Source organism: Phragmites australis, chromosome 3 (assembly GCF_958298935.1).
Source record: "Phragmites australis chromosome 3, lpPhrAust1.1, whole genome shotgun sequence".
NCBI lineage: Eukaryota > Viridiplantae > Streptophyta > Magnoliopsida > Poales > Poaceae > Phragmites > Phragmites australis.
In genome coordinates this window covers 48,582,732-48,725,083 of record NC_084923.1, presented here as the reverse complement: position 1 = coordinate 48,725,083, position 142,352 = coordinate 48,582,732, and the positions used below count along the sequence as shown (strand labels likewise).

At 43.3% G+C, this 142,352-nt stretch overlaps 11 protein-coding genes and 2 pseudogenes across 17 annotated transcripts; 2 read left to right on the top strand and 11 right to left on the bottom strand.

The window, feature by feature from the left end:
• Nucleotides 1-52,423: 52,423 nt before the first annotated feature.
• On the bottom strand, nt 52,424-54,836 carry LOC133913662 (dof zinc finger protein DOF2.4-like). The gene is made up of 2 exons (XM_062356873.1): nt 54,089-54,836; nt 52,424-53,842 (listed from the first exon to the last, which is right to left on the bottom strand). Exons 1-2 carry the CDS (start codon nt 54,143-54,145, stop codon nt 52,718-52,720), a joined length of 1,182 nt encoding a protein of 393 aa, XP_062212857.1. The 5' UTR covers nt 54,146-54,836; the 3' UTR covers nt 52,424-52,717.
• A 4,883-nt stretch (nt 54,837-59,719) lies between these two features.
• Nucleotides 59,720-61,307, bottom strand: LOC133910821 (salt tolerance receptor-like cytoplasmic kinase 1; annotated as a pseudogene).
• Nucleotides 61,308-64,324: 3,017 nt separating this feature from the next.
• LOC133913661 (heat shock cognate 70 kDa protein 2-like) lies at nt 64,325-68,400 on the bottom strand (annotated as a pseudogene).
• Nucleotides 68,401-69,764: 1,364 nt separating this feature from the next.
• LOC133913660 (uncharacterized) lies at nt 69,765-75,434 on the top strand. The gene is made up of 7 exons (XM_062356872.1): nt 69,765-70,077; nt 70,594-71,046; nt 72,271-72,416; nt 72,596-72,691; nt 73,266-73,522; nt 73,634-73,854; nt 74,853-75,434. Exons 2-7 carry the CDS (start codon nt 70,711-70,713, stop codon nt 75,216-75,218), a joined length of 1,422 nt encoding a protein of 473 aa, XP_062212856.1. The 5' UTR covers nt 69,765-70,077; nt 70,594-70,710; the 3' UTR covers nt 75,219-75,434.
• Nucleotides 75,435-80,342: 4,908 nt separating this feature from the next.
• On the top strand, nt 80,343-84,030 carry LOC133913658 (zinc finger protein GIS2-like). 3 transcript variants are annotated; one of them, XM_062356868.1, is made up of 4 exons: nt 80,343-80,520; nt 81,007-81,242; nt 82,946-83,035; nt 83,211-84,030. In XM_062356868.1, exons 2-4 carry the CDS (start codon nt 81,055-81,057, stop codon nt 83,722-83,724), a joined length of 792 nt encoding a protein of 263 aa, XP_062212852.1. In that variant the 5' UTR covers nt 80,343-80,520; nt 81,007-81,054; the 3' UTR covers nt 83,725-84,030. The 3 variants fall into 3 exon arrangements, with proteins under 3 accessions (XP_062212852.1, XP_062212854.1, XP_062212853.1); XM_062356870.1 differs by having other exon boundaries at nt 80,343-80,536; XM_062356869.1 differs by lacking the exon at nt 80,343-80,520 and adding an exon at nt 80,551-80,737.
• Nucleotides 84,031-84,318: 288 nt separating this feature from the next.
• LOC133913659 (actin-depolymerizing factor 3-like) lies at nt 84,319-86,187 on the bottom strand. The gene is made up of 3 exons (XM_062356871.1): nt 86,027-86,187; nt 84,826-85,091; nt 84,319-84,734 (listed from the first exon to the last, which is right to left on the bottom strand). Exons 1-3 carry the CDS (start codon nt 86,027-86,029, stop codon nt 84,584-84,586), a joined length of 420 nt encoding a protein of 139 aa, XP_062212855.1. The 5' UTR covers nt 86,030-86,187; the 3' UTR covers nt 84,319-84,583.
• A 2,134-nt stretch (nt 86,188-88,321) lies between these two features.
• On the bottom strand, nt 88,322-89,393 carry LOC133913657 (actin-depolymerizing factor 3-like). Its single transcript, XM_062356866.1, has 3 exons — nt 89,196-89,393; nt 88,810-89,096; nt 88,322-88,690 (listed from the first exon to the last, which is right to left on the bottom strand). The coding sequence occupies exons 1-3, from the start codon at nt 89,376-89,378 to the stop codon at nt 88,537-88,539; spliced, it is 624 nt and encodes a 207-aa protein (XP_062212850.1). The 5' UTR covers nt 89,379-89,393; the 3' UTR covers nt 88,322-88,536.
• Nucleotides 89,394-93,846: 4,453 nt separating this feature from the next.
• On the bottom strand, nt 93,847-94,724 carry LOC133913656 (zinc finger protein ZAT1-like). Its single transcript, XM_062356865.1, has one exon. The coding sequence runs from the start codon at nt 94,551-94,553 to the stop codon at nt 94,020-94,022; it is 534 nt and encodes a 177-aa protein (XP_062212849.1). The 5' UTR covers nt 94,554-94,724; the 3' UTR covers nt 93,847-94,019.
• A 1,748-nt stretch (nt 94,725-96,472) lies between these two features.
• LOC133913655 (zinc finger protein ZAT1-like) lies at nt 96,473-97,293 on the bottom strand. The gene has a single exon (XM_062356864.1). The coding sequence runs from the start codon at nt 97,186-97,188 to the stop codon at nt 96,697-96,699; it is 492 nt and encodes a 163-aa protein (XP_062212848.1). The 5' UTR covers nt 97,189-97,293; the 3' UTR covers nt 96,473-96,696.
• Nucleotides 97,294-101,061: 3,768 nt separating this feature from the next.
• On the bottom strand, nt 101,062-105,069 carry LOC133913654 (uncharacterized). 2 transcript variants are annotated; one of them, XM_062356862.1, is made up of 11 exons: nt 104,935-105,026; nt 104,794-104,838; nt 103,432-104,418; nt 102,908-102,992; nt 102,722-102,817; nt 102,471-102,623; nt 102,276-102,383; nt 101,944-102,063; nt 101,701-101,826; nt 101,503-101,586; nt 101,062-101,414 (listed from the first exon to the last, which is right to left on the bottom strand). In XM_062356862.1, exons 3-11 carry the CDS (start codon nt 104,406-104,408, stop codon nt 101,289-101,291), a joined length of 1,875 nt encoding a protein of 624 aa, XP_062212846.1. In that variant the 5' UTR covers nt 104,409-104,418; nt 104,794-104,838; nt 104,935-105,026; the 3' UTR covers nt 101,062-101,288. The 2 variants fall into 2 exon arrangements, with proteins under 2 accessions (XP_062212846.1, XP_062212847.1); XM_062356863.1 differs by lacking the exon at nt 104,794-104,838 and having other exon boundaries at nt 104,935-105,069.
• A 3,087-nt stretch (nt 105,070-108,156) lies between these two features.
• LOC133911291 (zinc finger protein ZAT8-like) lies at nt 108,157-109,232 on the bottom strand. Its single transcript, XM_062353489.1, has one exon. The coding sequence runs from the start codon at nt 108,949-108,951 to the stop codon at nt 108,556-108,558; it is 396 nt and encodes a 131-aa protein (XP_062209473.1). The 5' UTR covers nt 108,952-109,232; the 3' UTR covers nt 108,157-108,555.
• Nucleotides 109,233-112,939: 3,707 nt separating this feature from the next.
• Nucleotides 112,940-113,985, bottom strand: LOC133913653 (zinc finger protein ZAT5-like). Its single transcript, XM_062356861.1, has one exon. It carries the CDS (start codon nt 113,737-113,739, stop codon nt 113,248-113,250), a length of 492 nt encoding a protein of 163 aa, XP_062212845.1. The 5' UTR covers nt 113,740-113,985; the 3' UTR covers nt 112,940-113,247.
• Nucleotides 113,986-118,705: 4,720 nt separating this feature from the next.
• Nucleotides 118,706-131,514, bottom strand: LOC133913652 (NEDD8-activating enzyme E1 regulatory subunit AXR1-like). 4 transcript variants are annotated; one of them, XM_062356859.1, is made up of 14 exons: nt 131,239-131,510; nt 125,427-125,599; nt 125,168-125,331; nt 123,496-123,606; nt 123,121-123,200; nt 122,860-123,010; nt 122,671-122,764; nt 121,600-121,688; nt 121,058-121,131; nt 120,775-120,937; nt 120,235-120,320; nt 119,656-119,739; nt 119,369-119,525; nt 118,706-119,109 (listed from the first exon to the last, which is right to left on the bottom strand). In XM_062356859.1, exons 1-14 carry the CDS (start codon nt 131,292-131,294, stop codon nt 119,026-119,028), a joined length of 1,566 nt encoding a protein of 521 aa, XP_062212843.1. In that variant the 5' UTR covers nt 131,295-131,510; the 3' UTR covers nt 118,706-119,025. The 4 variants fall into 4 exon arrangements, 2 of the variants coding, with proteins under 2 accessions (XP_062212843.1, XP_062212842.1); XM_062356858.1 differs by having other exon boundaries at nt 119,369-119,549; nt 131,239-131,509; XR_009909069.1 differs by lacking the exon at nt 118,706-119,109 and having other exon boundaries at nt 119,456-119,525; nt 119,656-119,780; nt 131,239-131,514.
• Nucleotides 131,515-142,352: the final 10,838 nt, after the last annotated feature.

Below are 142,352 nucleotides of genomic sequence, written 5' to 3'. Positions count from 1 at the left end.
TCAGCCTCAGCTTTCAATGCCAAACCATTGCACCGGTTGCATAGCTAGCAAGCTTAGAAATTTCTCACGCCTTGTCCGGTTTATTTTTCTGGTGAGTCACACTATTGCTGTGTAAAATTAGCACAAGTCGTCCATAACATTAACCAGACAACAAATTCAAGCATTGGACGTGATTATGGTAAAATCCACCGGCGTCCTTCATTAAATTAAGGGAAAACTGCAAAAACCCCCCCAAAAGTCACTTGGATTTTGACTTTCCCCCCCAAAAGTTGTTTTGTTGCAAAAAGCCCCCCAAAAGTTTGACTTTGTTGCAAAAACCCCCCTAAAAATTCAAAAAAATAAAAAAATCATTAAAAAAATTCTAAAAAAAACTAGAGACAATTCTAAGACCTTCTGTGAAATTTGTTTTCAAAAATAATATCCTTTGCATCATATTTCATGGAGAGGAAGTTTGGAAAAAAAAGAAAAATATGCAGCTCATTTATTAACTCATGTTATTTTAAATTTGTCATGTCTACCATTATTTTTTCTACACAAATAATTATTTAAGTAAACTAATAAAAGTGGTTTCACTAATTTTGGGGGTGTTATGGATTAGTTATGAATTAATCTATCTGCAACCCATCTACTGAATCCTGCACGTTACAATAACTATTTCAAGATTTCATGTATTTTTACAAGATAGAGGATCATGTAAGAAGACTAAAAAATTTTGTTTCATGATTTTTGGATTAGTAAATAATTAACTATGCATTTAACTCGAATTAATAAATGAGTTGCACGTTTTTCTTTTTTTTCAAACTTACTCTCTATGAAATATGATGCAAAGGATATTATTTTTGAAAACAAATTTCACAAAAGGTCTTATAATTGTCTCTAGTTTTTTTTTAGATTTTTTTGTGATTTGTTTTAAAATTTTTTGAATTTTTAGGGGTGTTTTTGCAACAAAATCAAACCTTTGGGGGGTTTTTTGCAACAAAACAACTTTGGGGGGGAAAGTCAAAATCCAAGTGACTTTTGGGGGGGTTTTTGCATTTATCCCTTAAATTAAACCCCCCCAAGGGATAAATGCAAAAACCCCCCCAAAAGTCACTTGGATTTTGACTTTCCCCCCCAAAAGTTGTTTTGTTGCAAAAAAACCCCCAAAGGTTTGATTTTGTTGCAAAAACACCCCTAAAAATTCAAAATTTTTTAAAACAAATCACAAAAAATTCTAAAAAAAACTAGAGACAATTATAAGACCTTTTGTGAAATTTGTTTTCAAAAATAATATCCTTTGCATCATATTTCATAGAGAGTAAGTTTGAAAAAAAAGAAAAACGTGCAACTCATTTATTAATTCGAGTTAAATGCATAGTTAATTATTTACTAATCCAAAAATCATGAAACAAAATTTTTTAGTCTTCTTACATGATCCTCTATCTTGTAAAAATACATGAAATCTTGAAATAGTTATTGTAACGTGCAGGATTCAGTAGATGGGTTGCAGATAGATTAATTCATAACTAATCCATAACACCCCCAAAATTAGTGAAACCACTTTTATTAGTTTACTTAAATAATTATTTGTGTAGGAAAAATAATGGTAGACATGACAAATTTAAAATAACATGAGTTAATAAATGAGCTGCATATTTTTCTTTTTTTTCCAAACTTCCTCTCCATGAAATATGATGCAAAGGATATTATTTTTGAAAACAAATTTCACAGAAGGTCTTAGAATTGTCTCTAGTTTTTTTTAGAATTTTTTTAATGATTTTTTTATTTTTTTGAATTTTTAGGGGGTTTTTTGCAACAAAGTCAAACTTTTGGGGGGCTTTTTGCAACAAAACAACTTTTGGGGGGGAAAGTCAAAATCCAAGTGACTTTTGGGGGGGTTTTTGCAGTTTTCCCTTAAATTAATGCATCATTTCTGTATATTGTTGGCATACACTTTTGCATGAGATTATCTAAATGTTGTGTTTTAGTAGCATTCTGAGCACATTGTTTTATTTTTATTTCAGAAATTTAGGACATTGTTGATAATTAGGGAAGTTGCTGGATTTGCACCATACGAGAAGCGCATCACTGAGCTTGTGAAGGTTGGAAAGGACAAGCGTGCTCTTAAGGTAGCAAAAAGAAAGCTCGAGACTCACAAAAGAGCTAAGAAGGAGCGTGAGGAGATGGCTGATGTTCTTAGGAAGATGAAGTACGCTTCTACTTTTCATTCTTTATATTTAGAGAATATTACCAAAGCTCTAAAGAGAACTTTCTTTTGCTGACGGAGATCAAGCTTTTGCATCAAATCATATTGTGACTCAAATCGATCATGTAAAAGTTGCTCCAAGTTGAATGCAAGCCACCTTTGACACGGTTCTTAGATACAGGATTAAGGGCCGTCTTTAAATTGAGCTATGCACCTACAGTTTATCTGTTGCACTTTTAGAACAATACTCGTTTATTTGGGAGAAACAAAGCTGTCTAACCTCTGTATGAACATAGTTCTTTTCTTGCCTAACATGTTAAAATAAATGTCTGATGAAGCATAGTGTGACATAGTATGTATTAGCTGGAAGCTCAAGGGTAAAGTTGATCACTTAGTTTGGTTTTAATTTGTGTCATAGAAACTTTGCAAGTCATCTTATGAGAAATATGAATGGTTGATAAAAAAAATGTATGAAGGACTATCAGTAGTGAAGCTTCTTTCCCACTCTATGATTTAGCATTACTGCTATTGCCTTGCATGACATCACGCAAACAAACAATTAATTCCTGTCGTTATCTACTGGATTTGGCAATCCATCACAGTAACCACTGTAATACCACACCTTGATGGGGGTTATCACAATTGTCTGGAGAGATGCTTGTATAGGGGGGGCGGATATGGATGAGTGGAAAAGGGGATTTATTTTGGAGCCACTGTACAGCTGAATTATTCCAGTCGAAATCTGACAGCAGTGGTTCTAGTCTTGATTGAATAATTTAAAGTAGTTAGCAACTCAAATCGACAACAGTGTAGTGCAGTGACTTGATTCAACATTTTTTTTAACGGCGCTTCCCCACGGTGCGGTTTTCATTGGAGATCTAGGGGTGCGGGACGGGAGCTCGAACCCCCGTCGGTTCGGCTCCATCTGGGAGTGTTCCACCGAGCTCCATGCTTGTCTGCACTTGATTCAACATTTTGCCCGGTGCAGTGTTTTTGTTGTGTTGATAATCAGGTAATCTTGCAATTTTGACTAATGTTATTGATAATCTTACAGTATAGCTAACAGATTTTGATCTGGTCTGCAGATCCGCTGGAGTTACTGACAAGAAGTGAAGCAGTGCGATTTGCCATCCATCTTTCATCAACAAAACGTGTTAAGTTTGTATTGAGAGTTAGACTACTGAATTCTGATAGACGGAATTTTGGAGGACATATTCCAGTGAAGGAATCTGAGCTTACCATATGGATCTAACAATTCAACTCATTGGACTGGAAGAATGTTATCGATGGTTTTATCATGTCGTGATTCCCTCTTATCACGTTTTGTGGTTTTCCTTAGATTCATCTGTCAATTGAACTCTGATGATCATTGTAATGGTCAATCAAAATTTGAATTTTATGAGAGGCTACAGTATCTACTTAATATTGCTCTGATGATCATTGTACGTTTTTAAGCAGAGGTACAAGTGACGTGGTTTGTGTGTCCTGTTACATCGGGTTCGCTTCTTATTCCAATTCTGCAAAGGTCTGTTTCCACTGCTGTGAGTCATCACCAGATTTCGAATTTTCAGATAAACTAACTCGGAGAGTCTAATGCTGACTTCAATTCAGTTTGGTAAACCAGTACTGATTCTGTTTGCTTTCAGCTGTAACCTGTATGCCAAGCCGGCTGATCAAAACCTGGATGGACGAGTATTGATTCTTTATTAGGAGTCATATCGCGGGTCAAGGTACATTTCATTCTAACGGCTAAAGTTGACAGTTCAGGCGGTTAAAGCTGTCCAAATCGGACATTTTTGCAACCTGAAGAAACGGCTAGCAATTGGTACACTTCAAAAGTTCAAATCAAGTCTCACAAATAACAGTATACACGGGAAATTCAGAGATCAATTTCAGTCAATCTCTTGTAGTCTTGTCCACGCAGTAAAACTGGACCTCATCTTGTTCTCTTGCTCGCCACTTTTTGTTGCACGAAACGATGGCAGTACGTGAGATTCCGGCCTTCCCTAAATAGTTCCAAACGAGCTGGTCGGGCTTACATGTATTTGATGCTTTCCCAGGTACATCACGCATCGGAGAGCTAGCAAACGACAGACGGTACACTGGCCACGTCCATTCTGTCCTCCGTCCTCCGTGCTGCTGCCTGCCTGCCTGCCTGCTGCAAACCGAATCTCTGTCACGGCCCCGTCGCGGCGTGCTTGGCCGCGCGCTCGCGTATACACTGGCCCGAACGAACGAACCCTGCCTGCCTCGCCGTTCAATCACGCGTGCGTCACAAACCAGACCCAAACCTCTAGCTATCAAGCCATCCAAAGACAATAATGCACCGGGAAAACCCCGAGGGCGACGTCGTTTCGCCTGCCGCCCGCGAGCGTATAGTACGACGTGCGCTGCGTTGCAGGTTGAGCTGATCGATCGAGACGACGGTTGCTTTCCACCAGCGTACGTATATACGCGCGCGCGACACCTGCCTGCGAACGGCTCGATCACTTTGTTCTGCACGTCCCGGCCGAGATGCCACGCACCACGCCGGGCGTGATCGTTTGCCTGTACAGTTACTTGTACACGCGCCCCGGGCCCTGCGCCGGCCGGCTTGACGCGCCCACCGTCCGCACACGCGCTGCACCGGGGAATCAATCAAAAATTGATCATCCGCCGGGCGATTCGTGTTAGAGAGGTTTGTAAAAAAAATGATAGAATAATCGAGAAAATCAACAATAGATAAGCATAAGATGAGAGAGATAAACATAGACTATACGTGCGCACCATATTGCAGAGTTGAATTTCTCATACTGGATGTTGCTGCTACTTTATCTGCATATGCTTCCGCGCGCGCGGCGCGATGGAGCGGCACGGCACGACACGGTGCCACCTGCCGGCCACACGACGGCGCGCGACGTCACGTACGCTGTTACGTGTGTGCGCTGCCTGCATGTTCGTTTCGTTCTCGTCTCGGGCACGGCCACCTGCTAATGGATGCCGCGACGGGGTAACGCGGCCACATCATGGATGTTCCGACGACCCCACGAGACGAGATCATGACGACGACGGTGCATGATGACACCAAAAAGAGAAGTAAAGGTGATGCGTACATGGCTAGCTGCGTCGATCGGCCCCCGTTATCTCCGGGTGGCCAGTGGACAGGGACCGAGGCAAGCTGGGACGATCCGAATCTGGTGTCAAAGGCAGGACAGTGGAGGCTTCTCCTTGACGCCCCCTGGACGGTCGACGACAAAGCGGCCCATGCATGCATGTGAGTGAGAGTGGTGTGTGCTGCGACCGAGAGATTCCAAGGTCAAATCGCAGGGCCGGCCCGGGGCAAGGACAGGACGGCAGCAAAGCTGGCCTTATCCCACACCGCACCACGCCACTACCACAACCGCATAAAGCTACGTAGTACTAGTGTACTACCATACATTCCCATCCGTCTCATGCATCTTTGTCTAATAAACCTCTTAACTATCATGCAAATAACGGTTTTATTCTATTTTTCCTTTCACTTGTATAAATGCACCTATATTGGCCCATATCAGCTGTGTCCACCTTATGTAATGCCACATATATAGGATTCTAGCGACGTGGAGGGGGGGGGGGGGGGGGGGACGTAGGAATCAGTCTATTGAAGTCTGAAAAAACTTAGTTGTCTTGAAAAATCAGTGTCTTGATCATCATAAGCTAAAGTTTAGCGCACAAAATAACACGCACCATTGTACCATATGTCTTTTGTGATGGACTTGTTTTCTTATCTCATTCCACTAATCGAAAAACTAAATGCTCACGGAGAGATACTAAAAGACAACTGATTTGACAATCCATTATAGGGAATGACCTAAGCCCGTGAGGTATTCGCTCGTTTTCCCTGGCCAAGAAGGCAAGAACCGTCACGACGAATCAAAGACCAACATGGACGCAGTGTACGTACGGGTGCATTTTGGCCGGTGAGATGAAATTAAGTTGGGCATGCATGAATAAGTACTTGCACGATCAGACCAGCAAGGACTAGCTTGCCAGACCGCAAGCAATGCCCACATGAAATAATCACACGCTCTCAGACGACAGAGCTGCATTGCAGCTCTTACTATACATACTCCGCGCGTTACTTGTTGGACCGGCCAGCCACCGATACTGTGTGCTGCATGCACACATACCTGCCGGCACGCGTACGTAGCAGCAACTCACCAACAGCATGCAAGAAAAAAAGTTAGGGCCATACTATTTTTCAGTCATCTATCTTTTTTAAAAAATTAGGCGATAAATCTGAGCTGTCCAATTGTGTTCGAACGGTCCAAATGTAGCATTTAACTTCCCGATCACTCCCCCACCTCCCGCCCGCCTCCACCACACTAACCTAGCTTCAATAGGTCATCTCTACTCATCCTGCCCCAGTAGTACCGCTCACCGATGGTCCTCTACCCTCACGCCTGCCAAATCAACCCTGAACAGCCACCGCCACGATTGCCTAATCGCAGGCATGGTTCACGTAACCGAAAAACCGCGGTAACCGCGATTACCGGTCAAAAATTCAAAAAAAATCGGAGAAAATTCATTCGGCAAATTTTGAATTTTTGCGAAAAAATTGTGTTTTTGCCCTCTCGGTAACCGCTCGGTTTTGGTCGGTTACCGAGCGGTTTGGGTCGGTTACCGAGCGGTTTTCTCGCATTTTTGATTTGGTCGGTTACCGAGCGGTTTGGGTCGGTAACCGCTCGGTTTTCTCGATTTATCGAGCGGTTTTATCGAATTTCAGCGCAGTTCAACAAAAAACCAAAAAAAGGGTTCAATCTTGTAAAATCAATAACTAATTCATCTGAGCTTCAAATCAAGTGAAACAAATTTTGTTGGCTTCCTTGTAACATGATCTACATGATAAAAGTATTTATACTCATAAAAAAGTTCAAAATTTTCTGTGAGAATTTTTTTTTGTTAAACCAAGGTAAATGCATAGTTTACTCTTTGCTAATCCAAAAATCATGAAACTAATTTTGTTAGTCTTATTACATGATCCTATATCTTTTAAAAATATATGAACTCATGAATTAGTTATTGTAACATGCATGATTGTGTAAATGTGTTGCGACTAGATTAATTCATAATTGACCCATCACACCTCAAAAATTAGTGAAACCACTTTCATTAGCTTATTTATATTATGATTTACATAGAAAAAATAATAGTAGACATGAAAAAGTTAATTACAATGCTGTTTCTTAACATATTCACTTTATGCTTGTGAACTTTGTAAAAATCATAGAGAATTTAATAAAACTCTAAATAAAGTGAAATCAATTTTAAAGATTCTCTTAAAATACGTTTTATACAAGAAAAATATGTGTTTGCATGTTACACTTTTCCTTAACGTGAGTTAATAATTGAGCCGCACGCTTCAATTTTTTTATTTTTTTCAAACTTTCTCCCTATAGAATATGATGCAAACGATATTATTTTTGAAATTGTTTTTCACAGAAGGTCTTAGAATTATGTCTAGTTTTTTTAAAGATTTTTTTGATTTTTTTAATTTTTTTTGAATTTTTTGAATTCAAATTTCGGTTACCGTTCGGTTTTTGAAACCGGACCGGACCGGGAAGGTCGGTAACCGCGATTTTTGGACGGTTACCGACGGTTTTTAAACCCTGATCGCAGGTGATGCCTGGAATTTAGGAAGTATAAAAAAAGTTATCAGAGAGAGCACGGGACAAAGCTTGCCCGGTCAGCCGTACGGGCGTACTCCCCCTGCTCACGTCACTCCCGTCCCGTCCGCGCCTGCAAACTCTGCATGAGCCACGCACGTACGTGCAGGGTCACCAGGTAGCTGCAGGTGAGGAGGCCGGCCAGCATGGACGCAACAGCTGCTTAATTAACGACGTCGATCGGCAACTTGGAATTCCTGCCCCCCGGCCATGCACGTACGTGCACATGCATGGACGCATGCATGCAGGCACCCTCGACAATGCATACTAGTATGCATGAAATGCTGTGTGACCTGTGTCGTGTCGTTTAGTGTTGCTTAACTGACCGTGACATGACCAGCTGCTGGGAATGAGAATCCTGGGTTTGTAGCTAGTCGCTGGGCAACAAGAGTCCCGGAGAGCCAGGACAAACGACCACTCCGTCCGGCCTGCACTGGACCACTGGAGTCGCAGAGTCTGCATAACTTGCATATACGCTTGGCCTTCCACACTGGCACTGCTGGCTTCTGACCCGATGTGGGGTGCGAGACGACTGTTGTGTCCATGAACGTCGTTCGGTTGGATGATGGAGACGTGTGGCCGGCGTACGATGGACAGGGTTCAGTCCGGCCGCCGTGTTGCCTGCTCGCTTTTCCTTGCACGGATATCTAGGTACAATAGTTGGGATACAACTACAAGTTCGTCCGTACGTGCATGCATGTAATATGTACTGATCTATGAAAATGCCCTAAGATCTGAGCGCTTATGTAAGGTAGGCTGCAGTGTTTTGACCTGACACGAAGTTATCAGTGCATTTAGCTCTTTGCTGGATTTGAATCAGGTCGAGTGTTCATGGATGCCAATGAACAGCCTACCATGCTTGCATTTTGTCAAAAATCAAATAGAGGAAAGGCGTTGCTCCAATAGTACCCTACGTAGGATAGATGAAGCAGATAAAGCTGTGTATGCATGTTTCCTGACCCCGGATTGATTGGCGCTAGCTGGTTTGTCCGCGTACAGGTTCAGCTGGGGCTGGCCACATATATGTTTGTGAAAGAAAGTACAGGAGAGTACATGCATGTGTGTTCCTGAGTCTAGAGAGAGAAATAATATAACTGCACCCACACAGGCTAACAGCAATGGTACGTCCAATCTGACTACTGTGCATGGTACATGCATGGCCCCGGCAGTAGATTAGCAATAGTATATGGATTACTGGTCAGTACACGATACAATTTTCAAATATCTAGCTATAGTTATATAGCTATAAAGAGTATACTATGTAATAGGGTATATCGTGCATATGTATAATAATTTCGAATATTAAAGAACCGAATATGTGATATCTGATATACCTGAAAATTTAGAATAGATATACTAGGAAGTTCTCGATTGGTTGTCCAACTCGAAAACGACTAGTATCCAAGTCGGATTTATCTGCTTTGTTGCGGTAGACAAGATTAATGACTCCTTATCGACTATGGCAGGATAAGAGACGTTATATCAGCATTATATAAAACGGGGACCTAGACCCTAGGGAGAGGGAGGCACTGCAACTTGACGCGAACACCAAGACTATAGTAGATACCTGGTGATATCATCCTTTGTTTAGTTTAGATCCAATCTATCCCTGTAATAGGTCTAGACATATTGCTTGTACTTGAGAGAATACCCATATATCACCATCCATACAGGATGTAGGGTACTACTCCAACTGGGGCCCGAACTTGTATAAATTGCGTGTCTCGATTCGTATTCAATCTTTGATTACAAAGGTAGCCTAGTCAATTACGGGCGTATCGTTAGGAACTAATCTTCGATAGTTGGCGCTCCAGGTAGGTGCCTTCTTCTGTTTTTCAGGATTGATCATGTCTCAAGTTCACATCCGCACTGGTTTCTTCGACGACGGTTTCTATGACTACTTCGGGTCGGCAGAAGCCATCTACTCATCGCTCCTGCCGGATCTAAGATCCTCTTCGGAGCTATGGTTTTTCATTGGGACAATCAAGTGGACTGATCCACATTGGTATTCTCGAGTCTAGCCCATTGGACGCATACCGTGAGATGAGACATCTAGACTAGGATCCCAATGAGCCTAACATTCTCCAGTGCATAGACACCGACAGCGAGGACGAGGATCAGGAGAGTAGCAACGACAACTCGGTCGACAGCCAGAGCAGCCGAACGGATCGATTCGTATTCATGGTTCGAGGGGTCGGAACCCCACCCGACGACCCGATGACAGTAGATCAAATGCTGCAGAGAACAATGGCGCAGGGATTCCTGCGGACCCAACAGCGGCAGCCGCAGCCCACGGTGAAGCATCTAGGCCCCTATTTCGTGTTTTGGTAATTAATGACAATAAAAAATTTGTGGACTAACATGTTTATTTGAGTTATGAAAAGGTTAGTCACCGTGAGATCATGTGATGAAAAATTGATTTGATTGATGAAATTGGTAGAGTAAAGTGATTTAGCATAATGACATTTGGTTGATGTTCATGAGCTGCTAAGATATGCTTGGATAGCATAGTTGGTTTGATGCGCTATCATTAATTGGGTATGCTTATGTTAGCATGATGATTTTGCTGGGAGTTTACATGGTGTTACGTGAACTGATCTTGAGTCAAGTCAGTAAGGACTTGTGTTCGTACTCGATTGTTGTTTGATTTATGTGTAGGTGTTGCTCAAAGGTGAACATGGTCGATGACGGATCGACGAACTAAGTTCAGGGAGGAACTGAGCTTCGGTGACTAGGTTCAGGAGGAACTGAGGTTGTGGTGATCGAGGATGTCATGCGGGACGTTCGAGCTGAGAAAACAATGCATATGGAGACAAGGCTTTGCGATGGACGCAGGAGGCGATCTGATTATGAGAGGACGTGAAGACTAATTCGTGTTCAAGTCAGAGCAGGCGCGAGGAGATGGACTCTAAGTTGGTTACGTATATGCATGTGTGCATGGGAGATGTGCATGCATGATTACGTAAGAGTTGTTGACTAATTAGCGGAAGTTGTTTGTCCTTTTTTGATTAGAGGAGGATAGAGACAAAATTGAATATGACAGAGAGTTGTAGTTCGATTCGGTCACGTTTGTGCATGTGGCTGCCCTATAAATAGAGAGGTCTGTTGTATTGGGTAGGTGAGCGTAGAATAGGGTAGCACAACGCAACAGAGAGATATAGAAACTCGAGAGAGATCTGTTTTGGGATTTCGTGGAAATCCTTGTTGGATACTTTGAAGAAGCATCTTGTAAACTCATTTGTGCAATGAAAATCGAGTTTTGTAAGTTGATGAGTTGTTGATTCAAAATTTTCTCTCTGTTTTATATTCTGCATGCTCGGTGTTGGTTTTCAATTAATTTAATGTTTATATGAAGTTTTATCTTGGTTTAATCTATCCACAATCTTTCTAGAATATTTAGTGTTTGATATGAGAAAATTTTGAGTGGATTTGGTTGATCTCGAGTAACTTTTTGTTAACTCGACTAGTTTTTGATCTACTCGATTTTGGTTGATACAGTCTGCTTTGACCAAGAATATTTCTTGATCCACATATCCGATTTACTCGATTCTTGTAGGGTTAGTTTCGTATTTGAATCTAGTTTTTGCTGACCAAAATTGAGAGCAATCTGACTAGCAGATATTTTTTTACATCATTTTTACTAGATCTTGTGTAATTTATTTTGAGTGGAATACCGAGTATAAATCGAGTTTCAATTTGGATGAGTTAATCTTTAAATTTGGTTTCTGCAATCATTCACCCCCCTCTGATTGGGTATTTTGCGCATATTCGATCCTATAGTCATAAAGATGTTGCGAAGCTAAAAGAAGCATGTGTGAAAAATATGAAAATGGCTAGCTCAAGGCAAATGTATAATTGTAGGGCATTTCGTTTGCCGGTCAAAGGAGATTAGAGAAGAAAATTAACTGAATTGATAGGATAAGTGCCGTACTATTAAGAGGGGTTGATGTGCATTTACTTGAGATATCTAAAGTGCCACAATTGCCCAAACTTGCATTTCATATAGAGTGGGAAATTTAGTTTGAGAGAAACCAAAGAAAGATGACCTTTTAGTGTTTCTGAGTTGTGGCGGTCTGACCATCAGAATGACTGGTCTGGCTGCTGTATAGAAAAGGCTATTATGTTCAAGTTTTAAGTGTTGTGGTCTGACCAAAGGGCCTTACCAATTTGACCGTTGTATAACCATGTTTGAGATGTGCTCGGACCTCAGTCCTAGTCTGACTGGGGCGCGACCGGTCTGACCGCTGAGGAATAAAGGGGTTAGGCCCTCTGCTCTGGCTGGTGGTTTGACTGCTGGGCATGGCTGGTTTGATTGCTCGGGAACAGAGAGTTTTGGCACTCTGTTCTCTGCTTGCGGTCTGATCGAGAGGGTTTGCGGTCTGACCTCTAGCCTGTGTCAGAAGTAATCAACACAACTTTATAGCCATTGAAAAGCTGGCGGTCTGACCCCTAGTGTCGCAAAAGTGTCAAATCAACAAAACAATCACATTTTGAAGTGTGGCCTACATATAGTCACTTGGTTGGTTCAAGGGAGGAGATAGCACTTCACTACAACTCATTTGAGCTCTTGCATTCCTTCTCTCCCTTTCTTGGATTAGTGGTTGCATTTTTGAGAGTGTGAGAGCATATAGTGCATAACTTTGAAAAATTTGAGCATTGAGGCATTAGTGATCCTTCAAGCAAGCGTCATCGACTTGTTACTCTTGGAGGTTGCCGCCTCCTAGACGTCTTGAATGTTGTTGCGCTGTTGAACCCTTCAAAGAAGATTGTGAAGGAGCCAAGGCGGTGATTGTGGGAGCCTTTGAGCACGCCTTGCCGAAGAGGCAAAGTGCTACTCTAGTGAAATTGAGGTATTAAGTAGTTTTTGTTCTATTCTAGCTTAAGATCAAGTTGCTCGGTGTGAGCCTTTTCTCGTGTGAGAATTGGATACTTGACAGAGAAGCAGTTAGAAGCTTGAACTTACCTCAACATGGATTAGGGTGATCGGCAAATCACTGATACCACATGATAAATTTCGTGTGTCATCCTTTGAGCTATTTACTTTCATGAAATTTACTTTATGCAATTTATCTTCCTAGAATATAAATTGTTGCATGTCACCCTAGGATTGCAAATCTTGACATAGCTCTTAGTTGTTTCATTTTGCTCTAGTGATCTTTAGTTTGTTTCTGTAAGTTTAGTTGATCGCTTAACAATTAGTTTTAAAATCACATATTCACCCCCTCTAGTCGGTATCCTAGATCCTACAAGTGGTATCGAAGCCTAGAGCTCCTTTTTATAGCAGATTTAATCCTCTCGAAGTAGGATTATGGCTAGTGACGCTCATGTCAATATGGGGAAGTCTTTGTTCTTTGAGTCAAACTATGCCTATTAAAATGCTAGAATGACTGTCTATTTTAAAGTTATGGGTGGTAAATTATGGTATATAGTGGATAATGATTATGTAATTCTTGATCCTATTAGTATTACCTTTGGAGATAGGGATAATACTCTTGTAAATGCTCAAGTTATGAATGTTTTTTATGATACTTTAGATCTTAATGAGTTTAATCACATTTGCAAACTTAAGACCGCTCCTGAGATTTGGGAAAGGCTCAAAGAAATTTATGAAGACACAATCATAGTTAATGATGCAAAGCTTTTTGTTTACAAAGTGCAACTTGAGAAATTTACTATGTTGCCAAATGAAAGTATTGAAGAAATATTCAATCGTTTAAATAACATAATAAATGAGTTTAAGGGGCTTGGTATGCTTATTTCTGATGGTGATTTCTCTCATAAATGTCTTAGAACTTTGCCTAACACATATGACACTACTGTGACTTTATTTGTGAGATCAAATTTGAAGGATACAACTCCAATGTAAATCTTGAGTGAAATTCTCACTTATGACATTTTTAAGAAGTTACAAGAAGATCTTCATGATGATACTATCGATGCCAAGAAGAAAAATGTTGCATTCAAAACTCAATTATCAAGAGACAAAGATGATCATGAAGAGAGTGATTATGAAGATGAAGATGATGAAGAAATGACTCTCTTTGTGAGAATATTCAATAAATTCATGAAGAAAAAGAGATATTAAGGTGGATATAGCAAGAAGGGACAATCTTCCAAAGGGAATCCCTTCGAAGAAAGATGATATTTGGAATGTAGTGAAGAGGGATACATTGCCACAAATTGCAAGTATACCAAGAAGAAGAAAGATGGTTAAGCATGCTATGTTGAGTGAGATTCGGATGCAAGCTTAAGCTCTGACTCCGATAATGAGAAGCTATCTCAAAAGAGTCTTACCGGTGTAGCCATCAAGGAGGCACCTTCACTCTTCTCCACACCTTATTGCCTCATGACAAAAGGAGACTCTAAGGTATTATGTGATGAAGATGAGTATTCATATGATGATCTAGTTGAGTTAATAAATAATTTTGATGACTTCATGAGCAAAGAAAGAGCAAAGTTTAAGGAATTGAAGAGAAGACACATATCTTTTCAAGAATTGTATGAGGAGCTAAAGACATGTCATGAGGGTCTAAAATAAACTCATGAGATGCTTAAGGAAGCTCATGACTCTCTTATTGCTCATGAAATCAACAAAACAAAAGTAGATATGAATATATCTTGCAATATTCTTGATGATTTATCTACTTCATCTCTTATGTGTTCATCTACCTCGCATAATGATTTGCTTACCTTGCCTAAAGATATATCTTGCAATGATGTCCTGATTATTAATGAAAATATCATGTTAAAAGAAAAGGTTAAAAAACTAACGATCCTGCAAGATGCTATGTTGGAAAATCCAAACTTAGACAAGTTTTAGATAATCAAAGATTCTCCATCAATAAGGAAGACCTTGGGTATGTTTCTAAGAAGAGTAAGAAAGCATTCATTCATCACAAAACTATCTTTGTAAAAGGTAGTGGCTATTGCATGAAATACAAGAAAACCGGGCATGTTGAAAAAGATTGCAAAAATGTCAAGGATAATTCATATGCATCTTTTGATTTATGCTATGTTCTTAAGAGATATTCTAATCGTAGTGTTAAAGATAGATTTGTTAGCACTCCTATAATTGGTGCTAAAAAGAACGCCATTTGGGTGGCTAAAGCCTTGGTGACTAACATCCAAGGACTCAAATAAGTTTGGGTATCTAAAAGAGCTTAACTTTGTTTTGTAGGTAAACTATAAATTTGGTGAAAGGTATTGGTGCTAGATAGTGGATGCATTCAACACATGACTGAAAATTAAAAGATGTTTATTTCTATGAGCAATGATGGATCGGAATATGATAAAATCACATTTGGAGATAATAGAAAAGGAAAGGTAAAATTGCTATCTCAAATGTCATAATAGTTGAATCTCTAAATTTTAATTTGTTAAATGTTGCTCAATTATGTGATCTTGATCTTTCATGCACTTTTTCTCCAAATGATGTGATAATATCTAGCATGAAGGATAATAGTATAGTTTTAAAGGCTTTAGATATGATAATATTTATCTAATTAATTTTTATTCTAATGATGCAAGTCTAAACACATGTTTGTTTATAAAGTCATCAAAGGTTGGCTTTAGCATAGAAGGCTTAGTCATTTTGGTATGAATCAACTAAATCGTTTGTTAAAGCATTATCTAGTTGTAGGGTTGAAGGATGTGAAATTTGAGAAGAACAAACTATGTAGCGCTTGTCAAGCTAGAAAGAAAGTGGGAAACTCACATCGGTACAAAAGCTCCATGTCAATCTCAAGACCTTTGGATTATTACACATGGATTTATTCAGTCCAACCACAGATATAAGTATTGGAGGTAATATCTATTATCTTGTCATCGTTGATAATTTTCTAGATATACTTGGATATTCTTTTTACATGATAAGATTATTGTATTTAATACCTTCAAAAGTTTTGCTAAAAGGACCGAAAATGAATTTGAGTTCAAGGTCAAGAAAGTGAAAAGTGACAATAGCTCCGAATTCAAGAACACAAAGGTTGAGGATTTTTGTGAAGAAAATGAAATCAAATATGAATTATCACCCAAATACACTCCGGAATAAAATGTAGTAGTTAAAAGGAAAAAATCAGACTCTTATTGATATGGCAAGATCAATGCTTTCAGAATATGATGTTTCAGATAATTTTTTGTACCGAAGCTATTAATATCGCTTGCCATTCATCAAATAGGTTATATTGTCACCGATTATTGAAGAAGACTCCATATGAGCTCCTTATTGGAAGAAAACCAAATATTTCATATTTTCGGGTATTTAGATGCAAATGCTACATTCTAAAGAAAGGTATTCATTTATCAAAAATTCTAAAGAAAATGTGATGAAGGTTTCTTACTTGGTTATTCTTCTCAAAGTAAAGCTTATCATGTATATAACCAAGATTCTTGTTTGGTTGAAGAGACACATAATGTTGAATTTAATGAAACTAATGGCTCTCAAGAAGAGCAAGAAAATTTAGATGATGCAGGTAATGATGGTTTGATAAGTGCTATCAAGAATATATCAATAGATGACATTAAGCCAATTGTGGAAGATGAACACGAGGATGATCTATCTACCTCAATTCGGGCTATTCCATCAAATTCCACTACAAATGATCAAGTTTAAGCTCATAATGTGGAAGACATGAAATATCAATCAGAACAAGCTACCACTTCATCAACTCTATCACAAGTACCTGTATCTCATTCAAAAGTTCACCATGCCATTACCAAGGATCATCCCATTGATCAAATTGTTGGTGACCTTAATAAGGGTGTTCAAACTCGTTCTCGTATTGCTTTATTTTGTGAACACTATTCTTTTGTATCCTCTATTGAGCCTAACCATATAAAAGAAGCTCTAAATAATCTGGATTGGGTGAATGCAATGTATGAAGAGTTAAACAACGTTACCTGCAATAATGTATGTAAATTGGTAGAAAGACTAAAAGATCATAATGTGATTAGCACAAAATGGTTTTTTCGGAATAAGTAAGATGAAGAAGGAATTGTTGTAAGAAACAAAGCAAGATGGGTTACACAAGGATCTACTCAAGTCGAAAGTTTGGATTTCGGTGAAACTTCGCACCCGTAGCTAGACTTGAGGCTATTTGAATCTTACTTATTTTTGCTTCATCTCATAATATCAAGTTGTATCAAATGGATGTGAAAAGTAATTTTTTTAAATAGTAAAATTAGTGAACTTATCTTTGTTGAGCAACATCCCAGTTTTGAATATCCTAAAAAGCCAAATCATATATATAAACTCTCTAAAGCTCTCTATGACCTTAAACAAGCCCCACGTGCGTAGTATGAGAGACTTAGATATTTTCTTGTTTCAAAAAGCTATAAAGTTGGGAAAGTTGATACTAGTTTGTTCACTAAATCTATTGCAAATAATTTCTTTTTATGTCAAATTTATGTTGATGATATGATTTTTGGATCTACTAACAAAGATTTTTGTGAGGAATTTGAAGAAACTATGTCTAGGGAATTTGAAATGTCTATGATTGGATAATTGAGTTTCTTTCTTGAACTTTAAATCAAGCAACTCAAAGATGATACTTTTATTAGCCAATCAAAATATTTGAATGATCTATTGAAAAAAATTGGTATGGAAGATGCGAAGCCTATCAAGACTCCTATGGCGACAAATGATCATCTTGATCTTGTTGAGGGAGGTAACCGGTAGATTTAAAGCTTTATAGATTCATGATAGGTAGTTTGCTTTATCTTTTCGCATCTAGGCCCAATATCATGTTTAGTGTGTGTATGTAAGTAAGGTTTTAAGCATCACCTAAAGAATATCAATTGATGGACGTTAAGCGTATTTTGAGATATTTGAAACACTCTCCTAGTATAGGGCTTTGGTATCCAAAAGGTGATAAGTTTGAGCTAATTGGATATTCAGATTCCAATTATGCAAGTTGTAAAGTAGATAGAAAGAGCACCTTCGGAAGTTGCTAATTTCTTTGCAGATCGCTAGTTTCATGGTCTTCTAAGAAACAAAACTCCGTAACACTATCTACCGCTGAAGTGGATATGTTTCTGCGGGTAGTTGTTATGCTCAATTGCTATGAATGAGGAAAACTTTGTTAGATTACGAAGTTGAGTTCAAAATAGTGCATCTTTTGTGTGATAATGAAAGTGCCGTGAAAATAGCTACAAATCCGGTCTAACACTCTAGAACCAAGCATATAGATATTAGCCATCATTTTCTTACGGATCATGTAAGCAAAGACGATATCCTAGAAGATAGTGTGAGGACCGAGGACCAATTGGCGGACATATTCCCCAAACCTTTAGATGAGAGTCATTTTTGTAAATTGAGAAATGAGCTCAATGTCATTGACTTCTCAAATGTTGCTTGAAAGAATAGGCATATAATATTTGTGCATCTACATGTTCTAGCAATCATACAATTCAATTCAAGTTTTTTCATCTAAGTTTATGGTTAAATTATATTGCATATGGCTCTATCTCATATCTCATCTCTAAAGATCATATGTTATTTCAATATCTCACTTCCTAGCTCAATTTCAATAAGTTCTGAGTTTTCTAGTTTCAGAGGTCCAACTGCCAGAAGCCCGGTCTGACCGCCAGATCTATACGGAGAGTTTTTCAGCCTCTGGACTTCAGCGGTCTGACCGCCCTAGTCATGGTCTGACTGCCAACGCCTGATATGGTCTGTGAGGACCCCGAACCCGGGTTCCCTTGTGCATCCTGTATCAGTCCCTAGATCAAGTAGCTGATACGCACAGAATTCAACAGAATGATATCAAATACATACTTCGAATAAAAATAAGTAAAATAAAATACCTGAAAAGCAAAAAGATGGTCTGGTGGACAAGAATCCACAGCAGACCAGCCAGGTAGAAGAGCCTACAGCACATCGGAGTGAACGACGATGCAACCCAATGCCACATACAACTCGGGTGCGGACGTGACCTTAGACTTCTTCTCTTTGACTTCAACTGGGTTGAGATTGATCTCCAACTCAACAATCTGAAAGCAATAAGACTGAGTATGGAAAGTACTCAACAAGTCCTATACTACTTCAAGGGGGTTGATAGATGCATAATGGATATTTCAAGGATAAGGCTTTACGGTATAGTTTTAAGCGTAAAGCAGATTTTATGCAAGTATCCAATTATATTCTCCACAGCTAACCTTTTGAAATAAATGTAACAAAGCTTTTGAAAACAACTGCATGCATCTTCTGTTGGTACTGAGTATCACCTCAAGTCCCCAACGTATTAGAAGGTGACCTGGTAACAAAGCTTTAGAAACGGTTTTAAAAGTAACAATTGCAAGCATCTTCTGTTGGTACTGAGTATCATCTCAAGTCCCCAACGTATTAGACCTGGTAGCAAAGCTGTCGAAACAGTTTTAAAACCAAGACTAGGGTAACAAGTTGTATCTAGGTGTTTTCGGTCCTGGGAGGGGCTACACCTCACTCCGCAGTCCCTATTATCACATCTGGTGTACCTCTAGTACCACACAGCTTCTGACGGATCGAGTCAGGAACCTCATCACATGGACATCTAGTCCACACACTCACTCATCAAGACTCATGCACCCGGAGTCTATTCAAGCATGATCATGCCTTCGCACGTCCATGACCGTGGACACGGCTATTCAAATAGATTTACACTCTGCAAAGGTTGTATAGCTTTACCCACGCGATATGCTTAGCCTCCAACCGTTGTAAGCGGAGGAGCGAATCATATCGAGACTCTCCAAACACCTTTCCTGCCGGGCTTTCTCACGAGACACGCCAAGTCCCAGAGCTGCATGTTCCGAAGGCCAGCATCCCTTTTTAAGCCTAAGCCGGTCCCTGAAACCTCCTGTTGGGGATCATCCCCTGCCGTCCCCGCACCAAAGGGCAACTGCGAAGTTAGTTGGAGTTGGAGTCGCTGCGAGGCAACCGCCGTGTCGGCAGAATCTTCCACGACCGGTCCGGCGAAGGCGAAGACTGGTCTGCCCCGACTGCCGGGCGAAGCTCCAGTCCGTGTTCCAGGCCTTCGTCTGGAGGCGGCGAAGGCAGGACCAGGCCTTTGTCTGGAGGTGGCGAAGACGGGACCAGTCCTTCGCCTGGTGGTGGCGAAGACAAGATCAGGGCTTCGCTCGGAGACGGTGAAGGCAGCTCTTCAAAAGGCTGGGCGGAGAGGGCTTCGACACCCTTCGGTTGAGAAATAGCTGGATAGTGGGCCCAACTATCATGGGTACTGTTGTGGTTATGGGACCATGCTTAATTGTACCATATTGCCCCCGAATATTTCGGGGATGTAGCAGGTTAGGGGGTAATAAGTGTAAACCGGGCCCGTGATCGCCGGGTACGGGCTATAAATAGAGCCACAGTGTAAACATGAACATGACTCCAAGACTGTTCATCTTCCAGTACACGTCACATAAAGAGCCTTCGCCAGTTCTACCCCATAAGGCCCATCTTGTCGGGGACTTCGATCCCAACAGTTGGCGCCGTCCGCGGGATCGAACCCACGAAGGCATGTCACCCAAAAAGAAAGCGAAGCCACCTGGAGAAGCAGAGGAGCTTCTAGAACTACCAGCGACAGTCGTACCTTCGGCCGATCGAACAGCCCCGGTGGTACCAGAATCAGGAAATGCCTCAACCGGGAGGGCTTCGGCCGCACACCACCAAAATTACGAAGTTGACACAGCGCAACAACAAACTGCCGATGGCCGACTTGACGACACACTGCGAGCGGACGAGGAGCAAATGCCGATCATGGAGCCCATAGACCGCATTCGCTTCGATGTTCCAGAAAAATAAGGCGACAGAGAGCGAAGCGAAGAATGGGAGGACCTGGGCGACTTCGCCGACTTGGAACATGATGAAGAGACAAACGAAGAACGAAATGCCAGGTTAGAAGCTGAGGAATTGGAAAGACAGATTGCGCACAAAAAGCACATGTTGGACGGCCTAGCAGCATCCCGGAAAGCTGCGGAGTACCGCCGTCGGGCGGAGGAAGCAAGAAAGACGTTGGAAAGGCTCCAGGAGGAAATCGATATACTACAAAAAGAAGGCATGTCTCGCCGACCAACACCACCAAGAGATTACATGCGGGCTTCGCAAGAAGTTCGGCGAAGATCTTCCACAGGAGACCCTGAATCACCCCTCGCAATGGACCTACAAAATCAACCATGGCCGGTGGGATTCAAGATGCCCAGGGTGGTTATGTTCGATGGAGAGTCGGATCCGAAGGAATTTGTCATGAGCTTCGAAGCAGCCGTGGAGTCAGCTGGAGGTGACGGTATAACTTTGGCGAAGGCCTTTGTTTTGGCAATCAAGGGAATAGCAAGGTCGTGGTACTCCGCCCTACCCCCGGCGTCTATACGTTCCTGGGAGCAGCTACGGGCTGCCCTATACAGCAACTTCCAAGGAAACCGAGTAGACAACGTTACCGCAACTGACCTCTTCGCCCTGAAGCAACAACCGACAGAAACTTTGCAAAGCTACATGCGTCGATTCGTTCACATACGATGTCAGGCTAAGGGATTGAGCGAAGATACCATCATCGATGCTGCAATTCAGGGAATCAGAGGGGGCCTTTTGGCAGCGAAGCTCACTAGAAAAAGACCCGCAAGCGTTCAAGAGCTATTGAACAAGATGGAAGAATACTTAAGATCTGAATTAGATCATCTACAAAGGAAAAACGAGTTTACTGCCTCAAGAGCAAAACATGCACCAAATAAGGAGACAGTTCCGGGCAATCCGAGAGACAGACCTCAGCGACAAAGAAAACCTGAAGGTCCAAATTATCCACAGCAAAAAGAAATCAACCAGATCAACCCTGGCCCGCCCGAAGCAGTCCAAAGTTCGTGCGAAGCCTACAGTTCATCCAATAGAGGGGGCCGAACGGGCAGGGGAAGAGGCCGCGAAGGTAGAGGAGGTCGACCTTCGCATGACCCGGCAAACTTTTACTGTGAGCTGCACGGTGAAGGAGCAGGCCACCGTACTAAACATTGTCCACAAGTCGTGGCGATGAAGCAAGGTTTAGCGAAGCAGACAGCAGGAAACGAACGAGCGGTTCACCACAATACAGGCTTCGCAAGAAGCGAAGGTTGGCAGAACCACAATCAAAGTATGATGTTTCCAAACCAATGGCATCAAGTTCCAGCACCACAATTTGCACCTGCACCACCAATCCAATTTGATCAAAACAGACAACTGAACATTCGGGGTGATCTGCCCCCGCCTCCGCCAAGGCCAGCAATCGAACCACCACCAGAAAGTAGTAAATCAGTCAACACATTGACCAATGGGTACAATGTGGTGCTGGCTATCTTAGGGGGGGGGTCCAACCAGCAAACGGAATCCAAAAGACAGCGAAAAGAATACGTACGAAGGGTCAACCATGTCGGAGTAGGACCAACATACATCAATTCAAGATGGTCTAACATTCCCATTACATTTTCGCAAGAGGACATGAGGGTATTAGATTATCCGCACATAGATGCCCTAGTAATTACTGCGAACATTTCGGGGAGCGAAGTACACAGGATATTGATCGATGGAGGAAGTTCTGCAGACATTATCTTCGCCGATGCCTTCGATAAGATGGGGCTGCGAAGGGATGACTTGAGACAAGCTGGGTCGCCGCTGCTGAGCTTCGGCGGAAGCACAATCAACGCCTTGGGAAAATTAACAATCCGAGTATCATTCGGCGAACAGACAAACTTCCGCACAGAGGAAATCACCTTCGACGTGGTGGATATTAATTACCCATAGAATGCGATATTTGGAAGAGGGTTCTCAATAAATTCGGAGCAATCCCACACCACGCTTATTTGTGCATGAAGATGCCTGGACCAGGAGTCATAAAGGTCCTCGGAGATCAGCGAGTTGCTAGGCGGATCGAAGTAGGCATAGCCCCAGGGAGAAGAAATGTCCACAACATCGAAGACCCTTCGATGGGGGCCGAAGAAGGGAAAAACACGAACATCATAGAGAAATGCACGAAGGCTGCACCAGAAGGACCTACCAGAGTAGTACTGCTAAATCATGAAGAAGATAAGAAGATTACGATAGGGGGAGAGGCCCCGGAAGAAGATCAGCAACAACTTGTCATGTTCCTTCGCACAAACAGCGACGTATTCGCATAGTCCCCTAGGGACCTGCAAGGAGTAAGTCGAAACATCATTCAACACAAGTTAAATGTGGACCCCGGAGCGAAGCCAAGGAAACAGAAGCTTAGAAAGGCTTCGGGAGAAAGAGAGGAAGCAGCAAAAGTCGAAGTAGAAAAATTGCTTGATGCCGGAGTAATACGCGAAGTTATACACTCGGAATGGCTAGCCAACCCAGTTTTAGTAAGAAAAAGCAATGGAAAATGGAGAATGTGCATCGATTTCACAGATCTAAACAAAGCTTGCCCAAAAGATGACTTTCCGTTACCTAGAATTGACCAGCTTATAGACTCTGCAGCCGGGTGCGAGATGTTGAGCTTCCTCGATGCCTATGCTGGCTACCATCAAATATGGATGGCAACGGAAGACAAAGAAAAAACAAGTTTCAGAACCTCCTTCGGAACATACTGCTTCGTGAGGATGCCTTTTGGACTCCGCAATGCTGGAGCAACCTTTACAAAATTGGTGCAAGCTACGTTAAAGCCGTAGCTGGGCAAAATGTATTGGCCTATGTTGATGACATAGTAGTAAAAAGTACCAGGAAAAGCAAACACATCGAAGACCTCCGAGAAACATTCGATAATCTACGAAGAGCAGGTTTAAAATTAAACCCAGAGAAATGCATCTTCGGTGTGCAATCAGGAAGACTTCTAGGATTTCTAGTGTCGAAGAGAGGAATCGAAGCGGATCCTCAGAAGATACAGGCGCTCTTGGACATGAAATCGCCACATAACAGAAAGCAAGCCCAACACTTGACAGGAAGACTAGCAGCATTGAACAGGTTCATCGCAAGGTCCGCCGAGCGAAGTCTACCACTTTTCAAGGTGTTAAGAAGTTCTGAACCTTTCCAATGGGGTGCCAAACAGCAGGCTTCTTTCGATGAACTAAAAGTATACTTGACGAAGCTTACAGCATTAACCAGCCCCGATCCGGGCGCAGATTTGCTGTTATACATAGCAGCTTCGCCATCAGCAGTCAGCGCTGTTTTCGTGCAGGAAAAAATTGAAGATACCAGACTGCTGCAAGCACCAGTGTATTACGTGTCCGAAGTACTAACAGGACCGAAAAAGTCATACACCGAGCTGGAAAAAGTGGCGTACGCACTTGTAATGGCATCCCGCAAGCTTCGCCACTATTTTACTTCTCACAAGATCACAGTGCCAACTTCCCTACCCCTTCGAGACATGTTTGAAAACAAAGAGGCCATCGGAAGAATAGCGAAGTGGGCGACAGAGATAGCTCCTTTCATGATTGTCTTCGCAGTACGAACATCATTAAAATCATAAGCATTGGCGGATTTTGTGGCAGAATGGGCACCTTCAACTGAAGCTTCGGATGACGAAACAGCAGAACCAATCTGGACCGCATACTGTGATGGAGCTTGGGGAGCGGCAGGAGCAGGAGTCTTGGCGGTAATATTTTCACCGTCGGGGGCGAAGCTGCGATACGCTGCAAGGTTGGAGTTCCGATCCACAAATAATACGGTGGAATACGAAGCTGTACTCCTGGCACTTCGCAAGGCGAAGGCTTTGGGAGTTTGAAGAATACTTGTCAAAACAGACTCGAAGGTTGTAGCAAGCCAGATTGAAAAAACATTCCAGGCAAAGGAACTAGAACTTGTCAAGTACAGGTCAGCAGTGCGAAAGATGGAAAAGTACTTCGTCGAATTCACGGTGAAGAGTGTATCAAGAAATGATAACAACGAAGCAGATGAGCTAGTGAAAGCAGCTTCGCAAAACATGCCCATGCCTCCAGATGTCTTCTATCAGAAACTAAGTAAACCGGCCTGCGATGACAATTCCAACCAGATACAACTAGTCGCATCGGTTGAAAGCGAAGACTGACGTTTCCCGATAATGGCATATCTGCGGGGTCAAAGGAGTATCGAAGATCACGACGAAGAAAAGCGCATGGCTCAAAGAGTAAGAAATTACAAAATTATAGACGAAGATCTGTACAAAGCAGGAGTTTGTGCACCATTTTTACGATGCATATCTCAGAAAGAAGGCCAACAACTGTTAAGAGAAATTCACAGCGGGCTGTGCGGTTCACATATCGGAACAAGGGCTTTGGTAGGAAAAGCATACAGGCAGGGCTTCTATTGGCCAATGGCTATAAGTGATGCAGATCAACTAGTACGAAGTTGCCAACAGTGCTAATTTTGGGCGAAGGGATCAAACAGACCGACAACGAAGATACAACTCATTCCGCCGATCTGGCCATTACGGCGATGGGGAATCGATATTGTCGGACAACTGCCGCCATCCCCAGGAAATTTGCGCTACGCCGTGGTGGCGGTAGAGTACTTCTCAAAGTGGGTAGAAGCAATGCCACTCGTAAGCATAACGTCAAAAAATATACAAAAATTCCTATGGCAGAACATCGTGTGCCGCTTCGGGTTTCCGAGCGAAGTAACTGTGGACAACGGTACTCAGTTCGATAGCGCTGGATTTAGAGAATTCTGTAATAGCCTAGGCATAAAGTTAATGTTTGCATCAGTTTACCACCCGTAATCCAATGGCGCAGTTGAGAGAGCAAATGGTATCATCTTCGCAGGAGTCGCGAAGTGTCTTCAAGGATTGCCGAAAGGAAAGTGGGTCAAAGAACTATCCAAGGTGTTATGGTCATTAAGAACAACGGTTGCAAGACCAACAGGCTACACGCCGTTCCGCCTACTATTTGGCGAAGAGGCCATGACCCCCGAAGAGTGCAAAGCTAAATCATTCAGGGTCGGGACTGATACAGAACAATGCGATGAACTTTCGTCAAAAGATGCCCTCGAAGAAGTAAGATTGCAATCCGCCAAAAACCTGGCTACTTACCAAGAAGAGACAAGAAAATGGAGAGACAAGAACGTATCTGAAAATGCCTTCGCACCAGGAGATTTGGTATTGCGAAGATTTGGTACAGCAACATCGTTTGGCAAGCTTCATAGCAAATGGGATGACCCCTTCATAGTTAAAAGATCCTTGAGACCCGGTTCGTACCATCTGGCGAATATGGAAGGTGAAGAGCTTCCACACACCTGGAATGCAGACAACCTTCGCAAGTTCTATGCTTGAGAATCGGCAGCATAAGTCCGAGACTCCAATGTAATTTTTATTTTTTATTTATTTTTTTGTTTTTTCTAATTTCCGTAATAGTCCTTGTAATTATCATGTAAGGGTACTGCACTCTTTTCCTCACAGGGGGACCCCTTCGCTAGGGGGTGAGGTTTTTAACGAGGCAGAAACCCATATGAACAAAGATAGTAGCCCCCAAAAATATTGCTTGTCTCGAGTAGCACTACCTTTCGTCGAAGTGCGTCACCTTAGAAGATTGGCGCACCAATCGACGACCATAACAAGGTGCAAAGTGTAGGCAGGAAAGCATACACTTACGACCTTTGCGGGATTATAAAAATCGCTACCAAACTTCGATAGAAGTCGGGGGCTAAGAGTGCCTGCCCCTGCAACGAAGGAAAACACAAACCTTCGCTTAAACGAAGTATCGCCAAGCCAAATGAAAGGCAGCGAGCTTCGCCAAAAGTCGGGGGCTAAGAGTGCCTGCCCCCGCAACGAAAGAAAAAACAAACCTTCGCTTAAACGAAATATCGCCAAGCCAAATGAAAGGCAGTGAGCTTCGTCAAAAGTCGGGGGCTAAGAGTGCCTGCCCCCGCAACGAAGGAAAAAACAAACCTTCGCTTAAACGAAGTATCGCCAAGCCAAATGAAAGGCAGCGAGCTTCACCAAAAGTCGGGGGCTAAGAGAGCCTGCCCCCGCAACGAAGGAAAAAACAAACCTTCGCTCAAACAAAGTATCGTCAAGGCGATCGATAGAAACCGAACTTCGACGGAACTCGGGGGCTAAGAGTGCTTGCCCCCGCACCGAAGGAATAAACAAACCTTCAATGAAATTTTCCCTAATCCAACCAAAAGACATAACACTTTGTCAAGTACAGGGGGCTAGCACTGCATACATAAATATCAACGGTGAAAACAAGTAGAAGCCGGAAAACTTCGAAAGCTAAGAATCAGACACCGATCCACCCAAAATAGGCCGAAGTTACCTGCGAGTAAAAGTCGGGGGGGGGGGGGGGGGGGACGGCGCTTCGCACGAGTAACACTAATTACGATAAGATTACCGACCCAATAGAATCGCAGGAAACTACGGCGAAAATCGGGGGATGGTTATCGTCTAGAAAGTCACCCCGGAGAATTCAACTTACGACCCGAGAGAGAGAAAAAAAATCCGCGCGATATGCGATGAGAGTGTACAAAAACAACAAGCCACAGCACAAACCAGGTTTATTCCGCATCTAAATCAACCTCTGGATCAACAAAATCCTTATACAAATGACAAAAATAAAATTGATACTCGATGCCTTCGTTGGCATGGAAACGCGATGATGGGGCCGAAGTGGCCCCAACTTGATTACAACACGTCGGCATGGAAGATCTATCATTACTACCACTTCACCTAGCTACTTGCGAAGAGGGACCATGCCGATAACACAATTGAGGTCTCTGGGAAAATGGCTCCTCGTCTTGCGGTTCAATTTTCGGTTCAATGAGTACCGATGCACCATCAATGTCCCCTCTCGCCGCGCGGCGAAGATTTCGTTCAACTCACCGATTAGCTATCGTTGAAGGACAAACAGATTTCCAAAACGCCTTCGTCCTAGCATTCATATCATCGTACGATCTACACTTCACGTGCCAATAACGTTCCAAGTCGATATTAGCATGGCGACGGTGAAATGATTCCCAACGGGACCAGGAAACATAAAAATTATCCCTCATCATGGTCAAAGGAACAACTTCTTCGGCTACCTGCGCAGTGTCCGAAGCAAGGACCTGCGCAGGGAGTGCAAAAAGGTCAATATCACTTCGACATTAATACATAATGTATTACACAGCCACTGTATCGCATCATTAATGACAAAACCAAAATATAAAAATGACCCTTCGCGCCAATTCATCCCACCTTCCCAGTATCTTCGGCTGCCACATTAGTCGGTTTCGAAGAAGTGTCCTCCCTCGCCTTGGCCTATAAATTTCAACAATAAACACATTATTGCCACATAATAACCACTTTCATCACCTTCGACAAGAAAAAACACAAGTTTGGTATATGTACCCTTTGACGATTCACTTCGGCCTCTCGAAGAGCTAGCTCGCATCCATGCTTACACCAATAATTAGTGGTGAATGAACGGGCGGTGCTCTTCGCCGACTTGGTAACAGCCGAAGTTGACAGATCCGAAGGATACTGGAAGGAGGGTCGTTGAAGGGTAGTATGATGGTCGCAACCCGTCATCTCCACAGACTGCACGAGACTCCGGGCGGCGACCATGGCGCATAAATCGCCGTATAGCTGAGCAGCTGGAAGCAGGCTGCTGTTGGTTTCGTTGATCCAACCAATAAGTCCACCCTGTCTGACGAGTTCAACTGATGGAGGAGTTGCCGAGGCGCCTATACCTTCAAATGTATGGTTGATTGCTTCGCAGGCGGCTACCGCCTTCGACTCAAGCTCCCCAATGACATTAAGGGCATCTTCGTTATAAGCCTTCGCTTCGCTCAGTTCAATCTGCAGCCGCTCCGCTCTTTCTCTCTCCGATGCGCACTCTGATTGCAACCTGCAAACTTGCGCTTCGGAGGATTGCAAATTCTGGCGAAGACAATTCACTTCGCTGTCAGCAATGTCCTTCGCTGCTCGCAGGGCTTCAAGCTCCGCTTCAAGCCTCTCCGATCGCAATTCTGCATCCTTCGCCCATCGTGACAACTCGCGCTTCTGGCTCTCGGCCTTCTCCGCCCATTTTTGTAGCAGTTCAATCTGGCCCTCAGCGCTTCGGGCGCGGGCTTCGGACTTTTCTGCTTGTTTGCGCTGAGCTCGGGAGAGAAGTAAAACCTGAAATTTCAACTGACAACTTAGTAAATACAAAATTTCCTTTCTTCTCATTCTAAGAAAATATACAATATACCTTCGCGATTGCCACATCGGAAGCATCAATCAATTCGCTCGAAGACTTCTGACCAAGCGGGATCTCGACCTCAGGGAGAACGAAGGAACCAAAAATCCTCTTCGCATCGCTTACCTCCCCGACACTCGGCTCAAAAGAGGCGGGCCGCAAAGCCTCGGGAGCAAGGGCCTTCGCGTCAAGCAGCCCGCCAAGACCCATAAGGCCCTTCCCTCTAAGACGCAGCGCACTTGGCGTCGAATCTTCGCTTTCGGAAGATGAGGTCGACGACGAGGAAGGCGACAAATGCCCTGCCACCTCTACGTCATCGCCACCCTCATCAGCAGGCTCCTCTGGGGCACCGGGCTCCGATGCCCCCCCCCCATCAATTCCTCGTCGTCGCTCAGGATTAATGTCGGAAGATCGACGTGTGTGCAAAACATAGATTTCGGTGCTTGGGCCTCTTGGACTCCTTCCGAACTCTCCCGACGGGTCAGGCTGTGCGAGGCAGCGGAACCCTCCGGTGACGTTTCCGCGTGATGCTCCGACGCAGCTTCGCGTGGGTTTTTGCACAGTGCGACAGCTTTCTTGGTACGCCTAGTTTTTGGCGATCGTTCCGAAGCCTTTCTTTTCGCCGGAGGGCAAGCGATAGGCTCTTCGCTTACTTCCACTGGTGGGGAGCCTCCCACGTTGCTCTGCAGAACAGCCGAAATCTTCGGCCGCTCATCGTAAGACAATCCAAGGTACTCAAAGATCCTGTTTAACCTATGGTTGAGACCCTGGTCCGTGCAGAGCTGCGCTTCGCCAGGGGTAACCTTCCCAACCAACATCACAGCCTTCGCCTCAACTTCGGCCACTGACAAATCTACAAACAAAGTTATCATTAAAACAACTGTTAAGCAACAAGATTTAAATCAAGTCATAGTGCACGTCCAAGAGGGTACCTGCGAAGCCCTCTACAGCAGGATGAGGACAGCAGAGCCCCTCAGGCCCTTTCTCTCCGAAGGCCGGTATACTTCAGCCACGGCTGAGGGGCCAAATCCCGGCCGCTAGAAACTCTTCGACCAGGTCACGAGTTGACAGATGTTTCGCGCACCGTGCGAAGGCTTCAAGCGCTGTTTCTTGCGATGCTTTCAACCGGACATCCGGGGCGTGATTTCCCTTTACTCCTTCGCACTTCGATACAAGGTACTCTTCGCTTTCAACCTTGTGGTAAAACCACCATTGGGTCCAGTCGCTCGGCCACTTGTTCTTGTATACGACTACGGGAGTGGACAGGCCGACGTGATATGCGAAATTAAGGCAACCATAGTGCGCTTCGCTCTGCACTCCGCGAACAAAAACGGGTTTTGGTTGATGGTGCAAGCGGTGCGCAGCGGAGAACGCCCTCGCGGAAGCCTTAACTCCCTCAGATCGGGCAGCCCAAGCGAACAGACTCATTCTGACTATGGCATTGGGCGTTAACTGATGCAAGTACACTTCAAAGAGCTTCAACACCTTAATTACCATTTCATCACAGGAAAGTCGAAGGCCAGCCCTAAAGTAATGCACAAAAACAATGGCTTCATCATCAGTGGGTTCTGGGATCTCCTGCTTCCCGGGAAGCCAGACTTTAGATACATCATTAATCAGCCCCTCCCTGACAAGGCCGGCTTATACTTCTCTATCCACCTTGGACTGTCCAATCCAACATGTCTTCGGACGCGACGATCTGTATTTCGACGCCATCGAGTTCAAAGGACCTTCAAGCGGTGCGAAGGCAACAACGAGCTAAGTCTAAGCAGTCCGAAGGACTCAAACTTACTTCGTACGAGAGCAACAACTCTAAACATAGGCACGGTGAAATTTTTTTTGACTGCTTCTGTATTTATAGGAGAAGTCGAGCGCGGTTAACACCACCAGCATCGAAAGCTGAATCGACACCGGAAAACGCGCTCAGATAACTACCATGAACATTAAATGCAAAGATTTACCCCTAACGTTAAAAAAAACCAAAAAAAATTGTTTATGATAATAACAATAATATCAATAATAAAAGCAAGCGTTGGCTCCAACTAACTTCGATAGGCCGAAGGGGGACGGCGCTTAGATGTCTCAAATTCTACAGGCTTGGCCTATCGAAGATAAACCTTGCCAGTAGGGGGCTACTGTTGGGGATCATCCCCTGCCGTCCCCGCACTAAAGGGCAACTGCGAAGTTAGTTGGAATTGGAGTCGCTGCGAGGCAACCGCCGTGTCGGCAGAATCTTCCACGACCGGTCCGACGAAGGCGAAGACTGGTCTGCCCCGACTGTCGGGCGAAGCTCCAGTCTGTGTTCCAGGCCTTCGTCTGGAGGCGACGAAGGCAGGACCAGGCCTTTGTCTGGAGGTGGCGAAGACGGGACCAGTCCTTCGCCTGGTGGTGGCGAAGACAGGATCAGGGCTTCGCTCGGAGACGGTGAAGGTAGCTCTTCAAAAGGCTGGGCGGAGAGGGCTTCGACACCCTTCGGTTGAGAAATAGCTGGATAGTGGGCTCAACTGTCATGGGTACTGTTGTGGTTATGGGACCATGCTTAATTGTACCATATTGCCCCCGAATATTTCGGGAATGTAGCAGGTTAGGGGGTAATAAGTGTAAATCGGGCCCGTGATCGTCGGGTACGGGCTATAAATAGAGTCATAGTGTAAACATGAATAGGACTCCAAGACTGTTCATCTTCCAGTACACGTCACATAAAGAGCCTTCGCCAGTTCTACCCCCGAAAACCCATCTTGTCGGGGACTTCGATCCCAACACCTCCAAACAGTGGGACAGATGGACTCTTGGTTGCTCGTTGCTCTCAGCCTCCTGGTATGATGCCCAACTCAATCCAGTGAAAGAAAGTCAAGTCCTGCCCATACAGGATGCATGGTTGCACGGGGGTGGCTAAGCATGACGGCGCAAGACTCGGTCCTTAAGCGGCCGGGCTAGGCATCTTCATGGGCAATGAATACCATCATGTAACTCAAGCCCCCAAGAGTATCCTCCCCGAAGGACCACTCTACCTACCCGCGCCAAAACAGTTTTCACCCATTTTTACACATCACCAACCATATCCCACATGACATCAAGGATTTCACAACCCTCACAGAATTCACAACCATCAAAGATTCATGGTATATGAGTTATCATTGATAACATTAAATCTTATCTCCGAGGAGAAGTGTTATAAAAGCGACATCTCCGAGGAGACGTATTTTAAAAGCGACATTTTCGAGGAGATGTATTCAATCCTAAGCATGCTAGATATCATGGAGTCATCCGATGTTAATATAGATAACGACAGGTAATCCTAGGGTGATATGTATTCTGGATGATAATATTCATGACATGGCATGTGTTTGATAGGATTAACTATTACAAGTAGTTTTGTAAAAGCGTAATACATAACACATGCGATAATAAGTCCGATTTTAGTTGATCATGTACATTATTTGAAAACATAGGTTCAATATGACCGAGGAGATAGGACTTGCCTTCTTGAATGGTCAATTCACGATTGGTCTTGTCGCTTGAGTCATCCAGGGTTCTTCTTCATCGTTGGACCTTGCCTTCAGTTCCTTCCTCGCACTCTTACTTAGAACCATGACTTCGAGCCTACGCAGATTAATGACAAAAAATGCACAACAACTAAGCAAATGAACACCAGAACAAAACCAAATGAAATACCAAAGCATAAGAAGAATGACGGAGAAAACGACGAAAGCTAAACCTAGCGGAAGACAACCGGCAACTCTAAGCAATGCGAAGCTAATACACAGAGAATAGTGGGATCATCTAGCGAAGCTAGGTTAAGATGTTAACTTAGTTGTTTTATCAACTTAAGAGAAAGAATAAACAAATCACGATTAACTAGGTGAACGTTTATTAGTTCAATTGCGGAAAGACGACAATTAGGGTTTCTACGTGTAAGTGAGTGCATGTGTATAGGCATAAACGTATGTGCGATACTTACGTCTATATGTATGTGAGCATGTACACATATATACGTAAGTATAACTCTAGACGATTATATGTGCTTAAGTGTTGGATTAAACATTCTAATCTATAGCACTAAATATAGTCATTTAGTAATTAATCTTAATTACCTAGTGTTGTTTAATTTCCAAACTAATTAGGTTATATTTAGTGCTATCATAAAAGCATGCATGTAATTAATTAATTAAGTTAATCTATTCTTTGAATCTAATTAATTAATTACTAAAAGAGCATTCAATTAATTAGTTACCAATGTTAAATTATTCTATCATATTCTATTAACATTTATTTATTCGTTTAACTGCTACACTAGTTAATTTATCATTAAGTATACTAAGATTAATCCTATAGCTTAACGCATGAAATAATGATCCACTCCAATTAAAATAAAAGCAATCTTTACTTTATTCTAATTAACAAAATGATTAATCTAAGATTAAGTTAGGTTATCACATGTGACAATACTACGATCATAACTAAACATAATTATCGGATCAGCTAACTCGACTTTATATACTAAAGGCGAAGCTAATTATTGGCTTAAACGTTGCGGCATGAATGAAGATTTTGATTTTAGAGGAATATCAGCGAAAGAATCGCCGAAATCGGAGTTAAAACGGAGGAGACATGGCTATCGGAAGATTTATCGGAAGGATAATCCTGGAAAAAGAAAAGGGAGACTATTTCGCGAACTTGGTCTACGGAATTTCTGGGGAAATTTGTGAGGGCGGTCCACCGTAGACCAGAGGGAGTGGGCTGTCGGTGGGCTCGGTTCACGGGCCGACGAATCGGGGTGGCTCGGGTGGAAGGTCCATCGTGGACCGGGATGGTGGACATGTGGGGCCCACCCGTCGGTGTGAGAGAGGGGGGCTAAAAGGATAAGGCTTGGCTGGTGATTTTCCAGTGCGTGCGTGAAACTCACAGCGGGAAGGAGAGAGAGGGGCGGCGTGCCGGGAGAAGAGAGGCGGCCGACCAGAGGGGGGAAGAGAGGTGGCACCGAAGGGAGTTGGAGGCGGAGCGAAGGAGAGCTCTCCGGCAGAATGGAGTTCGCCCGGGGCAGCGGGATGGACAGATGGGGAGAAGAACTCGACGGCAGGCTCGGGCTCATGCGACGTGAGCCAACAGCGCAGAACCAACAACGCAGAACAGCGATAGCGCATGAGAGCAGCTTGGCGCATGCGGGAGGTGCAAGATGGCAGCACAGGCGCACGTGGACGGCGCGCGGGCGGCACGGGCGGCGCGCGCTTGGGGGGGTGGGGGCGCAGCCGAGTGACGCAAGGGGACGACACGAGCCAGCTGGCTAGGGGAGTGAAGGTGGCTCCGGGCGGTGGGGCCGGAGAGAGGAAGCCAGGCACGACGCGCATGACGACTCGACACGGTGCGGGCCAAGCGGTAGTGCGACGGTGTGGCGCGGAGGCAAGTGTGGTTGAGCACGTGAGCGGGCGGCACGGCGTGGCGAAGCGCGCCAACAGCGGGCACTGCGGGGCAGCAACTGGCGAACTGGGCAGCCAGGCTGCACGGCGGTTGAAGGACGGCAACGAACGCACAACGGCGGCGCAGAGGGTGGTGCTGCGCGGTGCAGGCCAACGACGTGAGGGCGGCGCGTGCGGTGCAGGAGGTGACCCGGCGGCGGCGCAACATCGGCCGGCCAGGCCAGGCTAGAGTGGTGCAGTGATGTAGGGGGAAAGGAGGAAGGTGCTCACCGTGAGAACTTGGGCAGTGCTGAGGTGGCGCGACGGCACCACGCACGTTGACGCAGCGGGGACGACAGCACAATGACAATATGCACGGAGTAAAACAGAGGCGCGGCAGTGCGGTGGAGCTGCGGCCTTGAGCTCGGGGTGCTCAACAGTGGATGCATGTGTGCATGTGAATGCTTGCATGGTGTGTGCTCGGGCTTGTGCGTGCTCTGTGTGTGTGTTGTGGTTGCGTTGTGATGAAGAGAGGAGCAGAGAGGGGAGCAGCCGTTGTGGTGCTGTGCTTTGTGTGCTCGTGTCTATGCTCGTGTGTATGTATGCATGTGTGTGTTTTTAGAAGCTTGCTGGTGAAACTTGAGAGGAGAAATGAAAAGATCAAATAGAGGAGGCTTGGGGAGGAGAGAGGCGCAGGCATGGGTGAAAGGTGGTGAGCTGAGAGAGAGTAGAGAGGGCTTTTGCTATTTGAGCAAAAGATCAGGGGAGGAGTGGAAGAGTCTGGGTTGCTGCTCTGGTGAAAGGATCAGCTGGAGAGGTGGTGGCCGGTGAGATCTTTTGCTGTCCAGAGAGAGAGAGAGCCGGGTAGAGAGAATAAAAGAGATGAGAGAGGACAGAGAGATGGGAGAGAACGTGAAGGATAATTCAATTGTGTGTAAATGGATGTATTTGTATTTGTAATGATTCAATTTGAATAGGTTAAATTGAATCGAATTGGCAGAATTAGAAATGAAATGACTTGAATTGAATTGGATTGGCAATTCAATTGAATGATTTGAATTACGAATTGATACTGGAATGAATAAATCAAATGAATGGCTTGGATTCAAATTGAATTAGAATGAGGTTTCGAGGTACAAGATTCGAACTTGAACCAAGATTCGAACCGACTGCATTGAGTTGCGAAGCGATTGAACCAGAAGAATAAGATTATAGCTCGGATGATCGAATTTGAATTCGAATATGAAAACGAGAAAGATTTGATTGAAACTGGATTTGGATATTTGGGATTGAATTCGAATAGGAGTATTTGAATTCGGATTTCAATTTGGATTAGGGAATTGCCGAGAAAACTAAAATGGATTCGAATTTGAGAGAACTTCAAATTCGAATCGCCACACAAAGAACCATAAGAATCACTAAACCAAAAATGCATATGCTCAATTCAATACAACGATTTATTTAGAAATTAATCCAGTGCTGTTTGGACTACTTAGCCAAAATAAAATATTTGAATACACACACACAAGTATATACATATTCAATTATATATTTCCTTGATTTTATACTAGTTTAATAATTAGAAAATGTTTTAATTTGGAGCAAATTTTGCTATATTTTTATATGCTAAAATTCAGGGTGTTACATGGTCAAATCATTTTCTCTCTTTATCTTCTGCTCCGGTCCCCATCTCACCAAATCGAGTTTTTGTTTTCTCTCTCTCACGAACATGTGCTTTTGGTGCCAACTCAAGAAAAACTCAAATCCTTCGTCCCCGTCAATTTGAGACCATCCCCGGTCCAACCGCGGACTCCTCCGACATACCTTCTTGGTATTTCCTCGATTTCTTCAATCATATCATGAATAGGAGGAAAATTGATGTGATCAAGTTTATATTGGGGGATAGTGATGATATCATAGTGAGCATAACTCCAAATCTCTACATTGCTCCATATATCATGTCTCTCATTCTTTTGAAGTCAAATTTCTGCCAAACATCTTGTGATATAGAACATATGTGATACAAGCCTTTCGAAGTGAATCCCCGTATTCTTTATAGAGGTCAAGGGAGTCAGAGTTTTCCTACAGCTCAGGGAGGTCAGGATGAGGAACCTTAGCATTATGTTCCTCCTCAGGCTCAGCTAGCTCCAGAGCCAGTTCCTCCTCAGTGAACACCTCCAGCTGGTTTCTTTGATCCACATATGACATCTATTCAGTAGGGTTTTCAGCAGAGCTTGGATGCTTTTCAGTGAACTTTGAGTAGACCTACTATCATCCTACTCTGCAAGTCATAGCTCTCGCTCGTGAAGACATTGCAGCTTTGTATGCTCAGAACCAAGATTTGAATGAAATGTTTAATATTTTGTCTCTTGGACAACAAAGTCTTCAGTAACAGTTTAACATCTTCTCTGATCACTTCTATAATATCTATTCGAGGTCTCCTCCACCTCCTCCTCAGGATGATTAGATCTTTTTGGTACTTGATGTCAACGGGGGAGAAGTTGGAAGAAGTGAGAAACAGAGAGAGCGAGAGATAATCTATCATAATATATCTTTCCATCTTTTCTATGCATAAGACTCTATGTTGCAACTTTATTTGTTTTTTGGTTCCATAAGAACTATGTGATGGAATATGTTTAAGTATTGTAATATGATGAATTATGTTTATTTGCTTTCCCTATCTATATATTCTAACTTTGTTAGATGTCTTGTGAGAAATGATTTGAATGATATATTTGTATTGGAAATCTTATTGATTACATCCTTTTCCTCGGATCCAAGAAATCAAGGTAAACTCCACCAATTTTTTATTAAAATCTATAACTTGTGCCATGTATCTCTTTAATCTTGGGCACATATGTAGGGGAGCTTACCTTAACATGAGTTTTTGATAGCATTTATATCCTTTAATTTTGTATTCTTGAAATTCTTGCTATGTAAACTCACCATCGAGTTTTCTTTATGCCATGTGCTAAAAGTGGGCTCAAAACTTAATTCACATCACTTCTTAGTATCATTGTCATCAATTACCAAAAGGGGGAGATTGAAGCATCTAGGCCTGTATTTCGTGTTTTGGTAATTAATGACAATAAGAAATTTATGGCTAACATGTTTATTTGAGTTATGAAAAGGTTAGTCACAAAGATGTTGCTAAGCTAGAAGAAGCATGTGTGAAAAATATGAAAATGCCTAGCTCGAGGTAACGGTATTATTATAGTGCATTTTCTTTTGCTGGTCAAAGGAGTAGAAAAGAACATTGACTGGATTGATAGGATAAGTGTCGTACTATTAAGATGGGTTAATATGCATTTACTTGAGACATCTAAAGTGTCACAATTGCTCAAACTTGCATTTCATGTAGAGTGGGAACTTTAGTTTGAGAGAAACCAAAGAGAGACGACCTTTTAGTGTTTTTGAGTTGTAGCGGTCTGACCGTCAGAACAGCCGGTTTGACCGTTGTATAGAAAAGGTTGTTCTGTTCAAGTTTTAAGTCCCGCATTCTCACTGAAGGGCCTTGCGGGTCTGACCATTGTATAACCATATTTGAGATGTGTTTGGACCTCAGTCTCGGTCTGACCGTGGCGCGGCCCGGTCTGACCGCCAAGGAACAGAGGGGTTCAGACCCTCTGCTTTGGCTGGCGGTTTGACCTCTAGGCATGACCAGTTTGACCGTCCGAGAACAGAGAGCTTTGGCACACTGTTTCCTACTTATGGTCTAACTGAGAGGATTGGCGGTCTGATCGCCAGCCTATGTCAGAAGTAATCATCATGACTTTATAGCCGTTGAACGGCTGGCAGTCTGACCAACAGTGTTGCAGAAGTGTCAAATTAACAAAAACGATCATATTTTGGAGTGTGGCCTATATATAGTCACTTGGCCGGTTCATGTGAGGAGCTAGCACTTCACTACAACTCAATTGAGCTCTTGTCTTCTCTTCTCCCTCTCTTGGCTTAGTGGTTGTATTTTTGAGAGTGTGAGAGTATCTAGTGCATAACTTTAAAGAGTTTGAACCTTGGAGCACTTGTGATCCTTCAAGCAAGCGTCATCGACTTGTTACTCTTGGAGGTTGCCACCTCCTAGACGACTTGGAGGTTGTTTCACTATTGATCCTTTCAAAGAAGATTGTGAGGGAGCCAGGACGGTGATTGTGAGAGGCTTTGAGCACGCCTTGCCGAAGAGGCAAAGTGCTACTCTAGTGAAATCGAGGTATTGAGTAGTTCTTGTTCTATTCCGACTTAAGATGAAGTTTCTCGGTGTGAGCCCTTTCTCGTGTGAGAATTGGATACTTGATAGAGAACTCATCTCGATGTGGATTATGGGTGATCGGAAAATCACCGATACCACGGGATAAATTTTGTGTGTCATCCTTTGAGCTATTTACTTTCATGCAATTTACTTTATACAATTTATCTTTCTACAATATAAATTATTGCATGTCACCCTAGGATTGCAAACCTTGACACAACTCTTTGTTATTTTTATATTGCTCTAGTGATCTTTAGTTTGTTTTTGCAACTTTGGTTGATCGCTTAGCAATTAGTTTTAAAACTGTCTATTCACCTCCCTCTAGTCGGTATCCTAGATCCTACACATATTACCGACATCGCTGGAAATATACCGCCAGGAACATCTGTGGCTGGTGCCCAGTTAGCTCCTAATACTACGGATCATTGACGGACCACACTCCAAATACTATAGATCATCGATTGACCACAGTAGGTTAGGTGCCCTTTAGTCTTCAACGATGACTTTAGGTGGGTACCCCTCCACCAGCACTAGTCCTGAGATCAAGGAACGGATACTCTCAGGACAATTATCACGAGCCTTCATCGATTTAGCCATAGCCAAGCCTTAGCGGTGGTGTCTTCAGTACTCTAGAGGCTAATGTCCAGGACACTCATCTTATTCTAAGATCCTTCCCCGAGTTGGATTCGGCGAATCCTTTAACCCCAATGCTCAATCAAGTGAATACTTTACTCGATGCGGCTTAGATCTAGGCTGCACGAGTAAACAACCCTGGCAGTTCTATGCACCCAAGTCGAAAAGGCGCCAGTTCGAGGAGCCACGGATGTGGACATCCTCGAGTTGAGGAATCGTAGATGGGAAGCTCAGGTGGTCAAGGTCAAGCACAATTCTACGGGCCAGGCTGTAACTACCCTATTTATAGGCATAGGAACCAGGAAGACCTAAGAAACTGCATCCCTCACTATCAGCACGGTCTATGGAGAGAGATAGACAACCATCGCGAGGAACGCTGTGAGGACAACCGACGCTATAATGACCGCAGAACTCTAGGATGAGACGATCAACGAGACTCCCCTGTTCGAAGGAACAGGCGTGACAGTCCTCCTCCTCCGCCTCCTGAAGAGTTTGATGGGTGTTGCGAAGCCATCACGCCTGAGCTCTGGTCGATGCGGTGGCCCAAGAAGTTCAAAGCGAGTCCGATCAAAAAATATGACGGAAAGCTCAAACCCAATGAGAGGTTGCAGATCTATACCACTGTTATTCGAGCGGCGGGCGGTGACAACAAGGTCGTGGCCAACTATCTACTGACCGCGTGGATGGGCCAGCATGGTCCTAGTTGTTGAACTTGCCTCCTAACTCGATCTGATCGTGGGCTGAGCTGAAGGCTCAGTTCATTGCCAACTTCCAGAGCACGTTCGAGCACTTAGGAACGAAGAACAATCTTCATCAGCTGAACCAAGGCAAAGACGGATCTCTTCGAGACTTGATCCGGAGGTTCAGCGATAGGTGCAACATGATTCCGGATATCTCCAACAAGTCAGTCATCATCGCCTTGAAGCGAGGCATCAAGGACACATATGTGGTCAGCAAGTTAGCCACCAGAAAGATCCAAACGGTCAAAGAGTTCTTCAAGTTGGTCGACAAGTCTACAAAGCGTGCTGAAGCTCAGGTACATGCCAAAAACCCTCAGCCTGGTAAGGACAATCCCAAGTCCTCGAAGAACGGAAGGGAGGGGGGAGGGAAGAAGAACCAACCTAGTGACAAGCGCAAATGTCCAGACACGACTATAGCTACGGTGTCGATAGGAGCAAGTTGTGTAACACTAGGGATAACAAAGGCCTGAGTCGAGGTGGTGGAAAGTGGAGTACCGTCCATCGGACCAACCAACATGACTTAGATGAATGCGACATCATTAAAAAGAAGGTCGATGATAAGCTCAAGGCCGTTGTTACCCAGTATCATAGCAAATAGGACAAGCCGGATGCTAAAGGCAACAACCCTGATTTTCACAGGGCCGTTCAGAGCCTGGCACACATCTTCGGAGGATCTGTCACTTACGAGTCCAAGAGATAGGACAAAGCGGTTGAGAGAGAGGTCAACCTAGCTCTAACAGGGCCTACTAGATACCTCAAGTGGTCAGAGGTCATGATCACCTTTAGCCAAGTTGACCACCTAGTTTCGGTTCCACACCATGGTCGATACCCGGTCGTGGTCCAGCCTACTATCCTTAGCATCAAGTGGTTGATGGGAGTAGTTCGCTTAATCTCATCTTTTCCAAGACGTTAGACAAGATGAGAATTTCAAGGTTGGAGCTCAAAGCAGGAGCTGAGCCTTTTTATGATATAACCCCAAATTTATCCAATATACCCCTTGGCCAGATCGAGCTAGTAATCACGTTCGGAGAGCCTGACAACTTTCGTACAGAGAAGTTAACCTTTCATGTCACGAAATTTGAGACGGCTTACAATGTGATTCTAGGCCACCTAATGCTGGGTAAATTCATGGTCGTGGTGCACTACGCGTATCAAACACTCAAGATCCTAGACCCGAAAGGTGTCATAACTGTCAAAGGAGATCAGTGTGCACCGGTCAAATGAGATAAGTAGAGCTTGGATTTGGTCGAGCACTTATGCCGGACGGCAACTACTTCAAAAGGTGCGGAGTCTAAGCGCTAGAAGCATCAAGCCGTTGTTGAGGTTGAGGATTCCAAATTCGTAAGTCTTGCTGACACTTCCAAGTCCAACGAGGCCACCTAAAGAGATTACAATGACGATGCCAGGGACAAGAAGATTAATGGTGGTGTCAAGGCAATACCCCTCGACCCGTCTGAATCAGCCAAGACGATCGAGATAGGGGTTGAACTTAATCAAAAATAGGAACTCGGGCTCATCACTTTCCTCTAGGCGAACCGAGATGTGTTTGCATGGCAACCGTCTGATATGCCCGGGGTCCCTACGGAGGTGGTTGAGCATCGACTAGCTGTCAAACCAGACGCCAAACATTCTCCACTTGAAACAGCAAAAGTTTTTAAAGGATAGGAAGCAAGCTATCCAGGAGGAGGTCGGCAAACTCCTAAAAGCATACTTCATTCGATAGGATCATCATCCTACGTGGCTCACAAATCCCGTCCTTGTGGAGAATGTGTGTCGAATTTACCGACCTCAACAAAGCATGTCTCAAGGACCATTTTCCTTTTCCTCGCATCGACCAAATCATCAACTCTATGGTGGGTTGTGCCTTGCTGTGTTTTCTAGATGCCTATTCAGGGTATCACCAAATTAGCATGTAGGTGGAGGATAAGGAGAAAACTGCTTTTGTTACTCTCTTCGGTGTATTTTTTATGTAAAGATACATTTCAGTTTAAAGAATGCTAGTGCTACTTATCAACGGTGTATTCAAAACTACTTACAGCCCCAGATTGGGCGCAATATTGAAGCTTATGTCGACGGTATTATAGTCAAGTCTAGAATCAAAGAAGCATTGATTAACGACTTCAAGAAGACATTCGAAAACCTCGGGAAGTATCGTATGATGCTTGATCCTGATAAATGCTCATTTGGTGTTCCGTCTAGCAAGCCTTTTCAGCTTCCCGGTGTCAAGTGGAGGCATCAAGGTCAATCCACATAAAATTGAGGTGCTTGACCAAATGCGGTCACCTCGAACACAAAAAAAGTTTAAAAAAATTGACAGGATGCATAGCAGCATTTAGCCAATTCATCTCCAGGATGGACGAGTGAGGGATGCCTTTCTTTAAGCTTCTGAAGAAACACGACCAGTTCGAGTGAACAGAACAAGCGAAGAACTCCTTCCAGGATTAAAATTAGTATTTATCGTCTCCTTTAATTCTAACATCGCCTAATGAAAAAGATGAGCTATTTTTGTACATTGCAGCAATCCCACAAGTTGTAAGCACGATATTGGTGGTCGAGCGGGAATGTTTCGAGAAAAAGGCCAAGGTCCAAAAATCTATTTACTATGTGAGCAAAGTTCTACAGGACGCTAAGTTACGGTACCCGCAAGTGCAGAAGTTGCTATATACAGTCTTGATATTGTAGCGAAAATGACCCTATTAGGCCATGATTACGATTTTGATAATTAATGACAACATAGTCATTAAGACTAACATGTTTGTCAAGAATATATGTTAGTAGGTCTCATAGATGCAATACATCAAGAAGTCACCACAGCCGGGATAAATTTTGATTGACTTGGAAAAATATCATGATGATTTGCCTCACCGGATGGTCCGGTGCAGAGGAGTTTGCACTCACCGGAGCATTATGTCCATAGACCGATAGCCTCACCAGATAGTCCAGTAAATAGGACATGAGACCACCAAAGTGTTTCTGACAAAAGGGGAGTAGGCTAAGTACCTCATCGGATAGTTTGGTGATCTGCACTAGGTAACACCAGAGTATTTTCTACAGAGAAAAATGCAAGTGCAAAAGATTGAAGATCAACCCACCGGATGATCCGATGCTTGGTTTGTGCACACCGGATTATAACTGGAGCATTTCTTGCAGAGGTGACAACAAGTGTTGAATAATGAAATTAACTCACCGGATAGTCCGGTGATCACATAGATGAATGCACCAAAGTATTTTACACAGAGAGGCTACAAAGGCTCAGATGACTCAAGATAACTCACTGGAAGGTCCGGTGATAAATTTGAAGGTACACCGGAGTGTCCGGTGTTCACAGATGCATTGATTGGAGTTCCAACGGCTAGTTTCTGATGTTGTACACATCGGATGATATTGTATTAGTACTACTATTCTCACCGGATCATCCGGTATTAACAAATTTTCTGAGTGGTTGACAAAACAACTAGTTGGAAGGTTTGAGCCTCTAAATACCCCTTCACTGTCATTTTAAGGGGCGACATGCTGTTGGACGCATAAGGAGTACACTATATATAGATAGGGTATACCGTACGTGTGTATAACAACTCTGGATACTATGTAACTAAACCTGTGGTACCCGATACACCCGAAAATCTAGAAGACATATACTAGGAAAGTCTCGATTGGTTGCCCAACTCGAGAACACCTAGTATCCAAATCAAATTTATCTGTTTTGTCGTGGTAGATAAGATGAAGGACTCCCTATCGACTATGGTTGGATAGGAGGCGACATATCAGCCCTATATAAAGCGGGGACCTAGACCCCTAGGGAGAGAGAGGCATTTGCAACTCGACGCAAGCACCAAGATCATAGAAGATACTTGGCGACATCATCCTTAGTTTAGCTTGCATCTAATCTATTCCAGGTAATAGGTCTAGACACATTGTTTGTACTCGAGAGAATACATACACATCACCATCCATATATGACATAGGGTATTACTCCATCTGAGTGCCAGAACCTATCTAAATCGTGTGTCTCGATTCGAGTTCAATCTCTAATCTCAAAAGTACCCAATCAACTATGGATGTATTATCAGAAGCTAATCTTGAACCCCAATCAATTATGGGATCAGCAATTCATGTCGTTTCAGACCTGTTGGTTGGCCTACATGCACGTACGTTCACACACGAAATAAAACAATGCAGCTGCATGCAAAGTAAATATGGTAGCCCACATAGGCAGTTAGGCACATACATACATCGATATGGCCTGATAAATGTTGCAATGACGCAAAAAATGATTAAAGCACGCATAGTTTTTTCCTTGCACACATTACTACAGAAAAGATCATCACTGCTGGTTCAAAATTAGGATCAATGCTAGCCAACTTATGAACCGGCAATGGTAGTAAGTATCACTATCGATTTAAGCCTTGAACCGGCAATGATAATCCATCCATATGTGCAAAAATACTCTACCGCAAATTCTTCAGCACGGGGATCCGTCTTAGATGGAGACCCATATCGAAATGTTCAAGGTAGAGTATTTTATATGGAAAAATGTATGTTTTACATTTTGCGCTATCCAAGTGACAACAGTACATCTAAATGAATGGCAAAAATACAATCATCTGAAAGAAAATATATATTCTGTCACTCATTTAGATGTGGCTATTGCCACAATCTAGCTTGAACGAATTATAATATCTAAATCTGCATTCGCAGTGATAATAGTAAGCCTAAATGAATGGAAAAAACATAATCCATCTTCATCACATTTGTGTTTTTTGCCATTCATTTACATCTACCTATTGCCACAATTGTCTTCGCACAAGGGGTAGAAGCATCTGCAGTGGAGACGTTGACCAACACTCCACTTCGATAGCCACTACCCCTTGGGAGAGGCTTATTGAGATTGGGAGCACACGATGAGCTTGACGACGGCGGGTTCAGCAGACTGGGGGCTCGGCGGATGCAAGGTGTTCACGACTCGAAGGACACGTTGAAGCTAGGCACAAGGGGTAGAGGCAGTCGCAGTGGAGACGATGACCACCGCTCCACTTTGATTGTCACTACCCCTCGATCGGGAGCGGCATCAGAGATTGAAAGGAAATGAGATGGGGGCGGCTAAGGGAGATATGCTCTATTTATAGAAGAATTCTCACTATCGGAATACAAACCAATAATGATAATAATTAATATCGTCGGTCCATCTTCGTTAATTATTGCTCAATCTGTTTGGATTATGAACTGGTAATGATAAATATTATCATTTGCTGGTTCGTAATACGAACTGGTTGGAATAAATATTATCACTGCCGATTATTAAAGACATGCCTTTTTATACATGTCTTTTTAAGAACCAACATTAAAATACATTGCCGGTTATTGCTTGCTCGGTTTTTTATGTGCGCCCGAAACTTACAAAATCATTGCTAGTTTTTACCGGCAGTGAAAGGGGATAGAGATGTCCCTTTCTATGGGGGTGACATTTGATCTCTCTGTCGTACCTCAGGTACAAATAAAGTTGTGACAAAAATTAAGCGTAGGTGCGTACGTGTGCCAACTAGCCATATTTTTTGCGAGGTCATGCTTTTGATCGTCCCTCCTCATGTGGTAGCTAAGTACCTAATATAGAGCTAGAGTAGACTAGTCAGCCTAAAACCAATTTGAGCTCAATGGTGTGATTCAACTGTTTTTTAAGGTTCAAGGACGATGAAAGTCAGACAGCTTAGGATTAGGGTCAAATTTAGACAACCTGAAGAATTTCAGGGTCTAACGTTTCCAACTTGAATAGTATACCAGTGAACATCGATAGCTGGATTGAGCAATACTGTTGGCGATTTTTGTTTAATTTTGAATTCTTTTACCTTCAATTCATAAGCTGATTTTAAGGATATGATTAGGTTTTTAGCACCAGCGTACTTAGTAACCGTCTCCCAGCGTACTTTGTAATCTCGCTTTCTCATAGATCCGTATTGAGAATTGATGAATGTATGGAAGACCTTCTAGCTTTCCACTGCTGTCGCGGGAGCGCAACATCTCATGTGCAATAATACTGACATTTTCTTGAGAGAGAAATTCCCACTGGTGTTGGCGTGGGCCTTTCATTACTCAAGTCGATATATATCAGCAACTTCACAGCTAACAGCACGCAGCAATTATGTTTGTATCCCTCGTGCATATGAGATAGAGAGATCAAAAGAAATGGCAGCCCTGTAGAACAGCAGCTGGTCGGGGGTATCAGATTCCTGTCAGATCGACTGTACTACAAATCACACGAATAGAGGGGATCACAAAAAATGGCAGCTTTACCTTTATACACGTACACCAGGCAGGCCCTCTCTCCTCACTAGCTTTTTCGCTTTGGGGTCCTACTATAGGCTAGCTGTTGGCTCAGCTGCGTGTGCCTGTCAGCCTGTGTATCTCATATTCTCATGCTCAGCTACCTAGCCGGCCAGGGAGTGAGTGAAAGGTAATTTACTTGTTCATTTGGATCCTGTTCTCTTTTATGCTCTCTCGGCTCCTGTAAAAGTTTGCGATGGTAAAGCAGCAGCAGTAGGTTTTATAGTTACAATTATTTGTGTGTGTGTGTGTGTGTGTGTGTGTGTGTGTGTGTGAGAGAGAGAGAGAGAGAGAGAGAGAGAGAGATTATGTAGCTGGCCTCACGTTGCATCACATGAGAACAATCATGGATCAGCCGGCCTCTCACCCATGCATGCATGCACGATACATGCAATATTACCTTGAGATGGAGAAAATCTGTCTATCTAGCCCTACCTTACTGTAATACTTAGTACTATATGTGGCTATGACCATATGCTTACGTGGTTTAATCCGGATCGGAGAAGATGCCAAGGAATGCATGCTCCAAATTGTATGTTAATGGAGATTTGTGTCATCCTTGCAGAGATTTCATGCATGCCCTAGAATCTGATACTCTTTTGGACTCATTATGTAATGCTTGCGACGATCGAGTAAGATCGAGCTATCGTTGAGAGCACGAGCTTGGTAGTTGCTGGCTTGCTGCTGCCTCTACTACCACAATCCAGACCTTTCGCGGTGGTGTAAAACCGTGACGAACAGGCATAAAACCGACAGGCAATAATCCTCAGGAGGGAGAGCGATAAGGAATACTAACTATATGTTCAACGTTTATTACTACAACGATCTTGAAGCAGTACTTACCAGTAAGTAAAGGGGCTACTGTCAATAGTACGTGGCTAGATAGATTAGCAATTTAATACCCTTTAATTCAAATTATGTGAGTAGAATCGATGAACTATATATACCTTCATGTACTTTATTAGAATGCTCGAATTATAATTATGAAAAGATTACAACTTTGACGTTAAAAAAACAAGAGACATATACATTATTCTTTTCTGCATATATATACTATCTGCAGATGGATTCTGTATAAATATAATATATTAATTACTTCAAATCTGGGGCATGATATTACTAATCAAAGAGTGCATCACGTGATATTAACGTCCTGCCCACTCACGCTGTTCGAGACAAAAGCGTGGATCTGGTATCGCCCAAGATAATCTTCATTAACATGTAGTATTGTACAGCAGTTTAGTGGGTACCTACGGTAGCCCCCATCTCAAATACTGATATCATTTCGGATGTTAACTTTCGACTGTAAATAGATGTAATTTTGGGGTTTTGAGGCATGCAGCACACTTTCCACTAACTTTATTGATTGTTTATAGCCAAAAGTGTTAGACAAATGGCTATTATCAACATCTGTCCAAATTAAAGCAAAAAAAATCATTTATTAGTTCTGTCCATACACGTATAAGAAAATTTCATACAATTCAGCCACATCTGTGAAATTAAAGTGGACGTATGAAATGTAAACCTTTAAACTTTTACTTTTGCATAGCTCTAATGTTAGCTGATTGCTTGATCTTGCCTGCCTTTGTCATCCTCCATCCTACATTTCTCTATCTCTCCTTCCCAGTAGGAGCCGCACTTTTGTGCTAACCACAGGGGCATGTGTAATTTACCCTTTGTAAATATTTGCTTACCTAGCACACATGCGATGCTAATCGTGACGCCGCATTAGCAAAACCAGCTTACATGCATGTCAGGCTACCATAATACTGCCTAGTTAATTTAGGGGTATACGATGTTGAGAGTTTGGGAGTATATTGGTTGAAATTAAACAACTTAAAGAGTATACATCTTGCTTACGAATTCCTGCAAATCTTGCTCCAGCCTAAATTGTTATTTGAACTAAATCAAATTGATTTCTGTTAGCTCGAGACATGTCAGTGATATATGAACAGGACTACGCAAATTTCCTCTCTAGCAAGCTTAAGCATGCATGAGTTTCTAATTGATTTGATGAAATCCATAGAAATAAAACACATGGGGTCAGGGTGAGGTCCGATGCCTTTATTCCCTCTCCAAGAGGGGAAGACTGCATTGGACTGCGCGAAAGCAGACGAAAACTTAGATTCCCTCAGACAGCGACAGGTAAACAAACGAGAGGGGGGGGGGGATGTACTGCTTGAGCAGTAGTAGCAGGTGCTGTAGCAGCAGTGGCAATGTCCATTAGGGCTGTTTTTTTTCATCATCTCACTAACCATGCATGACGCATGCACTAGCCTTCGCTTTTATTTACTGTGCAGTTCTGTATTCTTATAGCTACTTGCTATCGTGTTTCGCCTACTTAATTAGCTCGCTCCTGTGTAAATATGCAAACAGACAAACACTTTATTAGCATTCCACATTCCATGTCACAAGTTTCGAGTATTGTTTGGTGCAGTGGGTATCTTAGTGACTCAATTATCAACCAAATCTCCTGAACAATATGTATACGTGCTCCCTCCGCATCAGGAAAAACAAATTCTCTTGGAGGCGATCAATTCACAACGTTGAAGGCACTTAGGGTCTATTTGGCATAGCTATAAGGATTCTTTAAGCTGGTTATCTCTAGCTCCAGCTCTAAGGATTCTTAAAGTTGTTTATCTTTAGCTTCAGAAATTTTTAGAGTTGGAGTTATGGATAGATTGGGAATATTTGGTTGAAACGTCTTGTTCTTATTTTAGCCTAAAAACAGATATTTAACTATTTTATTGTATCTTACAAGCTCTAATTCCTGCATGGATCTTGAAGTTGTAGCTCTGTAAAATAGGATCTTAATTGCTAGTTCCAAATTAAGCAACTGGAAATCAGAATAACGAGGTTTAAGCCAAGTTTAATAAAATACATGCACAGCACGATCTCAGAAAAATCGCCATGTTTAATGTATGTCATTGTATTGTCACAACTGATAAAATATAATTTGGAAATGTCAAGGTTGCTAGATAGGTGGAGTTGTAGCCAGGCCATCATGGATCGATCCTTGATGACCGCAAATAGCCTTCAATTAATAAAAGCTGGGGGTAGTTTGATGCCCTATTTTTAAAAATAATTTTGTCTCGTTGGGATAATAGAGGTAGAGCTTACTAGCTTAGTATGCGCTCCATAAAATAACTTACACAATTCAGTAATCTCCTCACCTTTTTGAAAAATGCAGCTCTAGCTAGTATATAATGTCACTATTCTGTGTGTAAAAATTGGAGTACTAGTTAACTATCTCCAGATACGTACCAGCCAATAGTCAAGCGTGACCTGTAGTCATGAATTATTTAAAACGAGGGGGAGAAAATTATACACCTGCAAGCTAGCCGTCTGCCCCGTCTCTCTCTCTCTCTCTCTCTCTCTCTCTCTCTCTCTCTCTCTCTCTCTCTCTCTCTCTCTCTCTCTCTCTCTCTCTCTCACACACACACACACACACACACATCAATCGTGTAGTAATTGCAATGCGAGTATTGTGCTCTGTTTTACTTGTGTATCCGTGCATATGTTATTCTTGATTCCTGCTGGTCGCCAAAGGCATGTTTACACATACACAGTATACATGCACGGTTAGTTTAACAATGGTAGGGTAGTTAGGGATGTCCTCTCGTTTAATGCAGATCAGGTACGGTTCAAGCTAGTCAAGTCTGTCCAAGAATACAAGACATTTTATTTTAAAAAGTCAAACTTTATAGATTTTTATCAACAATTAGTTAAATTCTAAATATATACATTGCATAAAGATTATACCACTAGATTTATATTTTAAAATGCTTTCACACTATACTAGTTTTGTAGCTATAAATGATATATTTTGTGAGTAAACAATGATCAAAGTATAATTTTGAAGACTGGACCAACAAAAAAAATATATGCCTTGTTTTTTTGGACATAGGGAGTAGTATTTTGCATCCACTATATAGTAACATCGATCTTATGTTGTCAATGTATATGATCTTTTTAGTCATTGATGGTTAAAGTTAAAAAGTTTGACTTATGATATATCTAAATGAATTTATATTTAGAGTCGAAGGGAGTAGTAGTACTATTAGTATATCGCGGCCCGCTATCAATTCTAGGGTTCAAGCTAGTCGAGTGTATCATTTGGCATGCATCCACTACGAGGATCACTAGAATTTTATTTTAGACCCACACCCTCGGCAACAGAGGGCTGAGAGCGTCTTGGGGGCAATCACTAGGGATCGAACCCGGATCAACTGCCTGGGGGCTGGCTCAAGGAACCACTCGGTTCACCAGCCCCATAGGATCGGTAGAAATTTATACCGCTAATTTTGGCTTTGGAAGGAAAACGAAATGGATCACCATGAACTGAAAGCGAGTAACATTGAAGTTAGCATTATTGCATGTTTCTCGTACAAATCAAGATGCACACATGCTATATATATGGGACTCATTTCTCTTACAATTATGTTAGTAAGAAATACCTAACTCGGAGACAAATAATAGGTTCAGCAAATGGTACCCCATAATATTGAAATACTACCTCTGTTCTCTTTTAGATGTCGTTTTAGCCTTCGACACAAAATAAAGTAGCAATAAATTCTTTCATACACATGATATGTTTACTCATCTTGATTTCTCCAGCATTCAATCAATGGCATATAGTAAATAAATCCACCACACTCGTTGAATTGAAACTCCACTTTCTAATTGACTTTAATATGGACACTCTAGTAAAATACCACATTGACAACCTAAAATGACATCTATTTAAGAATAAAATTAAATCCCTAAAATAGCATCTATTTAAGAACCGGGCAACCTGCAGTTTCGTCAGGGATGCACATTTTCATGGTGTCAGTCTATGTTGGCTTCAAACCTCTAGAAATGCAAAGTCACTGCTGGTGCAATGACTCCTCGAAACTGGTGAAGCTAGTCAGGTAAAGGTAAAGGTGGCACAAAAGGACTAAAAGAAACATAGGAACAAATTCATTGAGCACAACTAAGGAGATTGCTAGTTAGCCATTCCCCTGCATACATGGCTACATGCACCGGCCTAGCTAGCTTCATTCCTTGGATTGCATGCACATGAATAAGTGCATGCATGCCTCTCCTGCACTGTGGGGACATCTCATGATTACAAATGGCAGGGAAAAGGCTTTGAGTGGAGATTGGTGCTTGGAAACCTAGAAACCAGCACCGTTTCAGCTGAGAGGAGGACCATGCATAGAGAAGTGGGTCACTTTACTGATCATGTCGCAGGTACAGCCTGAGTGTGTGTATGTGTCATCAGAGAAATGTGATCTCTCTCAAAAGAGGAGAAATGCGAACTAATTTAGAGCTTCCATGGATCCCCTGTCATGTTTATTATTAATTTGCCTTGATTAGTTAAGTAAAATAGAGGAAAGCACTTGCAATAATCGTGTGGCTATAACTAGGGAGTGCAGCTACAACTTGTGTGGCTATAATTCAAGAAGTACTTACATGGTGTGTCCATCTAAATCTCTATGTGGCTAGTTGCTTGTGTTCAGTGCTTGGGATGGGTATATATATGTATGTGGGTGCAAGAAAGTGTATATATGCATGTGTCTGCCGAAGATAACTAACAAAGGTTATAGTACTTAATTAGAAAGCCTAACAGTGGCCATATTTGTACTTATCGATGCATCAGACTCCTGGTTAAGTTGGCCGTCACCCATCTCAGTATATCCTCTGTCTCAAACATGCATGCACGCTTCGAACAAGCTTAGATTTCCAAATGATAGGTGCAATTGAATGCACCATGATATATATATATATATATATGTGTGTGTGTGTGTGTGTGTGTGTGTGTGTGTTCCCTCGTATGGATGCATGCATGCCACACCTTCATGATGTAGACATCACACATATAGATCTAGTTGCAAGCACGAATGCATGCACTAGCTAGTGACTCCAGACCATGCAATGCATTGGTGCTATAATTATACACACAACAAGCACGTAACAAGCAGCCATGCATTGCAAACTAACTCGAATAGATGAACAATAATTCATCACCAAGTAGAAACTAGTTGATCAACTCTCGTATAATATCACCTTTCACCATGCATGATCAACACATTGCATCAAGCTAGTAAACCTAGTAATATGCATGCATTACAAGTTTACAACATGGACCTGAAATGGACGACAACAATATAGAAATGCATCCGCTAAAACAAGACAGGAACAGCAGCAGTGACAGCAAGATAGAAGTAGAACCCCACATGAAAACTCAATGGCAAAAACTAATTTCGCCTACCAATTCTAGAGACCAATTAACCAGCTCGATCGATCGACGATAACCATCACAGCCCTATAATCTTTCACCGCAACTCCTTTGTTTTGATCTTTCTCAGAAGCCATGACTAAAATTAAGCTTCAGGGCTTACATAAATAGGGCTACCTTTTTGCAGCAACCATCATGCTTGGCGCATCGATCACAGTATGTTCCCTGACGACGATGAATTGAATCCTGACAGGTCCACCCAGCCGCTGCCCGGAGCGACAGCGCCGCTGCCCCCATTGTTGCTACTTGCACCGTTGCCGCCACCCCAAAATTGAAGGTTCCCGGAGAGACCAAGGAACTCCCTCGGCGAGCTTGTCATCGCCGTGGACGGTGGATTGTCCTCCATCTTCACTGATGCCAGCTGCGTGATCAGCCCGGCCGAGCCGGGCACCTTGGAGCCTCCCAGCATCTGTCCGGCGAAGCCGGCAGCATCGCCACCGCCTTCCACGTCGAACGGGTAAATGCCAGACATCGGAGGTGGCACGGCGTCGGGGCGGCTTAAGAAGGGGAATTGCTGTATCTGCGGCATGCGCCACTGCTCTAGCCCGATGGCAGTGCCAGCGCCTCCGCCCCCGCCGAGCTGGTAGTCCACGGGATCAAGTGAGCTCAGCCCAGGGAACCCTAACCTTGATGCACCAGTGCTGTAGTTGTAGTGATCTCCACCAAGTGGGTGCAACGAGGCCAGGAAAGGCAGCTGCGCCTGCGGCGGCATGATGGCGGCCGCGGCAGCGGCGCTGCTGCCACCGGTGGCAGTGGAGGAGGTGGACGACGACGTCCCGCCCGTGGCGGAAGCAGATGCGGCCGACGACGAGTTGGACTTGGATGACTTGGTGCGCTTGTTGCGGCGACAGCCGCCGCCGACGGGGACGTTCCGGAGCGCGCCGCCGCGCGTCCAGTACCGGCGGCACGTCTTGCAGAAGTGGCGCGGCTGCGAGAGAGAGTAGTTATTGAAGTAGCAAAACTTGGTGTTGGTGGACTCGCAGCGCGGGCACTTGAGCCCCGGCTCCGGCTGCGGGATCTTGGCGACCCTGGCCCGCTCCGTCATGGAGCCCGGCCGCACCGACGAGCCGCCAGTCGGGCCTCCACCGCCTGCGCTGTCGCGGCCGCCGCTCGCAGCAACTATAATTGACATGTCAGGCCTAGGAGCCATGAAAGGCCCGGGAGGAGGCATCGGCGGCAGTTGATGGTGTTGCTGGTGGTGATGCGGCTCCACGACGCCGACGCCGCCTCCTCCTCCTCCGACACTTGGAAGCTGGCCATGGTGAGCTTGCTGTTGCTGAAAGCAGCAGGAATAGTTCCAAATCAAACACACAGCAATTAAAGAGAAAGGTGCATGAGAAATTGATATCACAAAACCAAAAGAGATGGCCTGGTATATTCAACAAGAGATTTCGCAAAAGAGCGTAGGAATATTTCCTCTCCATTTCCCTCGATTTTGCTTTTTTCATGAAGAAGCTATGGCCAATTAAAGAGAAAAAGCAAAAGAAGCGATTTCGGGGGAGGGAGTAAGCGAAATTTTTACCTGCTGCTGGTTCCAATTGGGTGGATCAAGATAGACAGGAACCGAAGAAAAGACCATGGTATAGAATTGATTTCTTTTGATCTTTTCCTACTTGGGAGCTTCTTTTGCGGTTTGTTTGTTCCTCCTTGCTTCTTTGTGAGATAAGGGTATATAGGTGCTTTAGGGGATCATGCGAGGATGGGGAGGTGGATTGATAAAGGCGGGCGGAGAGAATAACATCCACTAGCCTGCAACCTCTCTCTCTATGCTGGACTGGAATAAGTAATAACGAAGCTGAGAAGAAGAAGAAGAGAGAGGGCAGTGTGGAGAAGAGAGGAGGAAAGCGAAGAAAGAGATGGGAGGGAGAGACCAAATGGAATAAAAGAAGAATGAGGTTTGTTCTCTCTCTCTCTCTATCCTTTTTTTTTTGTCTTAGTGGAGAGCTTGCATTATAAATATTGGATGTGAAACATATGGGAAGAGGAGAGAGAGTTCCTTTGCTTAGCTCGTAAGGATCGATATGTGAGATGGAAGGATGTAGCTACCTAGAGAGTGGGAGATCATGAGAGAAGAGAGAAGATGGCCGGGCCTGGTTTTATGCATGAGGAAAGCTGGAAACCCTAGGGGGCAGCAGGGAGAGGTGGTGATGGCTGTTGTTGTACTATTTGGAAGACTTACTTGCACTCGCTTAGGCTGGCTTGCTGTTGCTGGTTGATTGGCTAGAGGCCGGGGATAAAGATAAACAGTACATGTGGATTGAGCTAGCTAGAAGTTACCAACATGCATGAGCAATAGTTGTCTAGCTAGGCGGTCATTCTAGTGTATGTGCAGGTGCCACTTTATGTCCATATTGATGAAAGAGATCAATCAGTAAAGCTGGTCTTGCTAGTCTTGGACTAGTCTTGAACTGATCTTGGCTAGTGGTGGTGGTGGTGTAGAATTCTTTCCTGTTGTCTCTCTCTCCAACCAAAGTTAATAAGTATAGCTAGACAGTACTCTCTCATGTATATGAGAAGGTAACTTTAAGTATAAAGGGATAAAGAAAGCAATTAAGTCTTACACGAGTCTTGGTGTGCTACGCACAGATCAGCTGGTAGAGGTGGAAAGAAGGGATAGAGATTGATTTTTTTGTTTGTTGGTTTGCACATGGAATAGTGTTTGAGAGTACATGGTTATTGATGCCAAGTTTCCAACCAGTCCTTTCTATCTCCTGTAGATGGACACCCCTATCCTAAATATGTATGTATACTCACTCAGTTTGAAAGTACTGGAAAACTTCAGTGCATGGATCGATGATAGGCTAGACAGCTTTTCTCTTCGATATTGAACTAATTAATGAAGCAAACATGCCATTTGAATACCATTAAAAACTATCATAAAGCTTTACACAATCGAATTGCGCAAGATCTGGACAGATCACGATGTTCTTAGTTATTCTATTCGGGTCCTTTGATAATTAAGTACTAGAAATAAAGTGGCTTCCATGCATGACATAATTGAATAATTTGTCATAATCTTTCCTTTCAAATATTCTCCCAGCTGCCATCCTAGTGTCATTTTTTTCTCTCCAAACAATGATAATTTGATCATTATTATATTATCCCTAACTATCTATCTTGTCAGCTAGTAGCTACCAGCAGTTAAATATCCAGAAGATACTCTTGCTAGCTAGCGGTCATAAATACTCGTCACTTTGATCAAGATCCGGTAAAACTTTTAAAATTTTGACTGTCAATAGCTTCCAGAATATTTAGTTTAGAAACATAAAAATCATATGTGTATATTTGTTTTGAAAAATACTTTCATAATATTATATTTTTATTAGATATTATAACTATATTTTTAATAAAAAATAATAGTCAAAATTGTACATCGAAGACTGTGAAAAATCAAAAATGATAAGTATTTGTGATAAGAGGGAGTAAAATTAGTTTTGGTCAGTGTAGTAGCACGATCTAAGAAGTGTACCCTTCCCATTTATCGATGAGCTAGCTACCTCATTCATGGGGACTCAGGTGAGTGGTGAGTAAGACAACACCACACAAACGCACAAGCTGCAGTTGTAGTTACTTGCATCCTCCTTTCAGAGATTCAGGGTATCGGCTGGCAGTGATCACAGTGCCAGAATGAGATTTTGAACAGAATGGTAGTTGCCAGCTAGTCCTGCTGCTAACTCCCACCGTTATGCATGCACTGCCTTCAGGCTTCAGCTAGCTAGCTGCATGCAAATCAGGTTCCTGCAGAGAAGGTAGTACCATGTCCATGTATCAATCAATACTACGTTCACGTTTGCATATAGCAATAAGATTTGAGAACCTTCAGTTCACCTAGATTATTGCCTACCCACTCATGCAGGATACTGCTAATGAGGATTATGGGGGTAGAACTAAACTTACAAGGTTTTACAGCAAATTCTTATGCGTTCAAATGATGAGATGACGACACAAAAGTTTATCTGGACGACGATGCATGACTAGTCAAGAATTATATAGGAGAAGAACATGACTACTCGAGCTATATATGTTTCGTCATTCAACTTTGAGGTGCATAGCTTTATCTGTCAAGATTCTGCTCCACTTTTGTTCACTGAAGATTGTGTGTGCACTGTGCACTACTAGTCATTTCAACCTGAAGCTCGTGATGCACTGAAGCCCTGAACTCTCTGCGTTTCCTTTGGGGCGAAGAGTCGAAGAGATCATACATGTCACTACCACATAACAGCAAGATCCTGACGGCCAAAAACAGATAGGGAAAGCCTAGACTCGTGATCTTCCGATAAAGAAGAAATGGTGGCACTATTGCCGTTCATAAGCGCCATATAAAAGCTGAGAGCAGGAAATTAAAGAAGACACATCAAACTAGCAGGCAGAAACCATGCACATTCATCGTCTACTGTGACAGTGGCAATGGATCGATTCAGAGATATATATAAGCAGTATGCATTGCATGGGCCACCAGGATGACAGAAGCAGAAAGCTTGTCTATGCTGTGTCATGTAATAAACTGAAGAAGTAGCTAGTGCCGGCCTGGCCTACTATACTACTCGGTACTCACAGTGGGATACAATGATTTCCCCTATCAACCGTCAGTGCCGGGTGTCCAACTGCCGGTGAAAAGCACAACCACGAACCAAAGTGAAAACGCTCTGCTCGGTGCTCGCTTTACCCCCCCCCCCCCCCCACCACCACCATGCATGCACGCACAAGTGTGTTCAGAAGCAGCAGCAGCATGTGGGAAGGAGATGAACAAACACTACCAGCAGCAGCACTGGTACGTACGAAGGATCTGAGCCAAATCATGTGATCGAGCACAAAGTGGTGCATGCGACCGACGCGGCTCATCGGCGGCAGTCGGCAGGAAATATGCCTGCCTATGACGGACGGAAGCGCGGACGCCAGCTGATTAAAGCGATGTGACGATGATTAAGGCCGGGGGCTCTTTAATTACTTAGCCGCTTATGTGTAGGGCCATCTGGACGCCGCCGTCGCCCTGCATTATTATGGCTGACGATCGCGAGCTGCGCGCTGATTAAAGCGAAAGATGCAGCAGCAGCAGCGGAATTTCAAAGGACGCAGAGATCGCCATTTCATGCGACTTTCCTTTTCTACACCCGACATCGAATCGGAGGGTGCGAGCGAGATTCTTCGGTACTTAATTACTAAGTTAAACTAGTTATTTGCACGTGCGTTGCAATGGGCGTCAAAAATTTTGACTAGACAATATTGTTGATTGTGTGAATCACGCACGAGTTCATAACGTCTGTTGTGTTAAAATTTAAACAAGAATTGTGCGAAGATATGTAACAAACTCGATCAGAACGATAAAAGGAGATACGAGGCAATGAAGGAACAAATAATTGATACGAGGCAATGAAGGAGATCATATACCTAGTTCCATATGGAACCGTCCTTGTAACTGTGCACGTACTAAAAGCGAGAAATTGATATAAGAACATTAGGATTCAGTTCAACGTTGAACTAAATTATAAGGCTTCACACCAGAACTTTACCCCCTACATAAACATCACATGTTTTCAATATTTCTCTTACGTAACTATTAGGAGGCAGTGTGCAAGCGTTGCCTTAGAGCATATATACCATGCTAAATGCCAGCATAGTCTAATTCTATAAAAATATTTAGAAGCAAACGCACTACCTCCTCTGTTGATAAACAAACCATACTTAAAAGCAACCTAGCCGTACAACAAAAACAATCCAATGCTAAATACCAGCATAGTGTGATTCTACAAGCTTATTTAGAAGCGACTACACAAACTCCGCTATTAATAAACAAACCATACTAAAAAGCTACCAAACCGCGGACGCTCTTGGAAGAGCTACCTATCATGGAGTCCGCCACCATGTCCCAAGTCTAGCGCTCGCAAGTGGAGTACGACCCCACTGCCGCCCGCAACTGGACACCCCGTCGTCGTCACCATGGATGTGCAAAATCTCCATTTGATTTCCTAGACAGATGCAAGATCCAATGGACAAATTAAGTAAAAGATGAGCATAACATGCAAATATTACTATGTAATAATACTCCACCCATTCTCAGAACACTCGTTTAGTTGAATCCATGTAACAGTGACATTTGCAAAACTGAAAAAAAATAAAGCAACATTAACACCTCATATTTCAAGGCTGGATATCTCACGACATCTATATTTTAGTTCATCCACTGTCTGGTTACACATGCTACAATTTGTCATTTATTAAAAGCTTCACTACAGATGGAACAAAGTGCAAGCTTCATAACATATATTAGTAAGGCAACTAATCAGAACATGACCCGTAGCAACTCAGCTGAAGGAAAATACTATTCGATATTTCAATGCCAAGAAGCTGTAGCAGCTAGCAAGCATACCAGAGGAACCATAAGTCCTCATCATCTCTACAACAGACAACAGAACCGCCAGATGATAGATACACATACATAATCCACAGTTGATTTCAAACAGCTTCACCCCACAAATCAAGGAATTGATGGGTAAAATTGTAACCGAAGCTCAGTTCATGTTGTCTTCTCAGAACCTGAGTCTAATAGTAACAACTGCTCGTACAATAATTGTATCGAGCGTGTAAGTAACAAATATGATTACACTAAGAATGATTCCTCAATAAACTGAAACCAACCAAAGGTAAACAAACGATCATATCTGACAATGTTCAAAGGATATCACAGAAAAAGGCTAAGTTTTGGTAACTTATCCAAGGCAGGCTCTATTTGGGGAATTGAATTCCGCACCGTTAAACTCCGTGCGACCTGGTATACTTCTCAACATCAAAAAAGTCTGGGAAGGAAAGAGCCTATTTACTGTGATGGTGGAGGGTTGCTGCTGCCACCTCCCAACCCTGTCTTCTGCCCCAAGATGCAAATATCAACTCGTATTATGAGAATTGACCACTCAGAATCCACCATGTATCTTAGTGTCAATGTGACAAACTAATATACAAGCAAGTGACAAAGTGATGAAGACGGATGGCCCCTTTCTATGAAAACAATGCGTTGCATAAAAGATACATTTCTTCAATATCACTATTTTGTTTGGGCATTTAACCAAACAATTGCATAGTGTTTATACCCAGCCCCATCATTCATCAAGCAATTAGTAGCATCATATGACATTTTAAAACAAATTGGGAGGTATGGTCACCTTGCATTCTTTTTCAGCTGAATGTTGTAGGCGGTGCCCAGCCTCTCGTCGACCAGCCCGCACGCGTCGCACGGGGTGCTAGCCCTGAGCGGCGACTTGAGGACAACGGATAGGAGGCAATTGTCCTCAGCGCAGAAGACCTCCATGCTGGTGAGGAGGTCGAGGAGCAGGACATCGAACCTGTACACGTCACTCTTCTTGGTGACACCGCCGGAGTGGATGTAGTGCAGGTCGACGTAGCCCAGGGACCGAGCATGGTGTGTGCGGATGACCGCGGCTGGACGACGGCGGAGAACCCCATCTGCGCCAACCTGAAGACGCAGAGCTTCACAGACATTAACGCGTCCATGAGCACGTTCGAGGCCTTCACGTCACCATGCACCACCTGTGGCTTGCACCAGTTGTGCAGGTACTCGAGCGCCCACGCCACCTGCAGCGCCATCGACACCCACTGCGCCCATGGCATCATCCCCGTGGCCTTGCCCCCGTCGTAGAGCCATGTGTGCAGGTTCCCGTTCGCCGTGAACTCCAGCACCAGCACACCTTCCTCTGCATCGACCAAAACCACAACCTTTCATCATGACGCACACTAGTACAATTTGCTTGCGCAGATGCTAGAGGCAAACGCAAGAACGTAGAATAGAGCAGAGCACCCACCTTGTTGGTCGCATAAGGCGAGAAGGTGGACGATGTGAGGGTGGTGGATGCGGAGGACCATGTCAAGCTCCTGGCGGAACACACGGTGGAGGCACTCGCTGGTGCGATGGACCTTGACGGTGGAGAGCGCATCGGAGAGGCGCGCGATGTGCATGGTGCTAAACTTGCCTCACCTGCTGATGGAACTCCTTCGCCACAGTGCCGAACGCCCTCCGGATCCAGCGGTTTCATGGAGGAGCTCACAGATCTGGATGGAGATGTTGGATAGTGAGGGGGAGAGAGAGAGAGAGAGGAGAGAAGTGGAGGCTGGGGAGATTAGATCGTAATGGGGCGCGTGAGAGAGATGAGGGAGCTAGAAGAGAAGGGGAACAGTGTCAACGGCGTGTGCAGGCGATGACAGGTCGAGAGGAGGTGGATCTCGCCAAATTCACCTCGTATCGGAGTCACGCGCGTGCGGACGAGGGTGAGGAAGCACAACGGCTTCAAGCGGCGGCGCGTCAACTCGGCGGCGACGCATGGAGGGACCCACGCGTGTGGGCACTATGATGGGGATGGCTGCCTGCGCGAGGGAGGGAAGCTTCCAGGAGCTGCGGCGGAGGGTAGGCAATGGGGATGACGTCGGGGATGGGGGCGTGAGCGGCGGAAGGGAAGCAGACGGGGATGAGAGAGTGGGGGGAGGCAGTTCGGGAGACGAGAGAAACAACAGGAGCATGTGTGCAATCGGACGTGGATGCTTCGCGCGGTGAGCGGGCACGATCGGACGGTGATACTGCATCCAGTCGTCTAACTATGGCTGACGATATATAGGTTATTGCTTTTTTAAATAGGAGAGATAGTCGTCGACCCTGACAAATCACACATGCATGATGCATCCAAGGCTCTTTGTTTCGATGGATCGATGTGAGATCGACATACTTGAAAGTGCATCTAGGCCCCCTAAGTGGGTTTTGGCTTATTGATGACAAAACGATTAAGGATCTAATATGTTTATCTAAGTCATGAACAGGTCTAAGTCTAAATTGAGAAGACATATGACGTTTGACACCCTTCAAAAAGAAAGGAGAAGCAACGAGGAGTACTCAATAGGATTTAAATTTCTCTATTTTTTGAAATTGAGTCTAGGATAGCCACTCTATTAAGAGGGTTGCATTTGATTGCTTGTTTAGTATCTCAATGCTCAAGATATCCTTTAGAACCAATAAGTTGAGAGACACACTCACCCACGGACACCGGGATGTTAGACAAAAGTTCACTGAGTCCGGAGTCTTTGGTGTTCACCGGATACTCCGGTACTCAGTATTTAGTCCGGAGTCTCCGAGTCAGACTCCGGCAGAGGGTTCTCGGTTCCGTTTTATTGTCCGGAGTCTTCGGTGTTCACCGGATACTCCGATAGTTGGTGAGTTTTAAGGTCGGAGTCTCCGAGTGAGACTCCGCCAAAGGTCGATCGGTTAAGGCATTTATTTTTGTTAAAAAAGGACAGGAGTCTCCGGTGTTCACCAGATACTTCGGTAGGAGAAAATGTTTTTACTGTCCGGCAAGGGTGGCTCGGTTAATATTTATTCTTTTGATAAAAAGACCGGAGTCTCCGGTGTTCACCGGATACTCCGGTACCTGGAGAAGCCGGAGGGTCCGGCAAGTCTCCGAACTTAGTCTGAGTGATAGCCCTGTCAGGACCGGAGACTCCGGTAACTTAACAGAATTGTAACGGCTAGTTCTGACACGTTCTGTGACCGTTCTGACGCCGTTTTTTGAATTGAGACCGGATACTCCGGGCTAGGTCTGTCAGAACAGTAACAGCTAGTTTTTGAGAGAGGGCTATATATACTTCCATACCCCATGGCATTAAATGCTTGCTGTTGCTGCTGAACTCTACACTCCTAGAGCATTCCAAGAGCATTCAAAATCCCTCCAACCACCTCTAGTGCTAAGTTTTGCAAAAATTTAGTGAGTTTGGGTTTGGAGTGAGATTAAGGCACTTGAGCATTGAGTTCTTCATCGAGCATTCGTTGTGATCTTTTCTCTTGAAGCTTTGTGTTTCTAGACGGCAAGGCGTCGCCTGTAGAGCACCCAATCTTTATGAAGTGCCACGGGAAGTTTGTAATCGACTTCAAATTGAGTAAGGAAATTCTAGCTTGATCTTTGTGGTCGCTAGAAGAGGTTAGGGTTGGAAAAGACCCGGCTCTTTGTGAGCTTCTCAACGGAGATGTAGGCACTTCTTTGTGAGGTGGCCAAACTCCGGGATAATCTCTTGTGTTCTTACTTGTGCAATTTACTTAATCGCGTGGATTTAGAATTTACATATAAATTATATTAGTGATCATCTTGCTATTATTTATTGTTATTTAAGCTTTGTGATATCTAGTAGACTTAATATCATCTTTAGATTCTAGTTACTCGTTTTAATTTTTAGTTATTCTTGATATCCTGTATAGACCGGTGACTCCAGACTAGACCGGATACTCCGGACTGACCGGAGTATCCGACCTTCATCAGAGTATCCGGCAGCTTTTAATCCGTTGATTAGTTTTAATTTTCAGAAAAATCTATTCACCCCTCTCTAGACACTTTCAATACTACACGATGAGCATGGTGCAACGATCACAAGGAGCAAAAAAGTTTAGCAAGAAATCAAGCGGCAAAGATTAATTCAGCTTGGCAAAGAAATTTAGTCAGTGAAAGATCAAAGTTTTCCGTACCTGATGGTGTATCACCGCAGCAACGGTTAAGTTGAATACCACCAACTTCGGCATGTGCTTCCATCACGCAAACAGTGCCATCGCCAACAGAAATCATTCTGTGTAGTGCACCAATCCAAAATGAATCAGACAATATGACATTCCCAACCGCAGTTTCACAGCACTTGTACTCCCTGTGATCACAAATAAATGATACTTTAGGTTGCGTGCAATCGATATTTTAAAACTTTAACTACAAATTACTTTTTATATTAAGCTTGTATATTTAAAAATGATTGATACGGGTAGATGTCTTGAAAAATAATTTTATAACAGTGCAACTTTGTTATATATATATATATATATATATATATATATATATATATATATATATATATATATAGGAAAACTAGTATGTACTCCCACATGCAATATACCACCTAAACAAACACTTTATACTCTTTTATCATTTTTAGTATACTCTAATACTAATTCTAAGATACTCCAATATGAGTTGTATGAAAAAAAATTCAATGTTAGCCTTTCATTTTTGCTATATACTCTTTTTTATACATAAAAGAAGTATATACGCAAATTATGATAAAAATCATGGAATTTCATAAAAAATTTCGTGGGATTTGTATTGTAGTATCTTATAATTACTAATGAAGTATATTTAAAGTGATAAAGAAGTATAACACACGTGTAAAAGTGGTATATGAGAGGTGAGAGTACATACACCCAGAAGTACATACTAGTTTTCCTATATATATATATATATATATATATATATATATATATATATATAGGACACCTATTCTATACTCCTAGGAGTATGTACTCCCACATGCAATATACCACCTAAACAAACACTTTATACTCTTTTATCATTTTTAGTATACTCTAATACTAATTCTAAGATACTCCAATATGAGTTGTATGAAAAAAAATTCAATGTTAGCCTTTCATTTTTGCTATATACTCTTTTTTATACATAAAAGAAGTATATACGCAAATTAAGATAAAAATCATGAAATTTCATAAAAATTTTCGTGGGATTTGTATTGTAGTATCTTATAATTACTAATGAAGTATATTTAAAGTGATAAAGAAGTATAACTCATGTGTAAAAGTGGTATATGAGAGGTGGGAGTACATACACCCAGGAGTACATACTAGTTTTCCTATATATATATATATATATATATATATATATATATATATATATATATATATATATATATATAGACACACACTAAAAAATAATAGTCAAGATATATTTTGAACCATATCAATATCCAACACAACACTTATTTGTGACTAATCATCAGCAATGCAGGTAGTCAAAGAGCACAACCAAGTAACAACACCCGATGAAGACTAACGTACGGTACCAAAATATTGGATCGGATATTTCGGAATGACCCCACATAAAGCCGGTAGTCCAAGCTGAAAAAATCATTAGGCGAATTAATGAAAACCTCAACACGCATTGTTTCCCAATGGAAACATACACAACACTGTAAACAATAACCAACGTACGGCTAATTATAAGCCCAAGTGATATGACTGGCACTTGGGGCCGACCGGAAATAAAAGGCCTAACATCTTCCTTTACTACAAAAAATGATGGTGAGAATAGTTTAATCAACTTCCTCAATCTTGGAGCCAGCACCACCCACTGGCCATCTCAGCACCAGCGCCCTGGTACATCTTGGCAATGATGGGGTTGCAGAGGCCTTCGAGCTCCTTCATGGCTTCATCTTGTCCTCAAACTCGTCAACCTCGGAAAGTTGGCTATTGTCCAGCCACTGGATCGCCTGCTCAACGGCGTCCTCGATCTTCTTGTCGACTGCTGGCTTCTTTGAGGCAATCTTCTCGTCCCGGATGGTGTTCCTCCCTCATGTTGTAGACGTAGTTCTCCAGGAAGTTTTTGGCCTCAAATTTCTTGTGCTCATCGTCGTCCGACTTGTACGTCTCAGCTTCCTGAATCATCTTCTCAATATCCTCCTTGCTCAGCCTTCCCTTGACATTGGTGAGGGGTGATCTTGTTCTTTTGGTCAGTTGTCTTGTCTTCAGTAGAGACGTTCAAAATACTATTGATACAAATGTCAAAGCAGGCTGTGATCTGAGGGACACCCCTTGGAGCAGGAGGGATTCCTGAGAGCTCAAATTTCCCAAGGAGACTGTTGTCCCTAGTCCGAGTCCTCTCGCCCTCGTAAACTTGGATCAACACACCAGGTTGGTTATTAGAGTAGGTGGAGAAGCCATGCTCCTTATTAGTTGGAATAGTGGTGTTCGTTGGAATAAGCACAGTCATAACTCCTCCGGTAGTATCAAGACCAAGAGATAGTGAGGTCACATCAAGAAGAATGTCATGTACCTTCTCATTGCCCTCACCACTAAGTATAGCAGCCTAGACAGCGGCACCATAGGCAACAGGTTCGTCAGGATTAATGCTCTTGCAGGGTTCCTTCCCATTAAAGAAATCCTGCAGCAACTGCTGCTTTAGGGATTCTAGTCGAATCACCAACCAGAACAACATCATGGACAATACTCTTATCCATCTTGGTGTCCCTCAGACGCTTCTCCACAGACTCCATGCAAAGAGGTCCATGTTAAGCTCCTCAAACCTGGTTCTAGAGATCGTGGAATAGAAATCAATGCCCCCGTAAAGAGAATCAATTTTGATTGTAGTTTGCACGGTGGAAGAAAGTGTCCTCTTAGCCCTCTCACATGAAGTCCTAAGCCTTCTCAAAGCCCGGGGGTTCCCAGTGATATCCTTATTGTTTTTCCGTTTAAACTCATCGACAAAGTAGTTCACCAAGCGGTTGTCAAAGTCCTCCCCACCAAGGTGAGTGCCACCTGCTGTTGTCTTCATAAAAAATATCCTCCTCAATAGTAAGGAGAGAGACAACAAAAGTCCCACCACCAAGATCGAAAATAAGCATATTCTTCTCACCAACACTAGTTGGCCTTCTTATCAAGACCATAGGCAATTGCAGCAGCAGTTGGCTCATTGATGATATGCATGATATTGAGGCCAGCAATAACATCAGCATCCTTAGTTGCCTGCCTTTGAGAATCACTGAAGTAAGCAGGAACAGTGACAATATCATTCTTCACGGTTGATCCAAGGTAAGCTTCAGCGATCACACGCCTCTTGATAAGAACCATGGAAGAAATTTCTTCAGGAGAGAACTGCTTCTCCTCACCCTTGTACTGCACTACAATCATAGGCGGACAACCTTGTGTGGCAACATCTTGATATCACTCTGGACAGAAGCATCAGAAAATCATCTGCCAATAAGACGCTTGGTATCTACAGAATTTCATAAAAAGAAAAGTCGTTAGAATATCATTTGAAAGTTACGCTCAGTAACTCTGATTACATCAATAGCTACAGGCTTACTCAAAAATATTAGCAAAGTAATCCGTATTTCATTACCAATAATGTCAACAAAGACAAAAGTGTCAGATTTAAAAATATACATATTAGAAGCTTACCTTTTTCTGGGTTCAAGTTTCTCAAGAAGTCCTGGACCATTATAATAATATATAGACATATAGTGGAGAAACAAGATCCAAGAATATGGCTCAAAACTATTCAAACTATTTGAATGTATGAATTATCATGAACAGTTAAATCTTGAGTTTAACAGTGCTAGCTGCCAATTTCTAGATGCATGACCAACCAACTAAACAGTATTTTCACAAGTGTATAGAGGTTTTTGGTTAAAATGGGGATACGCCATGTATCTCACTACCTAACAAGAAAATATCTAATGTGGCCTAGGGAGTACAAGTGCAACTAAATTTATACTATGATTGAAGATATATAATTTAGTTACAAGACGTATAATATGACAATTCTTACAACAAACATCACTAATTTGTCTAGTAACTAGATACAAGGTATAATACAGAAGAACTTAACGCATAGGATAGCTGTGATTCGAATGATTATTTAAAAATGTGTTTTCAAACATGTAAATTGAATTCCAAATAGTTGCTAGTAACTAGATACTACCGTCCAACAAGCATCACCTGCAGCTTTTCAATATAGGTAACAAAAGATTATTACTCCAAATCAGAGCAACAACAGTAAAGTTCATTGCACATAATTCCAAATAATATTAATTTGTCTACAACCTAGGGGCAATGAGTGATTCAGAAAGCATTTAGCCAGCAATGAGTGGTCTGTTTAAACAATCCACACTCGACCATATGACCATGCAACGACTTAGGAACTGATATGTAATTAACGGTGCACTTAATTTGCCACACGGCAAAAATAGCCTCCTCTGAAAACTCCTGATGCATATAAAAGAACTCTGATTTGACAATAAAGTAAAGGAGAAAGCATGATAAGCGGTGATCAATTTTAGTATACATCAATATGAGTAGATCAAGGTGGGATAGGGATAGTGCAATTCTCCATCAGCAGCTTCCGCATGGCCCACGAATCCACAATAATGACTGATCGATTATATGGTCACCACTACGTAGACCTAACATGGATTGAGAATTTAAAAACATAAAAAGTAATTGTGCTTCCTACAGTGAACAATACAGACACATTAGAAAATCACGATAACCCGCGGCCCACGTATCTTGTAACAAAATTATCTCACATAGGGCAAACTCCTATGAGAAAAGGACAGTCAATCATTCACAGTAATATAATTCTTTTCAATATAAATGTATGATAAATTGTTGAAAACAAAAAAATCCTAAATTGCGCGTTCCTACGGATCATCTAGAACCAATAATCGGCCATGTGTACAGACTCGAAAACAAAATCGTAATGCAGATCGGATCTATTCAGACTTTAACAGCCATTGTGCACATACCAAACTATTCACCTTTGGCTGTATCAATTCTAACAAAATATGACTACAACGCGCACTAGATCCAGGGAAACAAACGGATCTATCAAAAGATGCTCACACTATGCAAATCGTGGACAGATATCCACACGTTTAAGCTCAATCACACGGATCGCATCAGAAACAGAGCACTGGGTGGGAAGTGCTTACCAAAGATGGTGTTGATGGGGTTCATGGTCATGACGGCCTGGTTCTTCGCGGCATCGCCGATGAGGCGCTCCGAGTCAATGAACGCGACGTGCGAGAGCGTGGTGCGGTTCCCCTGGTTGTTGGCGATGATCTCGACGCGGTCGTGCTGTCACGCACCGATGCACGAGTACGTCATCGACCTTGGTGGGCGCCATGGATCTCGAGATTGCTCGCGGCGGCGGAGAGGAGTAGAGGAGGGACGGTTGCTAGGGTTAGGGTTTTCGCCGGGTGCTCTGGGAGGCGAGGCGAGGCAACTGGTGCTGCGGTTTTCGGCTGCGGCGGCGAGGTGGTGGTGGTATATTTGAACTCTAATGTGTCTGTGAGTGGGGCCCGTCGGTGGAGTTAACTTTTTTTATGGAGTTGATTTTTCGCACGTGTTGTGCGTTGTGTGACTGCCAGTGGGCTCATCGTTGAAGTCAACTTACTGGTGGGCCTTGTGGCGTGGGTTCATATTGTGGATCCCAGGAACAGTGCCTTCAACGAAACTATAGGTTAGGTCACTCCAATGCAAAATGTTTTAAAGTGATGTCTCTTTATTTTTACCTCACATAGGTACTAGCGTAGAAATTTTCTCTCCAATATAAATTTCTTTCACATCTTTAAAAATGTGATACGTCCATTTTTCTATTAGCTCACGTTGATTTTCTTTGTTCTATGCACGAAACATAAGAGCATGGTCATTGATCATCTCAATGCATTTCTTAGTTTATTTCTTATGTTGAATTATGTTCTTAGTTTATGTCTCATGGAAGACACTAATTTTTTCTCTTCTCTAATTAGTTAGCATATAAAAATTCATAGGTGGCATGATCATTTAATGTCTTAAAAAAATAAGCTAATATGGAGCAATGGGAGCGACCTTACTACATTACTAATTCGCTCATGGCCACTTTGGGAGTACACATCTTTGGGTTAGAGGTGGGCGCCAATTCAATAAAGTATTTTTCTAGTTTTTTTTCTAGTGCAATTTGCTTATGTGAAAGCCGAGAGCCTCTCTGACTGTTGCCAATGGAGATGTTAGAGGTAGGAAAGGTTAGAACAAGAGAGAATGGTTGAATGGGTAGAGATAAAACAATAAGGAGATTGTAAAAAGGGACCGTAAGTAAGATAGAAAGACACGAAAGTGCTATTAGAGATAGAGAAGAACAACACCGGTAATAGAGTTCACGAGAGGAGATAACTCTCAACTAGTAACAAAATGATGGTAATAATACGTTAGGTGGCTATTATTATTTTTTAAAAATGACTATTGGAGTCATGATGACACCAAAATAAAATGCAGGGACCAAATATTCCTTTCATTTTTTGTTTTCAGTTTTGATCACCAAATCTTCAAAAAAACCCTTTGGTTTGGGTACTCAATCAGCATGTAGTTTTTGAAGGAAAAAAAAATCTGCTGGTGCATTTCCCCAATTTACCCACACATTCATACAATCTTAAATTAAACAGTACAATCTACAGCAATAGTAATGAAAACGAGAAATTTGCTTCGAAATGACAAATCCGAAATTTTGAGTTGGTAGCTAAGTTTCCAAAGGTGTTTTTTCGAAAAGTTCAATGTCGATTTGTTGCGCAATTCTGTTTTTTCCTGCTAGATGTGCATCCTTGTCTTGCAAGTCGCACTTCCGTTCAAGTCACTGTCTCGCACGCGTACACGAGAAGGACAAGTCCCCGGATCGTTCACTTCTCAGTAATTATTCTCAGCCGCGACCTGTCCCCGGATCTCCTCCCCGCCGTCTATCTCGTGCCTTCTCTTCTCCCGTGTGTTCGTGCTCTTCACTTGTTCCGCTTCCTCCCCGGCTCAGATCCGTGCCCGTTTCCCAATCTCCGCGCCCGACGGCCGGCGAGCAGGCCTCCTTCCGGCGAACCTGACCACATAGCCGTACTCCTGGACCGGCGCGGGGTGGAGGTCCATCTCTTCTTCTTGGATTGATTTCTTCGTTGGTAAGGAAGCCCTGGATCGCTCGAATGGTGGATTGAGCCTTTTTTTAGCTCTACAGGATCTTAGTCTACGCTGTGAGCAATCTGCAATCTATTCCAGATCATTCTTACTGGGATGATCCATCCATCGAATTGGTTGCAGATCTGTTTGCGGGGTGGTTGCTGGTGGGGTTCTAATAGCAGTTTGTTTTCCAATAATTGGGCCTCAGCTAACTGAAACCCTATTCACCTCGTTAAGTCCGCCCTTGCTGTGTGCTGAGGGAGGGATTCGGGTTGTGTTAACAGTGGAAAAAATAGAAAAACGCTCTGTTTATACTAAGATAATAAAATTACCCAGGTAAGATTAATATGCCTGAATTGGACACTTGCTAATATTTGTTTATTTCGGCCATCGTAGTTCGGCATATTCAGTATGTTCTGCCTTGGTTACCAGTTCAATATTGATATGCATGATGTCTGCTTATTGCTTACACATTCCTTATGATTGACAGAAATTTGCTCATCATAATCTTAATGCAGATTTCTTGGTAACATTCACTCACTGCTGGTTAGAGGCACGTGGTTTGTTTTTGTTGAAGCTGGCGGTGCATGTGAATAGCAGGGCCTGTCATCTGTCTCTGCTTTTGCTTCCAAGCAATGGCCAATGCAAGCAAACACTTGCAGCCTTCAAGCAAAGCAGGAAATGATAAGAAGTACCGGGGCACATTGGTAGCTTCTCCAGCAAAAGCCATTTCACCCAAGTGGGTGAAGCACATTGTGCCACCAAAACACCTGATATTGAGTGGGGACTCGATAGGTCACATGGCATCGTTTTTGGTTAAGGTCGTTGCTCTTGAGGTAGTCAGAAGAGTTTCTAAAGCAAGATGTCCTATTATATGGAATTCTGTTCAAGCATTGCAAATTCTCGTGTATCCTCCGTTTAGCTGGATTCAACGATGGACACCACTCAAATTTGTTGTGCAAGGCATTCAGGTTATTTGATTTGTCAACTCTTCGAAGCCTTTAATTTTTTGAAAAGCCTTGAATTTCTCGAAGTTTCCAAGCTACGCCTAGATATTGTATTAATTCCTTGATGTAGATGAAATATTTCTCAGGTTGTCAATTAGTGCTTTCAGAAATGGCGCCTAGATATCATATTAATTCCTTGATGAGAGAATGCTATTTTGTTGTCAGTTAGCATTTATCTAGAATACCTTCTGTCAATTTAGTTAATCATAGTACTATAATACTTAAACATGGTCTCCTTTACTCACAATCATTTTGTTCAGGGTTCTGATGTAAGTTATATAATTTATTTGTGGTTCACACGTGCTAACCAGGAACAATTTTCTTGAGAAATTAACATAGATCCAGCAGCATTATCCTGTATAGATTATTAAGCTGCTCAATTTTTTTTTTCCATTGACCTGTCTTTAGTAGTCAATATATATATTTTTAATCAACATTACTGCAACTAGAGAGGACTATATTTTAGGCTTTCGCTAGATTGCATTTTTACAGTCTGTAGCCTTTGGCAAACATTGGCAGCAGGGCACAACTTGAGCTCTCCGCTGGTTTATCCATCCAATGGATTTAGTTTATTGGTTTCTATAATAACTTTTTTCTGCACTTGAGCCCCACGCTGATATCCAACCATGACAGGTCCAAAGTTAACCTCTGGTGGAATGTTCCAACTCATTTTCTTCTTCATATTAAGAATTCTACTTCGCTTAGAGTTGCCATTAAATGAAGAGTTTGTTTTGGCATTGGATATGTTGCACATTGAGCTTCTTGAAGCATACACTGGGCTTCTAGTCAGATTAAGAAAACACAAACAGTTTTCTAAAATTGGCCAAGCGCTAGACAAGCTGCGGGGCGGTGCCTGGTGCGTAGCCGCTAAGCGGTCTAGGCAGCCGCCTTTTAGAACAGTGACCACAAATGAGCATGTCTTGTTGTTTCTTATACACATCAGCATTTAACAAAACAACCTGTACTTACTGTAGAGCATCTCAGATCAATTCATGTGATGGTTGCGCCGAAGATTCTCAATTACACCCATTGAAGTGTTCATTTTGATTTTCTGGGTGCTTCTTCAGTACTTTGTTGGATACTTGAATGGGTTGTATGACAAATCAGTTTTTTTGCAGTTGTTAAAATGGCATTTTTTTCAAAGAAAAAAAGAGTTTCTGAGGACTGATGATCTTTCCTCAAACGCAGAAACTATCCATGCCACTGTTGTTTTTGTCTGTCACAACAACATTAAGTGAGCGATCTTCTAGGCGTGACGATGAACCGAGTAGCAATACAGAGCGTCCTGAGACACCTTCTGAAGCAAATGAAACAGAATCAATGTCCAGCACAAGGTTGGCTAAGACTTCAGAAATAAACTAATAAATATATCTTGGTTTACAAATGCTTTGATGACATCATTTGCGTTGAATCATACTATTCTATTTCTAATGACATCCTACCACAGCAATGCGATAGCGGTATGGAAAGAAGTCTGCCTTTCAATAACACTGTTAGTTTTGGCTTGTTTTAGGGATGTTGCTGATGGCACAAAGGATATTGTCTCAGAGAATTGGCTTGTGTTACTTTTCAGGGAACTTGAGAAACAAGGCATCACTTTGCCCGAGAGGTGACTTTCTAGTTTCTTCTAGATTCTTTGCTATTTGTGTGCATGATATCTGGTACTGTTGGAGTATTGGTCCTTGAGTTATGACAGTATTACTAAGATCTGTAAACTACAAAAACACTTTTTTGAGCAGGGAAAAATGCAAGGTAGATTTTGCAGTGATTTTTCTACTGTTCTTATGAATATTGTGACATCAATTAATTATTAAAAAGAGAACTAATTAGTGATAAAAAAACACGCAGAAATATTTTACATTGTCTATGTTATCTGTGATCAGAATAGACACAGCTTTGTAAATTCTGAATTTCATGAATTCTACCAAGTAGATGTTATGTTATTGATGGTAATCCTTTGGAGTGTGAGTTAGCCCGGATTAGCTCAATGAACTTGTTTGTAATGCAATTACCCCGAGACAAAAGAAAGAGAAGATATATGTTTTTTTTTTTGTCATGAAGGTTGCTGCCATTCTTTATTCTTTCAATCAAGCCGTGTAAGCCTGCATCAGGAGGCTAGTCACATGCCTGTAATGAGTAGCCTGGTTTCATAAAACTGACAATCTTGTTTATGGATGTTTCAGGTTCACTGAAGATGAACTACACAGATTTTACATCGCAGCAAATGGAGACTTTCCATGCTTGCTCTCTTCAGTTAAGAAAACAATTCGTTGGAGGGAAACATTCCACATACTTACATTGCAAGAACTTGATAAGTGGTCTCACTTAGTCTTTTGGCATGGATTTGACACTATGCTTCGGCCTTGTCTAGTAATCCGTCTTGGACTTGCATGCTCTAGTATACCCCCTCGTGACAGACCTTGCTTCGGGCAAGCAGTAGGTAACAACCTGTTTCTTCTGGATGTGAATTTATGTTCTTGATGATTTTTTCTGTCCTCTAATTGGCTTGCAAGAAGAGTGACAACTACCTCACTAACATCTTTCTATTCAGTTTCTCAAATTGACCATGGTGTTGTAAATTTGATCAATAAAGAAGATCCGAGAATTACTGTTTTGCTGGATTGTCGTGGAGTTTCTCCATTCAGATTTCCAATGCAAATGATGAGGTCATTTATCACTGTAGTTCAAGAAAACTACCCAAATCGTCTTGGGGTATTATTTGTTGTCCGCCTTCCTCCAGTTGTCAGAGTTATTGCACAGACAATTATTCAAGTAAGATATTTATTCCACCCTACTTGTCATCTCAGAACTGCTCCTTTTTGTAATGTTTTCATCTCTGTCTATTTTAATAAGGTAATGAATATTTTTAAAATTGGCTGCTGTCGTTATGCCTATTATGCTGAGGTGACAATTTTTTTCTACAACTAATGAGCTTTTTTATGTTTAATAAGTGCATTATCGATGATGCACCATCTAGTCATTGTAACACCTCCGGTTTCTCTTGACCACACAATATGTTTGTTCTGACAACTAATGAGCATTTTTATGTTTAATAAATGCATTATTGATGATGCACCATCTAGTCATTGTAACACCTCCAGTTTCTCTTGACCACACAATATGTTTGTTCTAAACATGCATTCCAGATCTTGGAAATATGCTTGTTCAATGATATACAAGTTTTCTAAATCAATGATCGCGTATGTAATCTTTGGTCTTGCGTGGTAATTGTTGATAAACAGCAACAACGTGGCCCTTATTCCTGAATCCAGATGGATGCTGCATATTAAGTGGGGGCAAGCCAAATATTTGAAGAGATGGCACTCTGTATTTCTATCTGCCAATCATGAAATTCATGGAGAAGCATTTGCTTGTTATCAACTGTCCGGTCTTGTATAGATAATCATGACGCCTTGTATACCTGATCACGAGCTTTTCATGATCTTGTTCAGTTAGTGGGTGTTAGTAGGACTGGGGCATGATTCCTTCATGAGCATGACTGCTTAAAATTTGGAAACTCATACTAGCTAATATCTATGCACCTCAACTTTCAGTTTGATGCCAAAATTTTCCGGCCACACTTCCGTTGCTTGTTTTATGGTTACTGCAGTTTGTTTTTTCATCCAGAGTTGGTAATATACTCGACCTACAGGCCAAGCAAGGTTGATTACAAGTTAGAATAATATGTAGTAATGACTGGTTTACATGACAAACAACTTTGCACTGGTAGATTGCAACATCTCACGGTACTTGTTACTTATTCCATACAGGTCTTGAAACCATCTACAAAGCAGAAGTTGCGCTTCGAGGGAGATTCATACAAGAAGACATTGGCGGAGTTCTTGCAAGTTGTGCCAGCTTTTCTGGGCAGTAAATGCAGCTGCTCGCAATGCAAGAAGCCTCGTGATAGTTCATCAATCCAGGCAGGCGAAGGGAGCAAGAGCCAACCTCGCCATATCAGCGTTGATGATGGATCACCCGTCACAAGCTTCGACTTCGATGAGCCAGACATTCCGTCACCTTATAGCTGCGAGAACGCCATAAGGGCCGCAATAATTGGCCTGCTGATGGTGTGCATCTTCATCGCGTTCCTTGCAGGGATGAACGACCCAACATCCCTTCCATCCATTGTGTGAGAGTTATGGAGTTGCCTGGTCTCCTGAAGTAGCACTTAGAGAGGTTGTCAGTTGTAGAGTACATATATATATGTCTTGTGTGCTAGAATGCTAGGGTGGTGTTATTGTTTCTCTTCAGATTGGTTTATAGCTTTGGCTCCCAATGTGAATGGAGATAAATAATATTGTGTGCGTGGCGTGCTCACAGCTCAATTGAGTTCTTTCCTTTTCCTTTTCGTTTTCTTTATATATATATATATATATGAAAGGAGATTTTGATATTGTCTAGAAGGGATGAATAGGTATATCTGAAAATTTTTACAAACTAAATGCAGCGAATTAGTAATATGTAGATTGTTTGTATATATTTTTGTAACCTTTGTAGATATATGGAGGTTTTGTAGGAATACGAGGATACTTTAGAGATTTTAGTAGATGCCTATGCAATTTAATATGAATTAAATCCACGAATTACCCCGTACTTGTGGATGTATTCTAACCTATCTCATCAAGTATCTGCAGTTGAAATTTCACAAGAAAGTAGATCGCACAATATGTATAAATAGAGAGAAGAACTCAAGAATAAGAAACAAGAGTGGAACGTAATTTGTTTTTTGAAGTTTGGATACCTCAACTAGAGGTTTCTATCTCTTCGTTGAGGGGTTTGATCATCTTGAGTTGGGTCTCTCTCAATTTTTTTTCCTTTCCAAGCTCAGTCACTCTTGAGCTTGGTTTACATTCTTGATTTCTTACTTTGCACAGGTAAAATCGAAGTCTTCACAAACTTTCTTACGGCACACCACAACCTTAGGTGCTCGTCGGCGATGCCTAGCCGCCTAGGAATTTTAAGCTCCAAGAGTAACAAACACAACGACGAACTTCTTGCCGATGAACTGGAGTGCCTAATATGAGTTTTATCTCACTTGCACCCAATCTTTCAATTTCTCAACCCAACTTATTTTTCTTCTCAAATCTCACACTAGAATAGAGTGGAGAGAGCACAAATGGTTTTGACTTTGAGGTATTTTGTGGAGGCATCAGTAGCAACCAAAGAAGGAGGGTGAGAGGATATAAATACCCAACTCCTCAAAACTAGCTGTTACACCTAAGAAAATGCAGACTCTTCCAAAAATTTGCGGAGCCTCCGGACTTTAACACAAGAAGCTGCTATTTTTTTTTAAAAAAAAACTAGCCGTTAGACCTGAAATTTACGAACCCTCCGCAAAAATGCGAACTCTCCGTAGTTTAACAAAACAGCCCAGGTCAACAAAAAGAAAACACCATAACTTTTGATCCTGAAGTCCGATTTCGACGATTTCGGATTCTATGGAAAGCTTATTTAGAGACTACACATCTCAACTGAATTCATGATATTAAACCCATATGATCAAACTAAGAACTCTCCGAAATCCAATTCGAACACTTCCACACTTTCGGCACCGGGTTTCTAAAGTGAATTCTCACTTTGAATTTGATTAGAAACTCTTGAGTACTGAGACACGATAAGTTGTTCAACATTACATCCTTCTTAATAGTACGACATAAATATACTCAACTTCAAAGATAAAACACATTTGAACCACTTTGAGCTTTTGAATACCTTCAAGTATCATTTCTTTCCTTCAAACTTTAGCCAACTTTTATATCGTCGTCACTCCATCTCTTCTTAATTCTTCATATGATTCATGTGATTCACCTGTAGCTTCCCATGGCCTCGCACGGTATTGGTGTAAAACCTTCACTCGCTCTTCACTACCGCCTTAGTCCTTCGACGTCAAGCAATTTGCTTCCCCTTCACCACCGGATGGTCCATAGTAGCTGAGTCTTGCTTTCCCTTCACCGTCCTGTCATAGAAAACTATTTTGTATCTGACATCTTCAATAAATTCACTTTATCATATATAGAGTCTAATCTTGTTCTTCATTCTTGGCATATATGATTTCAGTTCAACTTATGTCTTCTTATGGATTCTAATCTCAACTTACTCTCAAGCACAAAGCACGTAAGTTAGTCTATACACTCAATTGATAATGGTATATCTTTAGTTACTTGATTTTCACAAGTAACTTAGCATTCACGCTTATCACCAATCTCCAATGAGATTTTCTTTCTTCTTATAAGCATCACTAAGATCTTAATGACTTTGATGTAATTCTTTGAACTCATGGCATTTCTCAACTAATTCATACTTCATAATTTATTCATCTCCTATGGAACCTAATAACAAATATCAACATAATTGTTAGTCCATAACACGTTGAAGATAATTACCAAATATGGTGTAGATCTCACAGTAGTAGGAGACATAATCTGATATTTATCAATAGATGCCTATGGTCCTATTACTTTATGTTATGCTAAGTAGAATATTTGGAAGAACGCGTTAAAGGTAATCATTAAGTCAAGATAGCAAAATATAGACCTCACAATAGTAGTGGATAATCTGTAAATATGCAGTAGATGTTATTGTTCTATTATTTTGTATTTCTCAAATATTAAATTGTGGTAATCACATAGAATATAATCACCAAAATTGTGTAGACCTCAAATTTAGTGATTTAACCTTTTGATGGTAGTCACAAAAATGGTTAGACCGCACAGTTACGGCGCGAGTAATTTGCTGTTATGAGTATAATATGCAAATATCACAATATATTTCATAACATTCATAATCTTGTGTTATATCGATATTAGTTGAGGTAGTCACTTAAAATTTTGCATGAAAATCCACTTTTAATTAAGCGCTTTGTGCTTTTATGAAGCAATTACAATATAAAAATAAATTGCAAGAATTTAAAGGTATGTACAAGTAGAAACATGTTTTTGTGAACGCAGTGACGCAAATACATTGAATATGTTACAAATCTAGTACGCATTCAGTCTAGAAATGCTTATTCATAAAAGTACATAAATTGATATAATTATAAATAATCATAGGGGCTATAACAGAAATAATACAAATAGTATTATTTATATAAGCTATTTATTAGGACCTAGGGGCCCTAAATGAAAATAGCCAGCCACTGTTTTTTATACAAACATGTAAATAAGCAGAAATCTGAGGGCTATTTTGCAAAATGGCCAAAAACCTGTCGCATTTCGGCCTGGCCGAATGGGCTAAACCAACCTGGGTTGCAGCCCAATCGGCCTTTTCGGCCCACATGGCCCAGACAGGCCGCACGTCATATAAAGTTGTGGAAGGGGGTGCGATTAGGTTTCCAAGCACGCCTCCTAGCCGCCATCGGGCTGGGACGGCGGTGTGGCTGGCACGGGCAGGCCGCCGCAGAGGGCGGTGCAGACAGGTGCCGTCGCCAGGAGGGCAAGGAGCCGCTGGATAGGGCTGGTGAGCCATGAGGCCAGTTCGGGCGTCGAACGGATCTGGGTTGAAGGGGCGTCGCGAAATAGGCAGGCACCGTCATCGGGAGGAGGAACAGGCGCTGCTGCCGCTGTGTGGATCTGATGGATCCACTATGTGGTGCGAGCGGCCGCCGCCTCCAAGTTTTGTCGAGCATCACCGGCCGAGAGGAGGGCTGGCGCCACTGAGTGGCCATTTGGGCCGCCTGGTGCGGCCAGCCGAAGTGGAGGCGAGGCTGGCGTGGTCGGCCACCGCCGCCAACAGCTTCCGGATTTGGCCTAAGCGCGCGCTACCGGAGGGCGAAAAGAGCGTCGCCAAGGGGGTTGTTTCGCCTTGAATGTGACCGGCGAGGAAACTACGAGGAAGGAGTCGTGGAGATCCGCGCCATTCGTGCAGAGGGGCGGGATGGTTCCGGCCTTGCGCCCTGAAGGAGCGCTGTACCGGGAAGGGACTGCCGGCAGGCTAGCACCGTCGGAGGACGATCTGCAACGTCTTGCTGGCTGCCGCTGCCTGTCGTCGGCTATGGTCGTGCGCCTATAAGGGGCTCTGAAATGGGGAGAAACGCTGTTGTAGGGCTAGCAACCGTCGGACAAGCATCGATTGACTCCGGTCGAGGGCCATATTTGCACCCCGCTTGGCCGCCAGGCACTAGGTGAGAGCAGCAACGAACTTCTGCAGTTCTGATCTGTCGAATTGAAGGAGACATATTGGTACTTACTCCTTCTGTTCTTCTATTGTACTCGTAGGCGCAAAGATGTACCGGTCGATTAGCCTCCGGTGTTCGGCCATCGCCATCCTCTGTGATCGTCGAGTTTGTGTGTCAAGGCCTAGAAGCCTCTGTTCTTGGTTGCTTCTGGCCGAGCAGTGGTCGTCCTCGCGCGCGTCCTAGACTTATGTTGTTTCGGTGATGGAGAACAATGTACATCGTTCGCTCCATGGCCCTAAAGATGAAGGCGTGTGTTGACGAGTCTCTTATGGTATCGCCGTGAAGGCTATCATGGTGGTCCCGCGTGCATGGCCTTGGTTCTCTGTTGTGGCCGATTAGTGATTTGGAGAACGGAGTGTTTGATAACATGTTGATAGTCGATAGGATTACACTGTAATGGTAGACAAACCAATTATTCGAACTATTTTTTAATTAATCTTTTATTGGATATATTGGGGAGACACTCCTGCCGAACAGAGAGATCATTTGATCTCTAACTGTCTCCGTACGTCAAGCCCAGATGGTTACTAGCTGTGATTGTTTTTTTTTTAGTGCGATTGATAATCCTTTGCGTCTGGCAATGCGTCGGACTGATGATGCTTAGGGCTCAGATTGCAACCCAGCGTTGCTATATTTTGCTCCAGCCTGTTGGCCCTAGCTTCTCCAAAAAATTCTGTAAATTCTGTAGGCTCTAGCCAATGGCAGCCTGGTAGGTCAAGTGGAAAGCAACTCCGTAAGGGGTGGATATACGGATTGTTTTGATCATTCATATTCATTATTTTTATTTGATATTTATTCATCTATTAATTCTCTTATTTATTCTACAATTTTTTATCTATCTTTTCAGCATACAATTAAATAATTCTATTAAACCATACGTCCGCATAGAATAGAGGAATTTTCTAAGTCGTAAAGCAGCGTTGCCTTAGGGGCCCGTCGTTCCCGGCTACGCGCCCAAACCTGCGGCTTGGAAAGTCCACGACTAAATTGGCCCACGGATCAATAGCCGGATACGAGTCATAATGGGCTCGACCCGGCCCCGCCTGGCCCATCTCGTGTATGGAGTCGAGGCACCGCGTGAGACGCGAAAGCGTTCGGCACACCCGCACAGCGCACACGGAACTCGTAGGCAGCCTCGCGCAGTGCGCCTCCGCCACCTCCCCGACGCCATCCTCCTCTGCGAGCGAAGGAAATTAGGGTTCGCGCTCGCGTCGCCGGAGATCCATTCCAGCCGATCCGCGTGCGCCTGGAGGCTCGCTAGGGTTCGACCTCTCCTCGGTTCGGGTTCCATTATTCGATTTCGTTCGTATTTTCCTTCCTAGACACGACTGATTCGAGTGGTTTTGGTCGGGATGATTCCTAGAATGCTACTGTTCCCGAGTTTTTCATTTCTGTGTTTACTTGTCCTGCTGTTCTAAACCACCGGGAGGTGTTGCTCTGTAAGATCAGGGTGTTTTGTTGGGGTCGAGCAACGATTAGGTAAAGAGGAATTTGTCTTAGAACTATTCAAATTTTAGGTTTAGTGGTCTTGATGCCACTTACTGGCTGACTGCCGAAATAGAGTGTTTGCTGGGATGTATACTAGAGCCGTCGATTTTTTTCTCCCTTCCCTTTCCGCATGGAGGGTAGATTGGAAGTTCCTATAGTGCTATTTGTTTCTGTGGATAGAGCTCGCTGGAAGTTGGAGGAGCATTTGGGTTTCCATTACCATTTCCCAGTTGTGATCTTTAGCCATTTTTCTTCTGCAGATATTTTGAGCCTGGCTGTTGAAAGTTCTTTCATTAGGATTAGTTTTGATGAGTCCATCAAGGAGCAACAGCAGGAGCATGAGCAAGAGCAGGAGTAGGAGCCAAAGCCGCAGCCGGAGCAGGAGCCGCAGTCCTCATCGAAGAGAGAGGCTGCGCAGTGAACGTGCACCCCGTCGCAGTCGCAGCCGGAGCCGGAGCCGGAGCCCATTCCGTCGTAGAGAACGCCGTGGCAACAGGTGTGCACTGGCGTGATGTCTTTTGTTCTTTAACTTGCTTGCTTGCAAATGATGCTATGCTGACATAAAGGGATGGAGCTAGAAACTTATATCAAGGGGGGGCCAACAAGTAATTCCACTTGGTTGAAGGGGGCCAAATTAAACTTTTATGCTAGTTTTATCTAGTCAATAACTATGCTTACAAGGGTGAGGGCGTGACATGGCCCCTGCCAGCACCCCCCTAGCTCTGTTCCTGCTGACATAAATTTACATTTTGCATTTATGTTATATGAATGATCCACTGTAATGCCACTATGAGCACTGGGTTATTGGGTTTACACTGAAAATTGTTATTTTCCCTATCGCCAGTAATGTATCTAATGCCCACCCTTCTACAGTATAGTTTACTTATGGACGTGTCCAAGCTTGTACAATTTCTGAATATAAAATGATCAATTAATTTTGGAATTGTTGACATGGGGATGCGGTTGATTCTGGTTTCAAGAAAAAAATTATATCATTTGAATAACTTAAGTTGTTATGTAGTGCTGGAGTATTTGCTGCACTGCCATTACTTCCTCAGTAAGGTTTGGTTTTGATTAAAGCACTATCCCAATAGCTCCATCATAAATAAATCATGCAGAGTAGTATGCATCTCCTGGGAAATCATCTTGAATCGTTTCTAAAAAGAAAAAAAAAATCAATGGCTGCCCACAGCCAATTTAGGCACTACTTGCCCTTGTTTCTGTGTTTCTTATTTCCACTAGGTTAGTTATGTTCTAAAATAACAATGTTTGGTTTGCTTCCATGTTGTGTTCCTTTTTTCGCCCCTATATCCGCAGTTGACTCAGTAAATAAATTATTGTTATGTCATGAGACAACCTTCTGGAAATAGGATCAGTAGCTTATTTATGTGAAGAATAATGAGGACTGTTTATGGGGGTATTTCTGCAAACACTAAATCAAAAATCATTTTAGCATGTGAATTACACTTCTATCTGGGTTTTGGTTCATTAAGATTAGAGTGAACTGGTGTCTGGAATATAGAAAAATAGAACTGTGAACAAGGTAGAGAAGTTCTTAGCAGTGTTTCTGCCAACAAAGTTAATGAATTTGCCAAGTAATGTATGATTTGAACTAATGGGGCTAATTAACTCTGGGTAACTCATGACTCCTGCAAGAGTATCATTTAAAGAAACCTGGAATTATCTTTAATCTTTGTTCGGGTAGCATTTTGCTAAAATAAGTTGAAGTCGGGTTCAGGAAATATGCAATCTAGAATCTACTAATTGTGGAGTTACTAAAATACCATAACCGCTCCATAGTGTCCCTGTAATTCCATTACAGTCCCCTCACCTAACTGGGCTGTAATTATGGCTACTGCCGCACGAGGAAAAGGTATTCTCGCTGAACTGTGTTCTTAGAAAGAATGCACAATGATGTATATGTTTTTTATATCTTTTTGAACCTGGGCGAAAGCACATCTACTATGGTGTATGCTAGCACCTCATAAGACCTAAAGGTGCAAAGTGTGTGTTCAGAGTCGAGACACACACTGGTTTTCCACTGGAAAAGGGAATTGTTCCTATCCTTTACCAAGATATTTTTTATTTTAGGGAAACATGGGTTTGATCTTTGTACACAGTTATGCCTTGTTTTTTTAGAAAAATATATTCCGGACTAACATGGAAAAAGAAACATCTTTAACATGAATGACTTTCCAGGGATCTTATATGCAAGAACTGCCGGAGACCTGGCCACTTCGCTAGGGATTGCCCATCTGCTGCTACATGCAATAACTGTAATCTTCCAGGGTAAAATAGACCTGCAACATTTTTAATATAGCTGTGCTCGTTCCATTTCTTTAATCAGAATGCATCATCACTTATTGTTGTACAGTTATTTTTCTAATTTCTGCTAGATGACATATTTCATTCTTCATAAATTTATTTAAACTGAACCGTAACTTTGTTACCCTTTGTTCAATAGCCACTTCGCAGCAGAATGCACCTCAAAAACTGTTTGTTGGAACTGTAAGGAGTCTGGACACATTGCTAGTGAATGCAAGAATGAGGCCTTGTGCCACACCTGCAGCAAGACAGGTCATTTGGCACGCGATTGCCCTAGTTCAGGATATAATGCCAAGCTATGCAACAAATGTTTTAGGCCAGGCCACATTGCTGTCGACTGCACCAATGAACGGGCCTGCAACAACTGCCGTCAGCCTGGACACATAGCTCGGGAATGCAAAAATGAACCAGTTTGCAACCTGTGCAATGTCTCTGGCCATGTTGCCCGCAGCTGTCCAAAGACGACGACTCTGTCTTCGGAGATACAGGGTGGCCCCTTCCGAGATATCTTCTGCCGGATCTGCGGCCAGCCAGGGCACATTAGCCGCAATTGCATGGCAACCATCATCTGCGACACATGTGGTGGGAGGGGTCACATGTCGTATGAGTGCCCATCAGCCAGGATATTTGATCGGGGGCTCCGCAGGTTCTGAAACCCATCGACTGGGATATGTGATCATGCGCTCCGCTGGTTGTGATTGTTGAACTTAGTGTTGTTTTATTGGTTCGTGTTTAGATAGCTTGTTTGGCAATACTGGGACAGTTTTCTTTTTTCCTTTTGCTACTTCTGCTCTTCTGCCCCTGGGAGTTGAGAAATGAATCTGTAGGATGTATTTCGGGTGAAACCCTTTTTTTCTTTTAATCGGGATAGCCCTTTGTGGGCAGAAACAGCGCTGTACCAGCTCATGTGAAAATTGCCAGGCCAAGTCATGCCGCATCACTGTTGTGGGCCTTTTGAACTCCTGTTCTCTCCATGTTCTGCTACACACTTTGTGCTCTACTGAAAGGTTATGTACAGCCATGAAATTAGTGTGGTAATACTTGTGGTTGGATCAGGGCAAACCGATGCTGTCCTTGACAAGAAGCTCCACATTGCACTGTTTCGCATGTAGTCCTTCATACAGAGATAAAATGCAAGGACAATCGTGATGCGTAACGTTTAAATTTCATTGCCTTTAGTATTTATACTATGTATTTTAGTCATCAAGGTGTTGTTGTGTAGTTGGTTATCACGTCAGTCTTACAGATGAGTAGGGAACATATCAATTACTTATTTTGTCACTTGAACAGCGCGACACGTCCATAGTCCATACATAATTGGCAGACAAGTAGAAATTACATAATAGATCCAAATCTTCATGGTTTCCTAGAAGCCATGAGGATCTTTTTACGCAGCAACAAACCCACAAATCATCAAGCATGTCTTTCAAAACCACCAAGCCTATAATGGCGCACAAATCCACAGTAGCAGGCAAAGTCCACAGTGCATGATCATGAAACGTGTGATGCTGCCTAGCGTGCTCGATCCTTGATCTCATCAAGGCTGATTTCACTAGCATCGGTAGCCTGAAGTTCCACTTGAATGCCATTGAGCCCGCTCTTGAATTTTTGGTTTGAGCTCGCGTACAGCATCTTGCTCCTTACCTTAGCCGAGGATGGGGACCTTGCAATTCAGATGCAAACATCTCATGAGTAAGCAGCTTTACTGTAAGCATGGGCAATAAGGAATACAAACAGAGATACATAGGCAATACCATAGGATATAGAATATCCTGCTCTTTGGGACATCCTCTGCAGTAACGAAGTCGAAATCATAGATTGCGTATCGGCAGTCATTTTCAGGTAGGCTGTTTGTGAAATCCTCATAGCTTGTTGTACGATCCCCAACCTGGTCCACAACAATCTCCTTGAATTGATTGTCCATCTTGAAAGTTATGAAACGGTGCTGCCTCTTCGACTGCAGCTCGTTGAACTTCAGCATGCACTCGTCATTCACCGCAACTCCTGATCTTGCATTTGCCTGCGACCACAGGCAGCATCATGGTTATCGGAATACAACCTTAAATGTTGCTACGAAGTAGTAGCGAACTCGTCAATCAAGAGAGGTGGTTGCTTTCGCTTATTTTGCATGGCAGAGCCAACTGTCCCCAGCATCCTAAATCTGGCTGAAATTGAACTTGTTCAGAAACTACTACAATAGATCTTTAAGCATAGTCTCAGATAGGGATTGCTCAGTCTCTAAATCTGAAAGGCATTTCCCAAGAAACACCTCACAAGTAGAGTTTTAAAATTGTTTACTGAGATTCCAGCATGACTGACCAGCTCAGTGCTAGTGTGCTACTGCTACCGACAGGCAACAGATCCACACAAGAATCAACAGGATTATGCAAACAGCTGAGACTCCCCCCTCTCAACTCGGTGCTGGACAATTTCGCAAGCTAAATTGGCGGATGTATTGCAATTATACGAGCTAATCGGGTGATCAGACACAGATCAAATGAGATTCCACAGCCAGTCCATCTTGCAGAACTTGGATCTAACAATTTAGATTTCAGACGACACAATCCCTACAACCGAACCACGGATCCAAAAGGCCACGCACCACTTTTCACTCTTAAGCTGGAACTAGATGTAATTCCTGAAACCTAAATCTAAGATCACGCCGCCCAAGTTTGCCTCTACCCGTTTACCGACCACACATGAACTCAGGAGTTTCTCACGATCCGATCAGAATTTCCTCAGGAGGAAAGCAAGAAACAACCGACACACAAGCGGAACAACCTCGATCCCCCTTGAATCCAACTAGATCCGAAGCATCTAACCACCATCCTGTACTACTGCCCCAAGAACACGGACGCAGCGCGCACCCCCAAAATTAACTGTGAAACAGAGAGGCCCAGCACCGATCTGGAAGAATCGAAGCACGGGAAACGCGGAGGGGGAGCGGGGACTTACCATCTCCGAGCACGGAAGCAAGAACGGGAAGAATCCGCTGAGCAAGCGAGCTGAGGAAGGGGAAAGGAAGATAGGGGCTTGTGTCCAGTGACCAGTTCGGCTTTGGGGCGGCTTGTGTTTTGATGTGGTCGCCGGGTTTTCTTTCTTTCTTTCTTTCTTTCTTTTTTTTTTTTTTTTTGAGTGGGTCGCCGGTTTTTTTTTTAAGTGGGTCGCCGGGTTTGATAGGAACGCAAAATTTTCGCTAGCACATGGGATACATGGTTTATCTAACCGTTTATTTTATTAATATTCGTGATAGAAAGGTAAGTAAAAATATTATATGATAAATGAGAAAATTAACGGATAAATAAATATTAAGTAGAAGATATAAAAAATCGAGATAAATGGTATGCACGTAGAAACATACTGAGTTACGTTTTTTGATTTCCTACTGCGCCTAATACTGATAAGGTAGTTGGCTGCCTTGCCACGAAGCAGCAACGAAGCAGCAAGGTGACTTACGGCTACCGTCTGCATGTTTCTAATCATCATCGGATTATAAGTTGGATAGCTAATATAATTAAGATTGTGTCGAATCAGTCTGACAAATTCTTGAGAAATATAATAGATCAGATAATTAGATGTTTCGTCTCGGCGTGAAAAATCAAAAATCACCACAGTACGCGGCCACGGCGATGCGACGTTACAAAAGCTTAGAATTGTGAGAAGTTTAATTGTGGTGCTACAGGCTTAGCTTGCTGCACGTGTACAGCAGCATATATGAATGATGCAACACGGTGCGATTTCGCTGGGAGAAGGGGGGTATCTGAAGAAAAATATCAACGGAATCAAATCTGCAAAAAGCTCCTTTCTAAAAAAGAAATCAGCGAAAAGCAGCAGTATCGACGCCGACCGTGCCAGTGGCACCGACCTTAATTATCCTTCGTTTTATCGTTTTGTTATTTCTTTCGGTTGCTTGGAATTGGATACCGTGTTCGTGATGTGCACATAGAGCGGCTCTAGTGAGATGTCCGTCCTCGCGCCTCCAAACAGCACCAATCATGCTCATCTGTGACGTTAGTAGAAGCAGGACGGACATGCGGCGGATAGCCTGGAGATCCACGTGCACGCACAGACCAGGTTAAACGAGTAAAAGCCAAACCGGCGCACCACATTATTGCAAGTAGAAAGGGTATATACATATGATCTGGTTGGATCATTTAGAGCTAATAGTTAACTGATTAGTTAATAGGTGGCTAACTATTAGTTAACATCTTAACTAATAGTAATCTAATTAGCTAGTTTAATCTAATTAATTTTAACTAATAGATGGTGAAAGGACCGTATTACTCTTCCACTTAACTCTATCTCTCTTAGTAGCAGTACTAGCCAAGTATAAGTCAAATCATTTACTAGTAATCTATCCACCTCAGCTAACAATTAGCTTTAGCTATTAGCCAGCTAACTATTAATTTTAGTTCATCCAAACAGGTTCATAGTAGATACTCGAGAATAGAGTGAATTGATCATTTTTATTTCATTGATATGTTATGATAATATACAACTAGCCAGATTGACAGGCCACGTCTGTCTCGAATAAATGTTATGTCTCGAATAAATGTTATGTTGAGCTACAGTAGCAATAGTTTGGGAGGGCGTTTTTTCTACTATTAATATATGTTATCAGAGACGGGACGATGATTTTCTCTGAACTCATATATGTAATATACATATATAAATATATATATTTGTATACATTTGTGTATATATACATTTATATATAGATAAATAATATATTGGTGGGCAGTAGCTACGGCAATATTACGAATCTAAAAAAAATCCTTCGATTTTTTCGCCGTTAGTATATATTGTCGGAAGGGGTGTTAGTTTTCTTTAGACTCATATATGTTATATACCTATATAAATATATAAATATAAATTTATATTTATATGTATATATATTTATATGTAGATAAATAATCTATTGATGAACAGTAACTATGACAGCAATACAAATCTAACAAAAAAATTCATATTTTTTTTTTAGTTTTAGTTTTTTTTCATTTTAGATTGTTTGGTCGATTTATCTATATAACTAATTTTTCTTTCACATTTTTCTAGATTTTACCAAAAACAAAAAATATATTGTACATATATATACATATGTATAGATATACATATACGTATACAATGATGGGTCACTTACTACTGTAGGTGCAGCACACATGTGGGAGCCACTTCTACAGTAGCGGGATCATGTGAGCGCGCCGAATCCGCCCGCGTAGTATATAGTATTGATTGATATGGGCAGATGTGTGTTCGTTGGGGAATCTCCCCTACGTTATTGATCACACTTTGATTCGTAAGCCACCCAATATTCGTGTCACAACGTTACAGCAGTACAGTACACACCCTGCGCATCGAAAGGCAGTCCAAACACGATAGAGACGATCACACGGCACGATACATCAAGCACCCCGTACACACACACATCTTGCACACCGTACGTGTATGTACGTCACGGGATTTGATTAGGAGCTGACGTGGTCCTTGAGGACTTGGAGGGTCAGCTCGCTGGGCTCCGTCGCCTGCAGGTCGATCTGCACGCCGTCCAGCTCCGTCTTGAACCCCTCGTTCGAGCTCGCGTACACCATCTTGCTCTTCACGTTCGCCGTCGCGGGAGACCTGAATCAAGTACCACGCAGCAAGCGGCAGCAGCGAATCAGAAACTCAGCCGCTGTTGCGCCGGAGCATGTACGTGCGTATATATATATGCTTATACTAGGCGTGCGTGAAGTACGTACCAGGAGATGAAGAAGATCTTGCTGCGTGGCGACTCGGCGGCCCCTGCGGCGGTGGCGTCCCCGACGGTGAAGTCGTGGTCGTAGACTGCGTAGCGGCAGTCGTCGGCGGGGAGGCTGGCCGTGAGGTCCTCGAAGCCGGCGTCGCGGGCGCCGACCTTGTCGACCACCACCTGCTGCAGGGAGTCGTCGACCTTGAAGACCACGAAGCGGTGCGCGCGGGCCGTGCGCAGCTCCTGGAACCGGGCCTTGCACTCGTCGCTCACCGCAACCCCGGACGCCGCGTTCGCCTGCACACCCAACATATGCACGCCGTTAACTATTCTGTAGCCAAAAAAAAAAGCCAATTTGATAACGTCTTGATCAGATCATGCATGCTTATTGCTTACCATATTGTTCGATCCGAGCCTGGAGGATTTGATTTGAGCTGATGGAACAAGATCGATAGATGTTGTTCTACAGAGGGAAGAGCGATCACAACAAGCTCGCGAGTACTTGTATCTCGTTGTGCGTGTGTCCCCTATATATGTCATCTGCTTTAGTACTGTAGCAGGATGGCCAGATGTCGTCATCGGAGAAGTAAATTATCCTTCGTTCTTTCTTGTTCCAACGAAAGAAGTGAATCATCGAAGAAGAGGTGGATACGTGTGAGCATCGCGGAGGCTGCTGGCACATAAGACCGTTCTAGATGCCTCTATATGTGGCAGCTGGAAAACAGCCGTATTCAAACTGAGTAGAAAACAGAAAATTCAAAATTTCCTGGTTCCGCTTATGTGTCGGCAGTCGGCACAACGTGACAGTGCGTGCTTGCCGCTTTTTGATTATGTAGTGACGTGCAGCCTCAATGTGACATCTGTCACTCGGAGCGGCTTACATGCGTGGGACGGTGGGAGGTGGGATATACAACAAGGGAACGAAAATTATTTGTGAAGGAATTTTGGGCTGTGACAGAAATTTGTTGGATATGATCTACGTCCTTGTACCCAATGCACATGGGAGCTCAAAAAGAAAACGAAGGGAAGATAGAAAAGATACAGAGAATCAATGTCGTTAAATTGATTGATGGGCTCACAGTATGGGCAAGCGTCGTGTATCCATACGACGGCCGGTGGCGCGTCCGGTGATCCGAGGATGACAACAAAAGGTGCCTCGGCATGTCGGCACTCGGCAGTAGATAGGTTTGGTGGCAGTATGGCTCCATCTGTTTTTGCCAAACGACGACACCAGATTATTGTCAATTTGTCATATATGTCCCATGGAGAAGAGTATCAACATTTGCCGCCGGTGCTTGTCCCTCGCCACCCTACGTTCACAAAAGGGAAACGAAAAACTCCACATGGCCACGCGCACTACCAGCCTCCTGCCCCCTCACTCACGGCTCACCGAGCTTTGATTCCCAACCGGCCCAAAGCGAATTGCAGTTGCACCCACGGAGTACAGCGGAGTGCAGAGGCACCCGTGTGCTTGTTAGGGGGTGCGGGCTGCTTGTTGCGCTCGGGTCGACCGGGCAGGCAAGTATTTGCCGCTTTAATCTCTTCTCTGTGTAATGTCCTTCCTCCTTTCTGGCGATGCAGTGCAGGTCGCCTACTGCCCCTTTCCGAGCTATAGTCAACGACGCAGTCCTCTGCTATGACGGTGTGAGGTGAGTTGTTTAGGGTATGATTGGTTATACGTGTGGATGAATTTTGGTTTGGTGGATGTGTATAATTTTATAGAGAAATATATATGTTTGTCCGTATGTATTATTTTAGCTTAGCTCACTAAATACAGGTTCATGTACCTGCTAATACAGACGGGCTCACTTATCAGTGTCACAAAATCATCTTCATACGAGTAACTAATCACAATCTTAATTCTTACATCTACTCCTACTATATCAAATTTAATCTACTAAATAAAAAAAAACTCAATTCAGACTGTTTAGACAGATAGAAGCCCACGTCCCTCCCAACCAGCCACCACACGTCGGCCGCGCTGGTCTGCATGGCTGATTCCGGCCCATAGACTTGGGTCTGGCCCGCGATGGCCGCTTCCAAAATTTTCTATAGCAACCCACTCATAAGATTGGCCTGTCTACTGCAATGGGCCTAATTATTTTGTGACCTGTGCTACTTGGCTTCCAAAAATACATTGATTTACAAAAAACATTTCCCCTTAAAAAGATAAAACACGTGTCTCCGTGTTTCTAGTAGCTTATGAGCATTGTTCGTCTACTTTAGTGTCGTTTCCATTTGTTCAATTGTGATGTTCCATTAGTATCGACTAACATGTTACTTCATCCGTTCAGAAAACAGTAGACGTATTTTTTTTCTCCGTCTTGAACTTAGATTTTCATTAAGTTTTTTTACAAAATATATCATTTATAGTTACAAAACATATATATAGTGTGAAAATATTTTGAATTATGAATCTAGATGTATAATTTTTATACACTAGGCATTCTTATAATTTGATTAAATATTAATCAAAGTACACAATGTTTGATTTTTTTAAAAAAATGCACCTATTATTTCTAAATAGAGGGAGTATATTAGATTGCGGATGATGTTCTGCTTATTCATTTGCAATGTTCCACTGACCCATCAGAATTGTTCCAATAATACACAGTTTTTGTTCCATTAGTTCACGTGCAGTGTTCATCAGATCAATGGCAATGTTCCACTTGTCCGTGAGAAAATAGATACAAAAACATCTAAACTGAAAGAGAAATGAGAAAAGGGAACATGTTCATAAACAAAAAATTGAACTAAATAAAAAGGCAAAGAATATAATGTGGATTTTGCACCTATGCACTGCCGGCCCAAAGTGATTTTGCACCCACGGAGTAATGTGGTCAGTGGACGCATCTAGACCTCAGCAAACTGAGCATGGCCCGGCCCGAGCTCGAAGCCCGGCACTAATAAAACTGAAAAATCATGCCCGATTGCCGTTACTAGATGGGCCTAGGCAGCGGCTTAGAAGCTCGGAATAACTTTGGCCTGGCCCATGCCCAGGCGGAACACTCCATTATTTCTAATTATTTCTACACGGACGGGTGGCCTAGGCCCAGCCCAAATTTTGCTGGCACAACCGCATTAATGGACGGGCGGGATCCTAATTCTCTGAAGTCACACCAAGGTTTACGGTACCGGACTCCGGTGGTAATCGAAAATGCACGATAACAGTAGTTATTGGTTAAAAATTTAAAAAAAATTAGAGAAAATTTATTTGGTAAAAATTAAATTTTGCAAAAATAATCACGATTTTAGCCGTTCGGTAACCGCTCGGTTTTGATCGGTTACCGAACGGCTAAAATTTTTTGGTTTTCTTGTAACATGATCTATATGATAAAAATATTTATACTCATAAAAAAGTTTAAATTTTTTTGTGAGAAATTATATTTGTTAAACCAAGTTAAATGTATAGTTTACTTTTTGCTAATCCAAAAATCATGAAACTAATTTTGTTAGTCTTCTTACATGATCCTATGTCTTTTAAAAATACATGAACTCATGAATTAGTTATTTTAACATGCATGATTGTGTAAATGTGTTACGACTAGATTAATTCATAACTGACCTATCACATCTCAAAAAATTAGTGAAACCACTTTCATTAGCTTATTTATACTATGATTTACGTAGAAAAAATAATAGTGGACATGAAAAAATTAATTACAGTGTTGTTTCTTAACATATTCACTTTATGCTTGTGAACTTTGTAAAAATTGTAGAGAATTTAATAAAACTCTAAATAAAGTGAAATCAATTTTAAAGATTCTCTTAAAATACGTTTTACACAAGAAAAATATGTGTTTGCATGTTACACTTTTCCTTAACGTGAGTTAATAACTGAGCCACACGCTTCAATTTTTTTTCATTTTTTCAAACTTTCTCCCTATAGAATATGATGCAAACCATTATTTTTGAATTTTTTTTCACATAAGGTCTTAGAATTGTGTCTAGTTTTTTTAAAGAGTTTTTTTGAATTTTGAATTTTTTTTATTTTTTCGAATTTTCGAATTCAAATTTCGGTTACCTTTCGGTTTCTGAAACCGGATCGGACCGAGAAGGTCGGTAACCACGATTTTTGGGCGGTTACCGACGCATTTGTGAAGTCAGATTAGAACAATAATTTGTGATAGAAACATCTATGATTCAAATTCATTTATATGTGATCTAACGGGTTACAAAGAATTGAAGTCGCCGTGACTTCACTTCTTGTGAAGTCAGAGGATCCTAATTTTAGACACGAAATAAATCGAACTTTTTGTTGTCCTAGAAATACACACTATATGCTATTTAAACGAGGACATAATAGGAAGCAAAATGAACAGTGGCTCTTATTTTGAAAACACAAATTTGCGGGCGCCACTCATCCACGCCTTTGTGCACAGCTACTACCTCTTAAAAGTTTGACGCCCCACACACACACAGACAAACCTTCTGAATCTTCAAATTAAAGGTTTGAACATCATTTACAGCCTCGTGAATCTCAATCAAAAGCTTCTCGAGTAACAATCAAAAGTTTACGAACATGGTTCGAAAGTTAAGAATTTGAATGCTTTAATCTGGAATTTTGAGAATTTTGCTTTCAACTTTCTAACTGGGGTAGTGGGGTGGCATATAGTTCCCAAAAGATTATACTGCCAGAGTAGACTTACTATGGGTGGCATATAGTTCCCCAAAAGATCAATTTCATGAATATTTGGGATGCCAGTGCACACCGGTCACCCGCTCTAGATCAATCCATGGGTGGTTCCCTACAACACTAAAATTGACCCTAATATCCCAATGGACAAGGATATCCATGAGTAAAGTAAAAGAAATCCTAACAATCTGCTCAATTTTGTCTGAGCATTTTCCTCATAAATTGTTCAAGTTACTAAATGTCGTACGCCAAGTAGGCGTTTGATCAAAAGTCTGTAACTCGGTGTTGTATACTCCGTAAGCAAGATTGTACTAAGTACGAGCCTTGTTTGAGAATAAGAAGCAGCATGACTAGCGTTGGACATCGAGACAGACGATTCGATATCCCCTCACACAAAATAATGGGCGTCAATAAAAACAAAGAAACGGAGTCACTAACTAAGAATCATCTTTAAATGTACAGGTAAATGAATGAACGAATGAATGGGCCAATATGCCATCAATGTCTACAAGTGCCCTACAATTTACAGAAACAAATGCGAAGAAATAATCTAGAAAAGTCGTCTGTGCGTGGACTAAAAAATTCTACACGAAGAGCTGGAGGAGAACGGGCGGCGCCTGGGCCGCGGCGGTGGCCTCCTCGCGGTGCCGGCGCATGTGTCCCCCGAGCGCCTGTCCCGTCTCGAAGCCGAGCCCGCAGACAGGGCACCGGTGGCTCGCGGCGGCCGCCGGCTTCTCCTCCTTAGTGGCAGCCTTGGCCGGCGCCAACATCCCCAGCGCGAGGCCGTGGCGGCCGCGCAGGTGGCTGGTGCGGTGCCCGCCCAGCGCCTGGAACGACGCGAACGCGCGGCTGCACGTCTTGCACACGAACTGGTCCTCCGCCCCCTCGCCGCGCCTCGGCTTCTTGAAGCGCTCGAGCAGGCCGCCGGCGCCTAGGGACAGCGAGAGGGAGAGGGTCACCTCGCCGGCGTCTCTCGGGTGCTTCATGTACGAAAGAAAGGGAGAAACCAGTCGAGGAAGCTGGTGAACTCTAGATCGCAGGCAAACCAATGGAGATGAAGCTGGGATTAATCTCGGAGTAGTTAGCAGCTGCGTAGCTGTTGGGTTTGGCGTGTGCATGGCTGTATATATATACACGGGCGGGGTGCAGAGTTGCTCACTTGCACTCCACGGCGGGACAGGCGTTGCGCGTCGCCTCGGCGACTCGTCCGTTTGAAAAGGCAAAAGGGAGCGGATTGGCGGAACCTTCCGTTTGTTTATGCCGGACGCGCTTGGTGTGGCGAGTGCGCTGGCTTCATAACGCACCGCACCTGATCCTGCCTCCTGGACGCGACGGAGCGCGGAAGCGTCCTCGAAAGGGAACTAACTGACGGTGTTAAGAAAAGCGGGAACGCGTGGGGTCCACCGGTGACGTGGATGTCACCTGCACGATCCGCGGACTGGTTGCTTGGTTGGTCGTCGCGGGCAGCGCTCGGTTTGTTTGACCGGTGTGCTGATGGTCACACACTCACACTAGTCTTGGGCGAAGAATGAACAGGGCGGTGCGAACATACCGCGATACTACGGGACACAACGGTGGATGGAGGGGCGCGAGCTCATGTAAATACGAGTAGCTTTCTTAGTAATTAGCTGGTACCCCTATCAAGTATCTACTAGGTTCAGAACAAAACATTCACATACATCAACATCAAAACTTCAAAATGACTTGGTCTGGATCGCACTGGTGTGCGTCACACGTCAAAGTACTTAGGTACACTGTCATAGTTTTCTTAAGCAAGTCTGACCAGCCTAAGTTATGACGATTTTTTCATCACGAGTAAGATTTGGTTCCTCGTTGCAACTAATATCTACCAAAAATTTTCTCATCAAATCCTCACGCAACATCACGTAGAGTTGGCGAGATAGGGTTAGACCACCTAAGTTATGGCGATTTTTTCTTCACTAGTTAGATTTGGCAATAATGTTTACTACTGGTCTTCCACCATTGCAGGTGACGGCGTCCACGCCACCTCTCCGCTCCGCCTGCCGCCAGGCCTACCTTCCTCCCTGGTGTTCCTCTAAAACCGCCGGATTTAGATAAATTCACCAACCTCAAACCCTAAATATACCCTCAAATCCCTGACCCTAAATTCCTAATTCCCTGTTGTAACTTTGGTGACCCAGAGATTTGTGAGATCTCAATCACCGCAAATCTGTTCTCCAAAAGGAAAACAAGGTGAGGTGCTTAGATTTTTAAATTTTTACTCTCCAACAGGTAAATAAAGTGATGCTCAGAATCGGAGGACTGTTGGGACCGAAATCCCAGATAAAGTGATCCTTCGGATACGGGGATATCGAAGGGCCCTCAGAATGACACATGTTAGAGGTGGAACAATTCTTTTGATCCCCTTTCCGAATACAGTCTGACCCTATTTATAGCCCGCACCCGGGTACCACAGGTGCGGTTTACAAATCCTACGCCATCACCTACTACATTCTTGAAATATCCGAGAGCATTATGATACAAATAAGCACAGTTACATAATTACAATTCTACCCCGAACAACCGAAAACGGACCCACTGTCGCGCAGCGATTTCTGCCTCCGAAGATGTATCGAAACCTTCTCCACTCGGATGTCTGTCAGATAGCTTTCGTCCCTCGAGCGAAGGTCGGCTCGTATCTTCGCCTGCTGCGATCGCTTAGGACCGCGGGCATGGACTTCACCCGTCGGTCGAAGGTCGCCCTCGTCTTCGCCGGTACGGGAGATCGAAGGTGTGGGTGCGCCACACCCTTCGATCGACGGTGCTCCGTGATCTTCGCCGCTTTGCAGATGAAGTTCTTGAAACAAAACCGCAATGACAAGCATACAATATTTTCAGTAGATTTTGTGGTATCCTCCGAAGAGGGGAGCAGGAGATCATCCTTAACAAGAACAATCAGGGATCCAGGGCCAAAAGAGACGCTGGAGAGTAGAGACACAGTTGATGGCTTAAATTGATCAATCTTGCAGAAGTTTTGACACACCAATAGCAGATTGCATTACAAAAGAGGAACAAATGAACGAAACAATTGTCCTACAATAGCATATGAAATCAGTGACATCCAAATTCCAACACTGATCATAACCGAACTACTACTCAACCAAAACCCAGATCTTAGCATACTTACAAAGGCCACCTGTTTTCCCTAAAATCTAAAGACAAAATACTCCATCATTTACAAGCTAATACTCCTGGATTAATGACGCTGCGTTAGCCTAGATTGAGAGCAATTAATCGGACCTAAGCAAACAGCTCGAGCAAGACTGGTGGCTCGGCGGCGTGTCCGACCTCCTCCGGGCGTGAGACGCTGCGCCAGACCCACTCGTCTGCGGCGTCGGCGCCGCTCATCTCCTCGCGGTGCCTCCTCATGTGCCCGCCCAGCGCCTGCCCCATCTCGAACCCGAGCCCGCAGACGGGGCACTCGTGCTGCCGCTGCCTCGCCCCCTTGTCGGCCTTGTGCTGCTTCAGCGCCTTAGCGCCGACGCCGAGCTCGAGGCCGTGGCGGCCGCGGAGGTGGCTGGTCCGGTGCCCGCCGAGCGCCTGGAAGGAGGTGAAGGCGCGGGCGCAGGTCTTGCAGACGAAGTCCCCCTCCCCCGACGTCGCCACCACCGGGCCCCTCCGCCGCGCCCGCTTCGCCGCCGCCGACGCTGCCGAGGAGTCCGACGTCGCCGACGAGTCCGTGCTCAGGGAGAGCGCCAGCGACACCTCCTCCTGATCCCTCGAATGCTTCATCTCCAAATGGACTGGACCGAGACGCCTTGTGATTTTGTTCTCGCTCCCGAATCGGCTGACCTAGCTGTGCGTGGCTTAGATGTTTTCTGGGAGAGCAGATGCGTGAGTCGCGCACTTATATAGGTTGTGTATCCTAGTCGGTTTGTGCGAGGGGGCTTACGTGTGTGCCAAGTTGGTGGGGGCCGACTGCTTTGAGGGCGAGGTGGCGCGGGCGGACCAATTGGGGGAGGGCAACGGAACGCGCGGCGCCGCGTCGCGACGTGGATGGATCGGGATCCATCGCGCGGGGCGGCGGGATATGGTCGAGTCGGACGTGTGGGGTGCAGTGACCTTACCTGGCACGGCAGGCTGTCGGTGGCGGCGCGCGGCTTGCGCCGTTGCGCGTGGCGGCTCCCTCTCCCTCCCCTCGCGGTTGCCTTTGCTTAGCCGCGGGGGCAACGCCGCCGCCCGGACTCGGCGGTTTACTTTATTAATTACTCATTCTCATACAAATACATATTATTTTAAATAAAATATATATTTAATGTATAACTTTAATAACTATTTTTCGTATAATATATTTATAAATTCATTTAATTTATGTTATTATGAAACTTTTTTTCTAAAATAAATCTATACATATGATTTTCAGATTTTTAAATTAAATATTTAAAAAAATTATTATTAGTCAAAGTTTTAATAATTTAATATTTTTTTAAAATAATATATATTTATAATCAGAAAGAGTATAAGCATAGTGATGAGAGTAAAAGTAAATTAATAATTCTAGACGGGATGAGGACGGTATATGGCGCGAGTTGGTGGAAGGGACTAGAACCTTCCCAGGTTCTTGCTCTGTGAGACTGTGATTACTTGTAAGCAACGGCGGTCAACTTATCCCGTTCTTCAAACGTTCCAGAAGAGAAGCATGGTTCATGAATGCGTCATGGATATTACCAGATCTCAGAAATCGTCTATCTTGCGTACTTGACTGTGCAGTGTACCAGTCAGGTCGACAAACCTGGCGCGATGAATTGACGACTGCTACTGATTGTTCTTAACTTGTACTCCAATACACACGTGTGTATAATCAGACCTTTCTCGGTTCATTTGGAGTCTTGAGAGCTCTGTAGACCGTACTGGTACAGAAGTGTGGTTTCAAAAATCAAAAGTTCATAAAGGTTAGGTCAATTTAGCAGAGCTCCTCGTTTATTTAATTTTTATAAAAGAATTATTCTCTCAGTAAAGTGATCTTATAGTTAAAAGTACTTTTTTATGAGTAAAATCTATAAAAAAAAACGATCTTATATGGAGAGTAAATCAGAAGAAGTTAATTTTTTCAGTTTTAAGCATCTAGTTTATTTTAGTAATCACTCATGCGAATTTCACTCGAGAATTTAAAACTGAAAAATGTTATTCGATAGAACTACCTCTTATTATTAAAAAACTGCTTAAAAACTCTAACAAACATACTTTAACTCGATGGTGACGTGACATGCCAGCCGGTCACACGCGGAAGCGCTCAAGCGTATGACGCACCAAATTACCAGCGCTCAAGCGGGCCTTTTGCGGCGGCGCGCTTCAACGATCGAGCCAGCTAGCTCCCGCGCCCAGCCGGGGCGGCGGTCACACCGTCCGCCACGGCGGGGCCGCGTGGTTCGCACGGGAAAGCCCCGGGGGTGGCACGTTTCGGCACGGCGCTGCGGACAAGTCTGATCCCCGAGCCGACGCCGCCGCTCTGTTTGCCCTCGCGAGTAAGGCTGCTGCCGCGCGGCTTACTGGTTGGCTGTTGTTGGCACTTAGCGGGTACTACTACTAGTAGTCGTAGTCGTCAGAGAGTAGGTTCCATCCTGTACTTGCTTTCCTTTTCTGGTAGCTCGTCCGAGTATATATACCAACCAAGAGCAAACTGGAACCGCTGATCCGTCAAAAAAAGGCATTGACAAATGACAAAGTTGCACCGAAGTTCAACGGTACGTGGTCGATCGAAAAGTCACTCGTGAGCTCGCGGGCGCAAATTGACTATCCATCGATGCCAAATGGCGCTTTGTGTGTGTGTTTGTTTACTTGTTCCGGAAGGCGTAGCGTAGCTACTTCGGATCGGGTCTTCAACGGAAGGCGCCAGATACTCGTCTGCTCCCAACCAACAAGTACATGCGGGGTCGTTAGATATGCGGTGATGTCATGATACGCACTGATCGACGGCGCTAGTCGCCTGGTCACTTCATTAGTTTACTTGTGTACCGAAGTGAGCAGTGAGGTATTAGCTTTTGCCGACAAGTTTCGTTGTATTCTCTTTTGCCATTAATAGATGAAGATAGTAGAGCTAGCGTCTCGATCGACGCGGTTAAGTTGATGCATGCCTTGGTCTGTAAAAGCTAATACTACTATTCATACTTGTGTGAATATGTCATGTCTTCCTCAACAGGGGCGGATCTCAGGGGCTCCCTCTACTGTTTCGTAATAAATGAAAGTCCTAAAAAAAAATTTGTCATGGAAGAGGGGATGAAGAAGAAAAGAGAGGGAGAAGAAAAGACTGAAAGGAAGAGAGAAAGGTGGATGCATGTGTCCTCTACGTAGTTTCTCTTTACATGGTCAAAAGAGCTACGAAGAAAGTCCTTGTGGCCCACATATAAGTACTCCGTACTTACTTAGGTTGCTTGCTTCGGAGTATGTTGAGATTGTTAAAGCATGCAGCATGTAGTGGTAGGTGCACATCCGCAGAGCCTTAATTGCTAGGTAGTCGGCATGCATATAGAGTGGGTATATATGTTCCTTCTTCTCGAAGTAGGTGCATTTCTTACTGTTTGCAGCCTTATCCAATCATTAGCTAGCTAGTTATGTGTGCGATTACGATCGATCTTCCTGCGAAGTTTGGCTAAGATAATGATGCATGCTGTCTTGCCGACGACAGCAAGCTAGGTTCCTGCTAATTTATCAACCACCATCAGCCGCGAAGTAAACGAAAACAGAAAACGCGTTCTCCCATTGTGGTTATCAAAAGATGCGCCTCCTGAGACCGCTGAAGACGGATGTAGGGTTTCGAACATTTTTTCCAGGAAGACAAGAAGATTATTGTTGCGGATGATTGCTTCTTCGTCGAAACCGCCCATGGCGGTTGTCTTGGTGCCTGTTGTAGAATGTATGTCTCCCCAACGAACACCCTCGATCCCCTCCCCCCCCCCCCTCCCTCTCTCTCTCTATATAATTGAATAAATGAAAAGGCAACAAATTCATTCAACTACAACTGTCTCAACATTCAATGAAACAATTATGACCTGAAAGTTGACTGTACTAGCCTGTAGCAGAAACATTTCGCTGTCACGCATTTTCTGACTTCGTCTGATGGCAAGCGCGCCGCGGTAGCAACGCCGACCATTTGCTGTCTGTCTTTAGGAGTCTGGAGACTTTGGTCTGTCGATGGACACCTGAGAGTATACAAACAGTGATGTCAGTGTCTACGTGCTACACATGAAAGCGCTTGGGCTCAGCCGACATGATTATCTTACTCCTACACTCCGGTCAGTAAAGAACTACTAAACCAATCAAGTTTTCGTCAACTTGCGCACACGAAGTCGTTACTCATTAGCGAGTTCGTCGACTTACTACTACCTGTCTACTTACATCGGCACCAGTTACTAATATAGGAAGTTTGATTTTGAATGGGGACTATTCCTTGGTCGACCTCTGCGTAAAAGCCGCGCGAGATACGAAATTGCTAAGCACTTGGACTCAGATCATACGCAAATATTGATATATTACAGTAGCATCAGGAGCACTGGATACTTCGAGATGGGTCGGAAATTGGTATAGATATCCTACACGCCACAACATTCTTAACAATCTAATGGCATTCTTAACACGTAGATAAGGTGAACCAGGTTAACACGTTGATAAGGGAAAGTGGCATGTATCTCCTACACGCCACGACATACTTTGTTATGTTATAAGGTAAACCAGGATAACACGTTGATACAAGTGCACACATGACAAGAAGTTTCTACTACAGCAAGTACTTGGGAGTTGGGACAGATGCACGTCCAACATGAAGATGACAAGGTCACGGGGGATTTGAAGGTAACAAACTTTGGCAGTACACATCAGAGTACAGCATGCAGCATTCACTTCAGGAGGGTCTTCACGATGGACTTGACATTCAGCTTCTTCAGGTCAGTGTAAGACTGACCGCAACCAACGAACATGACTGGGGCTCCAGATATGTAAACCATGGAAAGTGCTGCTCCAACCTGCATAGTTTATAAAAGTTAGTATCAGAGTGCCGCAAAAGGGGTATCCATAATAATGATATAGTGACAATTTTGTACAAGTTCAGACCTTGTCGTCGATGGTGTCAAACTTGGTCAGCAGGATACCATCAATCAATCTAGCAGTAGGAACAGCGGACATGTCTGCTAATTTCTGTTCAACAAATAAATTTGTTTGATTCAGTCGGTAATGAAAACCAAACTCCATATGAATAATGAATATGCATCATTCTCTAGTATCCATCTGTCCTTGAAAGGCCACTCATACCTGGTTAAATTTTGTGAGCTGATCGACAGCATCATTTCCAACCAACGCTTCTCCAACAAACAAAACTAAATCCGGGCTGTTGAGATTGATAAGCTTGGAGAGTGCTCTCATGAGAGGCTCATTATCCTGACAGATTTAATTAAACAGAAAGAGAAGGTCAGAGCAGATTGAAAACAAGCTTACCTTTTCCAATACAAGCACAGAAAGATACTTAGCGCATTGAATCTAAACCATTTAACCTACCTGCATACGTCCAGCAGTGTCAACCAGAACAACATCTGATTTATTCCGGCTTGCTTCCTGAATAGCTTCCCTCGCTACAACTGCTGGGTCTTTTTCGTAACCCTTCTCGAATATAGGTATCTGTGCACAATGATATCACGTAAATTTCCATGTAGAAATCATGCCTTTGGGGGCGTAAAGGGGAAAAAAGACACATAGTATATAACTTAAAAGCATAGCTCAATCCATACATCAGTGAAACTAATCCCCCTATATGTTCTATTCAGATGGTCCTCAAGAAAGATAACTGGGCAGTGCAATTATTGGATTATCAAGTAGTAGTTAGTCACTACCTGAAGCCTGCGAGCATGAGTTCGCAGCTGCTCAACAGCACCAGATCTAAAGGTGTCACATGCTGCAAGTGTGACACTGAGGTTATGCTGAAGAAGCCAATAAGCAACCTGTAAAGTTCCAAGAGCGCACAAAATGAGCAGATTTCCAAGGAACGTCTGTTTTCTTTTTCATGGACGGCGTTTGGAAATCCATACCTTTGCAAGATTGGTGGATTTGCCAACTCCATTGACCCCAATGAAAACAATGACATATGGTCTCCCACGTTCCTTGGCAGCATGTACATCTCTCAGTATGTCGATAGATCGCCATGGAGTCAAAATGCGAAGAAGAGCATCCTCCATAGCTGTCTGCAGGAGTGACCATCAAACGAAGTGTATTATTAACCTACAGAATGCATAGGTAAAATAAAAGATGCAGATATTTGGTGAGAGGATATGCTAAAAACCTGGACAGTAGATGATATTCTAGTGAAAGATCCTAGCTTCTTGCCCTCAAGGCTAGCCGCAACCGATTCACAAAGCTTCTCTGCAATTTCCTCTGCCTGCATAAAGATGGCCAACCTTCTTTATCCTAACCCAAAAAGGCCATCTAGTAAGGGTATCAAATAAACAAACTCTGAATAAGCACATACCACATTCTTGGTCATCAGCCTATCTTTAAGAGCTTTGAGTGCCGGTTGCAGATCAGACCTCTCCAGAACATTGTTACCTGCAATACTGAGCACAGCAAAGTACAAAAATAGTACATTAGATGATATGTTCATAGATTTAGAAATCATAAGAAGAACCATACTGACAGAATGCAATATGTTCGAAGAAAATAAAAGCCAGCAATTTAACAGCAATAGCTGCATCTTTTCATCCACCAAAAGAGTTGAAAAAAGATATGTTCTTGATCAACCCACTAGTAATGGACACCCAAACCAGAACTAATTCCAAATCATCACAATGAATACACCTGATACAGCATCATGTTTTTGTTGTAAGACCCAATACTGCAATCAATCTTATAAGCCCATTATTAGAAAAACAGTAACATTCTAGGTCAGATGACTTAAATAAGTAATAAAGTGAACACCAGCAAACTCATAGCCAAGCAAATTGATCATAGCTTATTCAGGTAACAATATCAGTAACCGAGGATCGCATGCATTACCTCTGAAACATTGAGGAGAACCATCCTTTCTTTTTTGGTGCATCTTCCACCTCTTCCTCCTCGCTGTCGCTGTTGACATAGTCATCCTTATCCATCATGCTTTCTCCCTGGTTGACCGCCACATGCTCTGTAACCTCGTCCCCTCTCTCATCAGCTGGGTCTGTGAAATCCAGCTTCTCGTTGGAAGGTGCGTCATCCCACACCCTCTGTGGCTTCCCTTTTTTCTTTGGCTCAGGTTTAATCAGCTTCTTGTTTCCATTATCAGTAGCATCGTTTTTCCTATATTTCTTCCGTATCTTATGTAACTTATTTACATCAAAGGCCCCGTTATCCCTGGGTCCTCCATTCTCCTTCCCTTTAACAGCATCACTAGCATGAGAATTGTCCTTCTTAAGGCCACCATTCTCTTGCCCCTTGAAGGTACCATTTGCCAAAGATGTGTGCTGCTCCTTCCCGGAGTCTCCATCAGAATCATCCTTCCCAGAGCCACCCTTCTTCGCACCAGCAGCACAGCCGTGAGAATCACCGCGAACCTTGCGACCACCAATCTTCTGGGAAGCAGCCGGTGACGGACGGGACACAACGGCCTGTTTAGACTTCTTCATCTCCTCGGCCCGTGCTTCAGCCTCGAGATGTAGCTGCCGGAATATATCACTGAAGTCATCGTAGTTGGTGCGCTTGGGGTCATAAATCTGCGAGAACTCCTTGCGGACAGCAGCGAGGAGGTCATCGACGTAGAGGAGGTGGAGCATGCGCTGGTAGACCACCACAAAGACGAGGCCGAGCTCGTTGTGGAAGGTCCACTTGAGCGCGTAGTTGTCCTGGGAGAAGCTGGCCTCGGCTGATCGCTCCTCGAGGAGGCAGGAGCGGATGAGGGCGTCGATGGGCGAGCCCTTGAGGGCAGCGCCACCCAGCGCCCGGCATGATGACCACAGGATGAGGCCACCACGCGTGAAGATGAGCAGCTCCTCCAACATCTTGGCGAACCTGATCCGACCAAATCACCGAAAACATTTTAGGGCAGGCAAATCAAACATCAAGCAGAATTGCACAACCGTATAGATGGATCATCTAGTTAATTTGGGTTCTATTGATTTAATCAACCAAAGCTACGATACCAGGATCTGGCGGCTTCACACAGCGATTATCAAAACAGTTACGTATCGAAAATTTGTATAATTTCAAAAGGAGAAGAAGGCGATCCAGATCGAAGCATTGCTCCCCGATCCATGACCACGAGGTAGCACAGAACGAAGGGATCCCTCACCCAAATCAACAGGACAACGCGAGAATTGGCCGCAGACTCGCTAAATTTGGGCCGGCTACTCTTTGATTTGACATCGCATAGGAAAGGAAAATTACCTCTCTTTTTTCAAAAATTGGGGACCCAAGCGATTCGAGAAATTCCTGGCGAGTACGCAGCAGAAAAAAGGGGGAATTGGATCACGATTTGATGATCTATGTGAAGGGGATCGAAGAAGAGAGAGGGTGAGTTGTTGGTACCTTTGAACGCGGAGATTCCTTGTCACGACGAAGAAGAACAAGAACCGAACGGGGAAAAAAAATAAATTACCCGGTTATATAGGGCTGGGCCGGGCGGTCAGGGGAGGTTCCGATCAGACTCCTCTGTTACTATCCGAGTCGGTTTCGTGGGGCTATTAGGTTTTTGGCTAAACAGGTCAATTAAAATTTGGTTAGACATTAAATTAATATAGTGTTACTTTTAGTTGTTAAAATAAAATGATATTTGGTTTGAGGTTAAATCAAAATTTGATTGATAAAAAAATTCTGAGGCATAATCAAAATTGAACTTCAAACTAAATAGATGTCGAATTTTCAGGATATAATCAAAATTTGACTCAGCTCTCTTTACTCCTAACCAAATAGCCTATGTGTGCCCACTCGGTCAAAGGTTGACTAGCTCTATACGGCGACCACCACGAACCGCCCAAAAGGGCGGCTTTGCCAATTTCGCGTGCCGGCCTACCAAGATTGACTCCACTCGGTAGTACTTCCGGCACACGGCTAATTCCATGGCTAAGTCTTCACACTACTTAATTAGCTACTTTGAAAATGTTATGTACCCGTATGGTTAATAGAAATCCAAGCATGAACTTAGAACCAAGGGGAAATTTTGCCTGCAGCAAAGATAAGCACTAGCACACTATTGGCTTCACATATGCATGTGTCCGGTTAATATCATGGCATGCCAAACTATGTTAGACTTTATCCCACTTGCTATAAATATCTACTCTTGCCTAAATTTGTATAAACACATAATATATGGTTTGCCACACTTTAGCAAGAAAAAAGTTTGGCGAGCTAAGGTTGTGAGATCTTGATTTTGGGTTTCCTATGCCTCATACATTAGTCTCATAATTAGTAGTTAATATACAATAGAATAACATCTGATTCATACATTCAATGATAATATCTCCACAGAGATTAAGTCTTAGAGTGAGCTTACACTTAGATACAATACAATCGTGGCCACATGCCAGAAGAGATAACTAAACAACATAAGGAAAAGTTATAATCCATAGTCTACATGCAACTAGGTGTGAACACAACATTAGTTTTCGATTCATCATCTCTATCTTGGACGGAGTCAAACTCCGGCTCTTCATTTGAAAGCAACAAAGATGAGTACAGAAAATACTTAGCAAATTATAATACTAATAAAGGGGTTTGATAGATGCATAATGAGACTAAACAAGGATTCAAGCTATATGGATATAGTTTGAGCATAAAACCAGTTTTATATGTAATGTGTATAGATGAAACTCACAGTTCAAAACAATCGAATACAACCAAGTTGATCATTAATAAAAGGGGTTGTTGGCCATGAGGAAACTATCCACTCCTCGCAATTCCTATCTTAAGCTAGCTGACCCCCAGTCCAATCCAACCAATTCAACGACACATATGAGGCTTTCTCCAAAACATACGCACACAACCCACTCACACATCAAGGGATACACACACCCAAAGCTAACCATTTTGTGGTCATAACTTTGCATGCCCAGATCGTGGACATAGCTCTTCGAATAGATTTACACTCTACAAAATTTATACACTGTACGCACATGATATACTCAATCTCCAACTATTGCAAACAATGGAGCAAATCATAACAAGGGCTTCAGACCTTCACACGGATATGGCCTCCAACCGGTTGTGTAAGCCTCACATAGAGCGTTTAACTCTTAAAACTCACATAGAGCGCTTAAGTTGCCCCTAGTTTCCCGTTGCTCTCAGCCCGCCGAGTAGTTGTCCAGCTTGGTCGGAAAGATGAAGGCCAAACCCCATACCACAATTGGGGACATGTGGTTGTATGAGGGTGGCTTAGCACAACAATAAAACGATTCGGTCTTACATTGCCGGGGCAAGCATATTTATACTAGCAATCCTCCCCCGAGGACTACTCCCATGAGGAACACTCCCTCGAGGAGTATCTCACTCAGCACCACAAAAATGGTGTTTAGGGTTTTATTAACACCAACACCATCCTCTTCACCTACACACTCACACCACCAAACTCCACTTCACATTTCATCCATTTGCAAAATCATGGCATCATTGTAAATAAGCGAGCGAGCACTCTTTGAAGAGAGGTCAAGGATTTCCAAAGAGATTAGAGTAACAAATCATAAGCATGCTAGTGATAAGGTAACATCCAAGCATTATTATAGTTAATGTTGGAGCACCCTAGGGTCAACATTGCATGTGACATTTCAATAGACAATGTATATATAGCGGCTGATGACACTAGTTATGTACATATTATATATTAAATACAATGGATATATTATTATTATTTCATCATAAATGCGATTTGGCGTCTAAATGTTAACCCTATTTTGCAACCTATTATGTTTTGTGTTTGATTCTATAAAAATGCAGAAATCCAGGAGAAATTGACACAATGAAGAGATAATGGAAGATTCACAATAAAAAGAAGAAATTTCGGAATACCGATAGCACAAAGAAGGCATTATCAAGGCCTACTCAGAAGACCTGGGCCGTGCGACACAAAACAGGAAGTTTCCGTGACCTAGCGGCAAACCTACAACTTCTTGCGGTAACAGGAGGACTTGCAGGGCTGCGAGGAAAACTCCCAAATGCACATGACCAGCTAATGCATGATTGAATTTTAAAGTTTTGAATTCGAGGTGGATTTGAGATACATAGCTCAGTTTAATCATGTGAGTTTTAGTTTGTGCCTAATTTATAAAAAGTTCAAACCTGGACTGAAATTTGATTAATATTCTAAATGCGAAAACACGGGTTGTTACAAAGGCAGTCATCCAAGCATGGTATATCCCATTCCTAACGCACCGCCTACTGGAAACCCATCACCGCCAATCGCCACCTGCTGTCACCTGCGAAGCCTCTTGAGGCTTGCACTCCACTAATTTTACCAAGAGCAACATATCAACATGAGTTGTAAAATCTTAATTCTCGGCATAATCTCATCTCATTCTCATACCACGGAGAATCGCTCCGTGACCTTTAGACACAAGCGCAACCCACAGCAGTTCTGAAGAATCGCGAGCTTTTGACACAAAATCTCGAGTTGATTACGACAGTCGAGTCAACCACGGAGTCAGTGACCAAACTGGATGACATCCACGCAGGCAGGCAGGCCGCTTCGGCCTCATCATGGAATGTGTTGAAACTTGAAAGTAGTTTGTAGAACAGAGATTAACTCGAATTGGGGGAATGAATGAATCGTTGCCTGTTTCATTGATCTGATATTTGATTTATGCAAGACGAAAGGGTGCTGTTGGGGAGACATCCCTCCCAGCCAGCACGACACGAGTAACTACAGAATTTGATCACAATCATTCGTAACAGAATGGAATCCGCACGCACCTGAGCAGTGAATGAGGAGGAGGCTGGTCCAGTCCAGAGAGTCACACGGAACAGCCCAACAATTTGTAATATGTCAGACGAACCAAGTCTTATACAGCAGCCTCTTCTAAATGCACAGCTGAACTCATGAATGAATCAATCGAATGAATGGCTCGACATGCCAACAATGTCTACAAGTGCGCTACAATTCACAGACACCAATGCGAAGAAATAATCTAGACAAGTCTGCTTCTGTGTGTGGACTGAACTCTACACAAAGAGCTGGAGGAGAACGGGAGGCAACTGGGCCGCGGCGGTGGCCTCATCGCGGTGGCGACGCATGTGCCCGCCGAGCGCCTGCCCCATCTCGAAGCCCAGCCCGCAGACGTGGCACTGGTGGCTCGGGGCCGCCGCCGGCCTCTCCTCCTTAGCGGCAGCCTCGGCCGTCGCGGCCAGCCCGAGCGCGAGGCCGCGGCGGCCGCGCAGGTGGCTGGTGCGGTGCCCGCCCAGCGCCTGGAACGATGCGAACGCGCGGCTGCACGTCTTGCACACGAACAGGTCCTCCGCCCCCTCGCCGGCCGCGTTGCCGCGCCGCGGCCTCTTGCTGCGCTCGGGCAGGCCGCCGAGGGAGAGGGTCGCGTCGCTGGCGTCTCTCGGGTGATTCATGAACGAAAGGGAGAACTAACCGATGAAGGAACCGGATCGATGATGAGCTCAAAGAAAGATCCTACTGGATCGACGAAGGATTAAGCTTGATCAAAGTTTGAATGTTTGGTGTGTTGCTGTTGGATTCGGCGTGTGCATGGTTGGTATTCAGAGCATCTCAAACCATATTCAATTCAATTAATGCAAAAATTCTCATCCACGAAGAGAATCTCTCAGAGATGATCTTATATACAAACGCGAGAAACAACCTCCACCTAACCCCACGCACACCCGAAGCTCAAGTATCCTCTACGTAAGGACAAACGAAGTAGGTATAGGTGTCCAACACCAATAGATATTTATGACCCAAGTTAATACAACTTAATTAATTAGATATTTTGATCTAATCAAAATAACTAATTAATTAATTGAGTTAAATCTAAATTAAAATAGACGAAGGCAGGAGAGTTCCGCATGGACCGGTTTGAAAAGGAGCAATGGGACGCGAACCTTCCGTTGGGAGGCGCTTGTCATGATGTGTGTGCTAGCCTCACGCCGCACCGCACCTGGATGGAGCGTGGAAAGGTACGTGAATTGGAACGCGTTAAGCAAAATATTCTACTGCATGGGCCCACCGGTGATGTGGGCGACGGCGAATCTCACCTGTACCGAAAATCCTATTTAGAGCGTGTGCACAGAAAATCCTGTTTAGAGCGCTTGCACAAGCACGACGCATGGCCTATCACAGCTCATGACAGGCTAAGTCGTGTGTCGCACCGAGACGATGTATACTAGTGTTTCGATACAAATTTTTTATATTAATTTTTTTAAAAAAAAATCTCGTTATTTTTCTCTTAAAGTATTGAGCTAAACTTTTTCTTTCAAAAATTTGTCAAAAATCTGAGCTAATTTTTTCTCAAAAATTAGATAGAAAAGTTTTTTAAATTTTTTTCAAAAATTGAAAGGTATAAAGGGAAAAAAGTTTCCAAGAAAAGGAAATGAGAGGAGCTGTCGAAAGGGGACGTGATTTGAGCTGCTCGCGCGCGGGGGAATTAGCAGCGTCCCACCTGCACGGAGTCGGCACGCGCGGACTCGGGCAGTGAGGGAGGGCGCTCGGTTTGTTTGACGCCGTGATGGTCTGACTAGTCTTGCTTGCGAAGAATGAAGAGGCTGCGAGATCAATGCCTCCATGCTTGTCATATCCTCCTGTCTTTTACACTTGCGGGTGGACAAGTTGCATATCACACGTGTGAACGAGATGAGAGTCTTTTGCTGAGCTTCCTTTTTGTCTAACGTTTGTCTGCCTGATCGTGACGTTGAACTTGTTTTGACTTGTTTTCTATTTCTGTTATATCTGCTAAGTCTAGGTCTGGTGATGTTAGGCTCTGGGATCGTTAGTTTTTAAGGCTTTGGTAGTGAAACTCTCTTCCTTGCTCTTCTGCTCTCAGACTCGATGTCTATGTGTTTTGGATGTAAAACTTAAACTATTCCATTATCAATAGTAATGGAAATAGGATTCCCTGTTATTGAAAAAAAATGTGAACAAGATGATTACATATGCTCTTTACTGGATTCCTTATTGTTATTTTTACTTTAATGGTTTTTTAATGAACCGGCAGGAGAACTGACTGTTAGATTAAATAGAGGAAGCCCGACAGGTAAAATTTACAAAAAGACCCGAAAAAGATCCGAGAAAGACTAGCAAAGATCTAGAGAAGAGGAAGGGAACAAAAGCCAGAGAAACATAGACTATTCTCTCCTAATAAGGCGGCCAAGGGACTGTGCACCAGCGAAAACCCAAAGGGTTGCCTCATCTTTGACTTTCTGGACAACCCCACCTGCTAGTTTCTTGACACGATGAAATGTTTTGGAGTTACGCTCTTTCTAGATTTCCAAACACATCAGGATTATGAGCGATTTAAGGCCCTTACTTGGAGTGTTCGACCTAGAAGCCATAGTGGACCACCATTGGTGGGCCGAAGAAGTTGCTGGCTAAGAATTGGGACGAGTTGCCAGTTGACCAATCCATTGTGACAGGTCAGACCAGATGCGCCTAGTCAATCTACATTAAGCGAAGAGGTGGTGCCTAATCTCACTGTCGCACCTGCACAAGACACATCATCGGTTACAAAGCCATTCTCTACATGCCAGCCTTTCCGAGATCCATAGCCTATTCAGATTCACAAGGCAAGTGAAGAATTTGCACTTGAATGGCGTCCACGCCTTCCAAAACATTGTATGGAAATTGTGTTCCATTGAGCCCAGAAACTATGCCCTAGCCCACAGTGTATTCACCTGATTGGATAATTTTCAGGTTATATCATCCTGGACGTTGTCATGTAGCTCCACTTGTTGAACTGCAATCCATAGATGCATGAACTCAGCAAGATGACCACGCATAGCCCCCGAGGCACTCCATACCCATGAAGCATCCGCAATAGAAACCTTCAGCGGTTCTTTTTTGCTAGTGAGGCTCGGTATATATTCGGTGCAAAATCCCGAGTCCACTGACTATGGTGCCATGCGGAGTTCCAAAAGAGAATTCTTTCACCATTGCCAATGCGGTTGTTGGTCGAGGCCGCAAAGCAATCTATCATAGTCATTGCAAGGCACCTCTATCCCCACCCATAACTTGTGTGACACTTTCCACTCATACCACAACCAACGTAACCGAAGTGCTCTGGAGAGGTTATCGAGTTTGTGGATTCCCATGCCCCCTTTGTTGGTTGGCCGATAGTTCCTACTCCAGTTAACTTTGCATTTCCCCTCAAAAATAGATTCCGATCCAACTAAAAGGAATTGTCGCTGCATGTCGTCCACCGCTTTTAGAACACTTTGATTGTTGTGAGGTAGTAAATGAGTTGAGAAGTAAGCACCGACTTAACAAGAGTTAGTCGTCCGCTTGGGGCAATCGGTTTTATTTCCTTTCCATGGCGCAAGCTTTTTGACCGCTTTGTTAATAATAGACTGGAAATCATCCCTTTTGAGGTGATGAATGGAGAGTGGAAGGCCCGGGTATTTGATAGGAAAGTTTGCATATTCGTCCATCATATCGGCGAGAATAGCATCCAAATTGAGATGGTTTCAGTTGATCTCTGCAACTGCTGATCGGGGCATTCACTTTTTTGCCACTCTGAGAATGTGTCAATTGCTCATTTGTCACCCTGTTCCACATGCATAGACTCAAAACGATCCACATGTCATTCTCAGCAGCAATTGCCACTTACTTAAAGTGACAACTGAGCAATTATCCCCTGTTTATCTATTGAGATTTGTGCGAAGCCCTGTTGCTTCACCGAAGAGCTCTAAGATTTTCGCCAAAGCCGTAACCTCCTCTTTGACTGGCGCCATAAAGAGTACCGCGTTCCAGTGAGTGCCTAAGCATACTTATTAAGAGGGAAGTACGGCGCCACCGGTTAGAAAGGGGGCGGGTGGGTGGCGTTATCCGTGGGAGCACCTACCAACCGAGCTGAGCTCGGTTCATACGTAGTTTATTTTCATCGCCAACATATGTGCTCCTAGCGGCTAGCACTACGCGGCGAATGGGCACGTACAATCTATATATGGTCGCTCCATCGATTCCTCGCTCAATCGTGGGCATTCCACACACAAGATCGATTCACAAACATCGATATCAGCTGGCCAACCCCTTGCTGAAAATGATGTAGCTAGGACTGCACGGTCGTCCATCATATGACGTGAAGAAAATAGATATTGTCATCTAGCCTCTCGTGTAAGATTTCTTGCTTAGGCCCATGTCCAAGAGATGACTTGGAGAGGTTTTTTTCCTTTTCTTTTCCTACAAGCATATGTGCAGTCCAGGACTCCAGGTTTGCCTTCAAGCGTGCGTTGCTTATTGAGCCTTGACGTATCGACGCATATCTAGCATCCCCCAAGTGGAAAGAAATGCCTCAAATTCTTAGATGCAATCTATCTACTTGCACAATTACAAAGTGATCGATGCTCAGTGAATTAGATCGGATAACAATCAGGCCTAGAAAAGGCTCTATGGAAGAACAATTTGATGGCTTAAATTGATCAATCGTGTAGAAGTTTTGACACCAATAGCAGATTGCAATACAAAAGAGGAACGAATGAACCAAACAATTGTCCTACAACTGAAATCAGTGATATCCAAATTCCAACTCGATCCGATCAGAACCGAACTACTACTGAACCAAAACTCGGATCTTAGCATACTTACAAAAGCCACCTGTTTTCCCTAAAATCTAAAGACAAAATACTCCATCATTTACAAGTTAATACTCCTGGATTAATGACGCTGCGTTAGCCCAGATTGAGAGCAATTAATCGGACCTAAGCAAGCAGCTCGAGCAAGACTGGCGGATCGGCGGCGTGCCCGACCTCCTCCGGGCGTGAGACGCTGCGCCAGACCCACTCGTCTGCGGCGTCGGCGCCGCTCATCTTTTCGCGGTGCCTCCTCATGTGCCCGCCCAGCGCCTGCCCCATCTCGAACCCGAGCCCGCAAATGTGGCACTCGTGCTGCTGCTGCCTCGCCCCCTTGTCGGCCTTGTGCAGCTTCAGCGCCTTGGCGCCGACGCCGAGCTCGAGGCCGTGGCGACCGCGGAGGTGTCTGGTCCGGTGCCCGCCGAGCGCCTGGAAGGAGGTGAAGGCGCGGCTGCAGGTCTTGCAGATGAAGTCTCCCTCCCCCGACGTCGCCACCACCGGGCCCCTCCGCCGCGCCCGCTTCGCCGCCGGCGCCGCAGCGGAGGAGTCCGACGTCGCGGACGAGTCCGTGCTCAGCGAGAGCGCCAACGACACCTCCTCCTGTTCCCTCAAATGCTTCATCTCCGAACGGGCCGAGACGCCTTGTGAATTGCCCCTTCCGCTTCCGAGTCGGTGGATCTGTGCGTGAGGCGGCTTGGATATTTTCTGGTGAGTCGCGAGCGTTTATATAGGTTGCGTTTTGCGATGTGTTCTTCCGAGTCAGTTGTGAGCTGCGAGGGGGCTTACGTGTCTGCCAAGTTGGTGGCGGCCGACCGCATTGGGGTGGACCAATCCGGGAGAGGCAACGGAACGCGCGGCTCGGACGTGTGGTGCGCGGTGACCGCACCTGGCACGGCAGGCAGCTGGGGGAAGCGCGTCAGCGCGTGGCGGCTTTTGCTTAGCCGCGAGGGCAACGCCGCCACGATTACTGAGCAGAGGTAAGCAAGGACGGTATGAGGGCCAAACAACGGTGGCAGCTGACGGCAACGAGACGAAGGAATCGATCCGGGCCTGGACAGACGGAGCTCGTCACCACACCGGACGAGCTCGCTGACGATGGTTTTTCCACTTATGGCGGCGGCAACACAGAAGCAGAGCAGTGCACAGCAGGAGCAGCGCAACTGCGGGGTCCAGCAGCAGGAGCCCCATCACGGTGAGACGACGGATCCGTGCGAAGCCGGTACGGATCGGGGTGGCGGCGGTGGCCCAGAGCAGAACAGTGGCGGCGGGCCGGACGCCGGCTGTACCGGTGGGGAGCGCCGCGGCGGCACGGGGGCAGAGCGTCGCGTCTCCTATCTCACATTGCTGCCGCGGCGCCGGAGCTCCTCAGGACAAGTGCTCATAGCGCACCGTAAATTACCAGTCCCGCGCGGGCCTTGTGCGGCTGCGCGCTTCACGGCTTCGGCGACAGGTCGTCCACAGCCAGCTAGCGCTCGCGCTCAGCCAGGACAGCGGTCACACCGTCCACCACGGCGGGCACGCGTCACACGCGTGGTTGGCACGGAAAAGGCGTCGGTACCGTGCAGAAGAGACAAGAGAGGCAGATTTACCACGCGGTTAATTCCCTGTGCCTTCCTCACGGGCGCCGCGGGCCAGTGGGAGCCCCGAAGCCCGAACCGAAGCCGTGCACCCGGTTCCGGTCCAACGCGCACGGCTCCATTTGCCTCGTCCTCGTGAGTGCGTCGCCCGGAAATACAACTCGGTAATATGATAAACACATATTTTTATCTTTACTATCTATCTACTCACCCATCTGATAATTTTCTCACATATTTTATATGATTTTTACTTAACATTTCAATACGAATCACAATGTAAATGAACATCTGAAATATAAGATATGTACACACTAAGATGTGAAATTTTCCCTTCCGTGCGGCGCCCGCTTGTACAGCTGCTGCTGCCGCCGCCGTAGTGCCGACGGAACGGACGCGCCATGTAGGCCAGGTGCATGCGTGCGGAGTACTTTTGTCTAGTTGGCTGCCTCCAGCAGCTCCCGCAAAGTCTTATGCCGATATCACTGTAGCACCTTTGTCGATCGTGTGGGCTGCAAACGCCTCCAGCGGACTCAGCAACGAGTCCTACAATGATGCTGATCGGGTCAAGCGACCAGCAAATTTGCGGGCGGAAGAGCCGACCCGTGCAGAGATTGAGTTATATATCTAGAGAAAAGAATAATAGAAGGTAAAAAATAAATTTACTATTAAAAATAAAAAATTATAATAATATTATAGAGAATATCTACTAAAAATGATGTTACTTGTTGGTATTTGGCATCTGCCCGTCTGCTGCTAGTACGACTAGTAGTAGTCGTCAGAGATTAGGTTACATCCAACGTTTCCGATACGACTTTTTATCCCTACTTTCTTTCTTTTTTTCTCGTAGTTCGTGGTAGTGTACTAGCCACGAACAAACTGGAGCGGGTGGTCCAAATAAAGCATTGACAAATGACAAGTTGCATCCGAAATTCGACAGCACGTAGGCCGACAAGTTAGGCGTGAACGTGCTTGACTGCATGCGTATATCTGAGTTGTACTTATAAATAGTGGCCTGCGGCTGCAAATTAACAGTCGATCGAGGGCAAATGGCGCTTTGTGTTTACTTGTTCTGGAAGCCGCAGCCGCTTTCACCAAAAGGTGTTAGTTCAACGAAGGCAACAACTGCTCGTCTACTGCCAGCTAACAATTGAGTGCATGCGGGATCGTTAGACATGCGATGATGTCACGACGGACGTGCTGATAGCGCTAGTTTATACTTAATTAGTTTACTTCTTGTGCCAAGTGATCAGCACTGAGATAATTAGGAACCGGAGTATTCGATATATATGCTATGTATTGGGTGAGCCGGATAGGAGTCGCGGACAAGTTCCATGCATTCCTACTATGTATTGGGTGAGGATAACAAGGGCATGTTTATAGGAGGAGCTAGGTGGGTTTAAAGCTTCTCTCACCTAAGAATTCGGATTCTTTGACGTTGATATCATGATAACTTTATTACTAACACGTGAATTCAGCTCTACACGTCAGCGATGACACACAGCGTTAATGTATCCTCATCCCTCACCCACCCTATATTGACTGTAACAGTATTAAATTAAAAGAAAGAGGTGAAGGAGGAGAAGGAAAAGAAGGAGAGGAGGTAGAGAAAGAAGATGAGAGTCTTCAACAATTTACCTTTATGTCCGCATAAGAGATTTCAATTTTGTTTTATATTTTTTTAATTGGTGAAAAAAATTGAAATTCATAAAATTTTAGGTAGTTTCATCCTTTGCTTGGTTGATCTGTGAGTCCCCCACGTAAGTGAAAGAAAATTTTGCAATTAAATATTACTAAAATTTGCAAAACTCCACTAAATTTTTGGTGAAATTTTAATCACTGCCGGCACCAAAGACAACGTAACGTCGCCATCTTGGGTCGACACGTTTAAGTTAGACGCTCGATGCGTCACTCTGCATGCCAATTGCATGTCATGTTCTCACCATGGTCAAAGAGTAAGAGTCCTTTCACTCCTGGCCCACAGATTAGTACTGTTGCTTACCCCCGAGTTATCTAGATTGTTAAGGTAGGATGTACGTAGCGCACATCTCATAACCGAGCTAGCTGGCGACGTGGCTTACAGTTCGCAGCCTTATCCAATCAACTAGGTATGCATGCGATTATAATCGTGTTGTGAACATTGGCTGTAGCAAGATCATCATCCATTCATCCTGGCTTGCCGACGACAACTAGTGATCAACCTGCTAGTTGTCGATTGACGACCTGGCACCAGCAGCGAACTAAACGAAAGCAGGAAACGCGTTACTGCTATCAAAAGTTCAAAACCTATATAAACTAATATGTGATTTTCGGTTGGTTGGTTTTCCGGTTTTGAATAATGATTTTCCTGTTTTTCTCATGTTAGACTGGTCAGTGCGTTAAATACTTATTTAAAGTGCAATGTGTTAAATAACATGATGTTATATATAAAAGAAGCTTTTTCTGTACTCTTATATGCACATGCTTCCTTATGCTCCCTTATGATAAATGTTTAGAAAATAATATATATATATATATATATATCTTAAAAAGTAGTATATATTTTATTTTTACAACTGCCGAAGACAGCTAGACATATGGCTTACCTTTTTTTTTACTGGAAAGCAGCATGATTATGACCTGGAAGGTAACTGCACTAGCCTGTCAAAGACACATTTCGCTACCACACATACTTACGCCTTCGTCTGGAGGCAAGCGCGGAGCGAAAAAGAACACCGACGCTGGCCTGCCGATGGACACCTGACTGAGAATACACACACAGTGATGTCGGTGCCTACGTGCTCTCCATGAAAGCGCCAGAGCTCAGCCGACGTGCTCCTACACTCCCGTCCATCCTTGCTAGCTAGTGCTACTACTAGTCTACTTACGTCGGCGCCACGTATTACTAAAGGAAGCTGCCGGGCGCTTACATAGACTGAGAATCTGAGATCGTACGGAAGTAACGAAAAATTACAGCTGCGTCAAGCAACTGGAGACTTCCAGATGGGAGTGGTATAGATATCCTACGCTCCACAACATTCTTAACTATCTAATGTCATTATTAAATGGGAGTGACTTGTTCTCAGGTGACCGAAAACAAAATTTATCTCAGTCACCCCCTCTCACCCATTAGATCAACATACAATGCTTAACATGTGTTATTTCTATATGCAGTTCAAAATTCAGTTGTTCAGTAATTTTAGGCTAAGCAATAGTGTAATTTTAGGTGACTAAATTCCAGCGACTGGGAGAGAGACGCACGGTTATTAAATCGAGAAAATCTACGATTTGTCATCGAATAACTACTGATTCTACAATCCGCCATCGAATAACTACTGATTCTACAATCCGCCATCGAATAAATTTTGTTTACTTCTATACCATCGAATAAATATTTCAGTTACTTATATACCATCGGCTTCCGATACTGCCCTCCGATACACTGTTCATGAACAGTATGAACAGTACCGTGAATAAAAAAAGTCACAAAAAATATGTCGATTTTTGTGCACGCTCTATAATTCATAATCAACCTGTTTTAACTGTATTCACTAAAAATACTGTATAGAATTCAAACTAAAATTCTTCAAAATGTACTACTTTTGTAACTTCTTGTAATTTTTAAGCCTCATAAAAATTTACAAAAAATCTGAGAAAATTTACTAATATTCCTCTAATGTGATGTAATAATTTCTAAAATTATCTCCCGCGGTGAAAAAATTAGTTCTTTGTAATACACAGTATTACAAAAGTAGCTCATTTTGAGAAATTTTAGTTTAAATTTTACACAGTATTTTTAGGTGAATATAGTTAAAATGGGTTGATTATGAATTATAGAGCGTGCACAAAAATCGACATATTTTTGTTGACTTCTTTTATTCTCGGGTACTGTTTATGAACAGTACAACGAAGGGCAGTATCGGAAGCCGATGGTATATAAGGAACTGAAACATTTATTCGATGGTATAGAAGTAAACAGAATTTATTCGATGACGGATTGTAGAATCAGTAGTTATTCAATGGCGAATCGTAGATTTTCTCTTATTAAATCTGAACCACTTTTCTCCTACTCATTTTCCATTTCCCAAAATGTAAAACAGTAGCAATTATAACTTTTCTTCGGGCCAAAGGTATGATTCTCTACCTGAGCAATAGGAATCATACTGGCCTATTGGCCAGACACAAAGAAATTATAAATCATGTGGAGCTACTTGGCAAGAATGCCACTCATGTAAATATGTGAACTACGCTACTCGGTACAAAGATACAGTTCACATCTGATGTTGAGTAAGTACATGAGCAGACTGATTGCATTGCACCGTGCAGCCAATAGGAAGAACGCTCCAGAGCCATGTTATAGTTCCAAAACTTGAGATTTGAGGTCAATTCCGTTGAATATAAATATTCCCCGCAACGGTACAAACTGTTTGGTGACCAGCTGGAAGATGAGGGGAAAAGAACAAAATTCAGCTATAATACCTTTTCCATTTCCAAATACACGTTCATTTTAGCTTATGTCCAAGCATCTGCCATCCTATGATTTCAAGATAATTTTTTACCATTTTCTCCAATGTCGTTATATAAAATACTATAATGATATTTATTTAGGATTGGAGGGTATAATGTGGAAGGGAGACAAAAAAAAAAGTATGATCAAGTGATCCTTCGAATAATTTCAGTCAAGAGCATACACAGACCTTAATTACTTCTTGGGAAGCAACTCCGCCAATAAAGGCAGCCACGGGATGAATCTCTGCGCCCCCAAACCGGCACATTTCAGTTATCAAGTCCTCGGATAAGGATGCTCCGTTCAAACCCATGTCACGTAGCACTGAAGCGGCAACTGTCTTGAGCCTAGGGATATCCTCATCAATCTCACTATTGAATCCAGTGCATAATCAGTAATATAAAAATACAGAATCATTTCTCTACAGGTGTGAGATAATAATGTTCACCAAAAGCAAATGAACATTTTCTCGTATACCTGTCGAAGATTCCAGGTAATCTGCTGTAGTTTGCAGCCAATCGATCAACAGCACGTAGTAGAATATAGAAGTTCATCGCATAACTGCAGCGACGCATTTGATCGTCATTAGAGAATCCATTTCACTGAAAAAAAATTAAGATCTGACGGTCTAGCTATTTCAACAGAAAATATTTCATACACAATATTCAAACTTAGCATTCATGAGATGATAAACATGTGACTTTCCAAGCAAAATGCTCTGCTTCAAAAGTCCACAAACCATATTCCAGGCATTTGCATTACGATTCTGCCTACCCCAACTTGCTTGGGAGTAAAAGGCTTTTGTTGTTATCTTTGAAGAAATGTGAACACCGCAATATCCTAGAATTGCCTAGTCTTAGGGTGCCACGTAGATAAAACAAAGTGGTGATTTACAAAAAAAAAGTGTATGTCACTTGAGTTTAACTAACAGCAATGCAGAAAATGTAATAGTAGTAATAAAAAGAAATCTGGAACATGTATAGCATTTTCTTTTACATTAACTACACAATATAAGTGAAGACATGATCCAACAAAATCTGAGTAATGGATGCTGACCTGTAGTCTTCATCGGTGAAGTACCTTTGAACCTCAGAGAGAATGGGAGAGCTAAATTCCTCCTTGATACTACGATATCTACAGACCTACACATAGGAAATTGTTCAGCATAGATGACAAAACCAGCTTAAAATGATAATTATTAGGTATCTATTCACACTATTAATCGATCACAAGTTATAAATTAACATCAAGCCACCGATGGGTGCAATATACAAGAAAATTGAACAAAAGGCGCCCTTAATGAAAGATTTAAAACCACGGGTATTGCATCACAGGTATCAAAAGTTGTGCCTCTTTCACTCTATGGCACTACTCATTATTTTATTCTTCTGAAACAAGTGAGCAAGCAGTAATCTGTACATCATGTCAATAAAATCAGATTTATCCAATTTATCATTCTGGCATGGATAACAAAAACATTACAGCCATCACTAAAGCCAATTAGTTGTAACAGGTTGAGCACATCATGCAATAAGATGTCCTATTGCAATAGTAAAAATAAGCTACAAAATATATCATCTGAAGAAAGCAGCTTACCCTGAGTTTTCGAGCATTTTTACAAAAAGTTTTTATATATGACCTTGAAATAGAATCCGGATCTCTACCAATCCGCTTCAAGATATCCTTTACATGATACTCCATGGCAAAACAGTCAAATTCAGACTTAGCTTGGTAAATTTTTTGTAGGCTTACATAATACCTGTAAAGGTCATGAAGGAGAAGCGTTACAATATTAGCGTAATAGAAGAAAATTGTAATGATAGCAGAATCTGAATCTGGAGAAGGTAGCAAAGCTGGATGACAGCTGTAGGACACTGACTCGGTAAGTGACGTCATATCCGGAATTGTCCCCTCCAGAGGTAGCTCACCATTGCCCTCATTTGCAATAAATTCCTGTAGATAGAGAGAAAGCAATGCATGCGTGAGACAACATAGGAACCAAGCTAAGAACAGAAGTGCCGACTGTGCTAACAGGAAGGGGAAAACAAACATGTTTTGCAGTTTATTAGCCTCTGTATAACTTATATTCCTTCCATCCAAACTTTGTAAGTTTTGACCAACTGTTTGGCTAACTATGCATAGGTTTAACAGTACAAACGTGGTACCACTAGATCGTATTTTAATGTACATTCATATGGTCATGAATTCCCAATTAGTAACAATATACAGAAAGAGAAAACTTTGACCAAAGTTCAGTTTCAAAGACCATGCCATGTCAAAACGCACCTTATAAAAATGGATGGAGGAATTGTTCATTAAACAAACAGCTTTTACGAATAAAACCATCTGGAGCTTCTATGCTCTTATCGGGACTTCTTCTATAAGCCAGATGGTATACCTGAATCACAATATGATATTTACCTTCAAAGCAGCCACTAAAATCCAGAAATCTGAAGACGACGAATTGACTTCTGCAGAGTTATCGTCTAGTATCTGACAGATCTCATTACCTAACAGAAATCAATAGTGAGTAAGAACCTGAAAGTTTGTACAGCTGTGTGTAACATGTTTTTATAAGTCAAGATGTGTGAACTTGTGCATCATAGGCAATGTGAACAAAAAATTATACAACAGACTGTGTCTTGATTAAATCCACATCGTATGACCTGAAAGGTGTACAATTTCATTGTCTAAATAATATAACAAGAAATATACCCTACAAATTTCACGTGTTAATATAAATCATTGCCGACAACCCATAGGCACCTTTTTTTTATGCCATCTAGAGTGCAAGTGTCTGCTAGATTCTGTGTTACTAGAATTAGCATAACCACAATAGAGCATACAAATACTAGCTGATACCTATCACCAGCTCTAATACTAATTATGTAAGGGATAAGAAACACACAAAACGGGGCCGTCATTAGTATACAATTCACAAAAATAAGCCTGTGACTGAATATCTTGTCATATGTTTGCATTGAGAAATAAGTGGCATAATATTCTCAGAAGATGATTCATAAGTTGACATAACAAATCAATATTCTAATTCATGATCATTAAGAATAAGTATCTAGAAAGTAGTCAAGTACAGATCTATACACACAACAGGCTACAAACTGAGCTCAGGTATCGCAGATGGTGCTTGGTACATTAAATCCACAAATTCCAGCTCAATATTTGATAGGCGGAAAGTTGATAAGGTAACTAGTTAACATGCTCGGCTTGAGAAAACTTTGCATACTAAGATTCAGGAAAACATGTGGAGCCATTAATTATTCAAATGCAGACTGCATGTGCACATGCCAATCCATAAGCTTAGGATCCAGCACTTGGGTGGCACCACATAAATCTGTTTCATTAATTATGCAAAGCAGAGATACAATTTCATGCTAATTCAGGTAATTTTGTCTCATGATATTTAAGAAAGGTAAAGAAAGGCAAATTTTGTTTAAAATATGCCTGGATAAGAACATGTAAAAATCAACTTACTGATTCCTGGAGTAACAGAAACTTTATATGAAGATTCCACAGCTTCTTTGTAATTTTCTTCATCTACATTAAGCATATGGGCTCGAATCAGGTCCTGATGAAAACAATATTTTAGTCAGCACCCTGACAGTTCTGAAAACACATTAACCATTTGCTTACTTGATGGGCCAACATAAAAAAAAAATGTACCTTAAATTCCTTTTTCTCTTGCCTAGTTGAAGGCAAGCGACCTTCACGTGCATCTGCCCATTTTTCTGCAAGTCTCACAAGGATAACAATGTATGGAGTATGCTTGTGCACAACAGGATCTTTATCATTTATGTCAATCGATTTTGCAAATCTGCAAAACAAAAGGTGTCAATAATCAACAGTAACAGTGATTTCCTGTATAATGAGAAAATTATCACACAAGTAGTTCAGTGCAAAATGAAGGTATGAATATATTCTTACTGCTTGAGTTCAGTCCATGGATTGTGAAGACGCAAATCATCCAAGAAGTGGTCCGGTTTTGACTCTATGACAGTGTGTTCCTAGAAGAAAAAAAGTAAAACAAAAATTATCAACCTTCCAAAAAGCTTAGGTTATGACTTATTCCCGAGATGGTTTGCCCATATGTTATAGGTGGAACAGCCAGAACTGTCAAACAATGCTAACAAGCCACATAAAACAAGGCTCAGGCCTCATACGCACTCAAGTGTTGAAAAAAAAAAATGAACATTCAAAATTGCCAGGCCTTTCTAGCTGTGATTGTGCTGTCATGATAATTAATATGTGATTATGTGGATAGGTTAAACAATTTTTTTGGATGCACATATATCAAAGTACCTTTATGCTGACCCTGACCAAACCGGTCAGACCATATGACCGTGCAGCAACCAACACAATATCTACTTTCCTGCAGATACCATCTAGTTTCAGTAAAGAACTCTCCGGAAGCTGCAACATAGAAGCGAAAATGGTATTAAAAATTATTTTGAATAGCAACACTGCATATAGATGTGTTGCCAACAGTAGGCTAAAATGTATAGCAGGAAACTGTATTAGCACAGGTGATAATAACAGCCAAAGAGAAAGGTCACACTGTGGTGCTGCTAACAGACCAAAACCAAAAGTATTATGAAAAATAGCAAACTAGAAAATAATATTAAACCAATACATTCACTTCTGGCCAGTAAACCATCAGCTGTAGACACGGCCAAAAATGTGACAGAAGCTTTATTCCTGAAGTAGAGACCCTAGTAACCAGTGAAGAGACCTATTGAAAGAAATATTAATTTAATGCAAAGTTTTGGCTGCGCATATGCACTGGACAGGACAGTTATGCACTTGACAGCACAATTAGTGGCTTGATCCAAAGCCATAATGTTTCCTGACAAAGCTCATATGTCTACTGAATGCCTATATAAGGGCTTGTTTGTTTGGGCTTCTGCTTCTGTTATTTCTGCTGCCAGAACAAACGGATTGCTGAAAAGTGGCTTCTGGAGAAACTAAAAGATTGTTTCTGAGGAAATAAACTAGAAGCTGAGAGTAACTTTTCTAGCTTTTAGTGTGTTGAGAAGCCAAAAATTTATTATAAAAGTCAACAACTTATTTTCAAAAGTAGCTTTTCAGACAAGCCAAAAGCACAACTTTTCATAAAAGCCCAAACAAACAGGCCCTAATATAGCTTTGCTGAAAAATTGTACTTTTAGTTTGTCTAAAAAGCTGCTTTTGGAAATAGGTTGTTGGCTTCTACAATAAATTTTTTGTTTCTCAGCACATAGCTTCTCATAAAAGCGTCTCTTAATGAGCTTATCAGCTTTAGTTTATTTTCCTCAGAAGCAGATTTCTGGTTTCTCTAAAAGCCACTTCTCCAGAACCCCGTTTGTTCTGACTTCTAACAGCATCAAAAGCAGAACCAAAAGCAGAAAACAAATAGGGTCTAAGCATATAACTCCTGACCACAACTAATGCACAAGGTACAAAAGCAGGACAACTGAATGCAGTGCAAACGATCTTAAACAGTGAACAGAGGAAGTCAATTGTGACATGTCAATATTTTAAAGCTATCAAGTACATGGTAAAGACATCACATCTAAAGCATGTCAATAAGAATCATTCCTACAGAATTACTGATGATTTGAACCCGCCTTTGCATGAACAAGTTGTTGGAAACCATAGAAATTTTTTGCAGCTTCGGTTAAACAAATGTCGAAAGAAGCTAATCAAATAACCAATGCTTTAGAAAGGTCATCACAAATGTAGAACTTCAATAATTTACAGCCCAAAGAGATTCACTTCTTCTCAAAGTGCAAACATTCTAAAAGAATTTTAGCTATATCAGGTATAAATAACAGCTGCACTACCGAACCTTATAGTTCTCTTACTGATTTTCATCTATAAATTTTTTGTTTCACATACCACACAAGTATTCATTCACCCAGAAGTTCCAACAACTTAGAAAAGCATCAGCAGACTAAGCATGCGTTTGCAATTTATCCACAAATTGAATACACACCTGGGTAGCAATGACAACAGTGAACTGGGAAAAGAATGAAGGATTAGAGTCTATTAAAGTTGCTGGAGACTCCTCAACAAACTTGGCTTTAACAGCATCATTCAGCTCTTGTAGGAAAGAACATATGGATTTTGCTCTTGGTTGACCCAGGAATCCTTCATCCACTGAACACAAACATAAGGTACCAGAATATTAGTTCCATTGCTTTCATGCGAGCGAGTTCAGAAAAACAGGACAAATCGTATAGCACAGAAATTACACAAAAAATTATTCCCGAGATCAGATGCTTCAACTTTGGAGTCATCGACAACTGTAACACTTCCTATTCCTCCAAGCACGAGATTCTTCAGCGCTTCAGTTCCAGTAGGACCGCAGTTAAGCAAGCATATGCTAGCCTTCTCCAGTGCAGCCTGTCCTTGGTCACCCCATATCCTGTATTTTGTAGTTAACAAACAACAGGTTCCTATTCAATATCCGGGTGTGCTTAGCTGATTGTTTAGGGAGTAAAAAAAAGCAGAGAATAACAAGAATATCTACCTAAAAATTGTTGGAAGAACAGCCAAAATGCCCAATATGATAAAAGGCAATGCTTATGTCATGAATTAAAATTTTACTACGCCCTAATCAACCCAGAAGAATTTCGCAACAGAGAACCAGGAAAATTTGTTGTTGTCTAATGATTAATAGATATGTGTCAGGTAATCCTGAATTTCTGGCTGTAAATTGCTTAATTTCAAAGCCATGCTTACTCTCTGATCATATTGTCATAGATAAGATGACATGACGCAAGATCAATCGACGAGTCAAACCATGCAGTTTAAAAAGGGGCGAATTAGAGGAAATGGCAACCAGAAAGCATGTACCTAGACAAATATCATCTTATGAGCTACACATTTCGTCACTACAGGTTCATCATCTCGACTTTGCAGGGAATCAGGCTCTGAAATTTGTACTATTGACCAAAGTGCTTTTTACAAAAAAGTACAAAGTAACGGATAATATGGATTTGCAGCTTAGGCAATGGAACCAGAAGTACCCAACTCCACTGAGTCAGGTGCTCAGCTAAAATCAGTACATCACATACTAGACTGCAGATGTACATCAGGATGTCACGCATTACCTAGAACCACAGACTTTAAGCACACCTAAAATTCCGTAACATAATCCATGGGACTAACAGAGCAGACTAAGGGCTTGTTTGGCACAGCTCCAACTCCAAACTCCATCGTAGATCCGGGTGGAGCTCTGCCGAACACCCTCATATCCGAAAAAAAAGGGAGTGGAGCACGGTGGAGCAGGGGTCGAAAATGAACTACGGTGGAGCAAATCGATGGTGCTCCACGCCCTTGAAATATAGAAGAGCTCATGGAGTTCAGATGTATTTACCCGCCACTGCCATTGCCTAACCCCCCACCTCCCGCACCTCGAACCGGTACGCCTCCATTCTTTCCTCCCTCTCTCCCGTCTCCCTGCTCTTTCCCCAAACCCTACCCCGCTGCCGCCACACGCGACCCCAGTTCCAGGCCGCCTCCCCGCCCGTGCGCCATCCCCAAGCTGCCTCCCTACCTGTGCGCCAGTCCCAAGGCGCCTCCCCGCCGGATTTTCCGTCTCTAGGCCACCTCCCCGTCGGTGCACCAGTCCTAGGTCGCCTGCACGCCAGCTTTGCCATCCTCAGGTTGCCTCCCCGCCGGTGTGTGTCCCCAGGCCGCCTCCCCGCCGGTGCGTGTCCCCAGGCCGTCTCCTTGCCAGTGCACCGCCCCAAAGCCGTGTGCAAGGTAAAGAATCAGATCTCGTGCCCGCCGTGACCGCCAAGTCCTTGAGGAATCAATCTGCGCTGCTCAATCTGCCCCCTCCCTAATCTGCAAATTGCTTTTTGTGCGGGTAGATGAATTGATAAGTTAATGAACGAATCTAGCATAATAGAACCGATTTGCAGGTGGTGTGATATTCCGTGATGCATGAACGAATCCAGAACTGATTTTTGTTGCGATCCAAGCATGCTGATTTTTTAAGTTGAAAGTACGTTCAGGAATTCGTACAGGGTTAATTGTTTTGGCATAAGATGTTAGTTGTTCTAGCTGGTCCTGTAGCATTTGGACTACACTTGTTTGATTACATGGTCTTGAAGAATGAATACTTGTTGTCCAGTACAAACATTCATACTTGTTTTATTACGTGTTTTGTGTTTTGAACGGGGTTTCAATTTGATCCTTATGAACACATTGTTCCTTAAGAACACATTGCTTGATACAGCCTGTAGCTTTTTTGTGGAGGAATAATGATCATACTAAATTATTTATGCTACATTATACTGGTGGGCTTCGGTACTGTAATTTTTATATATTCAATGATTACTTTAGTGGTGTATTGAATAGATGGCTTCATCGATCGATTGGAACCCTGACAACACTAGGATCATTTGTGAGTTGTTTGCCGAATAAGTTGGGAAAGGGAACCGGCCAAACATGCATCTAAACTCTGTAGGCTATGCTGAGGTTCAACAATGGTTCAAAGAGAGGACCGGTTTTGAGCTGTGCAAAGGTCAAATTAAGAACAAGTGGGACAAGTTGAAGATCGAATTGGTGGCATGGCAAAAGTTAATGTTGAGGCAAACAAGTTGTGGATGGGACAATGTGAAGGGTACGATCAAAATGGATGATGAATGGTGGAAGAAGGCAAGAAGTGTTAGTGTTGGCAATATCCTTATTTTCTTGTCCATGGTTCATGTTATTAGTGGTATTAATGTGGTTTTTGTTTGTGCAATTTACCAAGAGATTCCACATTGTGGCGAGTTTAAGAAGCTTGGTCTATAGAATGAACATCTTCTCCTAGAGATGTTTGGTGACATCGCCAATGATGGTGGAAATCATTGGTCTCCTATGGGGAACAACCCCTTAATACTCCCATCTCGAACAACTGATGATAATAATGTTGGTGGAGATGAGGAGTTGAAGGAGGTTCGGAATGCCACCAATGATCAAGATGAAGTCCAGGAGGTCTCTCCTGCCATGGCAAATGCAAAGAGAAGAGCTCGAATTATTCAAGATAAAAGCAAGAAGCCCAAGACAAGGACAACACTAGTCATTCAAGAACAAGTCACAAGGATAGCTGAATCTGCCGCTTCTTTTACTTCTAGAAAAGAAGCATAAACTATTGTCAAAGAAGTCATGAAACTTGTGGTTGCTTGTGGTGCAGGGTATGATAGCAATGAGCATTACATTGCCACCGAGTTGTTTGTGAAAAAGGATCAAAGGGAGATGTTTATGACCTTGCCCACCCAAGAGATTAGGTTCAACTGGCTTAAGAGGAAGTACAACGACAAGTATAATAAATGATGAAAAGAATGTTGTGTGTTGCCGGGTTGAACTATTGTCACTAGAACTAATTTCTGAACCTTGATGTCACTTGAACTATTGTGTTGTCGGGTTGTAAAAATTTTATGTGTTGATGTCACTTGAACTATTGTGTTGTCACTTATTACCTTTTCTCTTAGTACCTTGTTGTCACTTATCTCTTACTTTGTTGTTCATTATTTATTCTTGTCACTTATTTATGTGCTACTTGCAGATGTCTGAAAGTGAGAGTGATGGTTCTAGTGACGAGAATGAATAATTTTGGAATCTTGTTTTAGGAGGTGCTAAAATTGCAGAAATATATTGTGATTTGTACCTAGATAAGGCACCACCAAGGACATCTAATCTAAGTGGCATGGGGTGGCTGCAAGAGACGCTGAGAACTCCGGGTGAATGCCATACTCAACTTCGTTTGAACAAGGATATCTTCATGGACCTGCATGCTTTGTTGGTCGGTATGTACGGCTTGAAACCATCCGCGCACATGAGCACTTATGAAATGTTTGCAATTTTCTTATACACATGTGGTGGATGTGAGTCAAATTGAAGAGGACAAAATCAATTCAAGCACTCTGGTGAAACCATTAGTAGGAAATTTGATGAAGTTCTAAATTCCTTAGACCTAAAAACCCTAACTTACCCATTGTCCATAAGAGGATTAGAGATGATAGACGAGCTTATCCACACTTCAAAGACTGTATTGGAGCTCTTGATGGTACTCACATTCACGTGTCTCTTTCGCCAGAGGAGCAAGTGAGGTATGTTGGAAAATCTAAAACTGCAATTCAAAATGTGCTAGCGGTTTGCGACTTCAACATACGTTTTACATATGTTTCTACGGGTCAGCCGGGAGCTATGCATGATACGAGTGTGTTATATCATGCAATAAGAGTGGACAGAGATTTCTTCCCACATCCTCCAGAAGATAACATGATTATAAGCACGTATAAAAATATCTTTACTTATGTCAATGTTACCAAATAGTAATTTATTTTTTATTTCGCATGCTTAGGCAAGTACTATGTTGTGGATGCGGGATATCCTAACTGCCCTGGGTACCTAGCTCCTTACAAGGGTGAAAGATATCATCTACCCGAGTGGCATAGAGGTATGGAACCAAATACACCTAAAGAAAAATTCAACCGAATACACTCATATGTTCGTAATGTTATTGAGCGAGCATTTGGAGTATTGAAGATGAAGTGGCAAATTCTATACAAAATGTCAAGCTATCCGATGGACAAACAAAAAATGATTGTTGCTATTACTATGGTGCTTCACAATTTTACACGTGAACATAGGACTGAGGCCTTGGACTTTGCTAATTGCGACCGTGATCCTAATTATATCCCTACCATCCCAGAAAGGTATAACAAATATGCAGTTTCTCAATTTGCATTTGATGGGTCAACTTATGTACCAAACATTGCGACTATGGACGCATTTCGTGGTGAGATGGCCACTGCTCTTGCTCTTACTTGGAACTAGTATGTAATAACATAATTGACTTATTTAAGTATCTATGATCGTTGTAATCGACTTATTTGAGTATCTATGAACGATGTAATAATATTTGCAATTGACTTATTTCGTGATCACTTATATTAAAAATATTAAAAAACAGTTCCTTGACGGGCTTGCTGTTCTTCACGCTTGCCTCGTCTACTTGGAACTAGTATGTAATGACATAATTGACTTATTTAAGTATCTATGCTCTTTGTAATCGACTTATTTGAGTATCTATGAACGATGTAATAATATTTGCAATTGACTTATTTCGTGATCACTTATATTAAAAATATTAAAAACACAGTTCCTTTACGGGCTTGCTGTTCTTCACGCTTGCCTCGTCCAATACCATTCGGTGGTACCAGCACTCTTCACTGCAGAACGGCGTGTCTCCTCTGTTGTTCGCAGCGATTTTTTTTTCCTTCAGAAAATAGCTCAAGACTTCTTAAAAAGTTATAGGAATTGAAGCAATCAGAGGTGCATGGTTCAGACCTGTACATGAATATGTCACAGACCCCAGCGAGCCGCTTCCCTCAGAGGGAGAAGGCGTCCATGTCAATTCCCAAAAACAATATTTTCCTATGTTGAAAATACTCACAAAAATTCTATGTACTGTTTTAATACAACCAAACAATCACAAATACCTATATGTGAAAAACAGTGTACATGTAACACCATAAGGGTACTATTGACAATTCCCTCAAAAACATCTTATTCTTAGATCTGGAGCCACCCTGCTACCCAAACACCTTCACTGTCAGTTTCAACTCTATGGTAGATCTGCTACACCGTGGTTTTTTAGAGTAGAGCTGAAAAATCTAGAGTGGAGTTGTGCCAAACAGGCCCTAACAATCACAAAATCAGTGTCCAACCACGTGCAAGCAATCCAAGCTCCAATGCAAGGCCTGCAGTTCAAATCTCGAAACCAGAGCAGCCTCGCAACCATGACACAAACCCACCTCCGTCAGAGAGAATACCCTCAACTTCAGAGCACCCAATGGGCGGATCACAATAGGAGCCTAAACCCTAGTTAGGGGGCAACACATCAAAACGGAACCAAAACCGAACCGCACGGACGGAATTCCACCGCAGTCGAACCCTAAACCCTATGATCCATCGACGATGAGCGCTCGGAATCTACCCAATCGATCACGCCGAAACGGGAAGTGGGGAGGGAGGGAGAGCGCAGAGGCGCGTCGAAGGGTTTACCTGAGCTGGCGATCGTACTTGGTTCTCGGCTCGGCGACGACGCCGGCGGCGGCCATGGTTGCGAAGCGGAGGGAGGGGAGGGGATGCGGCTGCGCGCTCTCTTCTGTGTGTGGTTGGGGTTTTTGTTCCGCCGCTTCGACCCCTTTTCCCTTCCACTCCGACAAGGAATAAAGCGGAAGAGGAAATTCGTTATATGCATGTAGAGAATTGATCTTACTTTTAAGCCACTGTTTAAATTTTCAGTTCCATCCGTGCCACTAGACCTGTTCAAACGTCGTATCACGTCAGGTCCCGAGCTGCGCTTTGAAAAGCTCGACTGTAAAACCTTTCGAGCTCCAGCCTGACACCGGGTCGGGTTTTTAAGTTTGAGCCTTGCTCGTTAATGGTTTTTTGGGGCGACTTAGATTTTCTCGAGTTTCTGGTTTTTTTTTACTCAGATTTTCTAGAGTTTGGAGTTTGTTTTTAAAGCCCGAGTTTAGTTCGCAAGCTACAGTTCTATTTTGAAACATAAGTTTAATCTATATATTAGTTGGGTCAGGATGACGTTAGGTGTAGAAATTTTCCCATAAGGATTCATGGGCCCTCGAATCCACAACCTCAATCCTCAACAATAGGGGCAAGACCACATATCACAAACACAAGAGTCGTTTCTCCTATGAGAAACTATTTAAATAGTATTTGTCGGAAGGTGAACTTCTCAAACGAGGATCTGAGAGGATCCCCTTTGAGATTCGACCGGGGGATAATTCTGAACCCGCCTCGTGCGTGAAATAAATAGAAGTAAATGAGATGCAGGTGGGGTGGAATGATCGGATGTAGGAGGAAGTAAATGCTCAGGGGATTTTTATACAGGTTCGGGTCGCTCTGAGTGTAACACCCTACTCCTGTGTGTATGTTATAAATGCTCTGAGAATGTCTCTTTGAGGATCTGCTGTGTTACAAGAATATTTGTCTAAGTCCAGAGCTTCGTGCTTCCATCGTCGTCGATCGGAGTTTGTCCGATGTGCTCTTCAGCTCCGTTCTCAGAGCTCGTCTCTTCTCCAGGGAGCCCGCCCCGCTTATATACCCGTCGAGGCAGTAGCGTGCCCAGAAATGATGGCGCAAGTTCTAAGGTGTCATAAATGGAAAGCAACCATCATGAGCTGCAGCTCGATGTGACGGGGAGGGTTGAAAATGTGCCCCCATCCGGTCTTGTTCGTAATTATTCTGCTTTTCAGCGGATGCCGCGGGGAGGGCCCGCTGGGTAGTCACCGAGCAGCCCCGCGTGCCCGCCCGGTCAGAGCGAGTCTGACACAGCAGAGCGGCAGGCGTCGCGCCTCGAGCCCTACGACGTTATCCCGAGGTGCACCGGATGACGCGCGACGGGACCCGCGCATTAAATGTCCCCACGCCTCCCTGCCAGACCGTGGCATGGACTGACAGCAAGCGTGGGGGGAGTGGTTGGACGTGACAGGCCACATGCCCTCTTAAATGCAGCATCGGGCCTCTCACCAATTGACACCTCACCGCTGAGCCCTTGTGGGGACCACCAGCGAAGGACTTCTCAGACCCTCGGGGAACTGTGAGTGCTCGGGGACTACTGTTCACAGCTCAGAGCACTCTCTCCCGGATATGCCCTCTCTTGGTCCTCGGGGAACTCGGGTGCTCGGGGGCCACTATTCTCGGCCCCAAGCACTCTCTCCCGGAACTGACTTCTCGGGTCCTTGGGGAACTTGGGTGCTCGGGGATCACTATTCATAGCCTCGAGCACTCTCTCCCGGAGCTGACTTTTCTTTTTATCGGGGAACTCGGGTGCTCGAGGGTCACTGTTCATGACCCCGAGTACCCTCACCCGGAACTCAGTCCTCTTGGGTCATAGGGGAACTCGGGTACTCGGGGACCACTGTTCATGGCCTCGAGCACCCTCTTCCCGGAACTTGGTCTTCTCGGACCTCGGGGAGATAATCCCCGAGGGAGGGCGCCATGTGGCACTCTGTTGTTCTGGCCTCGGGACTCGGGGACCCCTGGTTCCCATGTCACCGACAGTATTCTAATTAATCACCGGGACGATCATTTGCTTAATCACAACCACATAATTAACCGAAATACCATCCTGGTAGTCCCGATACGTGTTTTGTGCCCAATATCGGAATGTGTGCCTTTTAAACATATAGCATTATAACAAAACTTAAGAAAAAAACGAGTAATTAAATTATATTACAAGTTCTTAAGCATTAAATCATTTGCAACAATTTACAATAAAAGATTAGAGAAACTACACAGCGAAAAAATAATATCTATTAACACCAAAAGCTATGTGAAGTCATATGCACTTAGGATCCACCTAAAAGCATGTCACACGAGTAGTTTGCACTACTTATTCCCGTCACCTACATCGATGGACGTGAAGTAGCCAAACATGAACTCCTTCTCACCAATAAAACTTGAAAGAGTAACATGAGTACAAAGGTACTCGTAAGACTTAATCTATAATTGGTACATATAATAGTCCAACTCCAAAAAGAATGCATTAAGGTATTAGTAAGGAATCAGCAACATGGTTTAGTAAATTTTATAAGCGAAATGTAACTTGATATACACATATGAGATTCTATATTTAACCACAGGTATCATTCTATCCCATAATTATTATAAGAACATATGTAATTGAAACCATGATAAGCATATCAGTAAATAAAACTAGCTCAATATAACCCAACATACCATACCACAGCATCCCATATTCGCGACTCTACGACCGATGCAGAAGGACAGAAGTATGCTGATGACAAAGAGCATGGCAATTCAAATTGTTCTTACACCCTACAGAGGGTACAGCTTTACTCACACGCTCTGGGTCCATCCTCTTACCCCCTGAGATATTTTCTTATACCCGAAACTACCCACTTGCATATGCCCCTATGGCATCGGGTTACCACGAGCGTGTTCTGGACACCTCCGGCTCTCCGCCACCTTGTTTCTCCTTTATTTTTCTTACGCGTCATAGGGCCATAAGGTAAGCGTCAGCACAGCATAAGATATTTAGCTCATTCGTCTATTATCTGAATATGTGGTTGTACGAAAAGTGCTAAAACCAATGGCACCGACGGGTGATGTTTAAACGATGCAAGCGATCTATGATATTCGGGCTCCTTCCCCGATCCACCCCTAGCATCGCTCACATCTTACCTCATTCTCACATCTTATACAACTCGTATCATTGTCATTGTGTTTGTAAACAATAAATAAACTCTAAACTCGTGAACAACAGCTGAACCATTGCTCTACTTCTACCAATGACCTAAGAATTACTAAGCCTATCGAACAAACTTGTAAGTTAGACATCAACAATGTTATTAATGTTACAAGGATATGGATAATCAACAACTTAAGGTAGAGATAATACAATTCATCAATATAGGTTTTACCTATATAAACCCAGCAATAAACTCACTACTGAAGCAAACATATATAAAGTGTAATTTATCAAGTTATACAATATAAAATCCAAAGTAGTAGGTTGAGTATGTTTAGACGCTTGCTTACTGCTCAGACAGTGGTAGATTGGTATCGCCTTTACTCACTTGGACCATTGGCGTAACGATCTCTCAAACGAATCAAGAATGTATTGCTAAAATAATCAAACGATGGGAAAATAAGCATATGATGCATACTTGAAAATTAATAGAGCGTCACGTTTCAAAAACATTTGAAAAAGACCACCAAATGATTAGGGTTTCAAAGTTTAAAACATCAGATAAGACAAACTGAGTGCATATAGCTTTAGTGGTTGGCAGTCAGACTGGTGTTGAAGTGACAGTCAGACCATCGACGTGTAGAAGGTTTTGGCCTCTAGCGGTCAGGTAGATGGTATGTCAGTTGTCGGAGGGTGAACTCCTATCGCAGGGATCCGGAGGGACCCCTTTTTGAGATTCGACCGGGGGATGATTCTGAATCTGTTTGCGGGTGAAGTGAATGGGCGTAAATGCGATGGCAGGTGGAATGGAATGATCTAATGCAGAATGCAGTAAATGCACTGGAGGGATTTTTAGACAGGTTCGGGCTGCACTGAGCATAATACCATACTCCTGTGTGGATGCTATAAATGCCCTGAGAATGTCTCTCAGGGATGTTGTTGGTTACAAGAATGTTTGCCTATCCTAGAGCTTCGAGCTCCTTGTTCTTCGGTGGTCTCAGCTTCTGTGCTTGTACTGAGGGTTCTTCTGTCTTCGCTCGGGATTCTTCGCCTCTGTTAGCCTCTGAGAGTCTGTATTTGAGTATGTCTTTGTCCGTGCCCACCGGCTCTCTTAAATACTCGCCGGCGGTAGCGTGCCCCGAAAGGGAAGGCACGAGTTCCAAGGCACCATAAATGTAAAAGCAGTCATTATGGGCTGCTGCGCGAAGTGACGGCGGGGTTGAAAACGCACCCCCCGCCCGGTCTCGGTCGTCATGATGGCGTTGGCAACTGGCGCCACGGAGAGGGCCCACCGGGTAGCCACAGAGCAGCCCGGCGTGCCCGCCGGATCTTATTCGCCTGACACAGTAGGGTGACAGGCGGGGCGCCTTGGGCCTTGCGATGCTATCCCTAGGCGCGCCGGATGGCACGGGATGGGACCCACGCATTAAATGCCCCCACGCCCTTCTACCAGGATGTGGTAGGGACTGACACCGAGCGTGATAGGAGCAGTTAGAAGTGACAGGCCACGCGCCCTCTTAAATACGGCATCAGACCTTTCACTGGCTGACACCTCACCGCTGTACCCCTGTGGGGGCCACCGGCGAAGGACTTCTTGGGCCGTCGGGGAACCGAGTGCTCGGGGGTCACTGTTCACATCCCCGAGCACTCTCCCTGAAACGCCCTCTCTTGGTCCTCGAGGAACCGAGTGCTCGGGGGCCACTGTTCACGGCCCCGAGCACTCTCTCCCGGAATTGACTGTTCAGATCCTCGGGGAACTGAGTGCTCGGGGGCTGCTGCTTGCAGCCCCGAGCACTCTTTCTTGGAACTACCTTCCTTGGGTCCTCGAGGTACTCAGGTGCTCGAGGGCTACTATTCATGACCCCGAGCACTCTCTTCCCGGCACTTGGTCTTTGCAGATCATCAGGGAACTCGGGTACTCGGGGACCACCGTTCATGGCCCCGAGCACACTCTCCCGGGACTTAGTCGTCTCGCGCTTCAGGGAGATTATCCCCGCGGGAGGTCGCCACGTGGCAACCTATTGGTCTGGCCTCGGGATTCGGGGACCCCTAGTTCCTGATTCACCGACATCGGTGGTCAGACCACCGTCTAGCGGTTAGACCAACCCTATTGGTGGCCAGATCGTGAGATCCTACCAGCGCCACTTTGCGGGGCCACCGACGAAGGCTCAGGTGAGGCCTTTGACCATAAAGGGTATCAAAATACTCTATGAGACTAGTGGAGTGATTTGTATAACATTCATCGAGCTAAACTCAAAATACCCCATGGATAAGTCCTAGGCTAGGTTGAACTTAGGTCCATACGACATGAGGCTCGACTCGAGCTTGGGAATGATGAAAAAAGGGTAGGGGATGATTCACCTTAGTGTAGGGAAGCTCTGATTTTAAGATCGGGCTTCGGGGTGGTTTGAGGCTTGAGGTGGATGAACTCACGTGGAAACTTCACCGACAACGAGGGTGAAGGGGATGATCTCGAGGCAGCCTTCAGGGATCTCGAGTTAGTTCCCTCCGTCGATCTCCGGTCCTCGTGGGCGTCAATGTGGTCTCTCTCTCTCTCTCTCACTTTCACCTTCACAGAAAGTGAGTGAGAGAGAGAGAGAGAGAGCTGACCGACTTACTTAAGTGGAGCGTATGCGCTGTGGTGATCAGACTACGGAAAGTTCACGTGGCAAGCCTACATGGCTGCCCCTGGTGGTCAGACCGCGAGGGCGGTCTTGTGCTGAAAACTTGATTCTATCTCCATTTTATATTCTTCTTCATCTCCAAGGCATTTAAGGTTTTCCTAAGGGCTCTAAACTATTTCCAAGTAATTTTGAAACATGTTTAAACTCAATTATAAAACAAATACGTATAAACATAATGTCATGATGATTATGAATGCTTAATCATGTGATTAGTGTTTTGGGAAGGGACAAACCTGCCGTCCTTAAAAAATCTCGACCCAAGATTCAGCAAATTCAGGAAAAATGCGATGGTGATTAAGTGGAAGGGAATCTCCTACAAATGGAAAAGAATTTTGTTGAAATTCCTCGGCGGAACGAAATGATAGTCATAGGACCTTTACATAAGTTGGCGGTCAAACTGCAACCAGGCTTGGTCACATGAGTTGATGGTCAAACCGCAACTAGGCTCGGTCAGACCACGGCTCAGTTAGACCGCAAGAACGATGGTTAGAACAAAGTCCATACAGAGAGCTTTGGGCTCTAGCGGTCGGACTTACGTTATGCCGACGGTAAGACCATTGACCAACAGTCAGACCGCGAGCCTGGGGCGGTCAGACTGCCCGGGAACATAGAGTTTTAGGTTCTAAATGCCTCTAACGGTCAGACCGACAGATCAACAGCGGTTAGACCGCCAGGAGTATAGTTTTCCCGGCTAGATAGTTTCTAAGTGCAATCTTTTGGGAGCAAACTCTCAATTCAATATGGTGATGATCATAGACATGTGAGACACTCCAATTATGCAAAATTACAATGATATTTACAAGTTCTCAAAAAGTCCAGGATACTCGGAGCAGGTTTTATCCTCACTCTCCCAAGTTGCTTCATCCTCGGTATGGTTGCTCGATTGGACTTTGATGAACTTAATAGAGTGTCATTGAGCCTTGTGTTACGCTTCATCCAAGATTCGAGTTGGACACTCGCAATATGAGAGATTCGGTTGCAATTCTTGATTTGCAACCTCAAAGACTTTGGTTGGAACTTGAAGACATTTCTTCAATTGCGAGACATGGAACATGTTGTTGATAGCGAAAAGGGACGGAGGTAGGACCAATTGATAAGCCACTCTCCACACCGAGCAATGATTTGGAAAAGCATTACATAATGAGATGCCAACTTCTCTCGGACTTGAAAGTGTCAAACCCCTTTGAGAGGTGATACATTGAGATATACAAAATCCCTAATATCAAACACAAGTTCTCATCGGTGGCGGTCCGCATAGCTCTTTTGTCGGGATTGAGCCGTGAGGACACACTTGCGAGCCAGAACATGCTCTCCTGCCTCTTCAACCAAATTCAGGCCTAAAAAGCCCTTTCGCCGGATTTGGACCAATTCAACGGTGTTTGGCATCTTCCGCCATAGAGAGCCTCAAACGACAATGTTTTAATACTCGATTGGTAGCTATTGTTGTAGGAGAACTCCACAAATGGTAAGCAAATCTATCACTTCCCATATGTGAGAACACAAGCCCGTGACATATATTCTAGAATCTGATTCGCCCTCTCGGTTTGACCAACGGTCTAAGTGTGGTAAGCGGTGCTATGGAAGAGCTCAATTCCCATGACTTCATGAAGGCTCCTCTAGAAATGAGAAGTGAATTGAGTGTCTCGATCAGAGATGATCTTCTTCGGAATCCCATGAAAGCAAACAATCCGAGTGAGATACAACTCAATATAGTCCTTGTCGTTGTATCGAGTATTCACCGAGAGAATATGTGCTGACTTTGTGTGTCGGTCTACAATGACCCACCTTGATCTCATCCAGTAGGGTAGATTTGATCTCCAAGTTTGCAAAAAATGCCTCGAGGACCATTTCAAGTCCAAGCATTCAGAATTCATCACAAAGTGTGACATTTTCATGTTTGACCACAAGACAATTGCATCGAGTCTTTCGTCTCAGTGCATCGACGATCACATTCGCCTTGTCGAGATAATAATGAACTTTTAGCTCCTAGTCTTTGATTAACTCGAGCCATCTTCTTTGTCTCATATTCAGATCAGCTTAAATGAAGATGTATATGAGACTTCTGTGGTCAGTATAGATACAACACAGATTTCCTAACAGATAGTGACGCCAAATCTTCAAAGCATGCACAACTGCCGCAATCTCTAAGTCATGGGTTAGGTACTTCTCCTCATGGCGCTTCAATTGGCGTGAGGCATAAGCAACAACCTGACCTTCTTGCATGAGAACACATCCTAGGCCTATGCGGGAAGCATCGCAATAGATGTCAAAACCCTTATCCACTTTGGGTTTAGGAAGAACGGGAGCGATCGTGAGCAAATTTTTTTTTCAAAGTTTGGAAAGCTGACCTACATTCACTTGACCACTTGCATACAATTCCTTGCTTTAATAGCTTAGTCATTGGCTTTAAAATCTTGGATAAGTTCTCGATGAATCGATAGTAATAACCTGCAAGTCCAAGAAAACTTCTAAATCAGTGACATTCTTCCGGATACCGATGATATTCTCGGGTTGAACCCGATTGAGGATTTCTTGCACTTTGCTCAGATCAACGGCAACACCATTCTTGGATAGAGTATGACCTAGAAAAGCGACTTCGTTGAACCAGAACTCACACTTGCTGAACTTGACATAGAATTGATGATCTCGAAGTCGGTCAAGAACAACACGGAGGTGCTCTGCATGCTCTTCCACAGTCTTGGAGTATATGAGAATATCATCGATGAAAACCACGATAAATTTATCGAGTTCCTCCATAAATATTGTGTTAATCAAATACATGAAGAACGACGGTGCATTCAAAGAGTTTGGTCCTTCTTCTTCACAAAGAGCGCTAGACATCCCTAGGATGAGGAGATCGGGTGAATGAAACCCTTTGAGAGCAACTCCTAAATCTGCTTCTTCAACTCCGCTAACTCATTTGGAGGCATCTTATATTACCTCTTCCAAATCGGGGTCGTACCGGGCAAAAGATCAATAGAGAACTCCACAGCTCGGTCAGGTGGCATTCTGGGCAGTTTTTCTGGAAAAACATCAGGAAATTCACAGACCGTAGAAATATTCTGAAGATCCGTGGCTGTGGCAACCTTTAGGGCATACAAGTAGAGACCACCCTCTCCAAGGTGAAGAGAAATCTGCATACCACTTGGATTCTTGAGAGAAACCACCCTCTTGGCAGAATCAATACGAGCAACATATTGGGGTAACCAATTCATTCCTAATATGACATCTACTCCTCTAGTGTCAAGGATGATCAACTTTGCATAAAACTAAACTCCCTCAATGAGAATCTTGGCCAAAGGGACTAACTGATTGGCTCGCAACTTAGCACTAGGTGCATCGATACGGAATGAAGAAGGCAGAGTTTAGGTGACAATATTGTGACTCAAAATATACCCTTCTTTGATGAATGAATGAGATGCCCCAAAATAAAAAAAACACACAATTGCATGGAAAGAATTTACGAGTAACATACCCATCAATCCATCGACATCCTCATGAGCTTCCTTAGGGACGGTGTAGTTCACTCGAACACGCTTGGGAATGTGAGCTGTCTTGGAAGCTTGGCAAAAGGGTTGAGGTTACTCTGAAGTCATTGGAGCAGTCACCATGGCTCCTGACTTCGAGAAAGGGCAATCCCGTACATAGTGATCGACACGGCTATAATTGTAACACGGACCGCCGGGGCCATCTGTCACACTTTGCTGAGATATGGTAGGTCTTGGAGGTCATTCTTGCGAAGCGGAGAAAGATGGACGGTGCACTATCCATATTGGTCATGGAGCAGTTAGGGCTGATGTGTGAGATGGAGGAGGTTGATTCTCCATCCGTGCACATTGATAACTCCCACCCATAGAAGGCGACGGAACCCTCTTGCGCTTCTTCTCCTCCTGGCGGCCCTTCATCTTGAACTCGACCATAAGGGAGGTGCTCACCAATTTGTTGAAGTCGGTGAACTCATGAGCCGACAGTCGGTCTTGCATCTTTGCGGAGTGGCTATTCACAAACCGATATTGCTTCTTCTCATTGGTGTTGACCTCATTCGGCATATATTATGCAAGGTGATTAAACACCTGCACGTACTCCATGACAGGATTGCCTCCTAGCTTGAGGTCTAGAAACTCCCACCTCTTGATCTCCATCAACCCCTTGGGGATGTGACAATCACGGAAGGCTTGACAGAATTCCGCCCAAGACACCCGGTGGTTGACGGCGTGCATGGCCAGAAAGTTAGAACACCACATGCCAACAACACCCTGAAGTTGATGGGAAGCGAAGAAAGCATTCTCGTGGTCCTCACACCGGAGAAGCATGAGCTTCTGCTGGATAGTTTGGAGCCAGTGGTCTGCATCGAGAGGATTCTCAGCCCGTGTGAAGGTGGGCAGCTAAGTCCTAAGGAAATCCCAGAAGTTGTCCCGGCTTCCAGCTCCACCTCCTCCGTAAGGGGTCGTGTTACGCACGAGAGCTTTGAGGAGCACCATCTGAACTTGACTGTCTGAAATTAAGTTGAATTAATATGTAGTTCTGAAAGAAAATAATCTCAATTGCAAAATTAACACTATTGCATGTTATAGGAAATGCATAATAGCAAACACATCAAACATTAAAGATCCAGATAATGCAAGGTCTGGAATTAAAATTACAATAGAGAATACAATTACTGTTAAAGTCTAGGGCTAAAGTAGAGAACTACAATACATATAACATTTTTAAGGACTGTATTGTAATTTTTATGAAACCCGAGGGGTTTATTGAAAAAACAACTAGCCATATTGATTTTCAGTCGCGCGGGCTGAAACAACCTGTGCTAAAGCCCATTCGTCCTATAGGTCCGATGGCCCAGCGAGTGGGGGACATACACAGCCCAAGCGGCCTTTCGGCCCATGTAGCCAGGTGCAAGGGGAGGGCAAGTCGGCAACCTGGGCCTAGACCTTGGCAGCCTTTCGACCGGCACAAGTTAGGAGTGCGCACGCGGCGGATAAAAATTGTTGGGGACGATCGTTAGGGTTAGGGTTTCCCTCAGCCTTGGCCACCACGGCAGTAGCTTCGCGTCGCCACGCCGCGTAGTCACCATCGCCGCCGTGCCGCTTTGCCACCGCATCGCCACGCCACCATGCTTCAAAGCGGTATGTACTCCTCCTCCTCCAGGTAGCCAGAGCCACCGCTATTGGAGGCCCATAGGCGCAAGGGACCAAGAGCCCGGACGGAGGCTGGGACGATGGTTCACCACTGTAGTTGCGAAGTGACGGAGGAGG

Coding starts and splice junctions, on each gene's coding strand:
- LOC133913662 (XM_062356873.1), bottom strand. CDS start 54,145: ATGGTCTTTTCTTCGGTTCCTGTCTATCTTGATCCACCCAATTGGAAC. Junction 53,843..54,088: donor CCAATTGGAACCAGCAGCAG/GTAAAAATTTCG, acceptor TGCTGCTTTCAG/CAACAGCAAGCTCACCATGG.
- LOC133913660 (XM_062356872.1), top strand. CDS start 70,711: ATGGCCAATGCAAGCAAACACTTGCAGCCTTCAAGCAAAGCAGGAAAT. Junction 72,417..72,595: donor GAATCAATGTCCAGCACAAG/GTTGGCTAAGAC, acceptor GGCTTGTTTTAG/GGATGTTGCTGATGGCACAA. Junction 73,855..74,852: donor TTGCACAGACAATTATTCAA/GTAAGATATTTA, acceptor TATTCCATACAG/GTCTTGAAACCATCTACAAA.
- LOC133913658 (XM_062356868.1), top strand. CDS start 81,055: ATGAGTCCATCAAGGAGCAACAGCAGGAGCATGAGCAAGAGCAGGAGT. Junction 81,243..82,945: donor AGAGAACGCCGTGGCAACAG/GTGTGCACTGGC, acceptor ATGACTTTCCAG/GGATCTTATATGCAAGAACT. Junction 83,036..83,210: donor AATAACTGTAATCTTCCAGG/GTAAAATAGACC, acceptor TTTGTTCAATAG/CCACTTCGCAGCAGAATGCA.
- LOC133913659 (XM_062356871.1), bottom strand. Junction 84,735..84,825: donor AGGATATTCTATATCCTATG/GTATTGCCTATG, acceptor CTGAATTGCAAG/GTCCCCATCCTCGGCTAAGG.
- LOC133913657 (XM_062356866.1), bottom strand. CDS start 89,378: ATGACGACATCTGGCCATCCTGCTACAGTACTAAAGCAGATGACATAT. Junction 89,097..89,195: donor GGCTCGGATCGAACAATATG/GTAAGCAATAAG, acceptor TTGGGTGTGCAG/GCGAACGCGGCGTCCGGGGT. Junction 88,691..88,809: donor AAGATCTTCTTCATCTCCTG/GTACGTACTTCA, acceptor TACTTGATTCAG/GTCTCCCGCGACGGCGAACG.
- LOC133913656 (XM_062356865.1), bottom strand. CDS start 94,553: ATGCACACGCCAAACCCAACAGCTACGCAGCTGCTAACTACTCCGAGA.
- LOC133913655 (XM_062356864.1), bottom strand. CDS start 97,188: ATGAAGCATTCGAGGGATCAGGAGGAGGTGTCGCTGGCGCTCTCCCTG.
- LOC133913654 (XM_062356863.1), bottom strand. CDS start 104,408: ATGTTGGAGGAGCTGCTCATCTTCACGCGTGGTGGCCTCATCCTGTGG. Junction 102,993..103,431: donor TTCTCCTCAATGTTTCAGAG/GTAATGCATGCG, acceptor TGCTGTGCTCAG/TATTGCAGGTAACAATGTTC. Junction 101,587..101,700: donor AGCTCACAAAATTTAACCAG/GTATGAGTGGCC, acceptor TTTGTTGAACAG/AAATTAGCAGACATGTCCGC.
- LOC133911291 (XM_062353489.1), bottom strand. CDS start 108,951: ATGAATCACCCGAGAGACGCCAGCGACGCGACCCTCTCCCTCGGCGGC.
- LOC133913653 (XM_062356861.1), bottom strand. CDS start 113,739: ATGAAGCATTTGAGGGAACAGGAGGAGGTGTCGTTGGCGCTCTCGCTG.
- LOC133913652 (XM_062356858.1), bottom strand. CDS start 131,294: ATGGCCGCCGCCGGCGTCGTCGCCGAGCCGAGAACCAAGTACGATCGC. Junction 121,132..121,599: donor TTTTAGTGGCTGCTTTGAAG/GTAAATATCATA, acceptor CTCTATCTACAG/GAATTTATTGCAAATGAGGG. Junction 119,740..120,234: donor TTCACCGATGAAGACTACAG/GTCAGCATCCAT, acceptor GCGTCGCTGCAG/TTATGCGATGAACTTCTATA.